Raw genomic sequence first — 144,179 nt, forward strand, 5'->3', positions numbered from 1 at the left:
CTTTGCATTTGTCTAAACCCATGATAATTTATAAGTATAGAATAAATCTTAATATATGTATATTTAAAAATTGTTTACAAGGTTGGGAGAATCCCACAGTGGAATGTATCTGTGACCAAAGAATCTGTTTCAAAAATATATTAAATAACCTCATTTGTGAGGGTGGGAGAGCAAGTTCTGAGCTAAGCACCTTTGGAAATAACTGGAAATTGTATGTTTAAAGGTTAAAAAAAAGAACACATAAACACCCGTACTCTAAATGGTAAAATTATTTTATCACAGCTAGTTAACAATTCTGAAATTTCTATGTAAGTATAATGAAATTATATAGTCGTGTCCAACTCTTTGCGACCCCATGGACTATAGCCTATCAAGCTCCTCAGCCCATGGGATTTTCCAAGCAAGAGTACTGGAGTGGCTTGCCATTTCCTTCTCCAGGGGATCTTCCCGACCCAGGGAGCGAACCTGGGTCTCTGCATTGTAGGCAGACGCTTTACTGTCTGAGCTACCAGGGAAGCCCATAATGAAACTGAATAGTTAAGTAAATTAATGTCTGATGGTGAAGTCTAGGTTTATTACAGATGGAATGGAGAATTATAGACAAGCAAAGAGAAGGCTAGAAAGATCCATGTAGTACTAGTTAACAACAACTAACACAACATTGTAAAGCAACTATCCCCCAATTTTCTAAAAATATGATTACAATCATGAATTCTTAGGGGAAAAAATGGAGGTAAATTATTGAGTTTTAAAGAGATTTTTTCCTAAAAAATGCCCTAAGAATAACCAGTGTTTACATTTTATCATCAATGTTAGAGACCAAATGTTTATTAAAATGTACATTCCTTATATTTCCTGTGATTATAAATAGATGTAGATGAACTTAAGTGCTAAAACTCCACCTTTGAATAATTCAGCCCATTGGTCCCATTATTAGTTGAGTACTCCTACTTCTCTGCATGAATGACTGGCAGTATATCCATACACTATTCAGGCTATCTATATTTAAGGCTAAGACACCTGCTATCAAGCACATGGCATTACTTAAAATTACATAAGCTAAATAATTTACATAACACTAAAATTACATAAACTAATATTAATTTGGTTGGGGAACAAGTTTCTGACCTACAAAAAGTATATCAGTAGTCTTTTCAACTTAGATTCCATCTAAACTGACAGCAATATTGGCATTAAGAGAATGGAATCCTCTGGATCTTGCTATCTATCTTCCATGTCTTTTGAGCTAATTCTATACTACAACAGGAAAGTGAAAGAGAAGCCACAGAAATCCATGAGGGACAAATGGAACAGCTGTGTAGATAGCAACAAGTCGTTGAAAGAGAAAATGTGCCCAAACCTAAGATTCAATCTAGAACAGATTGTTCTTTTTTTATTCTTTTGACATTTTCTCATCTCTTAATCCTATATTGTCAGAATGTGCTCAGCCGCTTCAGTCATGCCTGACTCTTTGTGACCCGATGGATTGTAGCCCACTAGGCTCTTCTGTCCATGGAATTCTCTAGGCAAGAATACTGAGCACAACCCAACAAATAATTAAGAATATAAAAATATGCTGCTGCTGCTAAGTCGCTTCAGTCGTGTCCGACTGTGTAGATGGAGGAAGATTATATCAGACATTGCACATCTAAACTACTGTGGAAAAGTTGCTTGTGCGTTTATCTCTGTCTTCTCAGTAATTTTTTAATCTGTTCCCTACACACTGTCTCCAACATTCTCTATCTACTGATATTTCTTGAGTTCAGGGGCCATCACTTTCATCCAGACTTACAACAGCCCATCATGGCCTTCCTCACTCACTACAGTCTCCTTAAACTAAATATTCACATTTATAAATATGACAAAAAGGCTTGCATAAAATTTTTTATTTTTGACCTATCAAATGTAATGTACATCAAAATTTCTTTCATTAGAACAATAATTATTTAAAGAATAAATTGTAACTTTCAATTTTTTAAAAACTTAATGCTCAGATAGCTTGGTTACTAGCTCACATATTCAAAAATCTAGTGAGTTCATATGCTGCAAAAGGGACCCCAAGCTAGTTGACTATGATTACATTACTTATGTGAACATTTGTTCTGTTAAAATCTCTTTTTTTCTGTCTTATGAATTACAGCTCTGTCTGAGGCTTCTTCCTTTTGAAAGAAATAAGTGCAGTAGAAGATAACATCACTATCATACTTCATTAGGCAATCTGGCAGTAATCATTCTCTGTGGATTTTTTTTTTTTTGCTTTTGTTGAATATAATTATCGTCATGGTTTACTAAGTCTCCAAAAACTACAGAATAGTCATTGAATATACCTCCCTCAATTCATGTAGCTCCCAAGGAATTAATTTTATGATACAGTAAATTGAAAAGGATCTGAATATAAGAAATACTAAAATAATATGTACATGTTAATAAAAGCATTAAACATTGTGTAAATTTTCCTTTTTGTGAGCATTTGGGCATCAAGCGATAATAGCTGCCTGAATTAAATATTACACTGTGATTACAAAATGATGATTTTTTCCTAATTGTATGATTCTGATATGTGGGTTAGTGGCATTTTTCTGTAAAGTCTCATGTCTTCCATCATCTTTTTAGCATTACACAGGACACATGATTTCCTTGAATTCAATATGCTATGTATTATTATACTATCATTATTATTTTCTGATGCTGATTTGACCCAGTCTGACCAATGGATGCCCCCTTAAGCTGGCTCTCTGTCATTTTGTTCTGATTCTATCAATCTTTAAATACTTCCTTGTTTTCACCAGAATACAACAGATCAATTTTCTCTTGTACTTTCCCTGTCCCAGTTCTGAAAGCTGTTAAGCCTCTAACAACGCTTGGTTTCTTTCAGTGGAGAACAGTATTTAGAAGCGGAGATCTAACCTCTAGTTGTATGTATTGATAGTGGGATATAATGGTTTCTAGGCTCCCTCAGTGAACAAAGCTAGAATTTAAGTCATAAGTTTACATAGATACCACCAACGCAAATCCAACATTCTGAGTCTTCCCTAACTCTCTAGCATTCAATATTTGTACCACCCTTCTTAAATTATGAGAACCCTCAGTCCAAATATATTTAACACTTGTTTTTCTACATCTGACAGTTATTTTAAAGTATAGTTCCACATGTGCATAATTACACACTAATATACTAACACCACTACTACAACCAAATCTACTATATAAAATTCAAACTTTCTTTGCAGTTATTTTCGTCCTTATAGTTTATCTCACTAAAGGTTCACAGTTAGAGACAAATACTTCAAATCTTTATTGATATTGTTTCAAAGTTATTGGAGTTATGCAAGGGAAAAATCAAGAGTATATTAATAATTGCAGCAAAATCTGGAACACCTAGAGCAGCTCTGATATTGTTCATTTCTGACCTTCTTTCTCAGGCATTTCTATTAATGTTGTGAACAAACCAATATCATTCCAAAGAGCAAAACAAAACAACATCATTGCTTAAGCTAGCAAGAGTTGATTTTGTTGCAACCAAGGAATCTGAGTTCATATTCTCGAGATACACATGCACTTTTTCGTTTTCCTGCTCTCTCATGCTGTCCCCTCCCTCATAAATTTCTTTCTCCTAATATACAGAGAGTTAAACATTTGGATGCTTTAGCCAAGCTGCTGAGTTTGAATTCTTCCTCATCCATCTAAATAGCTATCAATTGTTACTTAATCTTTTAGCCTGAATTTTCTCATTTATGAAATGATGATAATAAAAGTACCTAATTCATAAAACTGCTGTAATGATAATGACTAATAAATATAAAACTTTAATACCTAACACATAGTAATACCCGACACACATGAAGTAAATACGTCATGAATGACACAAAGTATCTTTTAAGTAATAGAAATGTGACTTTCCACTCCTCTGATTCCTATCGTGACCTCTTTTGCTCTGCAATACATTTGGCCTTTTAACATTATATTTCCTAAAGCAATGCTACAAATACTATAGATTCTCCAAAAATATATTTATTGTAAAAATGAATTAATTGTGCATTTATTGGGATGTTACTTAATTTCACTTACTCTAAGGACATACGCGACATAAGGACATATATTCAATAAAATTTGTTCAATTTAATTTATTTAATGAGAAACACAAAAGTGCTATATATTGCTCTGGCATTAGTATTAAAACTTTGACCCCTTGTAAACAGTTTCGAAATGGTCTCATTTGACCAAAATCTGGCGGTAAATTGCTCACATCATTTACTTCATTGTAGGCCTGAAAATTTTGATTCTAATGACCAGGTAAGTTTCACCCAACTCAATATCCAAAAGACTCACTTTACAGAGAGGATTAAAAATAACACAATATTTATTGAGAGTGACTGAACCAAATTCTAGCATTTGAGTTACACGTAGTTTCTTATATGTCATATAAAATAATCATCAATATGTTCTCCTGTCTTCTTCTTCTAACCTTGCAAAGACACAAGTAATAATCCTTTACCAATATATCCTTATTGCTTCTATGTGTAATCAATATACAGTTATTAATGAGATATTTTACTTTATTCTCTCATAGTAAGCATTTGAAGTCAGTCTGGTGTATATTTTATACTTCATACACACCTCCACTTAGATAGACCACATTTCCAGGGCTCACTAGCTACGTGTGACTAGTGGCCACTGTGTTAGATAGGATAGAATTAAGTGTCTATCTGCTTATGTTCTTGCTCAAAATAAAGCCTTTAAGTACTGTTGTTTGTTTCCTTGTTCTGCCACTGATATCTACTAAAGTTTTGTTTTAGACTAAGAAACTCTCCAGTTCAAGATACTTAACTGCTTTGCAGTTCATGAAATCATTTTCGCTTGTTGAAGCCCTCTGCCTTTCCATATCTGAGAGCTACATTTTATATTTGTGCTACTCTTTAGAGGATGTGGCATTCTCTGTACTTTTATTTTTAGTCTACATAATTTGGAAATAAATGACTTACTTTTAGTGGAAAAAGTAATAACCAGTCTTGTAATAATCCTATGAAACACTTCTAAATAACACTTTCAAACATCCTCCTGCAAGAAAGAGTTAATTGGTTTTATTTTAGAGTCACTTTCCAGGAAAAATAAATTTGATCTAATTTGAGTTCATTTAACTCTTCAAAATGCAAATTAATAATTTAGCTTTCTAATATGTGTACTTATGACCAGTAGGTTTTATATACTTAACTCAATCTGAACAGTCTCTTACTGGAATTGGTCACCATGACCTCTCTCATTTGAGATTACCAGGCCCTCCTGAGCAGTGTTTTTAAGCTTTTTAATGGTGGATTTTTTTCCTTTAAATAAAATCTTGAAATACAAAATCTAATTTTATTGAAGAGAGAAAACAGTACCTCAACCACTTTCTCTTATTTTTTTCCCTCTGAGGCTTCAGAGAAATTCTCTATGGCATCCCTATGGTGGTAAAAAACACAGTTATAAAACAGTTTAGAGCAATTAAGAATAATAAGAATTAATATAATTAAGAATATAGTCAACTCAAATTATTTTCTCTCCTACTTCTTCAACCTTAGAAATTCACACACACAGAGAAAAATCTTTATCTTCCTCCACATCCTCTAATAGCCATTGTAACCACCTATGCTATCCAAAAGCAGATCCTAGTTGATTAAACATAAGTATAATCTGTAGAGCTATTTTTACATTTCATTAGGTTATGCTTCCACATAAATTTATACTGAAAACCTTGAGTATTTGTAGAAATAAAGTTCACATAACATTATCACAGTTTCTGTCTTCTTGCTACTTTGCTTTTTGCAGTGTAGTTCTTGACATATTGCTTTTCAGTGGTATGCTTCTGAAAACTAATGAGAAAATACCTTACCACTATAAGCAGGCTAGGTTCAGACTCTTGGGTGGGCACCAACTACCAAAGGAGACATTCTTTTCTTCACTATGTGACTCCCTGTAGTAGATAGAGCAATTTTAGTGAGTTAGCAGAAATGTTTTGTTCAAAATACTATTAGTTCCAATTTCATGGATCAAAAAAATCTATAAAGAAATATTTTTAAATGATTTTTAAAAAATTATTCAAGGAATTCCTTGGCAATCCAGTGGTTGGGACCCCATGCTTCCACTGCAAGGGATGCAGGTTTGATCCCTGGTTGGGAAACTAAGATTCTGCAAGCCACAATGCACATCCAATAAATAAATAAATAAACAATTTATATGAGTGAAAGAGTTTTACATACTCAATTCATTTTTCAAAAAAATACTGAGGACTATTCTTCACATTGTGGTATGAATTTAAATATACAAAATATATTTTAAATATAATATTTTCATGTTTTTGTTGTGCTTGAAATAAAAATTAGAATACAAAAATCCTACATATAAATAGTTGTCTATACATATGAGTTTCCTTTAAATTATTAACCTTTCATAGAAAAGCAAAAGTTAGAGGGATTTATATTTTATGAGAAAGAAATTTGCTTCACATTCAGATATCATATGTAACAGAGGTTTAACAAACAATTTCTTAAAATATTATAAAACACAAAATGATGTTCATGTGTACTCTTTTGAAATATTGGCCTCTGTAATCAATTAGATATGTATTTACCTCCTACATTCCTTTGCTGAAGAAATTTTTTTAATGTTATAAAATTCATTCTCTACCTTCATGAAGAGAATACTAACATATTCTTGAATTTATGTTTTGCATTTCAGTTATAACAGATCTACTGAGATAGATGTAAAAGGATTCTGAGAACAAAACTAACTGGAAAAGGACATCTTTCTTCCCCCTTGGTTTCTCTCCATTCCATCTTTCTCTTTTAAACCAAATGATTTCTGAGGACTTTGGAGTGTTTCATTCAGGTATTCTGGAATCTCTGAGAACAGGTATTCTGATCTATGGAAGGGGATATGTTTGGAGACCAGTTTAAAAGAGATACTATATTGCAAAGCCACGATTCACTATTTGGAAATAAATTTATTCTAAGAGACCTGCAGGTGCCATTGGGAATAGAATATTATTGGCAGCTTGACTATGCCCAGTCTCTCTGGCCCCAGGAAGGCAATTAAAAGTTTGAAGGAGGTACTCTGTTGTTTCTGCTTCCTAAGATGGAAAAGAAGAAGGAAATAGGCTTTCTTTTAGTACCTCAGAAAGATCGAGTTGCCTAAGGAGAGAAAGATGAGTTAAACAGAAGGATATCCAGCAAGACAAAGTTGAGGGAAGAGGCTCCTGAACTCAGGGGAAACTGGAACTGAAAAATGATGATGATGATGCAAATTAAGAAAAATGTGCTGTGGCATGAAAGAAATCTTTTTAAGTCTAAAACAAAACAAACAAACAAAAACACGATTTATCAGCTGAAAGACTCAATAAATTAATGGAATGAGGAGACAGAAATAGTTGTAACCTAAGTTAATGGATTGAAATATCAAGTTGAAGAAATATCTAAATCACAGAGCAAAACTGGAATGGATGTAATGAAAAGAAAGATGAGGAGGTTGGAGGATATATTAATGCACATGAAGTATGAATAATAGTAGCTAATTGTTTTAAATGAAGGCATAGTTGCAGAGAAATAAAAATTAAGCTATGAATAGAAATAAAAAATGTCCTCAAGATGAAGAGAAACAAAGCTGGAAGACTGACAAAAATTCACAGTTGGTCATGTCATTTCTGAATTTTAAAAAAATCTGAACTTTAGGAATAAAAAAATAATCACACAAGTTTACAAATGGAAGTCAAATCCTTATCTACCAAAATAAAAAAATAAAATTTATATTGGAATTCTCTATTTATAATTTGTTGCTGTTTAGTTGCTCAGTCATGTCCAACTCTTTTGCAATCCCAAGGACTGTAGCCTATCAGGCTCCTCTGGCCATGGGATTTTCTAGGCAAGAATATTGGAGTGGGTTGCCATTTCCTTCTCTAGGAGATCTTCCTGACCCAGGGATCAAACTCATGTCTACTGCATTGGCAGGCACATTCTTCCCTACTGAGCCACTGAGGAAACCCATATTGGTACCTAAAAAATTAAGAGTATCTACAAACTTCTATGAAAGTGGGATGTAATCCATGAAACTTCTTGAAGATGGAGAAAACAAAGAAAAAATGCAAAAAAAAAATTTTACGATATATATAAAATGAGATTAAAAATATTTCCCCAAAAGACAAATAATGTGTATTAAAATTGAGAATTAGTTTAATTATCAATTAGTTCAACTGCTCAAAATCACATCTGGGCTTCTCAGGTGGCACAGTGGTAAAGAATCCAGCTGACAAGCAGGGAAATGCAAGAGATGAAGGTTCAATCCATGGGTCAGGAAGATCCCCTGGAGGAGGAAATGACAACCCGCTCCAATATTCTTGCTTGGGAAATCCCATGGATAGAGGAGGCTGTCGGGCCACACTTTATGGGATCACAAAGAGTCAGATATGACTGAGCAACTGAGCACGTGCACACACATACTTCAATGGATATTAAAATAAAATTAAAGATCAAAATTACTAAACTACCTATCAAACAAAGAAATTGGAGCAACACTGAAGAGGGATGAGAATAGAAGAGAGTGAGGAGAAAGAGATCGCAACATCTATCAACCTTGTTTGACAGCCTGCCAGCTTTTCCATAGCCTCCTAGATGATGGACAAATGATCAGAGATGCATGAATAAGCAAGTTTTCCCCTTCAACATTCATAATATTTTCTATAATAGCACTACTGAGAGTCTTTTTATCGAAGGCTCATTTTTAATAAATATATTGCTGATTCATTGACTATGGTCCTATAAATGTTAAATATCTATTCTATTAATATCTTTTATTGACCAGTCACAGTATAGATGCTTTCCAGATTAAGGGTTAACCCTCCTCTTTTGTGGCTCAGCTGGTAAAGAATCTGCCTGTAAAGCAGGAGACCTAGGTTTAACCCCTGGGTTGGGAAGATCCCCTGGAGAAGGGAAAGGCTACCCACTCCAGTATTCTGGCTTGGAGAATTTCATGGACTGTATAGTCCATGGGATCTCAAAGAGTCGGTCACAACTGAGCAACTTTCAGATTCACTTTCTCCTCTCTTGAGACATCTGTAAACTGCATTGCATTCTTAGCACCTTCAGGTAACTGATTATTGAGAAATTTCCATTTAGCCAGAATGCTAAATACTTCCTCAGGAAAATTTAATGAGAGACCGAAAGAATAACAGTCATGTGTTCCCAGGTGGCACAAGTGGTAAGGAACATACCTACCAATACAGGGGATGTAAGAGATGCTGGTTCAATCCCTGGTGGGGAAGATCCCCTGGAGAAGGAAATGGCGAACCACTCCAGTATTCTTGCCTGAAGAATCCCACAGACAGAGAAGCCTGGCAGGTGATAGTCCTTGGGCTTGCAAAGAGTCAGACACGACTAAAGTGACTTAGCTCGCATGTTCATTGATTTGGTTGGTTGGCGTCCACAGTGCTTTCCCCTGCTGCATGTAAAGACTCCATGCACTTCCCACTCTGTTGGGATCATGATCTGCTACAACACAGGCTGCAATAGGTACTGCAGGTCTCATAATAACTGCATTATTCAACAGAAGTTCTAATTAAACCCGAAGAACTAGTTCAGTTCAGTTCAGTCGCTCAGTCCTGCATGACTCTTTGCAACCCCCTGGACTGCAGCACCCCAGGCTTCCCTGTCCATCACCAACTCCCAGACCTTGCTCAAACTCATGTCGATAGAGTCAGTGATGCCATCCAACCATCTCATCCTCTGTCGTCCCCTTCTCCTCCCACCTTCAATCTTTCCCAGCATCAGGGTCTTTTCCAGTGAATCCGTTCTTCACATTAGGTGGCCAAGTTTTGGAGTTTCAGCTTCAGCATCAGTCCTTCCAATGAATATTCAAGACTGATTTCCTTTAGGATGGACTGGTTTGATCTCCTTGCAGTCCAACGAACTCTCAAGAGTCTTCTCCAGCACCACAGTTCAAAAGCATTAATTCTTCTGTGCTCAGCTTTCTCTCTTTTCCTTCTCAACTCTCACATCTATACATGACTACTGGAAAAACCGTAGCTTTGACTAGACAGACCTTTGTTAGCAAAGTAATGTCTCTGCTTTTTAATAGGCTGTCTAGGTTGGTCATAGTTTTTCTTCCAAGGAGTAAGCGTCTTTTAATTTCATGGCTGCAGTCACCATCTGCAGTGATTTTGGAGCCTAAGAAAATAAAATCTGTCACTGTTTCCATTGTATCCCCATCTATTTGCCATGAAGTGATGGGACTGGATGCCATCATCTTCATTTTTTGAATGTTGAGTTTTAAGCCAACTTTTTCACTCTCCTCTTTCACTTGCATCAAGAGGCTCTTTAGTTCCTCTTCACTTTCTGCCGTAAGGGTGGTGTCATCTGCATATCTGAGGTGATTGATATTTCTCCCCACAGTCTTGATTCCAGCAATTGCTAACTAGGTATAAGAGTACGCTGAGCACCAGCGTCCAGCAATGCTAGTACATATTCTGCACTGCCACTGAGTCATTTTATCTATACTTACGCAAATGACTTGTCAACTCCTGGTGACTCAACTGCTTCTTGTCTAAGAGATTTGGATTAAGTGATTACAACAGTCCCTCTAAAAAAGAGACTTCTGAATATTTTTGAGTTAATTTTTCTCTCCCTTAATTTTATTTCTTCAGCCATCCAAGGAAATTATTTATGGAGATAACCAGTCAGTTTCTTTTAAGCCCAGGGAGAACAATTGTCTGAAGAGTTATAAATGCCTGTCTGAAGAGACACTTCTATAAATACCTGCATCTTTTTATAAGTTCACTCTCTAATGTTTCAAAGCCAGAGCCTTATTTGTAGCTCAGTGGATATTTTTTATTGTCAAATAACGAACTGCAGCACCCAAACAATAAAGTGGTAATAATAGCAAAGGCTAAGATCACAATTTTCCCATTTTAAGAATGGTTTACTCACTTTTCCCTCTCACTGCACTTGATCTGTCCTAACACGTGCTCAGTCACTTCAGTCAGGTCTGACTCTTTGTGACCCCATGGACTATAGCTTGCCAGGCTCCTCTGCCCATGGTATTCTCAAGGCAAGAATACCACAGTGGATCACTATGGCCTCCTCCATTGGCCCTTCCCAGCCCAGGGAGGAAAGCCATATTTCCTGTATTGCAAGCGGATTCTTTACCTACTGAGCCATTGGAAAAACCCCTATCTTAACGTAATAATAAACAAGGAAAACTCTCGATAAATCTATTAGTCTAATAGTCCCAGAAAAACAATTTAAACTATCCAGATAAAGGATTAACACTTGAATAGAATGGAAAACATCAGGGCTGGATTAAACTTCTGCCAGGCAGAATAGCAATTATGAGAATAATCTGCTAAAGGTTAAAAAAAAAAAGCTATTATATAATCCAAATTTTCATAAATTAAAGACAGTAGGGACTCACTAGACCATTCAGATATGACTGAAATCAAATCACTTATGATTATACAGTGGAACTGAGAAATAGATTCAAGGGATTAGATCTGATAGACAGAGTGCCTGAAGAACTATGAACAGAGGTTCATGACATTGTACAAGAGGCAGGGATCACCCATTCCCAAGAAAAAGAAGTGTAAAAAGGCAAAACGGTTGTCTGAGGAGGCCTTGCAAATAGATGAGAAAAAAAAGAGAAGCTAAAAAGAGACAAAAGAGAAAAGGAAAGATATACTCATCTGAACACAGAATTCCAAAGAATAGCTGAGAGATAAGGAAGACTTCCTCAGTAATCAATACAAAGAAATAGAGGAAAACAATAGAATAGGAAAGACTAGCGATCTCGTCAAGAAAGTAAGAGATACCAAGGGAACATTTCATGCAAAGATGGGCACAATAAAGGACAGAAATAGTATGGACCTAACAAAAGCAGAAGATATTAAGAAGAGGTGACAAGAATACATAGAATTATTAAAACAAAAAATCTTCATGACCGAGAAAATCACGATGGTGTGATCACTCACCTAGAGCCAGACATCCTGGAGTGTGAAGTCAAGTGGGCCTTAGGAAGCATCACTACGAACAAAGCTAGTGGAGGTGAAGGAATTCCAGTGGAGCTATTTTAAGTCCTAAGAGATGATGCTGTGAAAGTGCTGCACTCAATATGCCAGCAAATCTGGAAAACTCAGCAGTGGCCACAGGACTGGAAAAGGTCAGTTTTCTTTCCAATCCCACAGAAAGGCAATGCCAAAGAATGTTCAAACTACTGCACAATTGCACTCATCTCACATGCTAGTAAAGTAATGCTCAAAATTCTCCAAGCCAGGCTTCAACAGTATGTGAACCGAGAACTTCCCGATGTTCAAACTACATTTAGAAAAGGCAGAGGAACCAGAGATCAAATTGCCAACATCCGTTGGATCATGGAAAAAGCAAGAAAGTTCCAGAAAAACATCTACTTCTGCTTTATTGACTATGCCAAAGCCTTTGACTATGTGGATCACAACAAACTATGGAAAATTCTTAAAGAGTTAGGAATACCAGACAACCTGACCTGCTTCTTGAGAAATCTGTATGCAGGTCAGGAAGCAACAGCTAGAACTGGACATGGAACAACAGACTGGTTCCAAATAGGGAAAGGAACACGTCAAGGCTGCATATTGTCACTCTGCTTATTAACTTATATACAGAATACATCATGAGAAAAGCTGTGCTGGATGAAGCATAAGCTGGAATGAAATATCAATAACCTCAGATATGCAGATGACACCACCCTTATGGCAGAAAGTGAAGAACTAAAGAGCCTCTTGATGAAAGTGAAAGTGGAGAGTGAAAAAGTTGGCTTAAAACTCAATATTCAGAAAACTAAGATCATGGCATCTGGCCCCATCACTTCATGGCAAATAGATGGAGAAACAGTTGAAACAGTGATAGATTTTATTTTCTTGGGTCCAAAATCACTGCAGATGGTGACTGTAACCATGAAATTAAAAGATGCTTGCTCCTTGGAAAAAAAGGTATGACCAACCTAGACAGCATATTAAAAAGCAGAGACATTACTTTGCCAATAAAGGTCCACCTACTCAAAGCTATGGTTTTTCTAGTAGTCATGTATGGATGTGAGGGTTGGACTATAAAGAAAGCTGAGTGCTGAAGAACTGATACTTCTGAACTGTGGTGTTGGAGAAGACTCTTGAGAGTTTGTTGGACTGCAAGGAGATCCAACCAGTCCATCCTAAAGGAAATCAGTCCTGAATATTCATTGGAAGGACTGATGCTGAAGCTGAAACTCCACTACTTTGGCCACCTGATGGGAAGAATGCACTCATTTGAAAAGACCCTGATGCTGGGAAAGATTGAAGGTGGAAGGAGAAGGGGACAACAAAGGATGAGATGGTTGGATGGCATCACCGACTCAATGGACATGAGTTTGAGTAAACTCCAGAAGTTGGTGATGGACAAGGAGTCCTGGCCTGCTGCAGTCCACAGGGTCACAAAAAGTCAGATACAACTGAGAGACTGAACTGAATTTTCACACTACCACTGAGACTCAGGAAGATGGCACAAACAAGAGGGTAGATGTGGTCTTCTGTTACCCCAGCATCCTCACAGTGCTGCTACATTAAATGAATGGAGATATCTGTCAGGGGCAGAAAGCAAGGCACCTTCTCTCTGGCTAGAGAATGAGGTGTCAGTGGGAGAAATTGGATAGGGAAGGGAAGGACAGCATAAAGATCTTTTATAAGAGATCTCCACCACACACACAGTTGTCAATGTACAATTTATATCATTGTTCTACTTACTAATATGTAAATTTTAAAATGTACTAACAACATAAAACCTTTGAAGGACAAGATCAATTATAAAATAATAAAAGTTCAAATAGTTCTTCTCATTTCCTAATGAATCATCTCTAGCACTGCATGTAGTATATACGTACCTCCCTTGGAGACCAACAATAAATGAGAGAGATTCTAGAGTTAGAACCATTCATATTCATTTAGATGGGATAATGCCTCCCATTTCATCATTTTATGAATATTGCTATTCCTAGAGATTTTTAAATGTTAATTTTCTCAGCATTTTCAGATTTTCATACTGACTTATTTCATATAAACTTAGCACATTTTTCAAACCCTATGAGAATTTTGAATCTAGAGATTCAACCATTCTGAGAATTTTGCTTTGCCACAGAAAGCATAAAAATAATGAGACCATGAGAGTTGTTTCAAAATTAATGTAATTTTCCTATATTTAAGTATCAAATTAAAATCAATTTATTTCACAGATTAGGAAGTGTGTTTTTCTTAAAATCTACCTATAAAATTAAGATTGGTATTCCTGTTAAGAAGAAAGAGAGAGAAAAAAATATTTTATGCCACTGACCACAGAACTTTATAATTCCTAGATTCTACCACCATTAGATATTTGGCCTGTTTCCTAGAAATCCCTGATCTTTTTCTGTTAAGTAACTTGATTATATCAGGAATTTGATTTTTCAGATTAATAATGAAACTATCAAATAAAATATCCTCATAGGTATTTTGTTTTTGTGGGAAACTGATAAGAACTTATTTCCATTTAAAGTATCTAATCGGCATGTGCCTATGTGTGTCTACGTGCTCAGTCTCTCAGTCGTGTCTGACTCTTTGCGACTCCATGGACCTTAGCCTGCCAGGCTCCTCTGTCCATGGAATTTTCCCGGCAAGAATACTGGAGTAGGTTGCCATTTCCCACCCAGGGATCAAACCTCCAAACTGAAATGAAGAGGTGTCACTAGTATTTCCCCTTGCCATTGTTTTTTAAAATGTAACTTTGTTTTCTTAAATGTAATTTTGGTTTTTCATATGTAGCTTTTAAGAATGCCATAATTGTTATTAACATCTCTATGAGTGGGAAAAGTGAGAGAGGTAATTTGAGACTGAACTAGCAGGACCAGGATTGAATTCCAGATGTTTCAACAGGAAAATCTATAGTCTTAATCACCTACTCTCTGGCCTCAGTTTAATTGAGAAGTCACTGGAAGAGGCTAATCTAGTTTTACATCACACAAAGGGTGGAAAATAAGGTGAGACCAAAAATAAATAAATAAATATGCACCAATATTTCTTAAAAGCTAACAGAAAATGAAAAAGAAAATAAAGGGGAACATGTTTTTAAATTACTTACAATTAATTTGCATTTAATTTATATTCCCATACCAGTTAGGTGGGGCTTTCCAGGTATTTAACGCGGAAGACACAAGCTCAACTCCTCGTCTGGGAAGATACCGTATGCAGAGCAGCTAAGCCTGTATGCCACAACTGTTGAGCCTGTGCTCTAGAGCCTGGGAACCAAAATCTCTGAACCCATGTACATCGACTACTGACGCCCAGGAGCCCTAGATCCTGTACTCCACAATAGAAGCCACTGCAACGAGGAGCCCACACACCACAGCTAGAAAGTAGCCCCCACTCTTCCGGAACTAGAGAAAGTCCACGTGGCAACGAAGACCTAGCACAGCCAAAAATAAATAATTTTTTTTAATATAATTTATACCTTAGAAAATGTTATATATGAATTTTTAATCTAAACCATGTTTAGATTAAACCATGTCAAATGTTGATTTGTTTATAGATTATGTTCTTAGAAATCTTCTTAGACCACTAAGAACATTTCAGAATAAATGTGTATCCAGAAAATTTCATGCACTACTATGAGTAAATTTGACCTATTTTCTCTTTAATATACTTCCATTTTGTGGAGCTTATGCAGTGATCGTATTTCAAATGAAAAATTATGCCAACCATATGTGAATAAAGATATCAGCCCCTCCTGTACCTGATAATTTGTGATTCTCCCTTTAAATGATAGTAAATGAATGCGTGGCACAGAAATTATATACCAATCACGAAATCCTATAATTGCACTGATTAACTCTGATTCAATTACCAGATAGGAGCTCTCCAAGGAGCTCTCATTTTGAGGATTAAAAAGAAGCTGAGTTATTCCACTGAAAGCGAAAGTCGCTCAGTCATGTCTCACTCTTTGCGACCCTGTGGACTATACAGTCTATGGAATTCTCCAGGCCAGGATACTAGAGTGGGTAGCCTTTCCCTTCTCCAGGGGATCTTCCCAACCCAGGTCTCCCACATTGCAAGTGGATTCTTTACCAGCTAAGCTCAAGGGAAGCCCAAGAAAACTGGAGTGGGTAACCTATCCTTTCTCCAGGGGATCTTCCTGACCCAAGAATTGAACCAGGGTCTCCTGCATTGCGGGTGGATTCTTTACTAACCGAGCTATCAGGGAAGTTCAACTAACTACTCCCCCTCAAATTCAGCAGTTCTTAAATTTAGAAAAATATGTACTTTAACGGTTTTGAAAGATTAATTTTTTTCTTAATTATGTTACCTGTATCTCTTGACTCAATACGGGAAATCCCAGTATCTGCAGATAATCAACAGATGTCTAACTTATCACCTTATACTTACTTGATAGAACACTTTCTCTCCTTACACAAAAATAAACAAATTCTAATGTTACTACAATTATTTTGTAACTCACTTGTATGAAAATGTTCTTTATTTCTTTGGGAAATCGTCTCCAAATTACTTGAGAGTAAAAATGCAGGTGGCAAAATTATTATCACTATATAACTCTATGGAATTACATTGTATATGCATTTAATTTTCTAAGACTCCAATAGATACACTTGGAAAATAAAGAATATAAAAATGGGAATGAGAGATAGGGAGAAAAGAAAGGAAACAGAGAAATAATTTGCATTATTCATATAATACATTTCTCATTTCTTTCATTTAGCATAATCCCAGGGAGAAGAGGGCCAGGAGACATGAATCTTCTATTCAGTCATTCTCAACTCTCTGTATAAAGGTTTTGTACAAATAAGTGTGATTCTAGTGTTTAAATGTGTATTTTATACCATCTGGACACTAAATGTGGAGAAGGCAATGGCACCCCACTCCAGCACTCTTGCCTGGAAAATCCCATGGACGGAGGAGCCTGGTAGGCTGCAGTTCATGGGGTCACTAAGAATCGGACACGACTGAGTGACTTCACTTTGACTTTTCACTTTCATGCATTGGAAAAGGAAATGGAAACCCACTCCAGTATTCTTGCCTAGAGAATCCCAGGGATGGGGGAGCCTGGTGAGCTGCCATCTATGGGGTCGCACACAGTCGGACACAACTGAAGCAACTTAGCAGCAGCAGCAGCAGCAGCAGCAGGACTCTAAACACAATCTAATACTTTATCATGTGCTAAACTGAAGAAGCAACAGTATATTCCAGCCTGAAGTCCGTCTATATTAACCCTTAAGAAATATGGTGTGTGTACATATTATACTATATAAGTGATATAGAGGATTCTCAAGGGCGACTTCAATAATATGACTTTCTCTTCAGACTGTAAGAGCTAATCTTCATGTAATCTGTGATTATGTTGTGCATGTGGATGGTTAAAAACATTGATAATGAGGATATCAATCACTTCTGAGTCATCACTATGGCTCATATCCATATGCTCCCCTCCATGGCCCCAGTCTTTAAACCACAGGTACTCCAAATATGAGAGTTATGCTTCCAAAGTATTTTATGTTGCAAAGATCTCACTATTCTTTTTACCTAAGCTCTATGGGTCATTGTTTTTTATATAAAAGCAGCAGAAAAAGAAGTAACTCTATGCATGATTCATTCATTATGTTCATATTATGTGGAAATTCACTCCACATAATATGAACATAGAACTGAATCATAATACAAAATGACAAAAATAAACAAAATAAGAAAGATTGAGTTTTTCTTTTATGAAAATAGTACATTTCCAAGGAAAGTTAATTACTAAAATTAACATAGTTCTCTGATTCATGTATCATAAACTATTACTATCTCTTTTCCACAAGTGATTCATTTCTAGATTCTGGGAAACCAGCTGGACTTCCAAACTTAATTTCTTACATTCCCAACCAGTATAGTGGAACTATATACTTTTTCTTTACTGAGATTTTACAAAACTTTCTCAGTTGACTTAATATGCAAAGCCAAAGTTTTCTCAAATTTATTGCTTGAAATGTAAACTATACATGTCTGTATTGCTTTTCTTTGCCTGAAATTTAACAGGGTAAATATACAAAAGAATTGATGATGTTACCAATAACAGTGATAAATTGAATCAGTAATTTTGGTCACATATTATTTATTTTTATTAATATGCTATTAGAGGATATTTCAGTATTTGATATATAATCAAATATTTCAATGTTTCTAATGAACTTACTCAGATAGATGAAAATTCTCATTTTCAATATATTTTATATGAAAAGGGGACAAAAACTAAAATTTTGTGAATATGATATTTTGTTACAAGGAATGAATGTGGTATTTGAATACCCTGTGTGTGTGCATATAAACTGAATGAATTCATAAAACTATGCTATTTGATTAAGCACACATGAATATATATCTTGAGACAATTATGAACTTATTATAAAAATAAAATCTAATATGATCTTCTATAAATATAGTAATAATGGCAGATAGTATTAACCTCAAGGTCTCTGGGATAAGGGGAAAAGGCCAATGTATCATTTCTTATGTAAAATGTCACAGTGTATCTTCCTGAATAAAACAATTATTTCTTCCTAACATCATTTACTGCACAAATTAACTTCTAAAATTACCATTTTCAATGCAAAATAAATTTCACCTATAAATAACAAACCCAATAAAATAAAACTTTATTTCTGAAAGGTCACATTTTTAGAAGTCAAATGTGCTCTTAAATAATTCAATATCCAATTTAGGGTTGTTACTTTCATATTATATATATAAAGAACTGGCCTGTTCAGCATTATTATTCCATTAACATACACTTGTTATAGGCAAAGAGTCGGACATGACTGAGCAACTTCTCGTTCTTTCTCTCTTTAAATAGTTAAAGATAGGAGCCGTGCAAGGGAGAAGTAAAAGGTGAAGCTGAAGAAGCAAACAGGACCCCAATAATAAAGAGTCTTGTTGCTTTCCACTGAAAGACTTTTTAGCAGGGAAATGATTGATCTAATTTATGTTTAGAAAGATCTATCTAAACCATTGTAAAAAATAGTTGACAGGAAGAGTATTAACTAAAATCAGCAGTGATCCATTCACTAGAGTTATCCATTACGAGTCTGTCACAGAATCCACAGAAGAAATAATAAGATTGAAAATAGGAATCCACCAGTGGATACTTTCAGTCTTTCAATCTCTATTATTCCATAGATGTAAGAACTAGTAAGAATGCTGAATCCATTATACTGGAGTCAGTAAGTGATTGAATTTGTGGAATAAGGGGAGAAAGAGAAATGCAAAGAAATCTAGAATAATTTCCTAGTTTCAACTGTGAAAAATTAAATTCAGCCAGATTTATTTCCTCATCAACATGGGAAAAATGGAAAGAATGGGATTAAGACCTTAAAGATGAGTTCAATTTGGGTACTGAAGAGTCTGAAGTGATTGTAGACCATCTGAAGGGACATGTCCAGTAGGTAGCTGAGTATACAAGCACGGGAAATAGGTTTGGTAGACACCATGACTAATGGCAGCAGAGACTTGTATTTGCATAAGGTAGACATCTCAGGGAGAGTAAACAGAGAAACACAAGCAAAGGATCAGGACAGTCATCCTTGAAAACACCAAAAATAAATGGTAGTCAGAGGAAGTAAAGCCTTTACATATTGTTTGGATGTAGGGAGGAAGGAGAAAGCAGCAGATAGTTGTTCCACAGCCTCATAGAGGGAGAGGAAGTTAAGAATGAAGAACTTAATGATAATGCTTTAGGTTACATTGTGAGAAAGTGGGGTGCAGCTGTAAAAAATGTTTTAAAATGTGAAATTGGCCTTGAAATTGGGTGATAGATAGAGGCTGGAAGAATTTTGAGGGATGTGTGTATATGTGTGTTTGTGTGTGTGTGTGTGTGTGTGTGTGTGTGTGTGTATGTGTGTGTTAGTCATTCAGTCATGTCTGCGACTTTATGAATTATAGCCTACTGGGCTCCTCTGTCCATGGAATTCTCTAGGCAAGAATACTGGAGTGGGTTGCCATTCTCTTCTTCAGGAAATTTTTTTTTTTTTCACATATTCAAAGTCTTTTATTTCTGAAATCACACCATTTAGCCACTTCACTTGAGGACATCTGTAAGTTTGGTTCTTTTAAGCCTCAGGGCTGGTTTATATAAGTAGTAGGATAAAGCTAAAATGGCTTCCATTCACACGATGAGCCTCCAAAAATAATTGGCTTCTTTAAGAGGACAATTTCATTTCCCCTTTTGTTTATAACTGATATCTCCAGGAGGAGACAACTGATACTAAGCTGGCTTTAGTTTCTTTCTTTTTTTTTTATTTTTTATTTTTTCATGTATGAACTTTATTTTGTTAAGATAGTTTCCTTCTATTCTTAGTTTATTAAGTGTTTTTATCACACAAGGGTGTTATGTCAAATATCTTTTATACATCAAGAGTTAATCATATGTTTCTTGCCCTTTATTCTGTTTTTTTTAAATTTTTTTTATTTTTTAAATTTTAAAATCTTTAATTCTTACATGCGTTCCCAAACATGAACCCCCCTCCCACCTCCCTCCCCACAACATCTCTCTGGGTCATCCCCATGCACCAGCCCCAAGCATGCTGCACCTTACGTCAGACATGGACTGGCGATTCAATTCTTACATGACAGTATACATGTTAGAATTCCCATTCTCCCAAATCATCCCACCCTCTCCCTCTCCCTCTGAGTCCAAAAGTCCGTTATACACATCTGTGTCTTTTTTCCTGTCTTGCATACAGGGTCGTCATTGCCATCTTCCTAAATTCCATATATATGTGTTAGTATACTGTATTGGTGTTTTTCTTTCTGGCTTACTTCACTCTGTATAATTGGCTCCAGTTTCATCCATCTCATCAGAACTGATTCAAATGAATTCTTTTTAACGGCTAAGTAATACTCCATTGCGTATATGTACCACAGATTTCTTATCCATTCATCTGCTGATGGACATCTAGGTTGTTTCCATGTCCTGGCTATTATAAACAGTGCTGCGATGAACATTGGGGTACATGTGTCTCTTTCAATTCTGGTTTCCTCGGTGTGTATGCCCAGCAGTGGGATTGCTGGGTCATAAGGCAGTTCTATTTGCAATTTTTTAAGGAATCTCCACACTGTTCTCCATAGTGGCTGTACTAGTTTGCATTCCCACCAACAGTGTAGGAGGGTTCCCTTTTCTCTACACCCTCTCCAGCATTTATTGCTTGCAGATTTTTGGATCGCAGCCATTCTGACTGGTGTGAAGTGGTACCTCATTGTGGTTTTGATTTGCATTTCTCTAATAATGAGTGATGTTGAGCATCTTTTCATGTGTTTGTTAGCCATCTGTATGTCTTCTTTGGAGAAATGTCTATTTAGTTCTTTGGCCCATTTTTTGATTGGGTCGTTTATTTTTCTGGAATTGAGCTGCAGAAGTTGCTTGTATATTTTTGAGATTAGTTGTTTGTCAGTTGTTTCATTTGCTATTATTTTCTCCCATTCAGACGGCTGTCTTTTCACCGTGCTTATAGTTTCCTTTGTTGTGCAGATGAGGTATATGGTAGTAAAAACCTAGATTGCTTTGAAGAGACTGTTAGAAATATGGTTGAAGAGACTTCCTTGATGGTCCAGTAGTTACTGCTTCACCTTCAAATATAGGGGGCATTCCAATCCCTGGTCTGGAAGCTAAGATCCCACATGCCTCTTGGCCAAAAAACATAAACACAAAAACAGAAGCAATATTGTAACAAATTCAGTAAAGACTTCAAAAATGGTAAAAAAAAAAAAAAGAAAAGAAAGAAAGAAAGAAAGAAAGAAAAGAAATATGATTGTACAAGGTGATTCTGATGAGATCTCAGAAGAAAATAAGGAATAAGTTACTGGAAATTGGAGGAAAGTTTCCAATTTGTTATGTTTGTTATAAACTTGGCTGAATGGAAATTTGCTTTTGAGTGGAGCATAGAACTTGTAACCGACAAACTTGGATATTTATCTGAGGAGATTTCCAAGAAAAGCATGGAAGTTCAGGCTTGGTTTCTACTTGCTACTTGTAATAAAATGCAAGTGTTAACTTGGAGAAAGCCCTGCTAAGCAACAAGGAGCTAGAAAACGAGGATTTTATAAAATTCTCAGCCTGTCCATATGGTAAAAAATGAGAATAGTGCGCTTTGGAGAAAACACCAAGAATGTGGCTGGACAAACTTCTGGGAAGATTAGGCATGTGATGGATCCAAACAGTCATCTTAGCAGAAACACTGCCATCTTGGACTGAAGCAGAGAGACAGGATGAAATGAAGAAGGGCATTTGGACTTTTGAAATTCTGTTGGTAGGAAACAAGAAATAAACTAGTAGAGATACGAGACTGTAAATGTATGTTGTCTTTCCAGAAAAGGAAAGAAACATCACTCAACCATCCTGCTGGTTGAGTGGTCAGCAAAATGGCACCTCCTCACTTCTAGAGCATAGGGCTACCCTCTCCTTGAGCCCACAGGATGGGAAAACCTCGAGCTAAAATGGCAGGACTACCACTAAGAGCCCAAGGCAGGAACAAATAGGGCCTTGGTTGACCCAGAATCTAGGACCGATGGAATCTGCAGACCCAGAGGACAGAGCATCAAGCAACACAAGTAATTTTCATGCCTTATATCTAATGGATTTTGCTTGCTTGATTGTGAATTTTCTTTAAAACTGTGATTCCTTAATTCCTTCCATTATCTCCCTTTTCAGAGGGGAATGCCTATTTCATGCCTGCCCCACCATTGTGTTTTTTAAATAATTATGTATTTGGGGCTGTAATGGTCTTCACTGCTGCATGAGTCTTTTTTTAGTGTGGTAACCAGGGACTTTATTTTGGGGGGCTCAAAAATCACTGCAAATGGTGACTGCAGCCATGAAATTAAAAGACACTAACTCCTTGGAAGAAAAGTTATGACCAACCTAGACAGCATATTCAAAAGCAGAGACATTATTTTGGCAACAAAGGTCCATCTGGTCAAGGCTATGGTTTTTCCTGTGGTCATGTATGGATGTGAGAGTTGGACTGTGAAGAAAGCTGAGTGCTGAAGAATTGATGCTTTGGAACTGTGGTGTTGGAGAAGACTCTTGAGAGTCCCTTGGACTGCAAGGAGATCCAACCAGTCCATTCTGAAGGAGATCAGCCCTGGGATTTCTTTGGAAGGAATGATGCTAAAGCTGAAACTCCAGTACTTTGGCCACCTCATGTGAAGAGTTGACTCATTGGAAAAGACTCTGATGCTGGGAGGGATTGAGGGCAGGAGGAGAAGGGGACAACCGAGGATGAGATGGCTGGATGGCATCACGGACTCGATGGACGTGAGTCTGAGTGAACTCCGGGAGTTGGTGATGGACAGGGAGGCCTGGCGTGCTGTGATTCATGGGGTCGCAAAGAGTCGGACACGACTGAGCGACTGAACTGAACTGAGCTGAACCAGGGACCACTCTGTAGTTGCGGTGCCCAGGCTTCTCTCACTGCAGTGGCTTCTCCCTGGTTGCAGAGCACAGGCTCTGGGCACACGGGCTTCAGCAGCTGTGGCGTGTGGGCTCAGCAGTTGCAATCTTGGGCTCTACAGCACAGACTCAGTAGTTGTGGCACAGTGACAGCTGATTCGTAGCTTGTGGATTCTTCCCAGACCAGAGACCAAACCCATCTCACTGGCAGGCAGACTCTTTACCACTGAGCCACTATGGAAGCCCCCACCACTGTATCTTAAAAACAGATCACTTGCTTTCTAGTTTCAAAGATCCATAAATGGAGAGGAATTTTGCTGCATGACAGACTATACATAGAATCTTATGCATTTCTGATAATGATAAAATTTGGAGCTTTTTGAGTTAATATTTAATAAGATTTTGGACTTGACATTGGAATAGGTAAAACTTTGGGGCATGTTGGGTTAAAATGAATATATTTATACAGATGAAGACATTGTTTGGAAATAGGGTCTTTGCAGATGTAAGCAAATTAAGATGAGGTATGATGGCTTGGGGTTTCCCTTAGGCCAATGACTAATGTCTTTATAAGAAAAGGATGATTTGGACACAGAACAACATATAGGGATGTGATGTAAAGACATACAAGTTTATCATGTGATGACAGGCGGAGATTGGAGTAATATATCTACAAACCCAGAAACACTGAAGATTGACAACAACCAACAGATACTAGGAGAGAGACATGGAACAGACTCTCCCTCAGAGCTTCCGGAAGAAAAAAACGACCTTGTTCACGTCCTGATTTCAGATTTCTAACCTCTCAAACTGTGAGAAAATAAGTGCTGTTGTAGGCCATTCTGGTTGTGGTGATGTGTTACGACAGCCCTAAGAAGCTAATGCAAATGTCAAATGCTAATGCTGCAGAGAGATCAAGAACGTTAAGGATGGAAAGTGGAAACTTGTTTAACATGCAGTTCGCAAAGAGTTGGACATGACTGAGCAACTGATCTGAACTGAACTGACACAACAGTATTAAGTATTTTCATACCTATAGCTATGGTGAGTGATGAAGTGGAAATATTAAATTTAGATATTTTGTTTAAAAATTTCATCTAGAAACAAAAGAATAGAGAAAACAGTGGTAACCAAGATGGAATGTAATCAGGAAAAGGGCTATTTAATATAGATCCTTAAATATGCCTCAATCTTCAAGAAAAGTAAGTGTTTAAGAGAGAGATAGGATAGGAATTGTTGAAAGAACACAGAACACAGATGAAAGAAGATAAATCACTTTCACAGAGACAATAAATTCCTAAAAGATGGATGGAATGCACAGAAATGTGAAATTCTTCTGTCAGATACTTTGGAAACAACATAATTTGTTAAACCCAAAGAGGAAGATGGAGAAGAAAGAGAATTGAAGAATGGCTGGGAACCGATCAGAGACCCACATGGAAAGGTGTCTGGTAGACAGCAAATATTGCTGAGTAGCTGTCTGCACAATTAACTGGAGATGATCTACTATTGATTAATTGGTGGGTTGCCAGCTATACTGAGCAGTCTGATTTTAGGAGCCCAAAACTCAGAAGGTGGAAATGACCCAGTGTAATTGCAAAGCAGGTGCAATGAAATAATAAAGGGAAACCAATAAAGCGAGTGTCAAAGGGTAGGCTTATCAGGAAATGATACTGATGAAAAAGAATATCTCAATATAATGGGGAATAATGAACATATTGAAACTAAAAGTGCTGGAGAACTGTCAAAAAGATTATTGTCAGAGACAGAAATCTGGAAATTTGACAACCTTTCCTTTCTGAAAATAACTCCTTCACTAGCCAGCAACAGTACCTGAAATTCTATCCTGAAATGTTTATTTTGGGGAGGCCTGTTAAAAATAAAAATATAAGCATGAAATACACCATATTGTTTCCTTGAGTTGTAAGAGAGAAAAAAAATAATACATGGCCAGGATCCATTCTATTAATATAAATTGTTAGCAAATTAATGGGGTACATCACCAGTAAGTATTATAAATAAAAATATGGAGAGTAAATACAATTTGGAAAAATGTAATCTATTATACACAGTATAATAGGCAAACATTTCTTGGTTATTAGGAACAAACTATAAGCAGTCACATAAATGATCATAATTTGCATTACATTTATTCAATCAAACCAAGATTTACACACTAAATCTAAAACCTATTAATGTCTCCTACAGTACCATGCTTGGATTACTTCCCAGGATCCTCAGATATTTCCATAGGCACATACTCAAACATACTTCCAGGTTCTAGGTGTGGGAGAATTGGATACCTCTCTAAGTCACCTTCTAGTATGTTAGAAGGTGTATCTTGGCCTCTTTGCCACTTTCCTTGGTAGTTCAAGGCTAAGACTTTTGGAGTTCTTCAGGTAAGGGAAAGAGGATGAGGAAGAATTAGGAAATCAGCAGAGTGGGCTCAGATAAGGGCAGCATTCAGATTCTGGAGCTATGATAGCCAGATTATTCAACAAATTCTCTTAGTTGGAAAACCTTCTCCTTAACCATTATCCCCTAAGCCTTCCTATTTTTCAAGGCATAAGCTTCTGCTAAGTCTATCCTTATTTTAGCACTTCAATTTATCCTCACAAAGAAAAGTTTTAGGCAAAGTTAAAAGAATCCAGTGGGCACAACATCCACCTCCTTGGTGACATAGTTCCATTGGTCTCTGTGCCTTTCCATTCTATTACTCATGATTCTCACCTCAAAGTCAAAAATACTATTAGACTGCAGGTTCTGTGAAGACAGGGTTCGTATCTAGTTGTTTCACTGCTATATCCCTAGTATTTGGTATAGCTTCCGGAAAGAAGCCAAGAGAACACACTGGTCATAGCAAACACCCTTTTCCAACAACACAAGAAAAGACTCTACGTATGGACATCACCAGATGATCAACATGGAAACCAGATTGATTATATTCTTTGCAGCCAAAAATGAAGAAGCTCTATACAGTCAGCAAAAACAAGACCACGAGCTGACTGTGGCTCAGATTATGAACTCCTTATAGCCAAATTCAGACTTAAATTGAAGAAAGTAGGGAAAATCACTAGACCATTCAGGTATGACCTAAATCAAATCCCTTATGATTATACAGTGGAAGTGAGAAATAGATTTAAGGGTCTAGATCTGATGCCTGATGAACTATGGATGGAGGTTTGTGACATTGTACAGGAGACAGGGATCAAGACCATCCCCATGGAAAAGAAATGCAAACAAGCAAAATGGCTGTCTGGGGAGGCCTTACAAATAGCTGTGAAAAGAAGAGAAGCGAAAAGCAAAGGAGAAAAGGAAAGACAAAAGCATCTGAATGCAGAGTTCCAAAGATAGAAAGAAGAGATAAGAAAGTCTTCCTCAGCAATCAATGCAAAGAAATAGAGGAAAACAACAGAATGGGAAAGACTAGAGATCTCCTCAAGAAAATTAGAGATACCAAGGGAACATTTCATGCAAAGATGGGCTCGATAAAGGACAGAAATGGTATGGACCTAACAGAAGCAGAAGATATTAAGAAGAGGTGGCAAGAATACACAGAAGAACTGTACAAAAAAATCTTCATGACCAAGATAATCACGATGGTGTGATCACTCACCTAGAGCCAGACATCCTGGAATGTGAAGTCAAGTGGGCCTTGGAAAGCATCACTACGAACAAAGCTAGGGGAGGTGACGGAATTCCAGTTGAGCTATTTCAAATCCTGAAAGATGACGCTGTGAAAGTGCTGCACTCAATATGCCAGCAAATTTGGAAACCTCGGCAGTGGCCACAGGACTGGAAAAGGTCAGTTTTCTTTCCAATCCCAAAGAAAAGCAATGCCAAAGAATTCTCAAACTACCATACAACTGCACTCATCTCACATGCTAATAAATTAATGCTCAAAATTCTCCAAGACAGGCTTCAGCGATACGTGAACCATGAACTTCCAGATGTTCAAGCTGGTTTTAGAAAAGGCAGAGGAACCAGAGATCAAATTGCCAACATCCTCTGGATCATGGAAAAACCAAGAGAGTTCCAGAAAAATATCTATTTCTGCTTTATTGACTATGCCAAAGCCTTTGACTATGTGGATCACAAGAAACTGTGGAAAATTCTGAAAGAGATGGGAATATCAGACCACCTGACCTGCCTCTTGAGAAATCTGTATTCAGGTCAGGAAGCAACAGTTAGAACTGGACATGGAGCAACAGACTGGTTCCAAATTGGGAAAGGAGTAAGAAAAGGCTGTATATTGTCCACCCTGTTTATTTAACTTATATGCAGAGTACATCATAAGAAACACTGGGCTGGAAGAAGCACAAGCCGGAATCAAGTTTGCCGGGAGAAATATCAATAACCTCAGATATGCAGATGACAGCACCCTTATGGCAGAAAGTGAAAAGGAACTAAAAAGCCTCCTGATGAAAGTGAAAGAGGAGAGTGAAACAGTTGGCTTAAAGCTCAAAGTTCAGAAACCAAAGATCATGGCATCTGGTCCCATCACTTCATGGGAACAGATGGGGAAACAGTGGAAACAGTGTCAGACTTTATTTTGGGGAGCTCCAAAATCATTGCAGTTGGTGATTGCAGCCATGAAATTAAAAGACGCTTACTCCTTGGAAGAAAATTTATGACCGACCCAGATAGCATATTGAAAAGCAGAGACATTACTTTGCCAATAAAGGTCCATCTAGTCAAGGCTATGATTTTTCCAGTGGTCATGTATGGATGTGAGAGTTGGACTGTGAAGAAAGCTGAGTGCCGAACAATTGATGCTTTTGAACTGTGGTGTTGGAGAAGACTCAAGGAGATCCAACCAGTCCATTCTAAAGGAGATCAGCCCTGGGTGTCCTTTGGAAGGACAGATGCTAAAGCTGAAACTCCAGTACTTTAGCCACCTCATGCGAAGAGTTGACTCATTGCAAAAGACCCTGATGCTGGGAGGGATTGGGGGCAGGAGGAGAAGGGGATGACAGAGGATGAGATGGCTGGATGGCATCACCGACTCTATGAACGTGAGTTTGAGTGAATTCTGAGAGTTGGTAATGGACAGGGAAGCCTGGCATGTTGCAATTCATGGGGTCACAAAGAGTCGGACACAACCGATCGACTGAACTGAACTGAAAAGAAGTACACTCAATACACGTTGAAGGAATGATTGAAGCAATGCATGAACAATAACTACTCTACTGGGACACAAGGAAAGTCTTTCTATATAAGGCAGATCTAAAAGGAAAGCTATGACCTGGATCCCTCTCTTCTTCTGAAAGAAAACAACTTTTTAAATGCCTTTTATTGTATCTTCTCCTAATTCCATTGCCAATCATTTTCTGTCATATCACTTCTACTATTGTGTAAGTACAATGAGGACAAAATTACAGACTTATGATGATCTGTATGGATAAGTAACTGGAGAAGGAAATGGTAACCCAATCAAGTATTCTTGCCTGGGAAAGCCCATGGACAGAGAAGCCTGGCAGGCTACAGTCCATGGGGTTGCAAAGAGTTGGACACGACTAAAGCAACTAACACTTACAGATAAGTAAAACAGTAGTGTAAACTGAATACATTTTTACACAAATAAGTAACTTTTATGCATATTTTGATCAAATATTTAAAGTTATAATTACCAAACCACAACATGGTCCATTTCATAATCTTGATAAATGGTGTGTGTCATATGAAAGAACTTTAAAAAAATTCTTCCTTAATTTCATTAGGGAAGGAAGACTTTCATTTTAACTTAAGTAATTTCAAGATGGTAAATTGACAGAAAGAAGTAATTTGCCTTTCAAAAGAAAACAATTTAATTTAGAATTAATTAGCAGGAAGTGTGGAATCTGTTAACTTATGATTTATCACGCACGTTTCTCAGGTCTTTCTGGGAAGAAATAGAAAATAATAACCTCTAATAATTATCATTTTTAGCATGCATTTATTTTGAAGCAGTGTTGTGCCCACAGAATTATTATTAGGGTGCCTCAAATTTATTTCTATAGACTAAATTTTTGTCATAAAAACTATAAGAAAGAGAATATTATTCATCACCCTAAGTCCATATATGCAATAATTAGGGTTTTTAAGGAATAGGTACTTACACCAAAGAAGTGTTCACAAATCACAAGCTATATTCTCTTGAAGCAAATCAAACTTGCTTTCCAATACATCTTATCTGAAAATGTTTGGCTGTAATGCATATTGTAACAAGAGAGAAGGGCACTAACATTTATTGAGGTCTCTCTCCTGCTTGGTGTTGTTGAAAGGCTGTTGTCATCCCCCTGTTTACCCTGAAATTAAGATTTAAAAAAAAAATCTTCACTTTCAAGTGAAGAAATCAAGGCACAAGGAGTTCAAGTTGGGGAAAAAAAAGCTCAAATAGGAGGAGAAAGATTTCAAGCGTTTTGGGGAGATTGCTAAAATACATGTAACCCTAAATCCCTTCCACAAGAGACTAAGATAAAAGAGAGTCTTGGCTCTGGAACATCCTGATAAATGGCTGGTGAGATCCACCTAAGCACAGACTCCAGCTCACACTCCACAGAACACTCCAGCTCACCTGCTGTCAGCCAAAGCTCATTTGTCTCATTCTCATCAGTGTATCCACATGATCAGGCCCTAAAAGCCCAGGCTCCAAATGTTCAAAACCCTATAGCCCTGTGCACTTATGTAGATTGTTCATAGGATACATTCATCCCAGAGAAATTTAAGTCTTGTCCTTGTGTTTCAAGAAGACCTACATCTCGATATTTCTGATTTACCCTCAGTATGTTGCGGCATTCCAACCAGAGAAGAATCCTCTGGGCCAAAGTCTCTCTCTGCCTGGGGGTTAGGAGAGAGGAGGGGACAAATTTCTGGTGACTGAGATTACAGAAAGAGAGGGAATGGGTGGATTTGGGAAGCAGGAAAAGCAACGGGATCTGAGAAGGGAGAACAGAAACACACAAGCAGAAATTCGAGTGAAATTCCAAAAGCCAGTGGAACAAAGCGAGTGGTTCTCACAGTCCTCAGCTAACTGCACCCACAGGCGATCTTGCCAGAAAAATCTTCTGGGACCTTGCCTATGCCTTAGGGGTGAATGGTTTAATTGGTTTAGAAAATAAAAGTCCACAACACAGCTGAAAGCAGGAACCTCAGCAAAATATCTTGAAGTTAAAAGACGAAGAACAATCTTGTCAAGATTTTAATTACATATAAGAAAGTGCAGCCCTTCCTTGAGCCTGTCAACCCGCCAAGCTCCAGCGAGTAGCGGATGAATGAAACCCAGAGGGCGGGGGTGGAGGAAAGGAGCGCAGTCGTCTTCCAAGAAGGGGTTGTCAGCTCCGCGGCCCCCACAGCGTCACCGAAGCAGAGCCCTGTGAGAGACTATAAAGCTCGCAGCGGCTCCTGAGCCTCAGCGCTTCAGCTGGTGCCCGGGGAACTCCAACAGGAGTGATTCCCGGAGGGTCTCCGCTGGCGCCAGTCCCTAACATCACTTTTTTCAGACTGTCTCATCCTTCCTGCCCGATAGATGCTCGAAGTCGCTTTTGGAGAAAGCTCCTCCTTTCTCCCATCACCTGCAGGGTCAAAGCATCCCTCAACCAGCAAGGGCTGTGGTACCTTCTCCATCTCGATTCGGGGCGGGGCTGAGGTCCGCTCAGCGGCGAAGCGACAGGGAGGCAGAGAAGAACTTCGCGGGAGACGGGCCGGGCTGACGGTGGGTGAGCGAGGGGACTCGGGTTGCACACCCATCGCTATGGCCTCGCTCCCCGTAGCCGCGAACTGGACGGACAGAGGAACGGCCGACGCGGACACCGGGAACCTGAGTGCCGCGCTCGAGACTGGGGCAGCCGCGGGAGAGGCTGAGACTGAGTGGCTGCAACTGCTCGTCCAAGCCGGCAATCTTTCCGCTTCCTTCTCCCCGCTGGGTCTGGCGGCGGCCTCCCCCGCGCCTTCGCAGTCCCGGTCTAACATCACCAACCAGTTTGTGCAGCCGTCCTGGCGCATCGCGCTCTGGTCGCTCGCCTACGGCGTGGTGGTGGCCGTGGCCGTCTTCGGGAATCTCATCGTCATCTGGATCATCCTGGCCCACAAGCGCATGAGGACCGTCACCAACTACTTCCTCGTGAACTTGGCTTTCTCCGACGCCTCCATGGCCGCCTTCAACACCTTGGTCAACTTCATCTATGCGCTGCACAGCGAGTGGTACTTCGGCGCCAACTACTGTCGCTTCCAGAACTTCTTTCCTATCACAGCGGTGTTCGCCAGCATCTACTCTATGACAGCCATTTCGGTGGACAGGTGAGGAGAACACTGGGAGGAAGGGAGGAGGAGGAGGAGGAGGCATTCAGAGAAGCTGGGCAGTGGGATAAGGTTAAAAGGAAATGGTGACAAAATGGATCTGATGAAAGGAAAGTGACTAGGTGAAAGTTCTCAAAGGAGGTCACTAACCTTGGTGGCTCAGAAAATAAACCATCTGCCTGCAATGCAGGAGACCCAGGTTCGATTCCTGGGTTGGGAAGATCCCCAGGAGAAGGAAATGGGAACCCATTTCAATATTCTTGCCTGGAAAATTCCATGGACAGAGGAGCCTGGAGGGCTACAGTCCTTGGGGTCACAGAGTCGGACACGATTGAGTGACTAACACTGATGATGCTGAACCCATTTACAAATGGGTCCATCAATGGCTGAACTTGTTCTGTTACTATGGCCTCCCCCCTCCTACCCTAAACCCCTAATCCCCATTGAGGTCATCTAGAGGGAATGAACAGGGTGAATGAAAGAGATGGGAAAACCTGTCTTTCCAAGTAGGACAAACTCAACTAAAAACACTTAACGCTAGTACATTTTCTCAAATGGCTTCAAACAATTGGCACAAAAATTATGTGACCTTTAACTTGTACTTTGGGGGCTTCCTCCTCTCTGTCAGTCACTATTCTGTCAGAAAAATGAATGCTACCCGCCTCCTCTCTCTGGTTTGCTGATTCTTAGTGCCAGCCATCCTGTACCCGATCCTTGCCCCAAGGCCAGCACCGGTTTGGTCTCCCAGTTATGGAGGATCCAACAGAGGCAATAAGCTCCCTCCAAATGATTGCTATCAGCCAGCAGTTTCTCCAGTTCTTCAGGTTGGCTTTCACTTCCAGTAATCTGTGGAGACCATGAGCTAGGCAAACCCTGTGCCTGGAAGATGGTATCTGACTGATTCAGATGATAGGCAAGAAAAAGCCCAAAGACTAAGTGGTTAGGAAATGAGGCATGCCACTTGATAACTGTTTAAAGATCATCTTTTAGAATGTTCCCCCACCTACTTTGGGAATCCTGAGATTCTTAAGCAATTATAAGAAGCTGGAGAGACATCCAATATTTGTTCTCATAATCCAGTTTATGAAATTTCAGTGTGTGTGTGCTTCCTCATATTGAATATTATGGGCAATGCAGACTGTGTTAAGACAATGGTAAATATCTACCTGTTACTAGTGAAAGTGAAAGTCACTTGATCAGGTTGGACTCTTAGAGACCCCATGGACTATACAGTCTATGGAATTCTCCAGGCCAGAATACTGGAGTGGGTAGCCTTTCCCTTCTCCAGGGGATCTTCCCAACCCAGGGATTGAATCCAGGTCTCCCACATTGTAGGCAGATTCTTTACCAGCTGAGCCACAAGGAAAGCCCAAGAATACTGGAGTGAGTAGCCTATCCCCTCTCCAGCGGATCTTCCTCATCCAGGAACTGAACCGGAGTCTCCTGCGTTGCAAGCAGATTCTTTACCAACTGAGCTATCAGGGAAGCCCTGTTACTGATGGTTATACTTTAATTCAATATTATGCTAAAAATGAACCACACCAGTAGCTTTTAGTCTCCATTTTGTGATTGGCAGTTTGCATGGGGATGATGGGGGTGGGGGAGGTGAAGTGACTTTAAATTCAAGTATCAATGTTTTCATCCATGAAAAGGAAAGAATACTTTTTTCTATATTAACAAACGTGTTTAAAAATAAAATGGAGCTTAATATTAATTCTTACTACATTAAGTCACCATTATGAAAAAAAATAAGAAAAAAATGACTTTTTTCCATCAGTCCATCCTCTGTGTTTATTGTTTTGAAATTGAAGGTATTGAAGGCATAAAGCTTTAGAAACAATTTTCAAATGCCAGGCCCATGGGTTTAAATCGAAGGAGCAGTGGTTAGTTACCACTGACTAGGATATGTAAGCACAAAACCACATTTTTTTAAGCCTCTGAAACTGCCAGTCTTCTTTTCCCCTCTATCTCTAGTTTTCAAGTATCTCACTCCTTCATTTTTGTAGGCACAAAGGTGAGTACGAAGAAGAAACAAAGTCAGTTCCAAGTTAGAAAACAGGTGAAACCACCTCTAATCTTGCTCCACTGATCGAGAAAGGAATGTTTCTTTGGTTTGAGCATCTGTCTTTAGTTTTGTTATGGTTTGATTTATTCTTTGCTCTAATCTGGAGGAGATATGCATTAGCATATCAGATTATAAGATTCTCACAATGTCCTTAAAATGTTAATGATACATTATGAAATTTGATGAAAATGTAGTGTGTGAAGGCTGTGAGGGGAAAAACATTTAGTGTTTCAAATTTGTGAGGGGAAAGAAAGGTCATTTTCCCAGTTACTTTCTGCCAATATTTATATAAAATCTGAAATAACATGGGAGTTATTCTAATTGATAATGTAATGCTATTTCATCACATTCACTAGTTTGAAATCAATGAATGTTTTACTACTTATACTTTACTATTTCCTTACTAGAAAACATTATTCAATTACCAAAACTACTCAAAATTTAGGCTCATACAATTTGCAATAAAATCTGAGGCATATTCAGTGCAATATGCTTGAAGAAATTTTAGTTCCCAATATAATTAAAACTTTATTGAAATAATCATAAAATTACATAAGCCCTAATTAGATCTTAATTGGTAAAGGATTACATCATTTAGACTGTGATAGTAACACTTGGCTTATTGAATTGTGAGTGTTTTCTATTCCCATTTTTTTCTTAGATTATATTCCATTATAGGTTATTACAGGATATTGAGTATAATTTCCCATGTGCTGTCTTGTGCTAATTTGCTTCAGTCATGCTGGACTCTTTGTGAACCTATGGACTGTAGCCCACCAGGCTCCTCTGTACATGGGATTCTCCAGGCAAGAAAACTGGAGTGGATTGCCATGCTCTCCTCCAGGGGATCTTTCTAGCCCGGGGGCTGAACCCATGTCTCTTATGTCTCCTGCATTGACAGATGGGTTCTTTACCACTAGTGCTACCTGGGAAGCCCCTCTATTCCCATTTAACATAAACTGAATTGTGTCTTCCCAGCCTAAATAAAAAATGTATTGAACTCACTGTATCCCTCTCCGTGTGTGTGCTCAGTCGTGTCCGACTCTTTGTGACCCCATGGACTGTAGCCTGAAAGCTTCTCTGTCCATGGGATTTTCCAGGCAGGAATACAGGAGTGGGCTTCCCTTTCCTCCTCCGAGGGATCTTCCTGACCTTGCATCTCTGTGTCTCCTGCACTGGCAGATGGATGCTTCACAACTAGAGCCCTTGTGTCCGTCTGCCTAAAATCAAAAAGATCTTCTGAGGTTTAAAACTACTTCAGCTTTGACCCAGGCACTTATGGCTTTGCTTCAGCTGTAGCAAAATGCTTACAACCTCCTCTGACCTCAGAAATCTTAGACCGGAAAAGGATTGCAGATCCTCCCTAATGAACATTTGTATTTTACACATGGAAAACCTCAAACCAACAGTCACACATTTTGAATAAAAACTCTGTGTTTTCCTTTAAGTATTTTGCACTCATTCTGCACTGGAAGAATTGCTTGACTTCTAACTTTACATTTTTAATGTAATTAATAATTCTACTAAAGATTTGAATGTGAGTTCACAGGTTCTGATCTTATCCTGAAACATCCTATCCATTTGCTTTGTTAGAAATTCTTGCAAATCTTATATATGTTCTATAGACCAAAACATCATCTTTAAGTTCTACACAGTTCCTTCTTGCCTATAAGGCTACTTCATCATCCTTACACACACACAAACGCGCGCGCACACACGCACACAGTGGAATTAGTGCCAACGAAGAGTCACTGTTTGTCTCCACTATCCTTCCGAAATTTGCCATTTTGAAATGTAACATTTGAACACAACTTTTATCTGAAAGATGTTCGGCTATCACAGGATCACACAGTAGCGCTTCAAACCACTGCAGTCCACTCCAGGACCCTACTGTTCTTAACTTCTACACTTTCTTATGACTCCTAACTAGTTGTGATAACTATAGGTTAATATTAAAATTTAGCACTTGTCTATGCTATATATTTTAAATGTCTATATAAAATATCTCACATATATTTACCTAAGTTGTAACTGAGAATGCTAGAATTTTAACTGAGATGTTAGAAAATTATTAATAGAACAGTTAATATAATAGAAATATTATCTTTTTAAGTATATGGTATATACCACTTGATAAATAGGGATATTAGAAAATATTTTCTTCCATTTTCTAAGCACATTTTTAAGTTAAGTTAGAAACTCTAGGAAAGTGTATCAGTATATGTGGTTTAGTCCCTAAGTTGTGTCCGACTCTTGTGACCCCATGGACTGTAGCTTGCTAGGCTCCTCTGTCCATGGGATTCTTCAGGCAGGAATACTGGAGTGGGTTGCCACTTCCTTCTCCAGGGGATCTTCCTGACCCAGGGATTGAACCCAGGTCTCCTGCTTTGCAGGCAGATTCTTTACCAACTGAGTTATGAGGGAAGCCCTTATTAATATACAGTAAAGGACAACTAAGGTCCGTCTAGTCAAGGCTATGGTTTTTCCAGTGGTCATGTATGGTTGTGAGAGTTGGACTGTGAAGAAAGCTGAGCGCCGAAGAATTGATGCTTTCGAACTGTGATGTTGGAGAAGACTCCTGAGAGTCCCTTGGACTGCAAGGAGATCCAACCAGTCCATTCTAGGAAGATCAACCCTGGGATTTCTTTGGAAGGAATGATGCTAAAGCTGAATCTCCAGTACTTTGGGCACCTCACGTGAAGAGTTGACTCATTGGATAAGACTCTGATGCTGGGAGGGACTGGGGGCAGGAGGAGAAGGGGACGACAGAGGATGAGATGGCTGGATGGCATGACCGACTTGATGGACGTGAGTTTGAGTGAACTCCGGGAGTTGGTGATGGACAGGGAGGCCTGGCGTGCTGTGATTCATGGGATCACAAAGAGTAGGACATGACTGAGTGACTGAACTGAACTGAAAGGACAACTTCAAAGCATAGAGTCCAGTATTAATTAAAATATTTAAAGATTTTTTAAGTGACAGTCACTGTTTTTTCACCTGGAAACCTTAAGGAAGTAATTTAATGTGTTTTATTTAGTAGTCCAAAAGCCTTAACAAACACAGCAAAAAATTCTTTATATTCTTCAAACCCAGGGACACCTGACATAAATAATTATTAAAATAAATATTTAATCTAACTGAAATAATTTCTTTTTATCCAAATAAATTAAAAATTTACCTTGTATACCATACTTTTTAAAATTTGCTTTTCATAGAGCTAACTGTTATGCAAATTGTCATAGAACCTTGATTTCTTTTGAAATTTATTAGGGACAGATGAAAATATATAATCATAAATCATGAGGCCTCAATCTGATAACAAGTTATCTAAATGTACTGCAGTAAATTTTACCATTTCTTTAAATATGCTGCTGCTGCTGCTAAGTCGCTTTAGTCGTGTCCGACTCTGCGACCCCATAGATGGCAGCCCACCAGACTCCACCGTCCCTGGGATTCTCCAGGCAAGAACACTGGAGTGGGTTGCCATTTCCTTCTCCAATGCACGAAAGTGGAAAGTGAAAGTGAAGTCACTGAGTCGTGTCCAACTCTCAGCGACCCCATGGACGGCAGCCCACCAGGCTCCTCCATCCATGGGATTTTCCAGGCAAGAGTATTGGAGTGGGGTGCCATTGCTTTAAATATTATGGCTATAAATACTTCAGTAAATTTTTTTAAAATGCCTTTATCAGTCTTTAATTCTAGTGCCTGACCAATCTCTTCATTCTTCTCTACCTGGTGTCGTGCTCAGTAGTTCAGTCGTGTCCAACTCTGCAATCCTATGGATTGTAGCCCTCCAGGCTCCTCTGTCCACAGGCCTCTCCAGGCAAGAATGTTGGCGTGGGCGGCCCTTTCCTCCTTCAGGTTATCCTCCCGGCCCAGGGACTGAACCCGCATCTCCTGCATCTCCTGCACTGGCAGGCGGACTCTTTACCATTCTGTACCACTGAGCCACCTGGGAAGCCCGGGCATATCCCAGAGCAAACTCAGCGAATGAAGCTGTAAAAACTCTATCTGATCACAATTTCCAGATGGTCTGATCTGTGGAATTGAAAAAACTGCCGGAAAGGATAAAATGCATTTCCTCCAAAAGTATCTTTTTACCTGAATTTTGGATATAGCTTAGGAATCAAATAATTCAAAGTTGTAACATATGGCAAAAGCTCTGTAAATCATTCTCATTCCAGTCCCCAATCTCTGATCCTGATCCATCCTCTATACCAATCTTTTATTTAAATGTATTTTCCCCTGATTAATTATAACGAGTATACAGGCATAGTGAAAAAATTAAACATATATTAGAAAGTTAAATTTATCCATAATTGTCCTACACCCCAAATATAGCCAATCTATGATCTTGATGTTCACATTTTAGCTCTCATTTTTTGTGACATATTTATCTCACATGTATGTATTATATACATATGTACATATATATATATACAACTCTTGCATAGTACATTATACATATGCATAAATAAAGATACATTTTTAATTGGCTCAGAGGTTAAAGCATCTGCCTGCAATGAGGGAGATCTGCGTTCGATCCCTGGGTTAGGAAGTTCCCCTGGAGAAGGAAATGGCAACCCACTCCAGTATTCTTGCCTGGAGAATCCCATGCAGGAGCTTGATGGGCTACAGTCCACGGGGTCGCAAAGAGTTGGACACGACTGAACGACTTCACTTCACTTCACTTCTTCAAACTTACTAAAATTGCATCACATTATTGTGTCCTTTTAAATTTACCATTACAGGGTTATTAAAATATATTTATTCTATGCTTAGCCCTTATTGTATCCTTATGTCTATCATACTAGCTGGCACATGGTAAGCACACAATCCAGACTACTGAATAAAATAATCATAAAAGTAATCAAATAAAAATTAAAGTAATGAGATACAACCTTTTTCCATTAAAATCTACAGATATTGCTATCTTGTTGTAAATATGACATTTTTACACGATTTTAGATTGAACCATATGTAACTAACTGCCAATTTTTATAGCTTAAAATGTCATTATTTTATATGATTGTATTGTCAAATTGCAGGGGTGCAATTTTCCAACAAGTTCAAAAATATTTTTCAAATCGAAATTCAAAGAACTGAAAGCAGCTAAAACCCCCAAGAAAAAGAAATGAGCAAATAAATGTTGAAGTATTTAAAAATCAAATTTTAGCTAGCAAATTAGAAATTGCATTTGAATATAACATCAATTTTATCAAGTCTCTGAAGTGAAGTGAAGTCGCGCAGTCGTGTCCGACTCTTTGCGACCCCATGTACTGTAGCCCACCAGGCTCCTCCATCCATGGAATTTTCTAGAGTAGGAATTTTCTCTACTGGAGTAGGTTGCCATTTCCTTCTCCAGGGGATCTTCCTGACTCAGGGATCGAATCCAGGTCTCCAACGTTGTGGGTAGATGCTTTACCGTCTGAGCCACCAGGGAATCCCAATCAAGTCTCTAGGCACATATATATATAAATGTGCTAACATTAACATACCCAACACTTTTTAGCCCATAACCTTTACTTATAAACCATTTCTTGCTAGTTATTTCAAAGACAACTAGTCTCCAGTTATTTCAAAGAATCCCTAGAAAGGTCTGATAACAGTTTATCAGTAGTCTTCTTTAACATTTTAATTCTCCCTACTCCGCCCTGGCCAGAGAGAGAGAGAGAAAAAAGAAAAAGCAATGTCAACACTTTGGTACAGAGCATAATAGTGTGTCTGGAATAAGCCATGCCCTTTCCCGGTGGCTGTCTCGGGCATATTGCAGCCAAACCTGCAAAAGTCTCAAGTTACAAACTGCCCTCTGCCTGATATTTTTATGATGTCTATTTGTGTCCCATATAGAATTCAGAGAAATTATCTTATCCCTAAGCTTCGCTCCATTAACAATTTCTTAATGACCAGTGTTCCTTCATCTACTTGCAACTCTGTCTCCCCGGGGCTCAGCTCTACACCATACATTCAGGATGAGGGATTGTCCTACTTCCCTATGCTTCATTGCTCTGAGAATAAACCATTCTAATTAAGGCTTGCTCACTGGTACATTAACCAAATGCTGCAAAACATACGACTGGGATTTGCAGCCCCACCACTTCATCATACGGTCAGAATCTGAAAGCCATTTTAGACTTGACAGGATCTGAGGAATTGTTAGACAATGGATTTAACAGTCTGATATAATACTATGTGTACAATAAGGTAGATGTAGATTTGATTTGCTCTGAATGGTGAGACTTTGGGTAATTTTATTATCTTTTATACTTTTCCTTTTCTGATTATCTACAACAAAATCTGCTCCTTTTAATGAAACAAAATACAGTGTTAATTAAAGTCCTGGAGATGTATGTTGCTGATGGTTGCACGACAATGTGAATGTATCAATACATTTTATGTTTGGTATATTTGACCACTATAAAATTTTGTAAATATTAAATAAGTAAACAATGTTTAAAAACCTAATGACTCTGAAAAAGTCAAGCCAAGGAGTTTGGACTCAAGAAGATAGTGATTTGATTAAACTTTGTATAGATATTTTATTGATAAATGTTTTATGGCAACATTTTTCACATACTATCTAGGCTAACTTAGAAATCATGAAGACACTCTTGCAAGAGTGTACTGTTAATATTACAATGGATTAATTTATAAATTGAAATTCTTTTCTCAGGAATTATGTAAAGATATCCCATCTGTGTGGAGTAATTTAGAAGACAGCCTAAAGGTACAGGGATAAGTTAGCTCACTATTTCTATTATTCAGTCTGGTATATGACAAAGGTTTTTAGATATTTGCTCAAGTCCTTGATTTTGAGCTCGTATGTATTATCATCTATGAATTTCTTTACCTTCAAATCTGCCCAAGTGTCAAAGATTACTTATATTTTCCATACCTATAAGTAAGGAAAATATGTATCTGATTGTATCACTGCGCAACAAAGGGCTCAGTTTTGTTCTGGAGCTGCTTTATTACTTGTTAGAGGGAATCAACTGTGCATATTTCTTCTCAACTTCTGTCAGCGATGTTACTTCGGTCGCCTGAAATCATAGTAGGAATATTTGTACCACAGAAATCTGCAAATGCTAAAAATCATGAATTTTGCTTTGTTCTGTTTATTTTTTCTTTAGAGAGACTGTGGTTAAACATTTCAGTTCAGTTCAGTTCAGTTCAGTCGCTCAGTCGTGTCCGACTTTTTGCGACCCCATGAATCACAGCACGCCAGGCCTCCCTGTCCATCACCAACTCCCAGAGTTCACCCAAACTCATGTCCATCGAGCTGGTGATACCATCCAGCCATTTCATCCTCTGTCGTCCCCTTCTCCTCCTGCCCCCAATCCCTCCCAGCATCAGGGTCTTTTCCAATGAGTCAACTCTTCGCATGAGGTGGCCAAAGTACTGGAGTTTCAGCTTTAGCATCATTCCTTCCAAAGAACACCCAAGGCTGATCTCCTTTAGAGTGGACTTGTTGGGTCTCCTTGCAGTCCAAGGGACTCTCAAGAGTCTTCTCCAACACCACAGTTCAAAAGCATCAGTTCTTCGGTGCTCAGCTTTCCAGCACACAAATCACTATACTTGTAGTCACTCACTCAGAAAGTATTTCTTAAGTACCTTGCAAGTATTAATGCTGTATAGAAAGAGGGCACACTGGGATAAACAAGATGGACATGCCCCCTACTCTAATGAAACTGTAATTAATATCTCCACTTGAACCCCTTGGCTGTATTCCATAGTCCTAAATCGAACAATATCTATTGGACTTCATCATTTGAATGTTTAATAGTCATCTCAGAATTCACATGCTTCAAACTGAGTTCCCTACATTCCTCCAAAGCTTACTCGCCCTACAGTCTTGAGGTCAGAACTCTTGGAAGTATTCTCAGCTCATCTCTTCTTTCATACTCTGTGTCTAATCAATTAGCAAATCTAATTGCTTTTACTTTCAAAATATATATGGAATCTAATCACTCCTTAAGATGTCTACTGTTGCCTCCCTACTCCAAGTCAATCTTGTTTCTCACCTAAGAGTTTTCTCAGAGGATGAGATGGTTGGATGGCATCGCCGACTTGATGGACATGAGTTTGAGCAAGCTCTGGGAATTGGTGATGAACAGGAAGCCTGGCCTGCTGCAGTCCACAGGGTCACAAAGAGTTGGACATGACTGAGCGACTGAACTGAACTGAACAGTTTTCTCTATCCCTGCTCTTGTTTCCCTTTCTCAATGCAACTATCAAAGTGATCCTGTAATGAGTCAGATCATTTATCCCCTCTGCAAATCCTCCAATGGCTCCTCAGTTCTCTCAGGGTTGAAATCAAAGTTCTTACAATGGTCTATAAGATTTTATGATAACCGGTCCTTTGTTACTCTCTGATCTTATCTCCTACTACTCACCATGTCACAGCTCATCTCTAGACTCCTCTGTGACATCAATATACTAAACATGTTTCCGCCTCAGGATCTTACACTCTGTGCGAAACTCTCTTCCTCCAGACAACCACAGTGTTCATTACCTGTACTACTCTGGACCTTGAGCACTCTGTTGTTTTAATTGCCTTAAATTTTTCTTTGCCACAGGTATCTGTATCTCCTTCTAAAATACTATATAATCAGCTCATCTCTATGGAGTAAAAAATAATAGAGTCTATGGTAACTATGAGAACACATAGCAGGGGAAAGCACTTTTATAGTGTTAGAGCAGAAAAACAGAAATGTAGAAGCATTTTTTTTCACATGGTGATCACCTTTATTTGGGAAACACTGATATTTTTTTTAAATTGGGCTATAGTTGCTTTACAATGTTGTACAACATAGTGAATTAGCTATATGCATACATACATTGGCTACTTCTTGTTCTTTCCTTCCACCCCAACCCCATCCTGGCCATCATCAAAAAATCTACAAACAATAAATGCTGGAGAGGGTGTGGAGAAAATGAAACCTTCTTGCACTGGCGGTGGGAATGTAAATTGATACTGTCACTGTGAAGAACAGTATGGAGGTTCCTCAAAAAAATAAAAATAGAACTATCACATGGCCCAGCAATCCCACTACTGGGAATATATCTAGAAACATTTTTAAAGTTATTTTACAAAAGTATAGAAAATTTCTTCTAGTACATTTGCTATGAGTAGTTACTTTTTAAATAAAAATGAAACACTTAAAATAACTATACAGCTTAATACGTAACGATCGTATTAAACTGAATTATCTATAAAGAAAAAGATTAGATTTTCAAATGAGCAAAGGGAACAATTCTGAAGAAATTAAAATACAAATGGAATGTTTATGCTGCATAAGTACTCATAATCACAATTCAGGATTCTTAGATGAATAAACTTAACTGAATTTAAAAGATGTCACAGTACCATATGTCACAGTACCATAGTTTTAAACCTTCAAACTAAATGGATATATGAAGGCTATTTTCTCCATTAAGTTAACTACATGGTATAAAATAAATTCAAAATTCTTAAATGTCCTTCTTGTTTCATTAACTTAAAATGTTTTACTCCAAAAATATAAATATTGTCAATATCTCTTCAACAAAAATTAACATAATTTAATTTCATGTTGAGGGCTCTGATATTTCTGAAACAAAAACTGTATAATAATATTTTTAAAATAATAGCTTACAAAGTTTTTCTATATAAGAAATTACTGACAAAAATCCCCATTGACTAGTCAGAAAACCATTGCAGAGACTGTCTTTAATGAAAATGAATGAAATGAGTCTCCTTAGAAACATATAAAAGGATACCATTTTAAAGTTTTAGCAGCTCAAAAATAGAACACATATGCCAAAGAACACACACATATGCAACAGATTCTATGCATCCACAATTCTATATGTGAACTCCTTGCTTTGAGCAAATTTCAATTAACCAAGATTATTTAGTTATATATTTATACATTTATTTGTAATATAGTAATATAACATACATAATAGTTATATGTGTGTGTATATATATATAAATATATATATATAAAATAATACCGTGCCCCTCAAGAGCAAGCTCAAGTTTTTGTTTCCATGTCATATTAACTGTACCTGCATAAAGTAAAGCCGTTAGCTCTTCAGTCCATGACTTGTTCCACAGATAACATACGCCCTTCATAATCAGTGGTCAATCATATTCCTACTTTTCAAAATCTGTTACTGGCTGGTCACTGCTTGTCTGTTAGGTGGTGCATGCACACACAGCAAAGCACACAGCTGCACTGCCGTGTTGTCTTTCAGTGATAAACTCAAATGACCTCTTAGAAAAATGGCTAATCAAAAGAAAGACTTGCCAACAAAGAAGAGGGTGTCGTGAAGAAATAGAAAGTATGAACACCAAAAGTGAAATTCAAGTTCAATATAGGTGAAGATAATGAAGAGCAGCTGCATATGTGAATGTTGACAGTCACTTAACAAGATACTCAAAGTATGCAGCCAGGGGAAATTGGTAAAGGTGAATTTATCAACATAAATGAGGAAAATGATACTGACATATGAGGAAGATGTCTGAGAGGAAGACACTGGCAAAAGTCGTCATATTAAAAAACAAAACCAAACACCTCTCAGAGATATTTCAACACTTTCCCAGTTCAAGAATAAAATGTTGAAGTCAATTCAAACTCACAAAGGTATAAAAAAATATGTTGGCTCTGTATGTTATATGAAAGAATAAGGTAAACAATATTCAAATTCAGGACTTTTTTTTCCTAAAGAGTTTATTTTAGAGAAAGTTTTGGTTAACAGCAAAATTGAGGAGAAGGTACAGAGATTTCCTATATATCCTCTGCCCATCCCCCTTATGCACAGCCTCCCTGTTATCAGCATCTCCCACTGGACTGGTACATTTGTTAGCACTGATGAACCTATGCTGACTCATCATAATCACCCAAGCCTGTCATTTACATTAAGCTTCACTTTTGGTATATACATTCAATGCATTTAGGCAAATGTATAATGACATGTATCTACCATTATGGTCTCCTCCAGAGTATTTTCATGGCCCTGAAAATTCTCTGTGTTTTGCCTATTCAACCCTATTCCCTTGAATCCCTAGCAAATACTGATCTTCTTATTGTGTCCATAGTTTCATCTTTTCTGTAATCATATAGTTGGAATCAGTGTGTAGCCTCTTTCAGATTGCATCTTTCACTTAGCAATTATGGATTTAATGTTGTTAATGCTTTTTCATGGCTTGATATCAAATTCTTTTTAGCAGTGAACAATATTTCATTATCTGATGCACCATAGTTTATTTATTCATTCATCTAATGAAGGACATCTTCAGTGCTTCCAAGTTTTTGGCAATTATGAATGAAACTGTGATAAACATCCACGTGCAGGGTTTTTTGTGGGGGAGGGACTGCTGTGGGGGGAAGAGTTGGGGAGCATAAGTCTTCAACTCCATTTGGTAAATATCAAGGAGCACAATTGTTGGATTTTATGGTAAGAGTATGTTTGGTTTTTTAAGAAGCAGCCAAACTATCTTCCAAGATGGCTGTACCATTTTGCGTTCCCACTAGCAATGTATGAGAGTTTCTGTTGCTTCACATCCTTTCCAGCATCTGGTGGTGTGGGTTTTCACCATTCTAACTGATGTGGACTGGTATCTAATTTGTATTACCTGATGGTGTATGATGTGGAGCATATTTTTGTATGCTTATTTGCCATCTGTATATCTTCTTTGGTGAGGTGTCTGTTAAGGTTTTTGGAACCTTATATGTAAGTTAGCACAGAGATTCTTCTTCAGCCATGCTCAGCCTACCAATTTTGTTTCTTTCTTTCTTAGGAGTTCTGTCTCTCCACTTGCATTGCTCAGCAATTCTTACATGCTATCTACTTTATTATTAGAGCCCTTAGGACATTAATCCAGTTGTTGAAATTCCCAGTACGATAATTCCAACATCCCTTCTATGCCTGGTTCTGAAGATTGCTTGATCTCTTCAATTTTTCTGTGTGTCTTTCGGTATGCCTAGTACATTTTCTTGATAGCTAGTGTCCTTGCACTATTTATGGAAGAAAATACTTTTTACCTCATTAAATTGCCTTGGATGTATATGTGCCAAAAGTCAATTGAACACAAATGTGTTTATTTCGAGACACTTGATATTTTTGATTTATTGATCTACATGACTATTTTATGCCAATACTACACTAGCTTGATTACTGTAGCCCTGTAGTAAGTTTTGAAGTACAGAAAGTATAAGTTCTTCAACTTTTTATTTTTCAACATTTTTTGACTATTCTAAAAGAACTGCACTTCCAAATTACTTTTAGGGTAAGTTTTTAAAATTCTAGAATTAGAGTAAGAATTTTTATAAGGATTGTCTTAAGCCTTTCGATGAATTTGGAAAGCATTGTCAGTTCAACAATATTGAGTCTTCCAATCCATGGACACAGACTTCTGCTTATTGAGGTCTTCTTTAATTTCTTTCAACAATGATTTATAGTTTTCAATGTACAAGTATCAGTTATTTTTTTACATTTCTTCCTATATTTATTAAATTTCACTAAGTGTTACTTTTTTGTGCTATTGAATACAATTTTTTGAAGTTCATTTTCAGATTGTTCATAACTAGTATCAATTTAGTTCAGTCACTCAGTCATGTCTGACTCTTTGCCACCCAATGGGCTGTACCACACCAGACTTCCCTGTCTGTCACCAACTCCTGGAGCTTGCTCAAACACATGTCAATCAAGTCAGTGATGCCATCCAACCATCTCATCCTATGTCATCCCCTTCTCCTCCTGCCTTCAATCTTTCCCAGCATCAGAATCTCTTCAAATGAGTCAGTTCTTCGCATCAGGTGGCCAAAGGATTGGAGCTTCAGCTTCAGCATCAGTCCTTCCAATGAATATTCAGGACTGATTTCCTTTAGGATGGACTGGTTGGAACTCCTTGCAGTCCAATGGACTCTCAAGAGTCTTCTCCAACACCACAGTTCAAAAGCATCAATTCTTTGGCATTCACCTTTCTTTATAGTCCAACTCTAACATCCATTCATGACTACTAGAAAAATCATGGCTTTGACTAGACAGACCTATGTTGGCAAAGCAATGTCTCTGCTTTTTAATATGCTATCTAGGTTGGTCATAACTTTCCTTCTAAGGAGCAAGCATCTTTTAATTTCATGGCTGCAGTCACCATCTGAAGTGATTTTGGAGCCCAAGAAGATAAAGTCTGTCACTGTTTCCACTGTTTCCCCATCTGTTCCCACGAAGTGATGGGACCAGATGCCATGATCTTAGTTTTTTGCATATTGAGTTTTAAGCCAGCTTTTTCACTCTCCTCTTTCACTTTCATCAAAAGGCTCTTTAGTTCCTCTTCAGTTTCTGCCACAAGGATGGTGTCATCTGCATATCTGAGGTTATTGATATTTCTCCCGGCAATCTTGATTCCAGCCTGTGCTTCATCCAGCCTGGCATTTTGCATGATGTACTCTGCATAGAAGTTAAATAAGCAGGGTGAAAATATACAGCCATGACATATTCCTTTCCCAATTTTGAACCAGGCCATTGTTCCATGTCCAGTTCTAACTGTTGCTTCTTGACCTGCATACAGATTTCTCAGGAGACAAGGAAGGTGGTTTGGTATTCCCATCTCTTGAAGAACTTTCCAGTTTGTTGTGATCCACACAGTCAAAGGTTTTGGCACAGTCAATAAAGCAGAAATAGATGTTTTTCTGGAACTCTCTTGCTTTTTCCATGATCCAGCAGATGTTGGCAATTTGATCTCTGGTTTTGCTGCCTTTTCTAAATCTAGCTTGAACATCTGAAAGTTCTCGGTTCATGTACTGTTGAAGCCTGGCTTGGAGAATTTGGGGCTTCCCTGGTGGCTCAGAGGTTAGTGTCTGCCTGCAATGCGGGAGACCTGGGTTTAGTCCCTGGGTTGGGAAGATCCCCTGGAGAAGGAAATGGCAACCCACTCCAGTACTCTCGCCTGGAGAATCCTATGGAGAGAGGAGCCTGGTAGGCTGCAATCCATGGGGTCGCAAAGAGTCAGACACGACTGAGTGACTTCACTTTTGCTAGTGTGTGAGATGCGTGAAATTGTGCAGTAGTTTGAGCATTCTTTGGCATTGCCTTTCTTTGGGATTGGAATGAAAACTGACCTTTTCCAGTCTTGCGGCCACTGCTGAGTTTTCCAAATTTGCTGGCATATTGAGTGCAACACTTTCACAGCATCATCTTTTAGGATTTGAAATAGCTCCACTGGAATTCCATCACCTCCACTAACTTTGCTTATAGTGATGCTTCCTAAGGCCCACTTGACTTCAGACTCCAGGATTCTGGCTCTAGGTGAGTGATCACACCATCATGGTTATCTGGGTCTTTGAGATTTTTTTTTTTTGTATATTTCTTCTGTGTTTTCTTGTCTCCTTTTCTTTATATCTTCTGCTTCTGTTAGGTCCATACCATTTCTGTCCTTTATTGTGCCCATCTTTGCCTGAAATATTCCCTTAGTATCCTTAATTTTCTTGACGAGATCTCTAGTCTTTCCCATTCTGTTGTTGTCCTCTCTTTCTTTGCATTGATCACTGAGAAAAGCTTTCTTACCTCTCCTTGCTATTCTTTGGAACTCTGCATTCAGATGGGTATGTCTTTCCTTTTCTCCTATGTCTCTTTTTAGCTTCTCTTCTTTCTTCAGCTATTTGTGAGGCTCCTCAGACAACCATTTTGCCTTTTTGCATTTCTTTTTCTTGGGATGGTCTTGATCACTGCCTCCCATACGATGTCATGAGCCTCTCTCCTAAGTTCTTCAGGCACCTGGTCTATCAGATCTAATCCCTTGAATCTATTTCTCACTTCCACTGTATAGTTGCAACAAATTTGATTTAAGTCATACCTGAATGGGCCTGTGGCTTTCACTACTTTTTTCCATTTAAGTCTGCATTTGTCAATAAGGAGTTCATGATCTGAGCCAGTCAGCTCCTGGTCTTGTTTTTGCTGACTGTATAGAGCTTCTCCATCTTTGGCTGCAAAGAATATAATCAATCTGATTTTGGTGTTGACCATCTAGTGATATCCATGTGTAGAGTCTTCTCTTGTGTTGTTGGAAGAGGGTGTTTGCTATGACCAGTGCATTCTCTTGCAAAACTCTTAGTCTTTGCCCTGCTTCATTTTGTACTCCAAGGCCAAACTTGCTTGTTACTCCAGGTATCTCTTGACTTCCTACTTTTGCATTCCAGTCCCCTATGATGGAAAGGACATCTTTGTTTGGTGTTAGTTCTAGGAGGTTTGTAGGTCATCATAGAACTGTTCAATTTCAGCTTCTTCAGGATTAGTGGTTGGGGAACAAACTTAGATTACTGTGATTCTGAAGGGCTTGCCTTGGAAATGAACACAGATCATTCTGTCATTTTTGAGACTGCACCCAAGTACTGCATTTAGGACTCTTTTGTTGACTATGAGGGCTACTCCATTTCTTCTAAGGGATTCTTGCCCACAGTAATAGATGTAATTGTATTTCTATATACTAGTTATGTCTTGCCCATATCTACCACTAGTGCGAGCAAGACATAACTAGTATATAGAAATACAGTTGATTGAACCTGTATCCTGTGACCATGCTGAGTTTATTTATTAATTTTAATAAGTTTTGAGTTTTGCGGATTCCTGAGGATTTTCAATTGGGGTAGGCAATGGAAATATGGAAGATCATTTCATCTGCTAAGAAAAGCAGTATTATTTCTGCCAGTATTACTCCTGTCAGTAATAAATACAGTATTCTTGTTGAATCTGGGTGTCTTTTCTTTCTTTCTTTGTAGCTGTTATTGTTGCTATTGTTTGCTATTATTTTCAAAGCTGATTTTTCTTTTTAATTATATATTCATGATACCTTATTAAGTTAATTTGAGTACAAATTTTTCAATGATAGAAAAACAATTTTTTAAACTACCTCCATTCATTCATTAATTTATTCATATAATAAATATGTTGTTTAATTGCTAAGTTGTTTTGGACTCTTGTGACCCAATGGACTGTGGCCCACTAGGCTTATTCTGTCCATGGGATTTCCCAGGCAAGAATACTGGAGTGGGTTTCCATTTCCTGCTCCAGGGATTTCCCAATCCAGGGATCAAATCTACATATTCTGCTTTAGCAGGTGAGTGCTTGACCACTGAGCCACCAGGGAAGCCCCAATAAATATGTTATGGGTGCCAAATATGTGCAGTATTATCCCAGATGTTATGAATATATTTATAATCTAAGTATATATCCAAGAATGGGCTTCTCCAGTGGCTCAGAGGTAAAGAATCTGCCTGCAATGCAGTCAACACAGGAGACTTGGGTTCGACTTCTGGGTAAGGAAGATCCCCTGGAGGAGGGCAAGGGAAGCCACTCCAGAAATCCTGCCTGGAGAATCCTATGGACAGAAGAGCCTGGTGGGCTATAGTCCACAGGGTTGCAAGGAGTCGGACATGACTGTAGCGACTGAGCATGAGCATGATATCCAAGACTATATTATTCTTCTAGTTTCAGTTCAGTTCATTCAGTTCAGTTCAGTCGCTCAGTCGGTCCGACTCTTTGCGATGGTTATCTATACCTCTTTTCTTCTATTTGTACAGTGAAGTAAGCATTTACATCATCACAGTTTAAATTACCTGAAGATGTAGAAGTCCTTACGCTTGACTGACAACACCGTCTCTCTAATGTTAAAGGTAACAGAGTGGAATTGCCACAGGCCACTTCAAAAAGGAGTTTAAGATGGTATAGATCCATATTAAACAAAATTGAGGGAAATTAATTCCCATTGCACCCAAAGAACTTACGGAGTCTCCAAGTATAACACTGAACATTTCTATTTAATCATTGAACCATTGAGCACTAGTTGCCCTGACTGAGGGTGCAAAGACCTTACTACTCTCCATACAGGAAACTGTCTAAAGGAGAGATTTGAAAGAGAAATGACCTATAATACACTACCTTGATTAAATAGTTTCTGTGAGGAGCTAGGATAATATCAAAAGAAATTTTTTTAATCCTTAGGTCAGAATTTTGTCATGAACTTATTTTTCTTTCCACTCTATTCACAACTAGCTAAGAACTACATTAGATGAGTTATCTTTGCTTGGTTTTATCTCAAGCTTACCACAACAGCTTGGTTTTTAAGTTTCAAGTGTTAATTTAATTGTATTCAACATAGTTTTAGAGTGATTTGAGGGTCTACTGTGCCTGATATTATCTAAGTCTCCTTGTATACACTATGTAATTTAATGTCATTTTTACCACATAATTATACTCTACATTATGTTTATTATTCCCATTTAGCAAAGTGAAGAAACCTAAGCGACTTAATGACTGAACAGAAAGCTATTCCTTTTTAATTTCGGTTTGTTTTATTTGTGTAATGTTAATCCATGTTGTGTTTCAGTATGATACAGATTCTGTATCTGTGACTCCAGTCAGATATCCAGCAGTACAAATTAGCTTCAAGTTACACATATAGAACAAAAGACAGATGTTGAGCGAGCAAGGAGGGGAGGGGCGGGGCCCAGGGGGAGAGGGAAAGAAAAGAAAGAATTGAACATGCATGCAGGCTTTTCCATACCACCTTCAACTCTAACCTGCATCAGAGGGAGAGTAAAAGTAGGCAAGAATGAACAGCCGTGGATTGTTGAACTGTTACCAGCACTGTGCTTGTCAGCAACATTTCAGCAGAGTTTGAAATACTTACAGCAAAACCGTTAAAATAAACTCCCCAAACAACCTTTTACCACCTCAAGTTGACATCCAATTAATTTTAAACACTGGTATAAAATTCAATTAAACAATTAGAAAAAGGGGAAATGATACCACATACACCTCTATACTGTGATTAACCTTTCTCTTAGATGCTTGCATCACGTAAAATTCTAATGGCTTTTGAATGAATGTAATTTCCATTCTAATGGTGATCTTGCCACATCTGGCAGGAGACAATACAGTAATGCTGAAAAAGCCTCTATGCAGTCCTGTTAGTGTTCTTAACCTAAAAGCTGGGACTAGAAAAATCCACAGAAATTCACTCTTGCCTTTAAGAACTTTTGAAAACTGTGTAAAAAAAAAAGAAAACCAACAGGACGGGAACCTAAATTCTGAGACCAAATGTAAAAGTCAGATTTGGTGTTTCTCAGTGACAATGAGGGAATTTCCAAGAGGGGTGGGATGGGAAGGTCTAGGGCGGTCAGAGATAGTTTCTCTTGTTGACTTGTATGTCTCACAGATTTTCGTCTTCCACATCCTGTAGTGCTTCCTTATTCTGAAGTCCAGTGTCAGATTATCACGTAATAACTGCATGATAAGTGTAGAGTTTTTATAGCTTTCTTCACTCAGCATGTCCAGTTCTGCCATTGCATCATCAAAAGCTGCTTTTGCCAACCTGCAGGCACAGTCAGGGAAATTAAGAATTTCATAGTAGAATACAGAAAAATTGAGAGCAAGACCTAAGCGAATGGGATATTTTGATGGACATTCTGTCATTGCAATATCGCTGCTGCTGCTATGTCACCTCAGTCATGTCTGACTCTGTGTGACTCCATAGATGGCAGCCCACCAGGCTCCCCTGTCCCTGGGATTCTCCAGACAAGAGTACTGGAGTGGGTTGCCATTTCCTTCTCCAATGCATGAAAGTGAAAGTGAAGTCGCTTAGTCAGATTTTCCAGGCAAGAATACTGGAGTGGGGTGCCGTTGCCTTCTCCAGTATCACTAGCAGCTTTATAAGCCACTAGGCTATTCTCTGCAGCCTCCTTCCTGTCATTTCCTGTGGCAAATTCAGCCTGACACCCGTGGTAGTCCCCTTTCATTTTAAAATAGAAAACCTTGGACTCACCAGTGTTAGCTGCTCGAATGATGTGTCCAGTACATCCAGATTGTCACAACATATTAGCTCAGTCTCAACCATTTGTTGATATTCCTGAATCATTTTTAGTTTGTCTTCTCCTCCCTTGTTTTCTTCTTTCTTCCTTTTAAAAATTGTGTACACTCTGAAGTTTTCATTTATAAACAATTATTCACTTATCTCAGATCCCACTCCAGTACTGTTGCCTGGGGAATCCCATGGACAGAGGAGCCTGGTAGCTTCAGTTCATGGGGTCGCTAAGAGTCGGACATGACTGAGTGACTTCACTTTCACTTTGCACTTTCATGCATTGGAGAAGGAAATGGCAACCCACTCCAGTGTTCTTGCCTGGAGAATCTCAGGGATGGGGGAGCCTGGTGGGCTGCCGTCTATGGGGTCGCACAGAGTCGGACACGACTGAAGTGACTTAGCAGCAGCAGCAGCATTCACTTATCTATCTGTCCAAATACTCAACAACTATTTGCAGTCACTATTCAACAGTCAAGCTGACTACTATGGATAATTTTTCAAGTGCTAGAGAACACTGAAGAATAAATCACATCTCCAATGAGCTAAAATCAAAGTATGAGCATAATTCTGTTGCAGCACTGAAGACATAAAAACAAACTCTGGATAGAGAGAGGAAGAGAATCTACAGTGTCATTCTGTAATCTGAGTGGAAATTAAAGGATGGATGGAAGTTTTCCAGCCATAGAACTTTAGAATAATGTATGAGCAAGAGAAAATCACTTCAGCAAGGAAACCAGCATGTGAAAAAACCTGAAATTATATCTGAGCTGGATAATTTCCATTTTTCAATTCAGATCTACTCACTGTCTATTCCACTCTTTTTTCTGACCCTGCCTACCATGCTGACTACTTCTATAGACTCACTATATCAATAGCGTCTCTTGTTCTCTGGCCTTTTCTTGGCTTTACATAATGTAGACCCCTGGAGGGCATGGCAGGAAGAAGATAACTTCTGAGATATATGTACCACTCTTGCCTTTCAGTTTTGCTACAAATTGGCTAAGTCTCCAGCTGTACACATATTTCTTACCAAGTACTTCTTCCTAAGGCTTCATCTCTTCACTTCAGATTAGAGGGTCCTGAATTTACGTACTAAAACAGTGTCTACTCTGGCCAGAAGCAAAGTGGAAATAGTAAAATCTGTATTATTTCAGGTAAATAATATTTAATATAAGCAAGCAAACATTTGAAGGCTGCAGTGTCTTTATACCCAAAATTTTAAGTGTGTATAGCATATAAAGATCCAGAAACAGAGCTTATAAAAAGGCTAATGAAAGGAAGAATTATACCATATACCAATAACAATTACAAAATGGAAAAGCTTACTTACTGAGAGTAAGCAGTTATGTCAAAGAACTCTGTTTTGCAAAAGACATCTTTCTGATGAAAAAGACCCCTTGAATCATATCAGAAAAAGAAGTAAATGATAAAGGAAAGTGATCTAGTATTGCAGTGAAAAGGAAAACTAATAAAAGATGGCACTAAATGTGAGCTTCTGATGGATATAGGGACTTCCCTAGTGGTCCAATGATTCAGACTTTGCCCTCGAACACACGGGGTGCGGGTTCAATCCCTGGTCAGGGAGCTAAGTTCCCACATGCTTTGCAGCCAAAAAAAAAAAAAAAATCCCAAAGCATAAAACGGAAGCAATATTGTAACAAATTCAATAAATACTTTAAAAATCATCCACATCAGAAAAATATCTTTTTTAAAAAGTGACTTTAAAACTTCCTCAGGTGATATGCTAAGCAGAAGAGTGAAGAATCCAATCATAGTTATTTTTTGGGAAACAAGTCATACTAAGCAGGCTCTAATATATCTGAGAATCTGTTTGGTGAGGGAAGACTGGTAGTGAGCTCAAACAAACACCTAGAAAAGTCGAATGTGATCATATCAAAGATGTACATTTATTTAAAGGAATCATAAAGTACTGACAATCATTTGAGTAAAATTATATCCTGGATTTGATCATTTCTCCTCAAGGTCCAAAGGGTCTTTATTTGCAGACCCTAAGGATCCATTTTCTTCATGTTACTGTTGAACGAATTATTATTCCTAGAGAGAGTAGCAGAATAGGAGATATCGATGCCGCAGTGAATTTCTAATCACCAGTTTCAATCACCAATTTCTTCAGCAGTACCTGGCACTTCCACCTATTTCGTTGGCCAACTGGCTCTCCCTTTCTGCAATATTTCAACATTTCTTTGTTTTCCTCAGTCATTAATGTAATTCAGTCTCCAGTGGGATACTCTGTCCCAAGCAGCAATCATCTCTCACCCAAACAAAAACAGCAATGAGGTAACTTACTTCCCTGCTTCCATTCTTTCCCTCTTTCAATCCATTCTCCAGGCTAAAATCTGATTACTCTCCCTTCCTGATTGAATCACTTCAATTACTTTCGAGAGGACAAAATTCCATGACCTACACTACAACTTCATCTCAAATCACTTTCCCCCTTCACTTTCAGCATTTCAATTACTTTAGCCTTCAGGTCCTCAAGTGCACATGGTTCTCCCACCCTTACCTATCAAATTGTAACAAACCAGAACAAACTGGGTGACTTAACAGAAATTTATTTCTCACATTTCTGGAAGCTAGAAGTCTTAAATCAAGGGGTTGGCAAGGGTCATGCTCCTCTGAAGCCTATGAGGAAATTCTGCCTGCCCTTCCTAGCTTCTGGTGGATTGCTGGGGTCTTTGGCATCCCTTGGCTTGTAGACAAATCACTCAATCCTCCATCTTTATGTGGCATTCTTTCTGTGTTTCTGTTTCCAGAATTCTCCTTTATGCCTTATATTGAATTAGGGCCCATCCTGATGACCTTATTTTAATTTGATTACCTATATAAAACTATTCCTCACAAGGTCACCTCCTATGATACTGGGTATTAGGACTTGAATGTATCTTTTATTCAGATCAGTTCAGTTCAGTCGCTCAGTCGTGTCCGACTCTTTGCGACCCCATGAGTCACAGCACGCCAGGCCTCCCTGTCCATCACCATCTCCCAGAGTTCACTCAGACTCACGTCCATCGAGTCAGTGATGCCATCCAGCCATCTCATCCTCTGTCGTCCCCTTCTTCCCCTGCCCCCAGTCCCTCCCAGCATCAAAGTCTTTTCCAGTGAGTCAACTCTTCACATGAGGTAGCCAAAGTACTGGAGTTTCAGCTTTAGCATCATTCCTTCCAAAGAAATCCCAGGGCTGATCTCCTTCAGAATAGATTGGTTGGATCTCCTTGCAGTTCAAGGGACCCTCAAGAGTCTTCTCCAACACCACAGTTCAAAAGCATCAATTCTTCAGCACTCAGCCTTCTTCACAGTCCAACTCTCACATCCATCCATACGTGACCAAGGAAAAACCATAGCCTTGACTAGACCAACCTTAGTCGGCAAAGTAATGTCTCTGCTTTTGAATATACTATCTAGGTTGGTCATAACTTTTCTTCCAAGGAGTAAGCGTCTTTTAATTTCATGGCTGCAGTCACCATCTGCAGTGATTTTGGAGCCCCAAAAAATAAAGTCTGACACTGTTTCCACTGTTTCCCCATCTATTTCCCATGAAGTGATGGGACCGGATGCCATGATCTTCATTTTCTGAACATTGAGTTTTAAGCCAACTTTTTCACTCTCCACTTTCATTAGGGGGACATAATTCAACCCATAAAATCACTGCAGATGGTGACTGCAGCCATGAAATTACAAGATGCTTACTCCTTGGAAGGAAAGTTATGACCAACCTAGACAGCATATTAAAAAGCAGAGACATTACTTTGCCAACAAAGGTCCATCTAGTCAAGGCTAAGGTTTTTCCAGTAGTCATGTACGGATGTGAGGGTTGAAAAAGAAAAGAAAGAAAGCTGAGCACCGAAGAATTGATGCTTTTGAACTGTGGTGTTGGAGAAGACTCTTGAGAGTCCCTTAGACTTCAAGGAGATCCAACCAGTCCATCCTAAAAGACATCAGTCCTGAGTGTTCATTGGAAGGACTGATGTTGAAGCTGAAACTCCAATACTTTGGCCACCTGATCAGAAGAACTAACTCATTGGAAAAGACCCTGATGCTGGGAGGTATTGGGGGCAGGAGGAGAAGGGGATGACAGAGGATGAGATGGTTGGATGCCATCACCAACTCAATGTACATGAGTTTGGGTAAACTCCAGGAGTTGGTGATGCACAGGGAGGCCTGGCGTGCTGTGGTCCATAGGGTCACAAAGAGTAGGACATGACTGAGCAATTGAACTGAACTGAACTGAAAACCCCACCATTTGCACAGGAATTCTCCATGTGTTGTTTGTTCTCTCAGAAATCTTTTTTACAACCTTCACCCTTCTGCTGCCTTGCCTAGTCACCTTTTCAGGTTTCAACCCAGAACTCTTTTCTTAGGGAGAACTGATTGATCATCTAAGTGTTTTTTCCGCTAAATGCACTAAAACAGCCATAAACATTGCCTTTGTAACACTTATTATATTTGTAATTTTAAACTTGTTAATGAGATTATTTGATTAATATCTACCTACTTCACTCAACTGTGAGTTCTGCAAAGGTCATTTTTTCTCACTGTTGTATTACTACAGTGTCTGGAATGTTACAGCAGGCGTCCAATAAATATTTGGTTGAATGAATGAATAATAGATCAAACCAAAAATGACAAAATGTCAGCTTGAAGTTTCAAAATTTCTACTTTCACTTAAATGTTGGTGAGAACATAAATTGATTGCTTGCTTCCATACAGTTTAAGTGAAACAGTATTCTACCTGTAGGAAATAATTCCTCTAACACTAAACTAATAGATTGTTTTAAAAAAGATCACTGAAAACTTTGCAGTTTATTTTGAATTGTCCATGCTGAAGTGGCTGTACAGGACTTTTTTTTTTTTTTTTGTCATCTTATTATGTTTTGTTTCTTAGGCTTTAGTTTTTGTTTTTTGTTTTTTTTTTAATTTTTTTATTTTTTTTAAATTTTAAAATCTTTAATTCTTACATGTTTGGGAACGCATGTACAGGACTTTAAACCTACTCATGTCACTCAACTTCTTATTTTAGTCTCAAAGTAGCAACTGTCTAAACATTCAAACTGGATTCGTAAATTTCCAGTACAAGCAAAAAAAGCAAAGATTATGATAGGATTGATGAATATTCAGTTCAGTAAAACATTTATTGATAAGTTCTGTGTCTGACTCTGTAAACACCATAATGCAAAACTTCGGTATAATGAGAGAAATGGTATAGTGAGCTACAGTCCACGGCAGGGGGAACAGAAATAACCAACCAAAATTATTGCCTTTATATATTTGACATTTGTCTTTAATGTTACACATAAATGTGTGAATTTACAGACAAAATGTGACTTCTGATTCTTTGGAAGACATATACCTTATATATTTCTCTTTCTCTTCCATAATTCCTCATATGAATAGTTATATTCAAAGCTATAATCTGTACCTATATAGACTTCAAGGATTGGCAGAACTGGCTTAGAATTCGAATTCCTACCATCTTGGACATTTTTAAACAATGTACTTAAACTTTAAGCCTCAAGTCTTCTTTTCTGTAAAATAGAGATAGTATTATTTGATTTATTGAACTTTTCTGATTGTTAAATATATATATGTATATACATATATATATATACAGTGTGTCTGTGTGTGTGGGTATGTAATAAGTTGCCTGGTTATGCTTAGCAATCAATACACATTGCTAGAATTAATTTTTACCAACATAAGCATGAGAGGTGAATTTTAAACAGTTTTCAAATTCAAACATATGCATTTTATTTTCTTTTTTAGGCAGTGTATTTTCTTAAACCAAGGTACTGTTTTACTTTTACTTTTGTCATATCTAACATTCACTTTTGCCTAGTAGCTGTCATTGGAGAAGGAAGTGGCAACCCACTCCAGTATTCCTGCCTGGAGAATCCCATGGAGAGAGGAGCCTGGCGGGCTACAGTCCATAGGGTCCTAAAGAGTCAGACACATTAGCTGTCATATATAATAAATTAAGAATATTTTCTTTAAGTAAATTACAACTAAAGCTAACATTATGAATAGTATAAAAGTACCAATATATCACTGAAGATCTAGTTCTACCTAATAGTTGCAAAAGCAAATAGCAATAAGCAAATTAACGAATTACTCTTATGTTGAAATACTTATTCATAAAAGTAAATGGTTTTGGTTTAAGTAATATTCATTCTTTGATAAAACTGTTACCTTTGAAAAACACAAAATGGTAAACAGTAAAAGTCATATGATTAAATAATATGCTTTATTGAGAGAAATGCCAAGATACAATTAATTTAGCATACATTATTTTCTACTCTGACTATTGGCCATAAGTTGGCAATGAGCCATATTATCCAATTTAAAACTAGAATTTTATTCTCCCAGACATAGTGTTACTATTTTACCAAGTGAATAAAGCTTGACTTTTGTTACCATATTCAAACAGTTTTTAATTTCCCAAAACGTTGCACTCTAAAAATAATATGTGCTTAAGGTCCATCTAGTCAAGGCTATGGTTTTTCTTGTGGTCATGTATGGATGTGAGAGTTGGACTGTGAAGAAGGCTGAGTGCCGAAGAATTGATGCTTTTGAACTGTTTTTGAACTGTGGTGTTGGAGAAGACTCTTGAGTCCCTTGGATTCCAAGGAGATCCAACCAGTCCATTCTGAAGGAGATCAGCCCTGGGATTTCTTTGGAAGGAATGATGCTAAAGCTGAAACTCCAGTACTTTGGCCACCTCATGCGAAGAGTTGACTCATTGGAAAAGACTCTGATGCTGGTAGGGATTGAGAGCAGGAGGAAAAGGGGACGACTGAGGATGAGATGGCTGGATGGCATCACGGACTCGATGGATGTGAGTCTGAGTGAACTCCGGGAGTTGGTGATGGACAGGGAGGCCTGGCGTGCTGCGATTCATGGGGTCACAAAGAGTCGGACATAACTGAGCAAATGAACTGAACTGAACTGATGTTTCTTAGAGCCTTAAATATATGTTCCTATAACAATTATGTTATATATAGTTACGTAGACACTATGTAGATTTGTATGATATAGTATGAACTGTTTTGGAGGTAACAGCATAACCTTAGTCAAACTTGGTTTATTCGTCCTTATCTAAATCCTGAACCATGTCTCTGGATGCTTTTCAATGGATATGTTGACAATATCTTTCCTAGGGATTCCTCATCTTTGTCAATCATGTAGACATTATCTATATTAGTCCTCTAGAATTTTCTTTTTATAAAGTTAAACATACACAAAAAAATGGAGGTCTTAGGGTACAGAACTCATATTTTTAAGCACTTAATGCATACATTTCTGATTCCGTTCGGCAGAGTTCTGATAATGTGCTAGGCACAGCACCAAATAATTGATACCTTTCACTTGTATTATTTCTGTTGATCTTGACTTCACCACTAAGAGGGGGTGTTCTTATTTCTATTTTTTTTAAAAATAAAGTTGAAATTCAAAAAAGTTAAATAAGTGACAGGATAGGATTTGAACCTTGATCTGCCTGGTTGATAAGACTATGCCATAATTACTCTATGCTGTCTCTATGTGAGCGAAATTTTTATTAATTTGTTTACTAGAAAGGAGATAACCATGGCCCTTGAAAGTCCTTTGAAACTCACTTTAAACTCTCCTAACAAGAGACCCAACAAAATGATTTTGTTTGTTTTTATACAGGTATATGGCCATCATTGACCCCTTGAAGCCCAGACTGTCTGCCACCGCAACCAAGATTGTCATTGGAGGCATTTGGATTCTAGCATTTCTACTTGCATTCCCTCAGTGTCTTTATTCCAAAACCAAAGTCATGCCGGGCCGTACTCTTTGCTACGTGCAATGGCCAGAAGGCCCCAAGCAACATTTCACGTAAGTTAATTATCCATTATAATCTTCAACTAAATGCATTGAGCACTTAAGGAACCATAGGTTGGGAGCAACCGTTAAGCAGATAAGGCATAGACAGTTCCTTTAAGGGCTCAAACATTACTTCGGAAAAAAGACACATAAAAATACTATACTATCTGTATATAGTACAGTATGATATGATCAATTAGTTTGTATAAGTTACAGTGATTTCTAATTGGAAAAATGTGATGAAATTATGGGGTAGCTCTGGAGAGTTTCCAGAGAAGATGATAAGATAACTGCAGATGAAAGCGCAAAGGAAAACCAGGTTGTTCTGGATTAAGGAATGAGTGAGAGGGTGGAACTGAAACCCAAGGTGTGGATTGCTCTTGTAAGAAGCCTGGCTGAAAGGAAAGGGAGTCTTGGTATGTTCCTGGTTGTGTTCCTGTCTTTGTTTTAGCATTAAACACTGAAACACTTAGGTCAGAAAGGAGATAGGAATGCTGCATGTTAGACTTTGGTATTTCATATTTTGGACACACCTTAAGAAAAGCAAATTAACAATTGTTTCCATTTTGTTTTTTATTCTGACCATTTAAATTTTATTTCAAATAAAATTCTTATTTAGTGATCTGTTTTTTTCCTTTAAAAACTAACAAATAATGCAAATACAATGATCATCTTTTAAAGCAGATATTTTATCAAACTGCTCTACTCAGAGTCCAGATTTTTAAAGAAAAAGATTGAGGAGTGTTTATTAAAGGAAAAGCAGGCAGCAGTTATTAAACTGAGGACTGCATTCTTTCCATTATGTAATACTAATATATCTTATTTGTATGATAGCAAAACAAAATTATTCATAATAATAAAATTAAATTATTTGTTAACTGAATCAATTCACCACTGACTTTAACACTTAATAAGCTATCAGAAAGACAGCTTTACCAAATAAACACAGATACTGATTAGTATACCAAAATTTTGATTACTTTAAAGCCTTCCTAAGACAGTGGAACTCACTCAAAAGTTTATACAAATTCTAATTTAGCTATTATATTATTGGCTCCTGTCTTAGTCCACCATAGTAATATTTTTATAATTTTTATTGAAAGCTATGAAATCCCAAAATTTAGTTTGATAATTTATAGTATAATGACTTTGACATGACCAATACCTCCATATGTTATTTACCAAATTTAATGATACAATCAAAATGTGCCAAGGCTTTGATAAAACTCTAATATGACTCAGAACGTCTAGTTACATGTTTTTCCTTTAGATGAAGAATGATTTATTTCAAATATGACTGATGTTGCAAGATGTATGTAATAGATTTACACAGAAGAAAATGTATCAGTTGATCAGTTTACTCTGTGCCATCTCTTTTCCTCTGATTATCTGTTTAATTAGGTTAGCCTAGTGATTACCAAGCAAAGGAAAATACTCATCTTGAAGCCTCTAGGCAAGGGGAAATGTGCAGTTTCAACGAGCTCTGTATGAATGCTGTAGTTTTCATATGTGAAGTAAAAATTGACAAATTTAAACTGGTAGTATGTGGATGATTGTAGATGACAATAGCTGGGACTTCCCTTGGTGGCTCAGTGGTAAAGAATTTACCTCCAATGTGGGACATGCAGAAGTCATGAGTTCAATCCCTGGGTCGGGAAGATCCCTGGAGGAGGGCATGACAACCCACTCCAGTATTCTTGCCTGGAGAATCACATGGATAGAGAAGCCTGGTGGGCTACAGTCCACGGGGTTGCAAAGAGTTGGACACAACTGAAGCGATTGAGCACGGCACACGGTACAGGTGACAGTAGCTAGGTGTTTTGGGGAAATTGTGAAATGAGGACTTGGAAGAGAAAATGTGGGCTAGTCATTGGCATTTTCAATTATGACTTAAAATGGGATGAATTCAAAGTCTCATTATTTTACTCCAATATGCTCTTCAGCATGTACTTTTCTTCTTTCTTGCAGTTACCATATTATTGTTATTATCCTGGTGTACTGTTTCCCATTGCTTGTCATGGGTATCACGTACACCATCGTTGGAATCACCCTCTGGGGAGGAGAGATCCCAGGGGACACCTGTGACAAGTATCATGAGCAGCTAAAGGCTAAAAGAAAGGTACTGTTCCGTATAACTTTCCCAGCATTTGCGTAAATTGTGGTGCATCAGAGAAGGGAGAAAAAATCTAGTTATGGCATTTTAATATATAATTTGATGCTTTACTCCTACTTTTATTTTTCCCCCTTCTTTCTTTTTTTTAAATTTTGCTTTTTTTTATCTTCTATAAGCCACTAGTCATGTACAATAGCAGTTTATGATAAGAGTAGTCATTTCCTTACAGAAAAACTATTACCTTTTGCAGGATATTCTTAATTATACCACTAGAAACTTCTGAAATTTCACTGTAGGAGTCACAGTTGGTTGTATTTCTGCAGCTCTAGTTATCTTAGTCTTTTATTAAACAAAATGCCTCTGATGTACTATATAATCTTTCAGAAGTTCTATTTATCCCAGGAAAGGCATCTCTCTTATTATGTGCTATAAATCTATAATATCCATTTATGTATCCCATTCTTCTTCTCTTCCCTACACCTCCCCACATTCCACCCCTATCCTTTATCTGGCTTCTACACAGCCATCTGATTAACAGATGAAGTTACATTAATGCTGTTGTACAGCTTACTGGCTGACATGATAAAAATTATTTCTGAACAATTCACATTAAGCAAGAAAACCTAAAAGAATTATCATAGTGACATTTTAATAGGATTATTTTTTCATTGTTTCCTTTTCTGACTACTACTATGTGACTCAGTGAGTGAGATTTTTTATAATAAATTTGCATAGTTAAAAGGAATCTTAGAATCTCTATTCCATCTTTCTCTCTCCAAGTGATGAGTACCTAGTGCAAATCACAGAGGTTTTTCCAAGGATAAGTGAGACACACCGATTATGTCAATTATTATTATCCCATGTATGATTCATTTATTTATGTGGAACTATTACTTACCGACACTCACTTAACAACAATCAATCAGGTTTTTAAAACCTAGTATAGAAAATAGATTCTATTTTAACATTAATAAGTTTTTTCTCTGTTGACAAACAGATAAGACTTTATGTTTGGTTAGCATTTTATTGTTAGGTTGAGTATTTGAAAGCAAATATTTTTTCACATCGATTTAGTTATTTCAGCCTATAGTATACATAATTTCATTTTATTTCTCTTTGGGAAAAAAAAAAACCTTAAAAATGAAGTACACAATCCCACTGCTGAGCATATATATCAGAGAAAACTATAATTCAAAAAAAAAAACAGGCACCCTAGTGTTCCCTCCAACACTGTTTACAATAGCCAAGACACGGAGAGAACTTAATTTTCCATTTACAGACAAATGGATAAAGAGAATGTGGTACATATGTATAATGGAATACTACTAAGTCACAAAGAGAAAGTAACAATGCCATCTGCAGTAACATTGATGGACCTAGAAATGAGGATACTAAGTGAAGTAAGTCAGAGAGAGAAAGGCAAATACCATAGGACATCGTTTATGGATAGAATCTAAAATGTGAATAAACTTATCTAAGGAGGGCATGGCAACCCGCTCCAGTATTCCTGCCTGGAGAATCTTATGGACAGAGGAGCCTGGTGTGCTACAGTCTACAGGGCTGCATAGAGTCGGACATGACTGAAGTGACTTAGAATGCACGCAACCACACACAAAACAGAAATGGACTCACAGACGTAGAGAACAGATTGTGGTTCCCAAGGAAAAGTGGGGGAGGGAGAGAGGATTGCCTGGAAGTTTGGGGTTAGTAGATGCAAACGACTCCATTTAGAATGGATAAACAACAAGATCCTACTGTATAGCACAGGGAACTATATTCAATAGCCTGTGATCAAACCTAATGGAAAAGAATGTATATATATATATATATATATATATATATATATAACTGAATCACTTTGTTGTACAATAGAAATTAACAAAACTTGTAAATCAACTATACTTCAATAAAGTTTAAAAATAAAGTGCACAAACAACCAAACTATGTCTTTACCACATTAAAAAAAAAAAAAAAACATAGAACTAGCAGAACTTCAGTAACATAATCATCTTAAGTGAACAGTTTCTCCTTCTCCTTTATTTTGATCCTCACTTTCTAACATCTTGATCATGCTGCAAGATACTCTTTGCAGGGGGCGTATTTTCTAAACAGCTATGTTGTAGGCATAATCACATTAAATAACTGATGTGATAGTCTACATTGCTGTTGCTGTTCAGCTGCTAAGTCCTGTCTGACTCTTTTCGACCCCAGGGACTGTAGCCCACCAGGCTCCTCTGTCCATGGGACTGCCCAGCCAAGAATACTGGAGTGGGCTGCCGTTTTCTTCTCCAAGGGATCTTTCTGACCCAGGGATCAAACCCATGGCTCCTGCATCTCCTGCATTGGCAGGAGAATGCTTTACCACTGAGCCACCAGTGAAGTCCCATATTCTACGTACTATATTTCAGAATCACTTGTCTTTGTACTTCCTGCTTACTTTCTTGTCTTTTATTTCTTTCCTACTAGTTTAAGCATTTTTAAAACACTTTTCCCCTATTCAATTCTACACAACTTAAAATAAGTTCAGTAATTATAGATTATAGCTCCTTTTCCTTAATATTGATGTAATATTTTTCTAGGAAGAGATAAAAATTTAATCTGAGTGTTCCTTTTTATTTTTGAGTTGAATCCCAGAGGGAGCAAAAGAAAGATGGAATATTTTTGCATTTGCCCCTCTATAGCAGATGAGAATATGGCATACATATTTCATTTTTATTGCATTACTCTGCAATTTCAAAGTATAAATATCAATTCAAACTGAGAGATTGATTCTTTTAGATATTTCAAAAATTAAGACATATGAAAGTTCTACTCCATATTTCTATTTCTCAGGTTGTGATCTTGGCTGAAATAATATAAAATGACATCTATGACAAGGGCTTCTCATAATAAATCACCTTGTCCTTAGGTTTCTTTCACAGTCATTTACTGATATGACCATTATTAGTATTGTGAAAGTAACACTCATTTTGCCCCAAAATTTAAAGTTTCAAAATAAAAATAACTCTTCTCTTAATTTTTTTATTTAAAATTTAGTTAGTTCAGTCACTCGGTCATGTCCAACTCTTTGCAACCCCATGAATCGCAGCACGCCAGGCCTCCCTGTCCATCACCAACTATATTGTCTAATGGTAACCCACTCCGGTATTCTTGCCTGGAAAATCTCATGGACGGAGAAGCCTGGTAAGGCTACAGTCCACGGGGTCACAAAGAGTTGGACACAACTGAGCGACTTCACTTCACTTACTTTGTATAGTTTGGAATACTGTTATTTCTAGTAATTATGCTCTTTTCTTATATCAGTATGACTGTTTAGGTAAAAGATATGAATTTTACCCTGGATGGGCCATTTAATCATATGTTGTCTCCTAGAGATTACATCGTTGATACTACAGATTGGACTTGAGAAATAAGAGAGTGTTGGTTACAAGAGAGCAAATTCATCATGACTGCTTGGAAAAAAACCACTCTATAAACAACTCTGAGTCAATGTACTATTAATAAAAAAAGAAAAAAAACAGCAGTTACTGATTGAGCTCCCCAGACACATGAATAAGAATAAAAAAAAAGTTTAAGAAATTTTAGTCAGAATACTGAAAAGATCTTTGCAACTACTAAGAAACATTGCTGCCATTTCTCTTTTTCTTAAGGTCTACAGGAACTGTATTCAGTTTTGAGTCCTGTAGATTAAATTCTATGAAAAGTGAGTGGAAATAAATTCCATGTCTAAGCTATATAGAACCTAATACGTTTAAAAGTTAAACTAACGTGAAGCTGTCGGGAAAATGAGGATTAACCACCCCCACTCAACCTTTACATTTGTCCTGCTTAACAATATGCATACTTTGAAAATAATACCAGTGACACTTCAAAAATTTCCTGGCACATAGAACTGTTCTCAGTAAATGGTACCTGTTACTTAAGGCACTTTGTATATATGTGCGCTTTATTATATAGGCACTTTACTTTGAATATATAAAGCACTTTATTATGAAGATAAGAAAGTATCATGTGGTAGAAAAGTAAAGAGGTATAAAACTGGTCATTTATCTATTTAAACATAATATTGACCTACATTTTAACATCAGTCACAGTTTATAAATAACTTTGACATGAATATTATTTAATTCTCACATTATCTATGTGAATTTTTCTTGTTTTACAGAAAAATGAAATTGAGCCCTGAATTCACAAAATTATAAGTGGCAGAACTTGGACTTGAATCCTAAACAAAATTTTTAGAGTTGAGTTCTTTCAGAGAGCTATCTCAAAGGAATAGGTTTCAGAATGATACTTTATGTCTGAGTATTACTTATATTACATGAAGTGCATTCTCATACATAGACTGTACTAATCTCACAGTAGTCCCAAGAGGTAGGCCTAAGTAAGTAAGTAAATAAGTTCAGTCACTCAGTCATGTCTGACTATTTGTGACTCCATGGACTGCAGCACACCAGGCTTCCCTGTCCATCACCAACTCCTGGAGCTTGCTCAAACTTATGTCCATTAAGTCAGTGATACCATTCAACCATCTCATCCTCTGTCACCCCCTTCTCTTCCCGCCTTCTTCAATATTTCCCAGGATCAGCATCTTTTCCAATGAGCCATTTCTTCACATCAGGTGGCCAAAGTAGTGGAGCTTCAGCTTTAGCATCAGTCCTTCCAGTGAATATTCAGGACTGATTTCCTTTAGGATAGACTGGTTGGATCTCCTTGCAGTCCAAGGGACTCCCAAGGGTCTTCTCCAGCACCACACTTCAAAAGCATCAATTCTTCGGTGCTCAGCTTTCTTAATGGTCCAACTCTCACATCCATACATGACTACTGGAAAAACCATAGCTTTGACTAGATGGACCTATGTCAGCAAATGTCTCTGCTTTTTAATATGCTGTCCAGATTGGTCATGGCTTTTCCTCCAAGGAGCAAGAATCTTTTAATTTCATGGCTGCAATCATCATCTACAGTAATTTTGGAGCCCAAGAAAATAAAATCTGTCACTGTTTCCATTGTTTCCTCATCTATTTTCCATGAATGGGACCAAATGCCATGATCTTCGTTTTTTTTGAATGTTGAGTTTTAAGCCAGCTTTTTCACTCTCCTCTTTCACTTTCCTCAAGAGGCTTTTTAGTTCCTTTTTACTTTCTGCCATAAGGGTGGTGTCATCTGCATATCTGAGGCTAGTGATATTTCTCATGGCAATCTTGATTCCAGCTTGTGCTTCATCCAGCGTGGCATTTCACATGATGTACTCTGCATATAAGTTAAATAAACAGGGTGACAATATACAGCCCTGACATACTCCTTTCCCAATTTGGAATCAGTCTGTTGTTCCATGTCCAGTTCTAACCATTGCTTCTTGACCTGCATAAAGATTTCTCAAGAGGCAGGGAACATGGTCTGGTATTCCCATATCTTGAAGAATTTTCCACAGTTTGTTGTGATCCACACAGTCAAAGGCTTTGGCATAATCAATAAAGCAGAAGTAGATGTTTTTCTGGAACTCTCTTGCTTTTTCTATGATCCAGTGGATCGTAGGAGGTAGGCATACTGGAAATTACTTTCTTCCATTTTTAACAAATCAGGAAACTGAAGGTCGGGAAGGTGAATGGGACCCAAATTCATACAGCTGGTAATAGTATAAGTAAGCCCTTTCAGTCCTGTGGAAAGAGTTGGCAGCTACCTTGAGTCAGTCTCCTGTCCATATTCTCATTCACAGGATATGAAAGTATTGTTCCTTTCCTTGAACAAAAGAGATGTTATGGGGAGGGAGGTGGGAGGGGGTTTCATGTTTGGGAAAGCATGTACACCCGTGGTGGATTCATGTCAATGTATGGCAAAACCAATACAGTATTGTAAAGTAAAATAAAGTAAAAATAAAAATTAAAAAAAAAGACATGATAAAAATAAATAAATAAATACAGGTACAATTAATTAAAAAAAAGTTTTTTGATGAGGGCTAATAAAGATAATGTATGTATTAATGTGTCTGGTACTTAATGTCATAAACATATACTTCCAATCTGCATGTATCTTCATCTATTTATGAGACAAAAATAAACCTAATTATTATCACTAATATAAAGTACAATGCTTGTGATAGCTCTATATAAGCAACAAGCATTTACTGTGCTTGTTATGTCCCAGACACTTGATTTAGGTGCTTTAAATAGTTTAGCCAATTGAATTCTGACAACCACATAAGGGAAGCAGTATTGTTATTTTCAGTTGGCAGATGAAGAAACAGTCATTAGCTGGGGTAACTGCCTAGTCTATTGAATGACAGAGTCAGGATATAAACCCAGAAAGTCTAATTCTAGAGAACACGATCATAATTTCTGTATTTTAATGATCATTTCTGTACTTCGCTGTGTGGTGGTGATAAATAAGATAAAGTAATTATTTTCTTATCTTTCTAGTTGTTTAATTACCAGGAGTACAATTGAATACATTATTATATTATTTATTGATACATTCTGAGTTTAAAAGCTCTTGTAGGTTAAACTGACTAAAATACATAATGTTGTTTTTAAGAAAAAATTATCTTCCAGTACCACCAGTCAACTTAACACTTATTTCCAGTACCAGCAATCAACAAAAATTACATCTTAAAAAAAAATTTATCTGTCCACTGGAACTTCATGCAATTACCAAAGTGAGGAGGCATCTATTTTACCTGCAAAAATATACACTAAAACCTGGTTTTGATTGTTAAAAATTATAAATCAGCTTAACTGAGTACTTTTTTTGTTTTTAGTTCAAATGAGTTTTTTAAACACTTTAAAGCTCCTCTAACATACGCTGAATAAAAACAATACACAACCTCCCTTAACAAATTCTCCTCAGTTAATATAACACGCTAACACATAATGATATTAATGGGTTTGCTGCAACTAAAAACATTCCACAATAATTACATCGCCAGTGCCAAATATAAATAGACAGATATAGATGTAATTGTTTCTCATATCTGGAGAAAATTCAGGTTTGTAAAGCCAAATGAGCACAATGTCTTGTATGTGCCTGAGAGAGAGAGAGAGAGAGAGAGAGAGAGAGAGAGAGAGACATAGCAGGAAAGAGAGTGATAGATATGATACAAAACAAAAGAGATATAAGAGATACTACTGTGGAAGAACTGGGACTCTGGACAGCTGAGTTCCAGACATGGTGTTTTATTTCAGACTTACTTTGTTTGAGTCATCACTTTTCTCTGGGCTCATTGTCATATTTATAAAACGAGGAGATTGAAGCAGATCATTTTCAAGTTCTCTTCCAGCTATACATACCCATGATTGAGATCATCAAAAATTTATTTAACATATAATGTGGACCAGGCATTGTGCACAAGTGATTTTATTTAAACTTTGTAAAATCCTATAAAAGAGGATATATTTCAGGTCATAAACATTAGTGAGCAAAGCTTATAGAAAATTTTCTAATGGGTTCTGTGTAGTTGATTTTAGTTGGAGGCAAAATTTTCCCTTCAAACCTTTGACCCCACATAAGTTTGAGAAACCTGTATGCAGGTCAGGAAGCAACAGTTAGAACTGGACATGGAACAACAGACTGGTTCCAAATAGGAAAAAGACTATGTCAAGGCTGTATATTGTCACCCTGCTTATTCAACTTCTATGCAGAGTACATCATGAGAAACACTGGGCTGGAAGAAGCACAAGCTGGAATCAAGATTGCCGGGAGAAATATCAATAACCTCAGATATGCAGATGACACCACTCTTATGGCAGAAAGTAAAGAGGAACTAAAAAGCCTCTTGATGAAAGTGAAAGAGGAGAGTGAAAAAGTTGGCTTAAAGCTCAACATTCAGAAAACTAAGGTCATGGCATCCAGTCCCGGCACTTCATGGCAAATAGATGGGGAAACAGTGGAAACGGTGGCTGACTTTTATTTTTCTGGGCTCCCAAATCACTGCAGATGGTGATTGCAGCCATGAAGTTAAAAGATGCTTGCTCCTTGGAAGGAAAGTTATGACCAACCTAGATAGCATATTCAAAAGCAGAGACATTACTTTGCCAACAAAGGTCCATCTAGTCCAGGCTATGGTTTTTCCAGTGGTCATGTATGGATGTGAGAGTTGGACTATAAAGAAAGGTGAGCGCAGAAGAATTGATGCTTTTGAACTGTGCTGTTGGAGAAGACTCTTGAGAGTCCCTTGGACTACAAGGAGATCTAATCAGTCCATCCTAAAGGAAATGAGTCCTGAATATTCATTGGAAGGACTAATGTTGAAGCTGAAACTCCAATACTTTGGCCACCTGATGCGAAGAGCTGACTCACTAGAAAAGACCCTGATGCTGGGAAAGATTGATGGCAGGTGGAGAAGGGAACAACAGAGGATCAGATGGTTGGATGGCATCACCGACTCAATGGACATGGGTTTGGGTGGACTCTGGGAGTTGGTGTTGGACAGGGAGGCCTGGCATGCTGCGGTTCATGGGGTTGCAAAGAGTCAGACGTGACTGAGCGACCAAACTGAACTGACTGAAGTAACCAGTCACTCATATTATACTGTTGTTTGCAAGCATACTGTGCAGATTGGAATGGGAAGATCAACACTTAGGGTCAGTTCAGCATGAAGCATCCCCCACTCAAAAATAAAATTTGCTCTCCTTCTACTTTGTTGGACTTCAGTTCTTATACTTTTTCTCTCTGGTCTCAGCCACCCCTCCACATCCTTCTTCTCCTACCTCTAGCCCTATCTAGTTTGAGGAAAGAAAAAAAATACATGCTTTGACCTATGCTTAGGTAGGTGTTTCATAGGCACACTAGTGGGACAGACACAGGAAGGAAAATCACAGGAAATATTAATACATAGAGCATCAATTTATAGTGCAATGTCATGTTGTTTACATATAGTAGTTCTCTATCCATTACTTTTATAAATATGTATATATGAATGCATGTAAAATGCACATAATAAATATATGTGCCCTAGATGGCAAAGCAAGAGAGCAATCATGGAGTCCAAAACTAGCTCAGAATCTGTGAAGAAAATTCTTTCCAATTTTTTTCCTTTTTTTTCCAATTCTATTTTTATAGAATGCAATCTATACACATTTTTTAAATTTTACCTCATGATAATATTCTGGAATAGATGTAAAATATTTTATTTTAAAGAAAGGTAAGCAGAAATGTTGAAGCTAGAAAACGTCATGGCCAAATAGAAGGGATCAGTCTGGAAAACCCTGAATGTTCATTGGAAGGACTGATGCTGAAGCTGAATCTCCAATACTTTGGCCACCTGATGTGAAGAACCCACTCACTGGAAGACCCTGATGCTTGGAAAGACTGAAAGCAAAAGGGGAAGGAAGTGGCAGAGGATGACATGGTTGGATAGCATCACCAACTCAGTGGACATGAATTTGAGCAAATTCCAGGAAATAATGAAGGATGGGGAAGCCTGGCATGCTGCAGTCCATGGAGTGTCAAAGAGTAGGACACAACTTAGCAACTGAACAACTATGTGGAAAAAAAAAAAAAACTTTTAAAATAATCATGTTGGATCAGAAGACTGAGGGAGAGAAAATTGACAAATTCTATTTAAAGACTCAATCATTGAGAAAATTAGGGCATTATTGACAAGAATTATGAAGCCTGTGAGAAAATATAGCAGTTTCGGATGAAGAAGATAAATTTACTTGAGGAGAATCTAGCAAGGTGGAAAGAGGCAGAGTCTTTACCACTAGCACCACCTGGGAAGCCCAGTTGTTAGATTTGTACTTAAGGCTAAAACTCTCTTCTGCCTTTCTCTTATATGGGAATAGATTGGTCTTTGTACTTTAATGTATGGCTTTCTTTGTTCATGTCCTTTCTTTTTTTTAATATAAATGTATTTATTTTAATTGGAGGCTAATTATTTTACAATATTGTATTGGTTTTGCCATACATCAACATGAATCTGTCACGGGTGCAAATGTGTTCCCCATCCTGAATCCCCCTCCCACCTCCCTCCCCATACTGTCCCTCTGGGTCATCCCAGTGCACTAGCGCTGAGCATCCTGTATCATACATCAAACCTGGACTGGTGATTCATTTCACATATGATATTATACATGTTTCAATGCCTCTCTCCCAAATCATCCCACCCTCACCCTCTCCCACAGAGTCCAAAAGACTGTTCTATACATCTGTGTCTCTTTTGCTGTCTCACATACAGGGTTATGGTTACCATCTTTCTAAATTCCATATATATGTGTTAGTATACTGTATTGGTGTTTTTCTTTCTGGCTTACTTCACTCTGTATAATAGGCTCCAGTTTCATCCACCTCAATAGAACTGATTCAAATGTATTCTTTTTAATGGCTGAGTAATACTCCATTGTGTATATGTACCACAGCTTTCTTATCCATTCATCTGCTGATGGACATCTAGGTTGCTTCCATGTCCTGGCTATTATTCATATCCTTTCATCCAGTTTTTAGTGCAGGTTTTCGATTGACAAGATTCTTGACTTAGGTCACACATCTCACGCCAATCACCCATCTCTCTTTGCCCACTGCTTCAGTCTGTACATTGCCAGATGTAGGATGCCCGCCAGGACCTTAAAAACGTCCATCTGAAAATTCTTCCTTGAAACCCAGCAATGTGAAGGTCTTCTGAGTCTCTTCTTGACAAAATGCATTTCAATGTTTTCCACTTCTAATCTGATAAAGGTAAATCTCCTTGAATATGCTGCCTTTTCCCTGCTCCTAAAACTAATGCCCATTGCTAAGTGTTAATCATATTCTCCTATTTTACCTTGCTTGAGTAGTTCTTAAAGTAAATTTAAATAGTCTTAACTAGATTATGTGTGAATGATTGAAATTTCACTATGTCAACAATAATATATCATCTAATAACCATCAACACTTTTTCAGTTTATAATTAAACCTCATTTTCAAGCAAGTTCAAGTACTGTTACAGTATACCAAAAAAAAAAATAGAGGAGGAAAGAATAAGGTACTTTAAAATTAGGTTAAATTAAAATGATGCTGAGTAATACCCCTAGGAAGTGTGGGGCATTTTATCACAGGTAAATTCTCAGATCTGGTGTAGACTACTAATCAAGAGATGTGCTATACTCACCATTATCTCCTTGGTGCCTAACATAATGCTTTCTGGATGGATGGGTGGATGGTGAATTAATAAATGATGAAAGAATGAAGTTTTGTGAATCAGCTACTTTCTCATTTTATACATGAGAAAATGTAGGCATGTAATGTGACTTGCTAAAGGTCAAAATTATTAGGAGGAGAACTAACTCTCCTGAGTTCCAACCTGATGCTCTACCCCTAGACCCAGCACACAGAGGAAAGATTTTGGTCTGACTCTTCAGGACAAAATGCATGTCTTCAGGATTATATTAATACCCTCAGAAGTAAAAATGCGGTTTACTCATCTACTGCTGAATAACTTAAACTGTTCTTGAAAGTTTTCTATATTTCATTAAATGAGAACATTTCTTAGGCCTGCCACAAGTAAAATATATAGGATCTCCCCCATTGTATACAATTTTGATATAGTATTTCAGTAAACTGAAAATTTAAGTTAGTAAAAAGAATTTATACCATGCATATACCTGTCATTGTAAAATTCCGAATTCCCTTAACATCAAACTACGTTGGAGAAAAAAAAAAAAATTGCCTCTGTCTTAGAGGGAAAAAACACTTCAGAATTCTGCGAGACTAACTTTATCAACATCAAATATAAATTGCCTAGTTGAGAAAATAATTGAGAGGTTCAGTTAACAGAATGATGGATTGCAGGGGTTATACTCTCGCTCTTAAGTGGTGAGTATCTCCAAAACAGTTTTAGTAGCCTAGCAAATATTTCCACAAGCCTCCCATTCTACTCCAGCCCCTTAGCTGGTAACATCGGGTATAAATAATTTTCCTGAAAATAAAACTCCTTTCTAAAATGTAAAGAATACGTGAGTGCATTTCTTTCTTAGTGTCCCCCTGGTTGACAGCAAGGACACAGGGGTTGATAGAGTCAAGGGCTCCTGGGCACCACGGAGGAGTTCTGCTCTCTGATGAAGGTACCTGATCCTTGGCCTGTGCAAGCGCTCTTTAACGAGAGACCAGTGTATCAGCCCTCTCCACTTCATTCTAACAGCATATCCTTGAGCAGAAAGAAAACTGATGAAACTGCTTTTCTGTTTGTTTGACTTGAACGTTTTACTCCTTTATCTCATTCCCAGTGGGCAATTTACTTTTGAGAATGCTTCTATTTCCCCTTTCTCCTTGACCCCTCCTTCTTCATTCCTGCCTTAGAAGAGAGTTCTTTTTGAAATTATTTTGCCTTTCCATCTTTACTTATTTTTTGCATCAGGGGACAGTGCAGTCTTTAGAAGAGCCTAGACTCACACCTGTCTACCTCCACGTAGTGCTCTATGTGATTCTTACCCTTGATTTTGTAGGATAGCTAGTTCCCAATAACCTATTTTCACTTACCATTGTTTATGTGACCCAAATTTTAACTAACTTCATGTCTATCACTTTTTTTTTTTTCATTTTCAAGTAACCTGAATGAGAGATGTAAATTTTACTGAGGATTTTGTATGTTAGTCCAAAGAATTTGCCCCTCGGAACACAAAACTCCTCTGGCATTTCATCTCTAGTCTGCTCCTGAAAGTGAAAGTGAAGTCGCTCAGTCGTGTCCGACTCTTTGCGACCCGTGGACTGTAGCCCACCAAGCTCCTCCGTCCATGGGATTCTCCAGGCAAGAATACTGGAGTGGGTTGCCATTTCCTTCTCCAGGGGATCTTCCTGACCCAGGGATCAAACCCTGGTCTCCCACATTGTAGGCAGACACTTTAACCTCTGCACCACCAGGGAGGGTGACTATATTAATATGTACATGTCTCTCTTTCCCTCTTCTTCTCCTTCCCACTTTCCTTCTCCCTCTTTACACTTCCTTCTTGTAGTCTCTCCTTGATCTATTTCTATTTCTCTGCTTCAGAAAGATCATTCACCCATAATTTTTCCAAAAAAATCGAGCACAGTTCCTACAATTCAAACTGTAGTACAGATCCTATGATTCAAAGAACTCCAAACTTACAATCCCCATTTACATCCACTACCCTTCTCAGCAGACGAAATAATCTTCATAGACCCACTCTCACTCTCCTTCAAGTCAGGAGAGGACTATAAGTAGAAAACTAATGCTGGCGTCGCCGTTGTTGTTCCTGTTTCTGTCATACCAGGTAGCACGTGAACCCTTTATGGATGTAATTCTAATTACTTGCTCCAAGTCTTTCCGTAGGTTTTTCTTCTACTGTTTTCATTTTCATTTCACTTGTGAAAAGATTTCATGGAGACTTTCTTCTAGTACTTTGCATGAGCAGTAGATCCCCAAAGGACTGTGATTCTCCTTACTTCTCTGTATGCTTCACTCAGTATGTTTCCAAACTTACAGATTTTCAGATTTGTACTCTTGTACTTCTCCCAAACTTTTCTTTAATCTGTTTCTATTTGGAAATATTTAGAACTGGTGAAATAATATATTATGGATCCTTCTTAACTTGGGATTCTCAGGTATTGCCCTCATTATTTCATCATTCTCCAACATGCTCTAAAATATAAATCATACAAATTATATAAGCTTCTGAAATAGGGATTTCTAAAGCCTTTTTGCCGCAGCCATCTAAGCTCAGATGAAAACAAGGATTTTCACTGATACCTTAAAGGAATATGTTTCACATATTAAATTTGTAAAGGAAAACAGCATCCGAAAAGAACTGAAAACAATGGACAGAATAGTAGTTGCATACCAAAGGGAACAGGAGCCCCAGTATTCATTAGCATAAACATCCTTCAAATGCCACCCATGCTGGTTAAAAAGCAGAAAATCAAGTGATAATAATTCCCTACATACGCAGTGCATCATTTGGAAATTGAAAACTAATGATTGGTGACCATTAGTTTGTATGCCACAGTTAATCCAGCTTGAACAAGGGAGAGTATTTTATTTTAGACAAGGCTTTATGGAGAACTAGAAGATCCTTTCGGAGAAGGCAATGGCACCCCACTCCAGCACCCTTGCCTGGAAAATCCCATGGACAGAGGAGCCTGGTGGGCTACAGTCCATGGAGTCACTAAGAGTCAGACACGACTGAGCAACTTCACTTTCACTTTTCACTTTCATACATTGGAGAAGGAAATGGCAACCTACTCCAGTGTTCTTGCCTGGAGAATCTCAGGGATGGGGGAGCCTCGTGGGCTGCCGTCTATGGGGTCACACAGAGTCGGACACGACTGAAGCGACTTAGCAGCAGCAGCAGCAGAAGATCCTTTACTTGATTGAAAATACAAACCAGATCTCCATCATTACAATACCTGGAACATCACAGTCTATCTTCTTAGACATAAGATTTCATGAGGCATCTCCTGGAACATCTCATTGCCAGACCACATATTTTCACTAGGAAGTATTCAGTACAATGAGCACAAACTCTGGTGCTTTGAGTTAATAAATAAATAAAAGAGAACTTACATTCATTTAAGGATCACCTATAATACAATGAATGAGAGACCCTATACCTTACAATTCCATTTCTTTTGCTTTTTTATCTGTTTTCTATATCTGAGAATTTAGGCAGTTTTGAGCAAATGATTCAAAGGGAAAGGTGTTCACCCTATACCTTCTTCAAGTCTCATTGGAGAAGGCAGTGGCAACCCAATCCAGTACTCTCATCTGGAAAGTTCCATGGACAGAGAAGCCTGGTGGACTACAGTCCACGGGGTCGCTGAGTTGGACACAACTGAGCGACTTCACTTTCACTTTCCACTTTCATGCATTGGAGAAGGAAATGGCAACCCACTCCAGTGTTCTTGCCTGGAGAATCCCAGGGACGGGGGAGCCTGGTGGGTTGCTCTATGGGGTCACACAGAGTCGGACATGACTGAAGCGACTTAGCAGCAGCAGCAGCAAGTCTCATAGCCTGAGATGAGAAGCATAGTTTAGGAGTTTTACTACATGATTTCATTTCTGAATACATATAAGTTATAGCAATGGCTGCTCTATTATATTCTGTGATAATAAAGCAAAAAAAAAATCATACACAAAAGGAACTATTTTCCACACATGAATTTGTTAATAGCATTTTAAAGTTTTAGAGGAAAGTCACAGAGTCTGTGTCTTTGGGTGATTTAACAGCACTTACCAGATTCTCACTTCTCTGAAATGCATGGCTTCACACGCAATCATTTTTTTCATCCAAACTAAAGTACCAGGTTATACTAATTGAGTAGGGAAAAGCTTATATTGATAGCTGAATTTATATTAGCTTTAAGTATTAGGAAACAGAATTAATCTATTCAGTTTGAATCCTTTATCCTGAGAGTTGTAGGTATTTGTTTGAGAGCAGGTAGATATAGCAAATGAATTCACAACATTCCCATTGATCATTTTTCCTTACAGTTCATTTTGGTTAAAACTATGTGCTTCATTTTATTTTTGGAAGTGTGATTCCTTACAGCTAATGAATACCCTTACCCTGTTACCTTGACATTGGTCTCTTCTGGGTATGATAGCTCCTTGCAACTAAGCTCCACATCTTCACAACATAGCTCTTCCGCAGTATCATATCTGGATTCCCTTCAGTGTGGGGATGGGGGTTCAAGTGGTCATGGACTGCTGACGAGGCTCACTGCCTGCAACCTCGCCAAGTGGCTGCCTTCTTCCTCCGTCACTGTCTTCTGTTCTTCATCCATGCATTAGCTGTGTTCCAGATCCTTAGCACCTCCTTCTCAAGAGCAGTCATCCCTCAATTAAACCATTTCTCTTCTGAACCATGACCTCTTTCATGTCACTATACTTCCCTTTCAAAATGTAAGCACAGCTCTTCCATCTTGTTTTGCTCACATTTGCTCTCTCCTGTTTACCAATCTTTTACTCCTCTGGTTAATGCATTGTGACTTACAACATACCATTCTGCTGAAACCAGCCTTGCCAAAGTTAGCTTTGCCTTCTTTGTTGCTAACTTCACTGGATATATTCAGTCCTTGACCAGACTGACACAACAGAAACCTTTTGATCCCTCTCCACTTCAGAAGTCTCTCCTCCCATGTTATTTACCTCCTTTCTCCCCTCAGGCCACGCCTCTTTAGTATCCTTTGCTCACTTTCTTTCCTTCCTCTACCACGTAAATGCTGTTCTTTACCGCAGAAGCCAATTCTTCACATTTTTATAGCTTTCAAATACAGTCTTATTCGGATAAATTCATCCACTCCCAGGACATTAACACCTTTGGAAAAATACTTCCAAATTGACATTAAGATTCTGTTCATATCTAGACTTCTAAGATTCAGGCTCTGAGCTCCAGCTCTAAGTCCTATTAACCATCTCTCACACCAGGGCTGTGGATAACAGACACTTCAAAATAAGCTTGTCAAAATGAAATAATCATTTTCATCAATTCTTTGAAACTCTTCACATTTCACAAAATACTACTGTGAGGAATATTACTGTGAGGAATACTCCATAGAGTAGCCAAAGACGAAAGAAATTGGAAATGATCTATAACATCTCTCGTTCCTCAGCTGAAATCCAGTTAATTACAAAGTCCTTTAAATTAACTGTAAAAGCACTCAAATATATATTTTTCTTGCCTAAGCTCCTGCTTCACTTATGTTTAGACCTACATAGTTTCTTGCCTAGTAAAGTGGCCTTCCCAGGTGGCGCTAGTGGTAAATAATCTGCCTGTCAATGGAGGAGACACAAGAGATATGGGTTCAGTCCCTAGATCAGGAAGATCCCTTGGAGTAGGAAATGATAACCCACTACAATATTCTTGCCTGAAAAATTCCATAGGCAGAGGAGCCTGGTGGGCTACAGTCTATAGGGTTGCAAAGTATCAGACACAGCTGTGCACACACCCACAGCTTTTCGCCTAGATTAATATGCTTGTCAACTAAAGATCTTCCTGCATCCATTAGATCTGATTCAAATAAAACTGATATTACACTGTCTTCAAAGTAATCTCTATGAAATCTGAATTTATTAGTATGCATGTGTGTTTAGTCGCTCAGTCGTGTCAGACTCTTTGCAACCCCATGGACTGTAGAATACCAGGCTCCTCTGTCCATTGGATTCTCCAAGCAAGAATACTGGAGTGGGTTGCTGTTCCCTTCTCCAGAGGATATTCTCGAACCAGGGATCGAACCAGGATCTCCTTCATTGCAGGTAGATTCTTTACCATCTGAGCTACCAGAAAGCCCCAAATTTATTAATACTCTCCTTAAAAGTCCTTTAGTAGCTTCTTTAGCCCTCCCTAATCTAACTTCTATCTATCTCTCTCACTTTCTCCATCAGCATATCTCATAATAATATTATGCACTAAATCACCATCAAACTGTTTGAGTACTATAGGGAGGCCTGAGCTTTGCATATTTTATTTCGGTGACTAGGGCACTCTTCTCCCCTCTCTCCCACTCCTTTCCTGCTTCTCTCACCTGGCTGTTTCCTATTTGTCTTTAAAACTGTATCACAGGCACTTCTTCTTCCTTTAGAAAGCCTCTTTCAAACTTCCATCCCCAATCTGCATTCAGTGTTTGTCTATGTGCTCCTATTATATCACATGGCAAACTCTAGCATGCAATTTACATTATACAGGAAACATCAATTTGCTTAACTAGCTCTTCCAACAAATTTTACAAAGCTTAAGGGCTCAAGTGAATCATTACTTTAAAAAGAATTATTATTGCATGTGAAAGGTCACGCTTATTATGAAGGATGAAATATTTCAAAATGAATGAAAGTTTTCTAAGTTTCTTTGTTTGCTTGTCTTAAACCACAACTCAAATGATTCATGATCTTCTAACATCTATGACTCAAAATATTAAAAGATCATGCCTCATTTTGACTCTCCAAATCTGGTTTTCATTTTTGTTATTGTTCAGTCGCCAAGTCGTGTCCAACTCTTTGCAACCCCATGGGCTGCAGCACACAAGGCTTCCCTGTCCTTCCCCATCTCCCAGAGTTTGCCCAAGTTCATGTCCATTGAATCAGTGATGCCATGGTTATCAGTGATAACCATCATCCATCCCCTTCTCCTCCTGCCTTCAATCTCTCCCAGAATCTGGGTCTTTTCCAGTGAGTCTGCTTTTTGTATCAGGTGGTCAAAGTATTGGAGCTATTGACTGGTTTGATCTACTTGCAGTCCAAGGGACTCTCAAGAGTCTTCTCCAGTACCATAGTTCAAAAGCATCAATTCTTTGGCACTCTGCCTTAGTGTCCAAGGCCATGAGATGAACCTGCAGGCACTGTTCTACTGCGGCCATGATCACTTGAGTTGTGTTCCCACCCAACTGGGCAGTCACTCTGCACTTCTCCAAATGGGAGCAATCCAACTGCAGGCCCTGGAAATACCAATGCCTTCACTATATAGGCCTTTGTTGGCAAAGTGATGTCTTTGCTTTTTATATGCTGTCTAGGTTTGTCATAGCTTTCCTGAGAAGAAGCAATCATTTTTGATTAATGTACCAATTCTTGGTACAATTAATGTACCAAGTTTTGTGACTTGCTAGAAGAGAAGGCAATGGCACCCCACTCCAGTACTCTTGCCTGGAAAATCCCCTGGATGGACGAGCCTGGTAAGCTGCAGTCCATGGGGTCGCTAAGAGTCGGACATGACTGAGCGACTTCACTTTCACTTTTCACTTTCATGCATTGGAGAAGGAAATGGCAACCCACTCCAGTGTTCTTGCCTGGAGAGTCCCAGGGACAGAGCAGCCTGGTGGGCTGCTCTATGGTGTCGCACAGAGTCGGACATGACTGAAGCGACTTAGCAGCAGCAGCAGCAGCAAGAATAGACACTGGCCAGAAAGAGAAACAATTAATGTGAATTTAGCACTTCAGTGATCCTAAAAAAGTATTTTTCTCTTCTAGTAGTAGTGGATGCTGGGAGTACAATCTTGGAAAGTGATAAGAGATACTGACAAAATGAATCAAGCATTATCTAGTATGTATTATCCAATATTTACATAATCAGAATTGAAATGAAACATCTAGGACTTTATTAGATGACTTCAGATATTGTTCTAATATTTCCACATGAATTTTTCAGTTTTACAATTTTCACTTATCTCCTGAAATTCTCCACTTTTTAATTCACTATAACCATCTGTTCCTGTAAATACTTCACTTAACATATTTATCATAGTTATTTAAAGGCTTTATCTGTTAATTGCAAAACCTGATTCGTTTTTTCTTGATTATGATCACATTTTTAATTCCTTTGCATGTATGCCCATCTGAGGGGGTATGCTGAATACTATGAGACATGATAATACACAGACTGCTGTTCGTCTGAAAAATGCAGTGCTTTCTCTTAGCAGGCAGTTAAATTGCCAGTTCATCATTCAAATCTGCAGAGGTTTGGTACTTTTTAAGGATAAATCAATTTTACTTTTGCCCTTGGTGTTAAGATTAATCTCTTAATCGTTGGCACAGTATTTATTCCTAAGGCCCAGAACTTCTAGGAAAACCCAAGTTGTTTCCTGAGACTCTAGTCTGATGAGACTCAAACTCTAAATTCTATCTCCCTTATGAGGGGTAGCTGCTAAAATATCTCCACTCTTCAAAGGTTTCAACTGTTTTTCACCTAATTAACTGCTCATAATTTTGTCCTGCACTTTGCAGGAGCAGTCAAGGATTAAGAAGCTAATTTTCTGGAAAGTGAAGTCACTCAGTTGTGTCCAACTCTTTGCAACCCTATGGACACCAGGCTCCTCCATCCATGGGATTTTCTAGGCAAGAGTACTGACGTGGGTTGCCATTTCCTTCTCCCCAATTTTCCTGTCATATCCTGAGGACTTAAATTTGATGTTTCAAAATATATTTCTGGAATTGTTAGAATATAGGACATTTCTCTTTTCCTGAAATTATTATGTATATAAAAATAAATATATAGACAGATTAATTTTTATTTTTATCAGATAAACTTTGCAAACAAATTGAAATCTTAAATACCAATAAAAAGATACTGAGATTATATGCTTTGGATCAATTTTATGCTGCAAATATTATAGATAATAAATAAATGGCCAGTCTAAGTATTTTTAACTTTTAAAAATATTTATGGTCTTTTTGTTGTTAAATTAATGTTTTATTAAATAAATGTCAATTTTCTAATTATTTAGTATAAAACTAAAATATATATCAGGAAGAGAATATTTATTTTTCTTTTTCCTCCTCTTGTAAAAATTTTAATCATTTTTCTTATAGAAAAGCTTTTCAAGGAATATGTTATCTTGCGCTTTTATAGAAATATGCTGTATTGAAGTGACAAAGCCATTGTTTAACTATAAAATGACTGGGCTTAAAACATGGATTTGATGCCATCTCCATATATCTCTACTTCTAGTCACAATCATATAAACACAGAGAGCAGGAATTATGATTCTTAAAAAGAGCTGTTTTTAAAACTCCTATTGTCTGTATAAATTTTATCACAAAATTTAACAGAAAATCTGAGTTCTTCAGTACCCGATCTTCATTTTACCTCTTGACCCCCAGCCCACCACCAGAGCCCTCCTTTGCCTTTACAAAATTCATAATCATTTTAGGCCATAGTACCAATGACTTTAAAATATGCTTATAAGTTAGTCAGTTCTTGGGAATGAAGTAAAAATGAATACCTCAGCATGCCCTGAGTATTTTATGAGCCTGGCAGTCTCATTTCCACTTAATCCTCACAATCCCCTGTGTGAAGAGTGTTCTTATCTCTTCTTTACTAACAAGATTATTGATGTTCAGAAAGATTTAAGTCATTTACCCAATTTTACATAGCTATTTACAATCAGGGCCTAGATTTAAATCAAAGTATTTGAGTCCAGTGCTCTTGACACTGCTGTACACCACTGTGCAATGCAGACTTCAAAGTCTGTTTCAAATTGAAGCGAAAGTTCACGCTTTCAGTAAAATCCAATTTGGTGATTATTGCATTTGTCCAGGAGAAAGATAATGATTTTTGTCAGAGGTTATTGTAATAGAGCTAAGACAAAAAGGCTAAGATATTTTGGTGACATGGCCTACAGGATTTGCCTAGGTATTAAAAGGGGCAGTGAAAATGAGCAGATGCAAAGAAACAAGCATGACTTCTAACTCTCTAGATGGGTGGTGGGACCATTTACTAAGATAGGGAAGTTCACAGAGAGAACAGCTTTGGAGGTGGGGTGGAGAGGGAGAGGAGAATGAAGGGAGCTTTTTTAATACATAAAACTTTGATATCGTTGAGATATTCACACAGATTATCTGTTGGGGAAGATGGTGGTCTGAATTCTACCTTCTCATCTGCCACTTACTAAATCTCCTGAGTGAAACAGCAACTGTGATAAGACAGTGGGCAGAGCTCAGAGGAGTGTGTAAAGCCAAGTGGGTTCTGCAATCAAGGGGAGAAAAGTAGAGGGTTTTATACAACAACCTCATTATTCCTGAGACTGTGAGAAGGCTAATGCACCCACTAGGGACACATGCGGAGTAGGAAAGGGGAACCCACTCCAGTGTTCTTGCCTGGAGAATCCCAGGACGGGGGAGCCTGCTGGGCTGCCGTCTATGGGGTCGCACAGAGTTAAACACGACTGAAGCGACTTAGCAGCAGCAGCAGCAGGGACACATGGGGCAGATTGCTGCGTCTTCTGAGGACACATAGCTGTCCAACAAGAGAGAAGCCTGTGCTCCTTCTATGATGCTCAGATTTAAGAACACTTTCAGTTTATCTTTACAGGCAAAGAGTGATAGAGCCTGGACTTACAAAAAGAAAATAAAAACAAACCTTGAGAAATCTACCTGCTAGAAACAAGACAAAGAACCAGAGTACCTAGATTAAGTTTACTTCATGGACTAAAACAGAAAAGATAAGATCTCTTAATTATGGCATGAAAATAAGGAGATTACATGTATCATTTTTAAATTTAAAATTCCAGTTGTTGAAAGACGTTACCATGGAAAAGTGAAGAAATACATCAAAACACAAACAGATTTGCAAAGTAGCTAAGCATCACAAGGCAAAAAATAACAGGTTCGAAGAGAGGTCTAGCTTAGCAATGTGGAGTCACTCACTTGAATAGAATTTCATGTGCAGAAAAATGTTCTATTTAATACCTTTACCTCTAGAATCAACCTCTGCAACTCTCTATTAGAAAATAAAGTTGTGCCTACTAGACATTTCACAATTAAAACATGGCTAGCTGGGCACTGCTAATATATACCAATAGCATTAATTAAAATGAGCATATCATGCATACAGTGGAAGCAGAGTACCTTACACTTAAAAGGGCCTCAACAAGTTTTAGTTTCCCTTCTGCTTCAGGAAGCAAGTGTTTGTCCCTTACTTTTACTTTTTGAAGCTTCATTTATCATTTATTTATCTATCATCCTCTTTCTTAAATAGTCTTATAAAAATAAATGTACCTACATATTGTTATTATTTTCTGAGTTACTCCTTTCAATAAAAAGCAAGTTCTAGTTTTTTGAGGAATTTCCATAATCTTCTCTGTAATGGCTGTAGCAGTTTACATTCCCGCCGACTGTGCAGCGGGTTCCCTTTTCTCCACATCCTCTCCAGCATCTATTGTTTGTAGATTTTTTGATGATGGCCATTCTGACTGCTGTGAGCTGATACCTCACTGTAGTTTTGATTTGCAATCAGAAACCAACACAACATTGCAAAAATTAAAAAATTAAAAAGCAAGTTCTTTCTTTTTTACTGTTGCTTCTATTAAGAGAAGAAAGTACAAGCTTCTAGAATATGTATTTTTGACTTATATTTCCCCTAGGGCATAAATAAATCTTCACTGACACAATCACACATGTTATAAAAGTAAGTTTGTGTACGGAAATAGTTTCTCTGGCCATCATTGAAATAGAATGCAATGAGCAATGCAGACAAATATCTCTCTTATGGCCACAGGACTGGAAAAGGTCAGTTTTCATTCCAATCCCAAAAGTGAAGAGGAACTAAAAAGCTTCTTGATGAAAGTGAAAGAGGAGAGTGAAAAAGTTGGCTTAAAGCTCAACGTTCAGAAAACGAAGATCATGGCATCTGGTCCCATCACTTCATGGCAAATAGATGGGGAAACAGTGGAAACAGTGTCAGACTTTATTTTGGGGGGCTCCAAAATCACTTCAGATGGTGATTGCAGCCATGAAGTTAAAAGATGCTTGCTCCTTGGAAGGAAAGTTATGACCAACCTAGATAGCATATTAAAAAGCAGAGACATTACTTTGCCAACAAAGGTCCATTTGGTCAAGGCTATGGTTTTTCCAGTGGTCATGTATGGATGTGAGAGTTGAACTGTGAAGAAAGCTGAGTGCCAAAGAATTGATGCTTTTGAACTGTGGTGTTGGAGAAGATTCTTGAGAGTCCTTTGGACTACAAGGAGATCCAACCAGTCCATCCTAAAAGAGATCAGTCCCGGGTGTTCATTGGATGGACTGATGCTGAAGCTGAAACTCCAATACTTTGGCCACCTCATGTGAAGAGTTGACTCATTGGAAAAGACCCTGATACTGGGAGGGATCGGGGGCAGGAGGAGAAGGGGACAACAGAGGATGAGATGGCTGGATGGCATCACCAACTTGATGGACATGAGGTCGGGTAAACTCTGGGAGTTGGTGATGGACAGGGAGGCCTGGCGTGCTGCGATTCACAGGGTCGCAAAGAGATGGACATGACTGAGCGACTGAACTGAACTTAGTATAATATAAGTGTTGTGAAAACAGAAAATATATTTTCTTTTTAATTTAGCACTGTAGAGCATAGGGCTTTGGTTTCTCTAGAAAAGTGGCATTATTGTAGAACAATTGTAATTTAAGGATATAATTTATTAAGTAAACAAAGATAACTGAACTTCTTTCTTAAGGTTGTACCTTTACATGGTTCATTTAACTGTTCTTTCCAAGGTGAGGTGAGGTGAGGTGAAGTCGCTCAGTCGTGTCCGACTCTTTGCGACCCCATGGACTGTAGCCTACCAGCCTTCTCCATCCATGGGATTCTCCAGGCAAGAATACTGGAGTGGGTTACCATTTCCTTCTCCAGGGGATCTTCCCGACCCAGGGATCAAACCCAGGTCTCGCGCATTGGAGGCAGACACTTTAACCTCTGAGCCACCAGGGAAGCCCCTTCTTTCCAAATATCTGGCTAAATATAAAGACCAAGAGCAATAATAATGATTTTAATTAGGTTTAAAACATTTGAAATAATTTTTGCTTTTAAGTTTATTTAAATACTGTTTTTGAATTCTTATTATGTGCATGATAGGGCAAAACACTGGTAAGAAAAAGATAAATGATATTTCTTGCAATCAAAATTTTCATAACATGGACCGTAAAGTTAAGATATCCTCAATCAAAAGGTATTTATTGAATGTCAAGAACTACGTTAAGTTTTGGAGACACAAAGATTAATAATGCATGTGCCCATATCCAGAGAGAAGGAAATAGAAACAGGCTTGACTATAATATGTATCTGTGTTATAATATGCTAGGATTAACTGTGTGTATGTGTGCTAAGTCGCTTCAGTCGTGTCCAGCTCTTTGCATCCCTATGGACTATAGCCCACCAGGTTCCTCTCTCCCTGGGATTCTCCAGATAAGAATACTGGAGTGGGCTGCCATGTCCTCCTCAAGGGATCTTCCTGACCCAGGGAGCGAACCTGCCTCTCTTACACCTCCTGCACTGGCAGATGGGTTCTTTACCACTAGTGCCACCTGGGAAGCCCACTAGGTCTAATTAGGAAGTATCTAAGCCTACCTGCATGAAGAAATATGAGGGAAGCTACTCCAAGAGTGAGCTTGAGGTACTACTCTCCCAAAGCTTCGGTAGAAATTTTTACAGGGAAAGAAACTGGATTGGGACTTTCCAAGGGTAAGCATGTACAAATCATGCAGATTTATTTCAAGGTAACTACAAATAAGGACAGCATCATTTACAAATCATGTTTTTTAGTGTGTCATATACTGTAGAGAAAAAATTAATTTTCAGTGACTGATCTTATTTTCTACAGAAGTACAGAAAAGAATAATCTCAAATATTCCAGATTTATGCCGTTTCAAAAAAACAAAGTATGCACACCTTCAAGATAAAAAGTCAACAGCAAAAGACACTGGCTGGCTCAACATTTTGGACCACAATATATTAATAACAACATATTAATAATATATTTTAAAGGACAAGCTATGTCAACACATAATAAGACACGAACTCTGTTATTTTGCAAATGATACCAGCCTAGGCCTTTTTCTGGCCAGGCCCATTCTCAAGAAAACAGATCTCTCTTTGCAACTTCTAGAACACAGAAAGATGAGGTGACCTGGCATTTGATTTCAGTTCTTTCCTCTCTTAAACCCTCTTCTGTAGAAGGGTAATCGAGGCAGAAATTTTCCTGAGTCTCTCCCCTTCTGTATGTCAAAAGATCCTAAACCTTAACTGGAGCAGAGAATGGCAACCCACTGCAGTATTCTTGGGAAATTCTATGGACAAAGAAGCATCGCAGTCTACAGTCCATGGGGCCTCAAAGAATTGGACACGACTGAGCACACACACACTTTTAATTTCATTACATTTTTGTGTTATTTGCTAGATGTATGCCTTTAAAGTAAACCACATTTTAAACCATATTTCAACATTCTTCCCTATTCTACCATAAAAGAAGCCTCAAAAACATGACTTGGCCCCAATATTCATAATAAGTGACAATTTGTTTTTTGTTAATCCCTGTTGAAATTGGTCTTGTTTAATTGAATAGCTGAAATATTGGCAAATAGATTTACTTCTATTGTTATATAAACCATAAAATTTTTTAAGGCTATTTTCTATTTTAATTATTTTCCTCTAAATACTACTAACAAGCCAGATCTGCTCCTTCAGGAGAGAATATCTAAGTATGTAACAAAGAAGCCTTTTGCCTTAAACAAAGGAACCACTCTTCAGTCTAAGCTCAAGTGACAGATTCAATTGGATTTTTGATTTGTATAACAACCACGAAAAACCTATCACCTTGCCCAGCAAGTAAGCTTTCTGTGTGCTTGTCATTTCTGTTGCAAAGGAATTATCATGGAAAACAGCGCTTGTGAGGAAGGCCATATATAACCTAAGAGAGGCTCAACTGATGGAAATAAAGATCCTGATCTGTCCTTTACTTCCGTGAAAGCAATTCTCAGGCAATCAGAATCTCTCTGGAAATCTCTGTTTTCACTAGGAAAATGTGTAGTCTTTTGCCTCCTACTTTGCTGGAATGAAGCCATACATATTAAACCATCCTCAGCATTTCAAACATAGTATTAATCTGCTCAGGTTACCATAACAAAATAACATAGACTGCTATTTAAACAACAGAAATATTTTCTCACAATTCAGGGGGCTAGAAGTATAAGTTCAAGTGTCATCAAGAGTGGTCTTTCAGCCATGTTTGCAGATGGCTGCAACCCTCTGTCTTCAGGTGGTCTTCCTTCTGTGGGTCTGTATTCTAATTGTCTTTTCCTTTTAGAACACCAGTTATATTGGTTTAGGTCCCGCCCTAATGACATTATTTAAACTTAATTATCTCTTTAAAGAAGACCTGTCTCCATATATTGTCACACGCTGAGGTACTGAGGTTAGGACTTCAACATATGAATTTGGGAGAGTGACATCCACAAGATGGCCAGATAAGATGTCCCTCATCATACCCCTTCAACAACAACAATTGGAAATCTATCCATAGACAATAGTGCCTTTCTGGTAGCTAGGGGATCCAGGTAGAAGACTAAAACCACCATGCAGTACAAGAATGAGAATCACTTTGAGAAGATAGACTTGCACCCTGGAGGATGACTTACCTACCATGGTCCCAGCTATAGACCCAGAAACAACTCCACACCTCAGAGGACTTGGCCACATCCCCATCTGGCTTTGGTTCTGTCACCAGCACCATACCTGGCAAGTCTTGCCCACTGGGAGTCAGATAATAAACATATAGACCTCAAACTCTGTTCACTCCATAAACCCTGGAGTGGCCCTTAGCTGTGAATCAGGAGTCCCTTGAAAAAACTGACTTAGATGGTCACCCATGGATCAGAGAACATTTGTGGAAGTCTGGGATTCCAATAGAGAAATTGCAGTACAAAATTTAAAAAATAATCTGAGATTGGATGCCCTGGAAAGAGTAAGAGGAACAAACTGACTCTGTACACATCACGTCCTTCCCATGGCGATGCAACTCGGTACCAAAAGGGTCTTCTCAGCTGTGATTTCTCCCTGAGGGATAGGGTGGTGGTGATAATGGATGTGATGGATGAGTTCTCAGCTTCCTCAGGTGTGTGGAGCCCTGCCAAAGAGCCCATTTCTGTCTCCCTCTATCCAGGGGACTGTGGAGGTCTGCACAACTTGGGGATGGAGAGAGCTGGGAGAACAGTAGGCAGGGCTCCAGACTGAACATGTCAAAGGCATTCAGATCCTACTAACCCATCATGGATCCCATCAGGAAGCCAGTTCACAAGCCACTGGGGATGCCTCATAGATGTTACACCAGAGTAGATATTAAATGTTCTCAACAAGCACACATACACACACATACACACAAGTAACTGCGTGAGGTGATGAAGGTGTTAATAATCATCTCACGATATGTACATGTATCAAATCATCACTCTGTACACTTTAATTTGCAAAATGTTATGAGCTAATTATATCTCAATAAATCTAGAAAAAATTTGATAAATTAAAGGGTAAGTAAACTTTAAAAATGTGGGGGTGGGGACATAATTCCGTCCATAGTGAGCCTCTAGAAGTTCTATCTCTAGCCATGATCCCATAACATCAGTCTTTATTCCTCTTGCCTTAATGTACTTTCTTTGCTAATGTCTTCTTGCCTTCCTTTATGTGACATCCCTTTTGTTTTGGCTTCAGAACATCATAAACCTGAAATTAATAATACTTTAAAAGGCTGTTTCCATTGGAAAACTAAAATTACATTAAAAGTGAAACAACCAATGAAATGTAAAGAAGTGGAATCTAAATAATACCACACATACACACACACATACACACACACATACACACACACACAGAAGCATTTTACACATTTCCATGCATATACATGCATGGCTTTTTGTTTGGCCTTAACATAATTCCATACAATCATTGCTCTAAGCTAATGTTAACTGGATAGTCACATTAGCTGGATTTGGCAACAGTGTCAAATTTCTTGGATGACACTAACACAATATTCTCATTTAATTCTGAAATTATTGAGAAAATTCAACTCATCTTCCGGACTACCCTCAACTTTTTTCACAAGTGTTACTACTTAGTTTTATTTTCTCACTTGGGATTGACATTTTAAAATGTGTTCTTTGAAACTGAAGCAACAAAAAAGCCCACCTAAATAATCTAAGATGCACTACTTTATATTTTGATGTTTGTCATTAATTTTTTCCATATATTATTCTTGAGAATATTATAATTTGCTAATATGAAGCTAGAATAAAGCAGGCATGTAATTTTGACCTAAAGAGATATATTTGTCATTTAAGAACATTTGTGTAGACCAAAGTTACAGAGAAGTAGTAGGCCCATGGGATGGTTCTTTAAAACATGCTCTGAGATTTTAATCAAAACAGGATGTTTCTTCTCACTACAAGTTGACCATTTCCAATCCAGACATTTACAAAGAATAAATTCTGCCTTGAAGAGTATAATTCCCAGATTTTTTTTAAGGTTGGCAATATTTCATTTAATTTCCTAAGAGAAGGCAATGGCACCCCACTCCAGTACTCTTGCCTGGAGAATCCCAGGGACAGGGGAGCCTGGTGGGCTGCCGTCTATGGGGTCACACAGAGTCGGACACGACTGAAGCGACTTAGCAGCAGCAGCAGCAGCAGCAGCCTGATCCATTTTTCTTTTACAACTAAAAACCTCAAAATCATCTATCCTGCATTAATTCAATATGATAGATAAGAACAGCTATAGGCATTCCAGTCTAACCTGCACAAGATATGAAAATCAAAGAATATTTTTCCCTTAGACATATGAATAAAAGGTGCCCAAAGCTTATTCTCACTAACTTTTGATATGCATTCAATCCTGCCTGTGTGAGTCAAATGGATTCTAAACTATTAAAGAGGGGCAGTGTTGTTACAAGAGCTACTTCACTTGTCCCACCTCCCTTTATCTTCTGCTAGTAAGTGCCTGTACCAAGGGCAGGGTGGCCACAAGAGTCCATGTCACCATGGAAAATAAATCCCATTGCCTCAGAAGCTGGATATGTCTTTCAGTTTCATGAAATACCCAACGCCAATCCATCTTTGTATCAAGTCACAATAAAATTTGTTAAGACATGATGAGAGATTTGGATAATCTTCATCCCAGTCTCTTATCTTGCCTAAAACATATCCAAGTCTACCAACTTTCCTGAATAGCATTTAGAGCCTATCTGAGCTAGTGCCATTATCCAAGCATGAGACATGGGGGAACTGAGCAGTTACACATCTATCATTGCTCAAGGTTTGTGTCAAAGTGCTCTTTCCCTCGCCTTTTTATGAGGAAGATGATTACAATTTCATGATTTCAGTATTTCATAAAGCAAAATAATTCTGTCCACCCGAGAGACTACTTTTGCATTTACATCAAATCTAGGGGCCTGAGAGTTTGCTATCTGAAATCATTTCACAAAATTTTATGAGCAGAGACCCACAGTAATGATTGAAACACTATATAGCAATAAATAAACTATAGCAGTTGCTTCACTGTAAAAGATCCATTCTCTTAGGTTCTTTTAGATTTTTCCTAAGAATCTTCAAATAAGCTTCTAAATGTCTTGCAACAGAATCCTTAAGGCCACGTGTATGTGAATTATAAGTTATCTGATACTGTTTCTACACATGCACTTTAATTTTCCTTCTTTTTGGACTTCTACATTGATGGTTGGCAGTTACGTTAAAAGATTCTGATAGCCTTTGCAGTTCTTCAGCTATTGTTGGAAAACAATTTCATGCAAAGGGAGTTTGTGATTAGTCTGTATAAAAGCAATTTTATGTATATTTGCTGATACTGTATTTAACATAGTAGCTTGAACCATGTTCACACTGTCATAAATATTTTTTCTTGCTCTTAACATTTATTCAGAATGAAATGTAATGCATTCCTGCATCCAAAATAATATATTGATAATATTACTTGTGCACTCATACACATTACTTGAATTTGTTTGCCTGGAAAAGGAAATAACTCATTGTATATTACATATGCTCATCTAAAGTTGGAGGACAAATGATACAAGTAATTCATGATGGAGTAAAATCATGAGCATCACCTAATCAACTACAGGTCTTTTAGTTTCTTTCTTTTTTTATTCACTTTAATTAACTTATTTTTTCAAAACTCTGAACACCAATTTTATGTGAAATCTAGTCTACATGACTGAAATATGTAAGTAAATAAGACAAGCAGAAAATTCTTGCTTTTATTTTTAGTATTCTAGCATAAGGAGACACAAAGTAAAAATTACACAGGACACATAAACTGAAAATAAATAACAGGCTAAGGGGTTTAGGGAGTGCTGGAAGGACAGATTGCAATTTTGAATAAGGCTGGTCATAGAAAAAGTGATAATTGTGCAAAAGTTTGTGGGAGGAGAGGTTGTTAGTCAATGAGAATAACTGGGGCAAGAGGGAGGGGAGGGGCAAGAGGGAGGGGAGGAGCTAGGGAGAGGGGGAGGAGCTGGGGGGAAAGCTAGGGAGAGGGAGGAGCTAAGGAGAATAATCTTGGACAGGAACTTCTGTGTACCATGTTGGAAGAATTGTATGATGTTCACATACTCAAGAATGAAAAAAAATCAACCAAACCCATATCACTCAGCCTGATCTTCCCTGATTTACAGGTAACATGCATTCAGTCATTCCTGCTTATAATAAACGAGTAAATGGGCTTTCCTGATAGCTCAGTTAGTAAAGTATCTGCCTGCAATGCAGGAGACCCCAGTTCAACTCCTGAGTTGGGAAGATTTGCTGGAGAAGGGATAGGCTACCCACACACCAGTATTCTTGGGCTTCCCTGGTGGCTCAGCTGATAAAGAATCCACCTGCAATATGGGAGACCTGGGTTCAATCCCTGGATTGAATATCCCCTGGAGAACAGAAAGGCTACCCACTCCAGTATTCTGGCCTGAAGAATTCCATGGACTGTATAGTCCATGAGGTCGCAAAGAATCCAACAGGACTGAGCGACTTTCACTTTCAAGGTCTCATAAATATTATTTTTTACTTTATTTACATGTTTATATTCAGATTTCTATGTACTTTAATTTATATTTTAATATTTTTCATTATATCATAATCTTTTTCAGGATAAGGAAGTCGTTCTCTACCTATTATCTTTCTCTATTCTATGTTTTTAGACCCGATAGACATTCAGTAAGTGTTATTATTTGTAAGCAGAAAAAACAGACTTAAGAGTCTGGGTTTTAAAAAATCTAACTTAGATTTCATGAATCACTGTGGTAAAGTCTTTTGGTCTTTGCCTTAGCTTCCTAAAGTCCAATTGAAAATCAATCAGTAAGTTGTTAGATGTGTGAAGTATTGTATAAATGTAAATTATATTTACATATGCCCCTTAAGTTGTATTCTACAAATATATACATTAAAATTAGAGAGATAAAATGCAGAATTCTGAACACAGTTATTCAGAAAAAAATGCAATTGAAAAAACATGGAAAAAAATAAAAACATTTTACATGATGTAGCTAATGATGACATTTTGTGAGCTACTGATCTGGAAAAGCAAAATGGCTGTCTGAGGAGGCCTTACAAATCGGTGTGAAAGAAGGCAAGTGAAAAGAAAAGGAGAAAAGGAAAGATATACCCATTTGAATGCAGAGTTCCAAAGAATAGCAAGGAGAGATAAGAAAGCCTTCCTCAGCAATCAATGCAAAGAAATAGAGGAAAGCAATAGTATGGGAAAGACCAAAGATCTCTTCAAGAAAATTAGAGATACCAAGGGAACATTTCATGCAAAGATGGGCTCGATAAAGGACGGAAATGGTATGGACCTAACAGAAAACAGAAGATATTAGGAAGAGGTGGTAAGAATACACAGAAAAACTGTACAAAAAAGATCTTCATGACACAGATAATCGCAATGGTGTGATCACTCACCTACAGCCTGACATCTTGGAATGTGAAGTCAAGGGGGCCTTAGGAACCATCACTACAAACAAAGCTAATGGAGGTGATGGAATTCCAGTTGAGCTAGTTCAAATCCTGAAAGATGATGCTGTGAAAGTGCTGTATTCGCTATACCAGCAAATTTGGAAAACACAGCAGTGGCCACAGGACTAGAAAAGGTCAGTTTTCATTCCAATCCCAAAGAATGCTCAAACTACCACACAATTGCACTCATTCACATGCTAGTAAAGTAATGCTTAAAGTTCTCCAAGCCAGGCCTCAGCAATACGTGAACCACAAAATTCCAGGTGTTCAAGCTGGTTTTAGAAAAGGCAGAGGAACCAGAGATCAAATTGCCAACATCTGTTGGATCATGGAAAAAGCAAGAGAGTTCCAGAAAAACATCTATTTCTGCTTTATTGACTATGCCAAAGCCTTTGACTATGTGGATCACAATAAACTGTGGAAAATTCTGAAAGAGATGGGAATACCAGACCACCTGACCTGCCTCGAGAAACCTGTATGCAGGTCAGGAAGCAACAGTTAGAACTGGACATGGAACAACAGACTGGTTCCAAATAGGAAAAGGAGTACGTCAAGGCTGTATATTGTCACCCTGCTTATTTAACTGCTATGCAGAATACATCATGAGAAATGCTGGGCTGGAAGAAGCACAAGCTGGAATCAAGATTGCCGGGAGAAATATCAATAACCTCAGATATGCAGATGACACCACCCTTATGGCAGAAAGTGAAAAGGAACTAAAAAGCCTCTTGATGAAAGTGAAAGAGGAGAGTGAAAAAGTTGGCTTAAAGCTCAACATTCAGAAAACGAAGATCATGGCATCTGGTCCCATCACTTCATGGGAAATAGATGGGGAAACAGTAGAAACAGTGTCAGACTCTATTTTGGGGGGCTCCAAAATCACTGCAGATGGTGATTGCAGCCATGAAATTAAAAGATGCTTACTCCTTGGAAGGAAAGTTATGACCAATCTAGATAGCATATTAAAAAGCAGGGACATTACTTTGCCAGTAAAGGTCCATCTAATAAAGGCTATGGTTTTTCCTGTGGTCATGTATGGATGTGAGAGTTGGACTATAAAGAAAGCTGTGTGCCAAAGAATGGATGCTTTTGAACTGTGGTGTTGGAGAAGACTCTTGAGAGTCCCTTGGACTTCAAGGAGATCCCACCAGTCCATCCTAAAGATCAGTCCTGGGTGTTCATTGGAAGGACTGATGTTGAAGCTGAAATTCCAATACTTTGGCCACCTGATGCAAAGAGCTGACTCATTTGAAGAGACCCTGATGTTGGGAAAGATTGAGGGCAGGAGGAGAAGGGAATGAAGGGAGGATGAGATGGCTAGATGGCATCACCAACTCGATGGACATGGGTTTGGGTGGACTCCAGGAGTTGGTGATGGACAGGGAGGCCTGGCGTGCTGTGGTTCGTGGGGTTGTAAAGAGTCGGACACAACTGAGCGGCTGAACTGAACTGAACTGATATGGATTTTCAGCTCTAATGGCCAATTTTTATCACCTATTACTAAATACCTAGATGTTATCATGATGAGACCCTTGGGAAAGCTTTGCCTTCCACACTGATCCATTTCATGCTTTGTCTATTTCTAGACTCATGTCTCTCATGATTTTTAACGTTGTCAACTTTCATCTGAATCTCCACTTGCAATCAAATGATGAACCCAGTACTTAAATAATGTATTTCATAGTTTCAAGATGCTACATAGGTCATTTACATCAGGACTTTCTCTGTTTTGTGTTCTAATATGACTACGGGTAAACCTCAAAATTATTTTGTTTATATGCATTATTTTAAACTTTTTCCAAATTCCCAAAAAAAGTATGAACAAATTTACTCAACAGATTAGTTGAGTAAATGAGGACTATTAAATGAGGTTATTCTAGAATGTTGTTACTGATTTTTTCCCTTTCACTTAGAAAGCCAAGCCAAGCCACTTGGTTTTCTATGCACTTTGATCACTGTATCGATCCCTGTGATCACAGTAATCACTGTGTTGATTACTTTGAGTCTAGCAAATTTTATCCTATTTTATCCTATTTAGAGGCATACAAAACATCCTCCCACTCAACTTCCTGTTACAAATTGTACTCTCATTCCTTATTCATTCATCTTATATCTAATTATCTGTCTCTAGCAATACACTAGACACTGTGCTAGATGCTGGGGATATTAAGATAATTAAGAATTCTCTATGCTTTTTAGGCATTTAAAGACTAGTGGAGGAGAGATTGCATTCTACTTTGACAGGAGCTTTCAAACATATTGTAGTTCAAAAGTGTGGAAAGAGAGGAAATAATCCATGCTTGCCAAAATCACAGAAGTTGATATGTAGACCAAGTGTATAAGCCAATTGCCTACTTACCAATTTAAAGTTAGTGATATTTTCTCAGACTAATGTGAATATCCTGTATCACTGTCGAGAGAAACATTTCCCAATATCCGACTACAAAAGAAACCAAATTAACATTCTGAAGGTTTCCCAGTGAGCATGGCATTAAAGTAAAGAAATCTGAATAGTCATATTCAGGTAATAATAAATATGGAGGAACTTGCTCAACCCCTACAGTCTGATATACCCCCACTGTCACTCAACAGTCAGTTTCTCTAGATAGAATGTCTTCACTCTTTTATAGTGCAGGCTAGCACAGCCAAATCCTAGCTCTTTCTCCTTTCTGCTCCCAGGCTCTTTGTTGTTTTTATAAACACTTATTTTCTTCAAGCCAATTAAAGTATATTTATATTTAAGTGAGTGCCACCCATTCACCAGGTGACAGAAGAATGCTTTCTTGAAACTTAGGTAACTATCCCGATATTGCCTTGCCATTTTTTGACTTATTGACTATTTCTTAGGCAAGCCATATATTTAATTGTATCGGTAGCAAAATATGATTTGCAGTAAGCTATTAGAACTAATATAATGACTTCCATATTTGCCAAAAATGACCTCTTTCTTTCTTTCCAGGTTGTAAAAATGATGATTATTGTTGTGGTGACATTTGCCATCTGCTGGCTGCCTTATCATATTTATTTCATCCTCACTGCAATCTATCAACAACTAAACAGGTGGAAATATATTCAGCAGGTCTATCTGGCTAGCTTTTGGCTGGCAATGAGCTCAACCATGTACAACCCCATCATCTACTGCTGTCTGAATAAGAGGTAAAACGAAGATTACCAAACGCAAGTTCCTTGTCACTTCTGGCTTCACTGAAAGCATATAATATTGTTTAAGCTTCCTGGTACGCAGTTAAGTATCAAAAGGAATGGAAACTTGAAAAATTCACTGAGAGGAGCACAGAGCTGGGTATTTTTCTAGTGAAAAAGTGAAAGTGGAAGTCATTCAGTCATATCTGACTCTGCGAACCAATGGACTACACAGTCCATGGAATTCTCCAGGCCAGAATACTGGAGTGGGTAGCCATTCCCTTTTCCATGGGATCTTTCCAACCCAGGGATCGAACTCAGGTCTCCTGCATTGCTGGCAGATTATTTACCAGCTGAGACACCAGGGAAACCCAACTCCTCCCTATTTAATGAACTATCTCACCTTAACAATTACCCCCTCAAAACAATGCTCTTGGGGGTTCTAAACGGCTGATTTCGGTATAGGCCAAATTCTCTCTCCAAATCCTTCAAAATTACTTGTCAAAGAAAAAGAAATGTCCTATCATTAAAGAAGGTGAGGTGAAGGTGTGCTCAAGTCCTCAAAGAAATGAAGACACTTTGTAAAAATGCACAGATGGAGAGATGATGGCATATGTGAGTGGACTCTATTAAGAAGGGTGTTTTGTAAATAGACTTCAAAATAGAAGATGTCATAAGAATAACAGAAGCAACACTGAGAAGAATCCCAAACCTCCCTCCAGTATGAGGAAGTCAGTGAGTAAGACAGGGTGCAACCCCTGGAAGAGGGGAAGCTAGTTTTAAAGTGAAGTTGGAAAGAAAAGGAAAAATATTCACAATTAAATTTAAGACTGGGAAAAAAACAGTAAACTTTGGTTTCCAGATTAAAAACACCTTAGTTGTAAGGTCAGCACATGGAGGGGGTAGTGTTAAATTTTATAAGGTGAATAATTTCTTTAATAAACCAATATGGTAGACAAGTAGAAACGGGACTTAGTGTAAGTAGCTACTCAACCTAAATTCTCAGCTCTATTTTCCGTTAGACCCCTACCACACCATTCCTTAAGTTTCTTAAAAATATTATTTAATTCTTACTTTTTTTTTCACCAATTGCACAAACCATATATCAATTCAAATAACCCCAAAAGCAGAGCATATGTTTTTAATCAACTTCATTTAATGGCTTACAAAGCCAAGGATTTTGCACTTTCTTATGCAATTAGATAAAAACATCCAGCTGAGCAATTAATTTTAATATTAAATGAGTCTAATTTATAAATGTGTAATTATGTCATTTTTCAGGGCCGTACCCAGAAAGCTTAAATCACTTATGCAAATGTATAAAATTTTTGAAGAAACCTACACTGCTTCTTTGGCATATTGACTATTGATACTGCACTTTTACTCTTTGACAACTTGCTTTTAATCAATGGGAAATTAAGATTCAATTCAAACAAAAAGGACTTAGAAAACTAGTACCAATACTGTGGCATAAATGCTAAAATTTAGACTAGAAAATTAAATTCAAAAAATGAGTTGGCTTGATTGCATTAAGCAGAGCTTTCTGTAGAAGCTGAAGGAAATTTCCACTTGAAAATATGACTTTTTCTTCTTGTGGCCTGCTTCTCCTCAGATTTCGGGCAGGCTTCAAGAGAGCATTCCGCTGGTGTCCTTTCATTGAAGTTTCTAGCTATGATGAGCTGGAGCTCAAGACTACCAGGTTTCACCCGACTCGGCAAAGCAGCCTGTACACTGTGACCAGGATGGAGTCCATGACAGTGGTGTTTGACCCTAGTGATGCAGATAACACCAGATCCAGTCGGAAGAAGAGAGTGCCTCCAAGAGACCCAAGCTTCAATGGCTGCTCCCGCCAGAATTCCAAATCTGGCTCCACCACTTCAAGTTTCATAAGCTCACCCTATACTTCTGTGGATGAATATTCTTAAATCCATTTCCTGAGCGGAAAGAGTAGAGTGAGGCCATCATGGTGTCACCATAGTGTCTACACTCTCCTGATTGTCAGCCCTGTCTTACATAGTCTTTGTAAAAAAGAAGGGCAATTTTTAGGCAACTGTGTTTCAACTGAGAAAGGTAGCATTTGAGTTTAACAAAGACACTATTAAGGTATTTGCCCCCTCAAAAACAAAATGGGCTTTAAATTTATTCTTTGAAAAATTTAATGATTGTATGTAACAGAAAAATATTTCTGAAAAGTATTTGTAAAGAATATCATTTTTCTCATTGAAAAACTGCAATATATATTTGTGACACTAAAGTGACATATGATTTCCCCAAAAGATTAAAGAACCATAAAAATATAATGATGTGAGTGAATAAAAATAAAATCTGTATAAAATGAAACTTTTTCATCTATAGCTATTAAAGAAAAAAAGTTATATGACTTATTTTATGACTAAAATGATGGGAAATTAACCTTTAAGAGTAAAAATTAATGAAAGTTTTTGCTAAAGAGAATTAACTCTGTAGGGTAAAATTTTTTTGAGATTTAAAGATATTCACCATGAAATATAATTGAAAAAGAAACCTGATCAAATTATTAGGTAGCTGCACACATTATTCTCTTTATTTTTCTGGGAAAGTTGCTTCAAAAGAAAAACATAATCATTTAGTTTTTGACTATTACATATTTTAAAGAGCCAAACTAAGAAGTAGTCAAAGATAGAACTTTAAAATGACAAAGCAAATCCTGATGATCCTCCTTATTTTATTTTTCACAAATATTTGTAGGTTTAAGAAAAAAATAGATTACATAATAGTAAAGAGGCTTTCTAATGAAGAAGGGAAGAATCTCATTTATCTCTGAACCTGACTACCAATTTTTAGGCAAGAATTAAAGATACTAATTCATAGTTATGATAGCAGACAAGAGCATCTATTAGCTCCAAAGGAAAATGTATTTTTCCTCCATAACCCAAGGAAAAAGTTTAAGGTGAGTATTAACAACTGTATAGTGCCTTTATTCTCTCCCCTTCCCCCACTGGGGGAAAAAAAAAAAAGAGAGTAAGGACTAGGAGAAAGTATCAGAAAATATATTTAAATGCAAAGCCTTAGGACAAAAATCTATGTACTACTTATATGTACTTGTTTGAGTGCATGCTAAGTTGTTTCAGTCATGTCTGACTCTTTGTGATCCTAAGGACTATAGCCTGCCACGCCCCTCTGTCCATGGGATTCTCCAGGCAAGAGTACTCGAGTGGGTTGCCATGCCCTCCTCCATGGGATGCACTAGTATACATATAGGTAAATCAAGTAATATGTAGAAAATGGAATCAACTGTTAGAATAAAAAGCTGGACAAAATGTGGATACACGTGAACTAATACGGGCAAACAGGAGTATAATATACATATTTCTACAGAAAGAAACTTCCTTTATCTGCTTAGATAATTCACAAATTCCCCCAGAAAGAAGTGAGCTAATGGTCCTAAAGAAGAATCTGTTTTACTATAAGAAAAAAATATACTGACACATTTCTGAGAGCTATAACAAATCAAGGCATACCATTAAGTGTGGAATTTATCTTCCAGACCTCAGTGCTCAAAAGCCATCTTTTCTTGAATTAGAGATATCATCAATCCAGCTCAAGAAAGCAGTAACCTTCTGAGAATGTGGATGTGTAGTACAAACTTCTCCTTCAAAATATTCAGTTAGATTTTTAAAGCTATCCAACTACAATTACCTGTGACTTTACTGGATTGTTATGCTTCCATAAATATAGGACCATTTTTCTTAAGAATAAGATAAGAAACAATTATTTTAAGAGAATACATGGTGTTTACTGGCACAATGTTAAATTTTCCAATCTTCCTCCCCTGTTTTGGATCCAGCATCAGAAGTATCTAACTGTTACAAAGTGTTAAATGTCTAAACACCCCTATCATAAGTGTTTAAGCAAATTTATTTTAATTACACTAATAAACAGATACACATATATACATAAACATGCAAGTGTGCAGACACATACAATCGGTTTAATGTATGCAAAAACTTCAAAGAATTAAATTCAAAATTGAATGCTGAAATAGTAAGCGGCCATTACAGAGTTGCCACAAACAGCTTAATAAAGTCTGTGAAGCTTGTGTGCATGCTTTAGATAAACAAATGTATTATTATTTAGTCCCTAGTCATTGAATATTGTGTTTAAGTGTTCATTCCAAAACATGTAAATGCTTATCATACCACGTGAAAGTGTCAAGAAAAAGCCTAACATTTTAAAGCAAACATTTCTTCTTCTTAAACTTATAAATGATTGTGAGACCAGCATTAGTGATTTAGATGAATGGGACCATATTCAGCTGGAGATTAGAATGTGAAATCTGGCCCTCAAATTCAGTGTACTCAGCCATTACCAACGCACATTAATACATCTGAAAAACGTAACTCCTGCCTTCACACATTATAGAAACTCAACATAATTTCATAGAACATCTAAGGGAAAATATTGCTCCAATCAGCTGTTTTGTATGTTTTCTTGTTGTTGTTGCTTTGCTTGCCAAGGATCATCCTTCTGGCATGATGGAAGTACCTGAGGTCCAGACAGTATCCTTAATACTTTTTACAGAAAACTGATATCATTAACTCAATGCCCATGACTCTTAAACTGAGACCTTATAAAGCAGAATATTGTAAGTTCAAAAATTTGAAAAGTAATAATAATAAAATAAATAAGTACAATATGAAAGAATGAAAGAGAGAAGATTTTAGTCCTTTTGTCTGAATCTTCACACTGAGACCTGTAGAATAACACATGGAAACCAGCTTTAGTAGGTGTCATTTTAAATAAAGCTGTGCCAGCATTTTCATATTTGTCAGGGTTTGGAAGAATTGGCTTCCAAAGTTCACTCTGCTCTCTGATGTTCAAGTTCACTGTGAATCTTTTTCATTGTTTGTTGGCAAACACTGACTGGAAATACCAGCAGATAGTCAAAACATTCTAGATTTTTTTGTACCTAGATCAGCAGCAGAAAAATACAAACTATTTTGAGAGCGCTCTAAAAGTTCTCAAAAAAAGAGTCAATTAAAACATTCTTCTTAAAGACAAAAATAACTAACATTGAATTTTCATTATTTTGCATCTGGACAAAATGTTTTTTAAATTACCTGCATGGGAACAAAATAAAGCAAATGTTATTACTACAGAATACAACCTAACAGCTTTCATTTTTTTTAGCAAGCTCAGTATGCTGCTGTATTATTCTGTCTTCCAAATTCATGATGATGACATTTCTGACCCAGCAGCCAAATTCATATTCTTTTCCAGATCTGACCAGTCTCATAAACAGAGATCTTAGGTACTTCAAAGTGAGCTCCATCCTTACAAAGCACACAGAAGAATGCCAAGAAGCTTAGTATCAAACCTCAGAAGCAAAAATAAATGTGAAAAATCAATGCTAGCTAGCTCAGAATCTGAATTTTATTTTTGTCAATGCAGAATTCCATCAGAAAACTTCTGATTAGTGTCTGGCAAATTATTCCATCAAATATAAAGGCAGGAGAACTATAGAGATTTCTCACAATTTTAAAAGTAACAATCTGAGATACCACTTACTGTTGACAGTGTGCCAAAAGTTAAGAAAATTCAAGCATGACATTGGCCAGGTTGTGAGATTTTCCTTCGGGCCAAGCATGAATGAAGAATAATGTCCAATAGTAACTGTGTGTTGTTAATAGCTTGGCAAAAATTCTGTGTACATAAGAAATAAATGTATATAAGGTTTGTAGCTAGTGAATAAAGTATTTTCAAGTTGCGATAATTATACTGAACATTAACAGATTTAATACATTCATTACCCTTTGTATGTGTGGTATATGTAACAGATTTAATTTTTTTTTATTTTCCTTTAAAATCATTAAAAATAATATTAAAAATAAAAGCAGTCAATATTTTCCTACTGGTTAGCAAAACATATGTTATGGAAAGTTCTATCTTATCTAAACATACCTAACCATCCCTCAACACTATTTTGCGCTTCCTCCCTTATTTTTCCTCATAAAATGTCTAGTGCTACTGCTAAGTTGCTTCACTTGTGTCTGATTCTGTGTGAGCCCATGGACTGTAGCTAGCCAGGCTCCTTTGTCCATGGAAGTTTTTAGGCAGGGATACTGGAATGGGGTGCCATTTCCTGCTTCAGGGGATCTTCCCAACCCAGGGACTGAACCCATGTCTCCTGTGTTTCCTGCAGTGGCAGGCAAGTTCTTTACCATTAGTGCCAGCTAGGAAAACCCATAAAGGTCTAGTTTTCCTAAATTACTTTGGTTCAGAAAAAGCGTCTATGGGGAGCAAAGATATTAAACCGTAGAATAATATTCTGAGTAGAAAGCAGGAGCAGATTAACTGGAACATAGACTCAAAAGTGCATATAGCTAGAGGGCAGGAATAGAGGCACAGACATAGACAGTGGACTTGTAGACACAGCGGGGAAAGAGAGGTGGCCTGACCTGAGAGAGTAATACTGACGTAGATACACTACCATGTGCAAAACAATAGCTGGTGGGAGGCTGTTCTACAGGGAGCTCAGCTTGGTGCTCTGTGATGACCCACAGGGGTACGATGCGAGGGTGCAGGGAGGAAAGCTCAAGAGGGAGGGGATATATGTATACATACGGGTGATTCATGATGTTGTACAGCAGAAACTAACCCAACATTGTAAAGCAATTCAACGCCAATAAAACAAGTGCATGTAGCTGAGTATGGAGCAGAGCATCTTAGAGCCTGGCATCAGAGCTGTAACGAGTGACAGACTCGAGTTTATACCTAAGCCCCACCATCTGCTAGCTAGGGGCCCTGGGGCTGTCTGTTCTGCTGCTGCTGCTGCTAAGTCACCTTAGTCGTGTCCAACTCTGTGCGACCCCATAGACGGCAGCCCACCAGGCTCCACCGTCCCTGGGATTCTCCAGGCAAGAACACTGGAGTGGGTTACCATTTCCTTCTCGAATGCCTGAAAGTGAAAAGTGAAAGTGAAGTCGCTCAGTCGTGTCCGACTCTTGGCGACCCGATGGACTGCAGCCCACCAGGCTCCTCCGTCCATGGGATTTTCCAGGCAAGAGCACTGGAGTGGGGTGTCATTGCCTTCTCCTGAGCATCACTTAATTCATCAGTGAAAAAAGAAAACAGTAATTTCTTCAAAGTGCTAATGTGAGGGTTGAATGAGCTAGTGCATGAATATGGCAGTCAAACATTAAATAAATGTTCAAAAACATCATTGGTGTCATTGTTTATGGAGGGATTAAATAAACCCTTGTTGCCTGTATCATTCTGCCCTCATCCAAAGATCCTTGAGGGGCATAAGTAGCCTATAGCCTCCTATCTCTGAGCTCTGGGCTGTTTCCAGAGTCTGCACAAAATCTCAGAGATTACCTGAGTGTTCTAGAAATTAGCCATCTGGCTGTGGGCCCTGAGTATGGAAAGCTATACAGGTGAAAGGTTAGAAACAGCCAATTAATAGGAGGAATAGCTTCAGACACATGGAACTAAACTCACTTCTTAGAAATGGCGCAACCCTTTTAGGTTAAATAATAAAAATGTTAAACTTCAGAAGATAAGAGATGAGGGAGGAAAAGCAGAAATTTTTCTTTTCCAGTTTCCTTGGCAACATCCTGACTGCTCCAAGGAATAGTGCTTTGGGACAATTTCAGGTCAGGGGGCAGCCATGACCCACACTGACTCTCCATTTCCACCAGCTGCAAGGACATCTTATTTGATTCAATCTCTCAACCTCATTTAGATACAAGCAATTGCTACCTATCCCAACAATTTATCATAAAGAGGGAAGGAGAGAAAAAAGCAAGATATCTTCACCAGCCACCACATATCCAAAGCATCAGGAAAGCTGATAAAAGATATCCAGTGTTCTATAGAGTCACACTACATCAACCACTATGAAACCCGATCCATGTCGCCATTACCTCCTGCCTGGATTATCACAACAGTCTCCATCCCATGCCCTCCTTAAAGTTTATTCTCAAGAAAGCGACCTGAGTGATTCTTTTAAAACTGCATCACATCATCTCACATCTCTGCTTAAAATCCTATCATGTCTTCCCATTCCACTCAGAATAAAAGCCAAAATCCTCACAATGGCCTAGAAGGCCCGTCATGATATGACCCTTCTTAGTTTTTCTGCTTTTCTCTCCCATATTCCATGGGATCCATTGAGCCATCTACATCAACTGCTTTCCTGGAATGTGTCAAGCATGCTACAACCTCAGGACTCTGAAACTGGCTTTTGAGTCTATGTTCCAGTTAATCTGCTCCTGCTTTCTACTCAGAATATTGCTTTGTCCAGTATGTTTTCCACCAAGATAACTGCATGACAAACTCCATCGTTTTCTATAAATCTTTGTCCAGTGAGGTTAATCCTGATCACCTCATTTAAAACAGCAGATCCTCACCCCTACTCCAGTTCCTCCCAATTCTCCACCTTGCTCTTTATTTTTTCACAGAAGTGAAGTGAAAGTTGCTCAGTCGTGTCTGACTCTTTGCAACCTCATTGGCTATGAGAATGGACTATGAGATTCCATAGTCCATGGACTTCTCCAGGCAAGAATATTGGAGTGAGTAGCCATTCCCTTCTCCAGGGGATCTTCCCAAATCAGGGATCGAACTCAGGTCTCCCACATTGCAGGGAGATTCTTTACCAGCTGAGCCACCAGGGAAGCCCAAGAATACAGGAGTGGGTAGCCTATCCCTTCTTCTCCAGGGGATCTTCCCGACCCAGGAATTGAACCGGGGTCTCCTACACTGCAGGTGGGTTCTTTACCAGCTGAGCTAACATTAGCCTGCATTCATCATTTTCTAGAATACCATGCAATTTACTTATTCATTATATTTATTACCTACCCCCAAATAGATCAATATAAACTCTACCGAGGAATGGATTCACTAAATAATTGTTAAATTAATGAGTGAATATAAAATCTTTGATACAAAGTATAGTGGGGATTGAAGCCATCATTTCTTCATATAGCCATCATTTCTCTAGTAAGAGTATGTCAGATGACATTTTCCAGCTGTCTCTCACCACCAAGCCCCCTTTTCTGTATACTGTTCACTGTGAAACCAAGACTAATATTTTGTAAAATTATACATTCTCTTATTGCCTGAATTTGTTAGGGTCTGTAATGGGAGTCAGTAGAAGGAACTCAGAATGTAGAAGGGGAAAGATTCTGGTCAGTGGCGTTCTAGCAGCAGCAAACAGTTGACACCTACCGCTACCATCTTTCAACAACTCCAGCACAAGCTTTCCATGCAGCCACCAAGATAACAGTAAAAACCTTGCTACACCCCTTTAACAATCAGATACCAACTATACCACATTCCCTCATCTGAAGACACAGTTTACAATTTTTCTTTGTTCTGTGTTAATCATATTTTCCTTAATAAGCATATGCTGTACTCTTGCCTGGAAAGTCCCATGGACGGAGGAGCCTGGTGGGCTGCAGTCCATGGGGTCGCTAAGAGTTCAGCACTAATGAGCAACTTCACTTTCACTTTTCACTTTCATGCATTGGAGAAGGAAATGGCAACCCACTCCAGTATTCTTGCCTGGAGAATCCCAGGGATGGGGGAGCCTGGTGGGCTGCCGTCTATGGGGTCGCATGCAATTGGACATGACTGAAGTGACTTAGCAGCAGCAGCAGCAGCAGCAGCACAAGTAATAAAAATCTTAAGAGTATTATTCTGAGGAGAAGAGTAAAACTATTTAAATGGAATTCACAGGAAATCTCTCCATTTTTTCAAGGTTACCATGCCTTGCAAACTTGAAAAACAATTGCTACAGGTTTTTAAAGGTCAGAATATTTGGCTATTGATAGGCAGATGATATCACGATTAGGGGAAATTAACATAATTACTCTCTAAATATAATGTCACATTCATAAAGAAATGGTATAAATTAGAAAGTAACTCCTGTGACTCTGACAAGCCAAACAAGCAGTGATGAATGGCCCAATCTCCTCCTAAAGAACTTGAACTTCTGCCTGGTCTGAGATTTCAGGAGGATGATATGAAGACTTCTTTTAATTAACTTTACATTGTTTTAGCAATGAAACATTCTTTTCGGTTTATAACAAGATGCCCACAGCCCATTCTAAAATGTATTGGAAAGGATGTAGAAAAGGATTCTAGTGTATGAATCAAAAAGGCATCATACAGAGTGAAGTGAGTCAGAAAGAGGAAAACAAATTATTGTATATTAACCCATGTATGTGGAATCCAGAAAAATCCTATAGATGAAGCTATTTGCAGGGCAGGAATAGAGATATAGATATAGAGAACAGATGTATGGATGCATGGAGCGGGGGGAAGGAAGAGTGGGATGAATTGGGAGATTGGGATTGACATGTATACACTATCATGTGCAAAATAGATAGCCAGTGGGAACCTGCTGTATAGCACAGGGAGCCTAGCTCAGTGCCCTTTCATGACCTAGAGGGGTGGGATGGATGTGGGAGGGGTGGGAGCGAAGTCCAAGAAGAAAGGGATATATGAATACAAATAGCTGAATGACTTCATTTTACAGCAGAAACTAGCATAACATTGTAAAGCAACTAACTCCAATTTGGGGAACATGTGTACACCTGTGGAGGATTCATGCTGATGTATGGCAAAACCAATACAATATTGTAAAGTAATTAGCCTCCAATTAAAATAAATAAATTTATATTAAAAAATAAAACAAAACATTTTGAAAAAAATAAAATAAAAGGCATCAGAATTTTGTCCTACATTCTAAATCAGAATCATTATCTATACCAGAGGTAATAGATATTGTTAGAATTGTTAGAATCCATCTTCCTCCAACCTCCAAATACCCTGAGTCAATTTGGGTGGGAAGTCCTAGTTAGCCTGAGAGGATAAATGAATTTTAAATGAATTTAACCACTGAACATATGTTTATGCACTAGACTAAAGAAGCACTAAAACATGTAAAGCCTCAGCTTTGTGTTCCTAAAATTTAGGCAGAGCTTCAAAGTACAAGACTCTTCATTTGGCAGAGAGCCATTAATACTTAAATATGCAAGTATAGTGGGTAGAGAGTTTGCAAGATGCATGGATGAATGAACTGATTAATATGCACTGATGATAGCAACAAATTCTTAGCACTCAAGAAGCCACCGAGAACCTGAATTAGGCAAGTTCTAACCAAGTGCAACAGATCAAGGGGGATTCCAGTGGGGACCTTGGATCAGTGAAGAGGTGTATGAGGGTTTTAAGTAAGAGAAACAGGGCTTCCTTGGTGGCTCAGATGGTAAAGAATCTGCCTGAAATATAGGAGACGCGGGTTTGATCCCTGGGTCAGGAAGATCCCGTGAAGAAGGGAATGGCAACCCACTTCAGTATTCTTGCTTAGAGAATCCTATGGACAGAGGAGCCTGATAGGCTACAGTCCATGGGGTCACAAAGAGTCAAACATGACTGAGTGACTAACACACACAAAGGTAAGGAATACAGGCATCTCAAAGACAATGTTGCATGCTTAAAAATAGTTTATATATTCAAAGAATTAATGCTAAAATGCAAATCTTGACAAATATGTCTAATTACTAAAGAATGAGGGATCTGACTGAAATTAAACTTTTTCTGCATACACAATAAAGGTATGAAAAGAAGAACATATATCCCTGGCCAATATTCTTTACCTTTTCATTCCAAAGCCTTGCAAGTACGGGTACAGAATAACAGTTTATTTACTCAAGAATAGTCATCCAGGCTAATATGCTCAAAAAACTTGTGCAATTACCTCCCAACTCACCAAAGACCCTGCTGCTACACAAGAATTCCATTTCATCTTACCTTATCCTTTTATGTTGCATCTCCTCAACCCAGCCATCCTGTACCACCACTGGGCAAGTCAGTGCTCTGCTCATATCCTACCTTTACATTATCCCAAGGTTGGGTTTGCAATACCAATAGTGGAAATAGCAAAGAGATAGCTGTCTGCAAACTCAAAAACTTTAGAAAGACTGTTAGTCCTCTAAAATGTAAAGAACAAGGTGATATTACGAAAACACAGACCTGTGATGCATTTATTAAAGTTGATAGCTTAACCACCTCAAATTAAAAATGAACACTAGTTTCAGAAATCAGATGTGCATTCCTTGAGAAACAAAAACTAAAAATAGTCCTCACAAACATAGCCAATTTAAAGTCATGAAATATTGTAGTATTTGAAGAATTTGACTTCTAAATATCAAACACATATCGGCATTAGTACAAGTAATGATCAATTAAGTGCATGAAACAAAAAATGTATATTATAAAATAATCACTAAATATATTAAACAGTTTATTTTTCACACAAAGTTCAAAGATAGAATTTCTGTCTTTGAGAAGGAAGATGTGGGTCTCCTCCAAGCTGAGTGAACGAACTTAGCTCTTTCCCTCTGCAGCATCAGTATTTTCAAAACCCAGCTTCCAAAGTGAGTGCATTATCTTGAATCAAAGCATGAGGGAAATGAGTTTAGGTATGTCTGATTCCTAATCTACATGGCACTACCTAAATGCAAGGAAGCCAAAGAAATATCGACCTTGGCTAGGCAGCCACTCCCCAGCAACAACTTTGCACTATGGAGGATGGCATAACTCTTTCATGGAAATTTAGCCTCTGCCACAGATGATCCATCTGACCACTAAATGTCTATGAGCACCATTTGTGCTCAAAACAGAATAGACTCCCCACACACCCCATTGTCAACATCACAAAGTGACACCCAGTTACTTCATCCAATACAAAGATTAGGATATCCAGGTTGTGTGCAGCCCTCTCCATCTACCTGATTGGAGTTACTCCTGGCCTGGCAATCTAGTTTAAAAGACAAGCATCTGTCCCACCCCACATCCAATGTACAGTGGTGGGAAAGGAACAGCACAAATATAACTACAAACTTAAATTCAAAAAAGGGAAAAAATAGAAGTAAACAGCAGGCACTGGTTTTAGCAATGATAAAATTCTAGAGGAAAAGTATTGTGTCTACCTGGCAGTAGAGTATTTTAGTAGCTGATTTTAATGACTGTCATATCTAAAAATACATGCTTCACAAATACATGTATAGAATCAAATGTAAAAATGAGATGTTATCAGCTCCCTTTACTATTGACTATGGTCGTTAAGACACAAGATAAGTAAAAATACCTCTTAAGATTATAAGCATACAAAATAAATAATTATACTTATTTTCTGCTTGGCAATTCAATTGCTTATGTTAGCATACTGAAAGGTACTGTATCTTCTTAGGTTATTAACGTATATTTTAACATTCTACCTAAGTGTTGAAAATCAAACTTTTAATATAGAAGATTTAAATACTTCAGAAAATTGTGTTTTTAGGTTTTATAAGGATGAATATAGGAAGGAATTTTTTAGGCAGTTTTCCTTTTTGTTCTTGGATTATTGGAAACCTTCTTTCAGACTTGGAGCTCCAAATTCATAGTAAACCAAAATTAAGCAACTGCTTTGAAAGTTCTTTGGACCCTGATATGACAGTTACAGTACTCATGCTAGCTAGCTGTTTTCCTCAAGCTGAAAAACCTATCACGCCAACTGTCTCAAGTTCAAAGAGATGACTGCCTCCTCCCGATGGCTTAACTTCTCTTAGATTTCACCTCCTAATTTCTCTCAGGAATCAAAGGACCTCCAGCAGACATGAATCAATCATTCCTTTTTTTCCCATCAGAGTCCATGAAGCTCAGGGTCAAGTTTAAAATGTAGTCTACTTACCTCACATAGTAACAGAAGAGGAGACTATTAAGGATAGCCACGTATGGATAAAGGTGAGAGCAGCTAAACATTATCTGAACATTGTATAATTGCTTTGGTACTAATTCTCCTCAATGATCATACAAAATTTCATTGTTCAGTACAGGGTTGAGACAACCGTAATTTTTAAATGTATCATTATGCTCATCCTCAGAAACATATATACAGACTATGGGGCAGAAGATTCACAATAATCCATAATATTAGGCCAAGGACATAAGGATTTCTTGCCATGTAGATGTGGAGATTGCTCAGTTTATTTTGTCTGTTTTCAACAAAAAACACTTATGTGAAGGCAAGAGAAAATCATGCCCAATTTAGTAAAACATTTTTAAAGTTTACATATTTATTTCAGTAAATAAAATTCATCTTCAATCAGCTTCACTCTCTTTATTACCAATTGAAGCACTTAGACTATATTTTTAAATCATGTATAGCTCATTAATTTTTATACAGCTTTATAAGGTAAAATATTATACCTGTATTTATTTACTAATTTAGTAAATAAATGAAAACACAAATATTTTAAGCATCTTGCCCAAATTATGCAGCTTGCTTTTGGTGAAAATAAAGCTCTGAATCCAGAGTATTTGACTCCAGAAGCTACCTATACCTTTGGCTAGTAACTTGTGAGATCCGGCTACATAAAATGAAATAAAAGTTATATATGTCTGTCTCTGACTCTGCTAATAATCTTAGGAAGCAAAGAATCCTGACACATTCTGATATTGTAATCTTTAAAGAATGGATAGTATATATTGCATTTGGTGGTTTCGAAGTAGAGGAATTGCTACCATCAAACATTTCAAAACACATAGAATTTTCAGAGAAGATCCTGACCAGTTAGATGCTGAAACATCTTATGAGATCTGGTTACTCCAGTAAATAAATGTCAGTCCTGGTTCTTAGTCTAAGCCTGCAGCATCCCAGGCTCCAAATTCAGTAGTTGAGTAATATTAGCAAATCTCACAAGCAACTGGAGAAGATATCAAATACTAGCTAACTAGCATATTAGCTTCCTACATGGAAAAACAATTATTCAGGAAATTTATTGAGAATGTAATCAGAACAAGAGTTATAGGCATTTTCTTTTATGAGTTTTCTCTGTATGTTTTTCCTTGGACAATTCTTTAACTATGACTAAGACACTGTTGACAAATATAACATCTGTTCTTTTGAATCTCTCATTGAATCCTCAAAACGCTATGTCCCAGTTTCATTTGTCAACAAATAATTTCACTACAATATAGCAAAGGATTAAAGAATATATTTATAAAGTGCCTTGAAAGAGCACCTCTGTCTGCGTGGGAAAATTGGGAAGAAAAAAAGGAGATGTATAGAGAAAAATTTTCACAGGAGAGGTGATGCTTGAGCTGAATCCTCAAGGATAAATCTCTTCTCCAAGGAAAAGAAAAAGTGAACACAGAAAATAGAGTGTACAGGGCCAAGGAGGCCTAAATAATCTACATTTTCCCCCACTAACTTTTAAATTACTTTTAAAGTTAAAAGTAAAGAAAGCTAACAGTACATCATTAGGCAACTCTAAAATTATCTTGAGGCTTGACTATGCCAAATAATAAATCACTTCCACTAGGCAGAGCCAGTTACCTTTTATAACATCAATTTAGATTCACACAAAATGCCCTCTTCACATTCTCCTTAGGTTCTTCCAACCATGCATCAACATCATAAGAACGGATAATAATCTGATTACAAATGATCAAGGCCTTTCTCCTCTGTAACTTTCAGATCAAACTCAGAGTCCAGTGTGTTTCCTAAGTCAGTAAAGGCAATTAAAAAGAAATTTTTTTAGAGATTCTAATTTTTACTTGAAAAATAAAAACAAAAAAATATACATTGGGAATTGAACTACTATATTTTTTCTTTCACTCATGTTTTCTGGCCAGTAACGTTTTATCAAACACTGTAATAAGACAATGTACTGAATCTAAGCAGATGACCAGTTAAGCTGTTTGCTATCTCCTACTCATGCTAAGCTAGACCATGGAACACTATCTTGGTGGGATTATTTTGACAGCCAAGAAGGAAGTGCAGAGCCCCTTTCCCAAATCTAAGGAGCTGATTTACATAGAAAGGGTATTAAGCAAACCTGCACAAACACGGACATGGTCTAAGAAAAGGATATCTTTTAGACTACTTCCAGCATACATTCACTGGCACCCAGTAAAATGGATAACAGCTAAAAAGCACACAGCATATAATACTTGGATCTTGAAGTGGGTAATCATGGAAGTTCCAAGACTGTTTAGCTTTCACAACACTAACAGCTAAAAAACACACAGTATATAATACTTTGATCTTGAAGTGGGTAATCATGGAAGTTCCAAGACTGTATCCACTAGGTTAGCCTGAGTATTCACCTCCGAAAATATTTTTTCAAAAACACATAAATGAGGGTTATAGAAACAATGGGACAACATCTGGACCTGTAGAAGACAGTGATACAAAGACTGTACATGTAAGACTAGGAATTCATTTTCATATTAGCTTTTAGGTAAAGGAAATCTCTATAAGTTGATTCCTACTAGCTGTGATGGTAGGATTTTCAGAAATCTTGAGATGGGCAGCTAACTTGAGTTAACCCCTAGGTAATTACTCCCAGTCAAAACGCCCACTGAGGCTGCAAGGCTGTGATCCATATAAAGAGCTGAGAGTACACGAAAAGCCTGAGTGGATATGTAAGGCCAGCTTGGCCAAGAGAGTTGGTGATGGTGGATTTTCCCAACACAGACACCCGGACATGAATGCTGGGGGCGGGAATCCCAGGTGGAATGCTGGACTTGGGTTTGCTGCAGGAGCCAGACTCCGAAGTCTGAGAGAGGGGTCTACTCAGGGAGGAGTACTAGGGTTACCAAAAACAAGAACCTCTTGTCCCAAGAAGGTCAAGTAATTTTCTTCTGACCCATCAATACTTAACATTAATGAGCTGCAGAACAGAGTTAGTATGTATTCTTCTGACATCATTAGCCAAAGCCTCTCCCACTCTATTGAGTTGCCGACCTCCAGGAAGAGCCCACCGCCTAGAGGTGGGGCCTAGGGCTGCAGACTGTTCTGGGAGGCTGGCACAGAAGATGATTTGCACAGTGAAGTCACCACTAAACCGCTGTTCAAGTCCAGAGCCCGGCCCTCTTTTTCTCGTCAGTAGTCCAGAAACATTTCTTTAAAAGCCAGGAAATCCGTAAATGTGAGCAGCATATCGCAAAGGTCACCAGCCACTTCATCTTTATGGCGCTGTAAAGTTGTAGTGAAAGCCGCCATGTTAAATCCAGGAATCCGCTCCTACAGCTGTTCTTCTATATACTTTTCTACCAAAGAAATATATTTATTTTTAAAAGGCGTGTAGGTTAGCTTATTTTCTTCTATGTCTTCAAACTCCTGGTAGTACTTGTCCATGAAATTCCTCTGTAATAACTGGAACTCATCATCCATGATAATGTCCTCTAAATATCCAACCATAGCATCAAATTCTGCATCAGAGGTGTAAGAGAAGGACAGAGCGAAGCTCTCTGCCTCTAGGGCATCCATCGCCGCTGCTGCATCCGCATCCACTGTGCGTGGCAGAGCGGACCCGCTGGCCTTCTACCCCTGCCTGCGACCAGGGCGCAGCCTCTGCTTTGCCCTGCAGAGCTCCAACTGGCATTCTGGAGAACTCGCTGCTAATGCTGCGGCCAGCTCACAGCCCAGCCGGGTAGCGCCTGTGTGCGCGATGCCCCAGCTTCAGTCTCCCCAGCTGTGGCCACACGCTGGCTGGGCCTGCCTGCCCTGCAAGGCCTCACTAAGGTCCAAAAAAGATTTTTTAATTATTTTACACTATTTGTACAAGCTATTGGAGCTACTGGATACATAACATTTTATTTTAACCTAGCAACATTAATAAACTCATTTTTGCTTCAGGAAGACTTTAATGTAAAACAGATGAATTTACTGCATGTCTGATACTAATTTCTTAACATTAGGGATGAAATGAAGGAAGAGATGAGAGTCAGGTATGAGTAAAGAGATCAAGGACTTAAGGTGGAGGGGGGAAGAAAGATAGGGAGATCAAGAATGTAATGACATCAAGTTCAGAATGAGGTGAAGACCACCCTATGAAGTAAAGGGAATGAATCCATGTCAGAGTGCCCTTCCTCAGAACCTTTTCTACTGCTCCTGAGTAGATTACTAATACTTATGTCCATGAGATAACAAAAAATAATAATAATTCCAAGGCACTATTCCAACACCAACAAAATTTTCCCATATTTGTCATTTACTAATATTTAACAGATATATGCAATATAAAAATAGCTACAAAGATAGATAAAATAACTTGGTAAAGAACTATTAACTATTAACTACCCTATTAACTAGGGTAGTCTTCCTTGGAATTATTTTTTAATTCAATATTACAGTTAAAACTTTGAATAGATTTTTAAAGGATGAAGTTCAGCACGGAAATTCCACACCACATACTAATATTTTCAATAAAATTATTCCAATAAGCTATCCTAAAATTAGAAGTTTGGAATTAACATATACACACTTATAAAAAAGATAACAAGGACCTTCTTATGGCACACAGAACTATATTCAATATTTTGTAATAACTAGAAGAGAATCTGAAAAGAGCAGATACATATGTATATCTGAATTGCTTTGCTGTATACTTGAAACTAACACATCACTGTAAACTAACTATACTTCAGTTTTTAAAAAAGCTATCCTAAACATAAGATAAAAAATAAAAGAAATTTAAAAATGGGTTCTGTCCTTATCCTTCCTCTTGAGTGAAGCTCTTCCGTTTTCACTTATGACTAGGAAGACAATACTCGAAATATTTATTGTTCATTCTCATTATACCAGCACTTGTGTTGAGCACATGAAATACCATTAAGAACAAAATAGAGTCTGAGGCATCATAGAACTTATAGTCAAGTGAAGAGGACAATACTCAAATAATTACATGGATATGCATTTAATGATTACCATGGAAGAGTTGTGAAGGAAGAATTCACAGTGAGAATGCAATTGGAGAAACATAACCTCATTTGAAATCAAGGGGAGGATCCCTGAAAAGAGACATTTAAACAGAAAGCTAAGCTGATCCTGATTTAGATTATCCTTAAGAAAATGGGAGTTTCTTTTTCCAGGCAGAGGAAAAAAGTGTATACAAATGCTCTGAATCAGGAGTTTGTCTAGCTTGTGAAACTAAAAGAAGGTTATCAAGGCTCCAGAGGTAAATACTGAGGGAGTATGACATGAGAGGAAGGCAGCACCATGAGCTGGCTGCCCTACCTCTGCCTTTGTGACTTCTCGGGTGATAAGTACTTACCCAACTCACAAATTCTTATATCAGTCTCTGAAAGAGAGATGAACTCTAAATGAGGATCAACAAAGCATCTCCAATATCCTCTCCATTTCCCACAACTCCACAGAGACTCTTGTTGTGGTTATCGTGTTTTAATTCTAATGACTACTTATCTTACAAGACAACTCAGGAGCATTTGTCATATATGATCCCTTCCTTCTTGGAATGCTTCTTTTGGATCAAGAAACTTCAGCCATTTGGTTTCCTTCCAATCTCACCATCTACACTTCCTAGTCTGCTTGACACTCCTTCTCTCAGTGTGCATTTTTATACCTTTGAAAATGCATCCAAAGCTAAGTCCTAGGCCCCTTTCTCTTCCCTATCAATATATTCTCCCATCCAGATTCATCCTTTTAAATATTCCTATCTCCTAAATCATTGCTTCCAGTTTGACAGCTCTACTTGAATAGAATCTTCACACAAGCATCTCAAACATAATATGACCAAAGAGAACTTGATTTTCTTGCTGTATTATAAGATCTAATATTTCAAGTGATGCCATGACATCTTTGGGCTTCACAGGGTCCCAAAGTTCTAGCTGTTGAGTTCCCTGCTCTTGCCAGAAGTGCTTCTACCCAATAGAAAATGTTTCCCATCTTACTAGTTCCCTATCAGCTGAACCAGCTGCCCCCGCTTGGTCCTCAAGCTAACAAAATCACCTGCCTACCAACTTATGAAATTATTTAAGCAAGCTAATCATATCCTACTGCAGGAACCAGAGGGCAGGAACCATAGGCAACTCACCCTCTTGTTACTATATGACCTACTTCCACAGCCCCTTCTGGTTCACTGTGGCCCAGAGTGCAACACCTGTTAGACCTGGCATGGCACATGGTATCCTCTTCCCCTGGGCTGTGAGAATACATGACTAATAAGTTGTTGTACATGACTAATAAGTTGTTGATCTCATCTGTCTAGTGTCAGATGTTGTTATTTGACCATCTTCTATGATTTGGGACATAGGAGCTCTCCTTCAGCCATGGAATGATTAGGGCATGATCATAACATCCCCAAAATGAATTCCTTCTGATCTGCATTTTAATATATAGTGCTACCATCCAACCAACAAGTTGCTTACGTCAATAAGCTATCTTCTACAATTTTCTACAATTTGGGGACATAGGAGCTCTCCTTCAGCCATGGAATGAATAGGACATGATCATAACATCCCCAAAATGAATTCATTCTGATCTGCATTTTAATATATAGTGCTACCATCTTACCAACAAGTTGCTTAAGTCAATAAGCTATCTTCTACAATTTTCTTTCCCTCTTACATTTAATCTGTTTGCAAGTCCTATCAACTTTGCCTCGGAAATGTAATCCAAAACTATCTGTTTCTTTCCACCTGCATTGCCTCTCATATTTAGCTAGTGTCATCTCTCACCTAGGGCTTCCTTGGTGGCTCAAGTGGTAAAGAACCCACCTGCAGTGAAGGAGACCTGGATTCAGTCCCTGGGCTAGGAAGATCCCCTGCAGGTGGGCATGGCAATCCACTCCAGTATTCTTACTGGGAGAATCCCTATGGACCAAGGAGCCTGGTGGGCTACAGTCCATGGAGTCATAAAGAGCCAGACATGACTGAGCAACTAAGGACAGCACAGCACAGCATCTCTCACCTCTATCAACACAGTGATCCCCTATCTGGACTCTTAGCCTTAACTCTTCCTATGAAAAATTCATTATTCACGCAATAGCCAGTTTAAAAATTCTAGTAGTTTTCCATCCCACATAAAACAAAATATAAATTCTTCTCCTGACTTACAAAGTCTTACATGATTTGATTCTGCTTGCCTCCTTGATTCATCTGGCTTCACATCATCCACTCTGTTTCAACAACAGAACTAAATTCTTCTTCTCTCCCTAGAGTTCTTGCCTTTGAGTTTTTAAATTAGCTTCTTTCTGCCAAGCAATACCTTCCTTCTGATCTTGTCATGGCTGATTAATTATTGTAAATCAGATCTCAGTTTAAATATTTCTTCTTAGATATATTTTCTGATCTCTCAGTCTCCACCTTATCACCTCATACACTTTTTGATATGATACCTTTCTTGTTTATTTATTTACGTATTTACTTGATAACTTGTCTCCCATATCAGACTGGGAGCTGTACCTTGACTGGCTTATGTACCAAGGGAATCTCAGTATCCAGGGCCATGTCTGACATATAAGGAAAATTAATACAAAATGGTTAAAAGAACAGATGAATGAAGCAAAGGAATGAAGCTGTTAAAGCATAAAGTTTGGATTAATACAGGCCATTGTTCCAATCCTGCTAGTTTTGTGATCTTTCTGAATCTTAATTTTATTCTGTAGAATGGGGAAAATAACTGTTTCACAGAGGTTTCCTGTGAAACTCATATCACGAGTTTCATATTTCTAAACAATTCCTAAAATGCAGTACCTACATAATCATAAAAACCATAATTAAACATACATGGTTAACTGCAGTCAGTGTCTAATAGCTTTTGAGACAGCACACAGAAAGAAGTAAAATTGGAATTATTAAATTCTCATTTACTCAGATTTCTCAACTGTTAGACAGTTTTAAAGAGGATTGAATAAAACTCATATAACTTCCTTGTGAGCATCTAGTCAAAATCCATTCTTAAAACTATAGCAAAATAAACAAGCTGTAAATAAGCATGTAAGAGAGACAGTTTGCCCTTTATACTTTATTAGACTGAGTTCTAATCTTGTTTATTTCTAAGTCATATCTCCCAAACTCTGGTTAAACCTCAGTACAATTGTATAGAAATATACGAAAGTTATAGTGCTGCAGCACCACACTGAAAATTTATATAGATGCTTGTGATCACAAGAGTGAAACAAATTAAATATGCAGTTTTAAAAAGCTGAAACACAGTTTAACTTGCCTCACTCTTTTGAACTACGAATGCTATATATTTCATTATTGAGCAATGGTTCAGAATATGTATTTAACAAAATTTGTTAACAAGAAGAAATTAATTTTATCATGAAATATGATTTTTTTTACTGATTTGTGTGTAATACTTACACTGAACATTTGTTATAAAGAGATGTTGAGCATTTTCCCCAAAATTATTCTGCTTCACACCATCTCTAACATATAACATATAATGTACTATTTGATGATAGGAAGTTCTACTTTAGTTCTATTTTAGGTTACAGGGCTATGTCAAGTCCAATAGGTCACCACTAAAAATAAAATCCAACAGTGAGCTAAAGATTTAAGTCACATTTGAAAGCAACTACTGACCTTTGGCTGCATGGGATTTGAAATTTGTTAATTCTGTATAGTACTCCCTTGTTCTATGTTTGAACACTGGATATTTCCAGTGTTGGGACATTACAAAAAGTGAGGCTATGAAATATTCTTATATTTGTCTCTAGGTGCCTTAGTCATAAGTTTTAGGGCATATGCAAGTTCAGTTTTAGTAGATACTGTCAAAAGTGGTTGCAGTAATTGATACTCTCATGGGCAGTCTACAAATGTTCCACTTACTGCATGTCTTCAGCCAGTTTGAGACTGTTTTTTCACATTAGCTGTCTTATCCTTTATTGTTTTAATTTGTTTTTCAGTGATGACCAATGAAACTGAGTAGCCTTTTAAAAACATATTGGTTGTATAGATCTATTCTTCTTGTAAGTGCTGGCTTGAATCTTTTGCTCAAAACCTATAGAGGAAAACACAGGCAGGACACACATAAATCACCACAATTTTTTTTTTTTTGCATCTGTCTCCTAAGACAGAGGGACTTCACTTGTAGCTCAGTCAGTAAAGAATCCAACTGCAATGCAGGAGATCCAGGTTCGATCCCTGGTTTTGAAAGATCCCCTAGAGAAGTAAATGGCAACCAACTCCAATATTCCTGCCTGGGAAATCCCATGGACAGAGGAGTCTGGCAGGTTACAGTCCATGGGGTTGCAAGAGTTGGACAGAACTTAGCGACCAAAACACCACCACCTAAGACAGATCTTGGTCCCGTTACTTCATGGCAAATAGAAGGGGAGAAAGTGGAAGCAGTGACACATTTTATTTTCTTGGGCTCTAAAATTACTGCAGATGGTGATTGCAGCTATGAAATTAAAAGATGCTTGCTCCTTGGAAGAAAAGTTATGGCAAACATAGACAGTGTATTAAAAAGCAGAGCCATCACTGCTGACAAAGGTCCATATAGTCAAAGCTATGGTTTTTCCAGTAGTCATGTACAGATGTTAGAGGTGAACAATAAAGAAGGCTGAGAGCCAAATAATTGATGCTTTCACATTGTGGTGCTGGAAAAGATTCCTGAGAGTCCACTGGACAGTAAGAAGATCAAACCAGTCAATCCTAAAGGAAATCAACCCTGAATATTCATTGGAAGGACTGAGACTGAAGCTGCAGCTCCAATACTTTGGCCACCTGATGCAAAGAGCTAGCTCATTAGAAAAAGACCCTGATGCTGGGAAAGATTGAAGACAGAAGGAGAAGAGGGCAACAGAGGATGAGATGGTTGGATGGCATCACGACTCAATGGACATGAGTTTGAGCACACTCCAGGAGATAGCCGAGGACAGGAAAGCCTGGCATGCTGCAGTCCATGGGGTCGCAAAGAGTCGGACATGACTTAGCAAGTGAACAATAGCAACAACCTAAGATAAAGGAAATGAAAGCAAAACTAAACAGGTGAAACTTAATTAAACTTAAAAGTTTGCATAGCAAAGGAAACCATGGACAATATGAAAAGAAAAACAGAATGGGAGAAAATCTCGCAAATAATATGACTGATAAGGAGTTAATATTCCAAAATATGTAAAAAGACTCATATACCTCAATATCAAAAAACAAATTATTTTAAAAATGGTCAGAAGACCTGAACAGACATTTTTTGAAGAAGCCTTACAGATGGCCAACAGGCACATGAAAAGATGCTCAGCTTCACTGATTATCAGAGAAATGCAAATCAAAATCACAGTGAGATTGTGATTACCCATTAGAATGGCTATCATCAAGAAAAATACAAATAACAAATGTAGAGAAAAGGGAACCCTCCTACACTGTTGGTGCAGATATAAAGTGGTACAGCTGTTACAGAAAATAGTATGAAGGCTCTTCAAAAACTAAAAATAGGACTACATATGATCCAATAATTCCACTGCTGGAAATATATCCAAAGAAAAAGAAAATACTTATTCAGAAAGATATATGTGCCCAAATATTCACAGCAGCACTATTTACAGTAGCCAAGACATGGAAGCAACCTAAATGCCTATCAGCAGATAAGTATATAAAGAAGATGCGGTGTATATGCATACAATGAATTATTAGTCATTAAAAAAGAATGAAATTCTGCTTTTTGTAACAATGTGGATGGACCTAGAGGGTATTATGCATGCGTGCTAAGTCATTTCAGTTTTGTCCGACTCTTTGCCACCCCATGGACTGTAGCCCACCAGGCTCCTCTGTCAAAGGGATTCTCCAGGCAGGAGTACTGGAGTGAGTTACCATGTCCTCCTCCAGGAGATCTTCCCAACCCAGGGACTGAACTCATGTCTCTTATGTCTCCTGCATTGGCAGGAGGGTTCTTTACCACTAGCGCCACGTGGGAAGCCCAGTAGGTATTATGTTTAGGGATAATAAGTCTGACTGAGAAAGACAAATACACCTGTGAACCAACCTCAGGACCATCTAGGTATGAGCTTCTGATTAAACAGACTTAAAATGATCCTTATGCTAAATGCATCATAACTGACTTACATACAACCATGACTGGTTTTCTTTTCTGAGAGATTTGGGCATTAAATTTTGAAAATTCTGATAGATATCTATGTCTAAAATAGGAAAAATGATAATATCAGTCTCAGTTTTAGTGCAGAGGAACCACTTATTGGAGAAAATAATTTTCAAAGGTTATAAACATATCTATTAATTTATCCTCCAGAAAAACATCTAAAATAAAAGAGTAAGTAGCTTCAAAGAAAATAGATATTTCAAAAATCACAAAGTTATTGGCATGTAAAATTCAAAGCATTAAATTCCAGAGCTCCTATCTCCAATGAACTGATACTAATTAAACAAAGTCATCTAACTGAGGATGCCCCCAAACTGAATTAAGGTTTTATAATCTTTGTAGGCTAATTTATTGCATTTTTCTCTGACCAGTATTATACTAAAGTTATACTAAAGCAATTTCTATCAAAAATAATTATATGACAGCCTTTTAAGAAGATCCAGTCAATAATAGTTTCAGTACATGGAGATTAACATTTCAAAATTAAAATTTTAGTAACTGCAGACACAACTATTTCTTTGCATTTAACCAACTTATCTCAATAATTAATTTCTTCACAGAAATTTAAAAGTTGTACTTTAATTTAGGAAATTAAAGCTTTTAGTAAAGTTGCTAATAAGCTTTCATACTGATCTGAGCTGATACACATTACAATTGCTTCCTTAGATAATTTCATTCTGTAAAATTTGTAATTTTGAGATAAGAAGATAATTACTAGGGAAAAGAGCATTTTGTCATTTTTAACGCAGTGTAAATAAAGAGATTGAAGGAAAGCTGTAGTTTACCAACAGCCTTTAGGAGAGATAAAAGCCAGGCAGCCAAGGTACCCATGGTAAACCTGAATTTGGAATAAAGATTTAAATACTATCTCATTTCTAGTCAGCAGCTTTTCCAGACTAACCATAGATATTCAAGGATACAATAAAGGTATTCATGAAATATAATGAGTCTAATTATAGAAAGCTGTTTAAAACTAAATACCCATATCTTTCACCAATGCTTGAAAGTAGGAATGACGTAGATCCTACTGCCCAACCTTTCCTTTTGTTCTTTTTTTTTTTTTTTAATTTTTTATTTATTTTTTTTTTTTAAATTTTAAAATCTTAAATTCTTACATGCGTTCCCAAACATGAACCCCCCTCCCACCTCCCTCCCCACAACATCTCTCTGGGTCATCCCCATGCACCTGCCCCAAGCAAGCTGCACCCTACGTCAGACATGGACTGGCGATTCAATTCTTACATGACAGTATACATGTTAGAATTCCCATTCTCCCAAATCGTCCCACCCTCTCCCTCTCCCTCTGAGTCCAAAAGTCCGTTATACACATCTGTGTCTTTTTTCCTGTCTTGCATACAGGGTCGTCATTGCCATCTTCCTAAATTCCATATATATGTGTTAGTATACTGTATTGGTGTTTTTCTTTCTGGCTTACTTCACTCTGTATAATTGGCTCCAGTTTCATCCATCTCATCAGAACTGATTCAAATGAATTCTTTTAAACGGCTGAGTAATACTCCATTGTGTATATGTACCACAGCTTTCTTATCCATTCATCTGCTGATGGACATCTAGGTTGTTTCCATGTCCTGGCTATTATAAACAGTGCTGCGATGAACATTGGGGTACATGTGTCTCTTTCAATTCTGGTTTCCTCCGTGTGTATGCCCAGAAGTGGGATTGCTGGGTCATAAGGTAGTTCTATTTGCAATTTTTTAAGGAATCTCCACACTGTTCTCCATAGTGGCTGTACTAGTTTGCATTCCCACCAACAGTGTAGGAGGGTTCCCTTTTCTCCACACCCTCTCCAGCATTTATTGCTTGCAGATTTTTGGATCGCAGCCATTCTGACTGGTGTGAAGTGGTACCTCATTGTGGTTTTGATTTGCATTTCTCTAATAATGAGTGATGTTGAGCATCTTTTCATGTGTTTGTTAGCCATCCGTATGTCTTCTTTGGAGAAATGTCTATTTAGTTCTTTGGCCCATTTTTTGATTGGGTCGTTTATTTTTCTGGAATTGAGCTGCAGAAGTTGCTTGTATATTTTTGAGATTAGTTGTTTGTCAGTTGTTTCATTTGCTATTATTTTCTCCCATTCAGAAGGCTGTCTTTTCACCTTGCTTATATTTTCCTTTGTTGTACAGAAGCTTTTAATTTTAATTAGATCCCATTTGTTTATTTTTGCTTTTATTTCCAGAATTCTGGGAGGTGGATCATAGAGGATCCTGCTGTGATTTATGTCTGAGAGTGTTTTGCCTATGTTCTCCTCTAGGAGTTTTATAGTTTCTGATCTTACATTTAGATCTTTAATCCAACAACACATTAAAAAGATCATACACCATGACCAAGTGGGCTTTATCCCAGGGATGCAAGGATTCTTCAATATCCGCAAATCAATCAATGTAATTCACCACATTAACAAATTGAAAAATAAAAACCATATGATTATCTCAATAGATGCAGAGAAGGCCTTTGACAAAATTCAACATCCATTTATGATAAAAACTCTCCAGAAAGCAGGAATAGAAGGAACATACCTCAACATAATAAAAGCAATATATGACAAACCCACAGCAAACATTATCCTCAATGGTGAAAAATTGAAAGCATTCCCCCTAAAGTCAGGAACAAGACAAGGGTGTCCACTTTCACCGCTACTATTCAACATAGTTCTGGAAGATTTGGCCACAGCAATCAGAGCAGAAAAAGAAATAAAAGGAATCCAAATTGGAAAAGAAGAAGTAAAACTCTCACTGTTTGCAGATGACATGATCCTCTACATGGAAAACCCTAAAGACTCCACCAGAAAATTACTAGACCTAATCAATGAATATAGTAAAGTTGCAGGATATAAAATCAACACACAGAAATCCCTTGCATTCCTATACACAAATAATGAGAAAGTAGAAAAAGAAATTAAGGAAACAATTCCATTCACCATTGCAACGAAAAGAATAAAATACTTAGGAATATATCTACCTAAAGAAACTAAAGACCTATATATAGAAAACTATAAAACACTGATGAAAGAAATCAAAGAGGACACTAATAGATGGAGAAATATACCATGTTCATGGATCGGAAGAATCAATATAGTGAAAATGAGTATACTACCCAAAGCAATTTACAGATTTAATGCAATCCCTGTCAAGCTACCAGCCACATTTTTCACAGAACTAGAACAAATAATTTCAAGATTTGTATGGAAACACAAAAAACCTCGAATAGCCAAAGCAATCTTGAGAAAGAAGAATGGAACTGGAGGAATCAACTTGCCTGACTTCAGGCTCTACTACAAAGCCACAGTCATCAAGACAGTATGGTACTGGCACAAAGACAGACATATAGATCAATGGAACAAAATAGAAAGCCCAGAGATAAATCCACACACATATGGACACCTTATCTTTGACAAAGGAGGCAAGAATATACAATGGAGTAAAGACAATCTCTTTAACAAGTGGTGCTGGGAAAACTGGTCAACCACTTGTAAAAGAATGAAACTAGATCACTTTCTAACACCGTACACAAAAATAAACTCAAAATGGATCCTTTTGTTCTTGTTGTGTTTGTTTGTTTTCTTACAACTTGAAGTTGCTGCTATTCAGCAAAGGAGGAAGAGCTGAAGACTGTCTTGGGGGTGGTATTTTTTCATGAATTCTACATACAGGTAGTGGCTGGCTTTAATGTGCTCTATACTACATGGAATCTTAATCTCACCAAGTGGAAATCAAAGTTAGATCACAAGATGAATCAGCATATAGTCATTCTGCAGAGGAGCTACGGCTTCACCATGAACCTTAGCTTGGGTTCTGCCTTCAAATAAGGAATTAGCCAGAGAGAACAGGGAAAAGCAGCACCACAGCAAAAATAAGATGATTTGAAAACTCAAATGAAAATGGAGAATTTGAAGAAAATTGCAATAAAAGCTTGTTTTCTTTGAGTAAAGGGTTTAAGCATGGGAATGGCTTGATTTTGTGCCTTACTCCTTACTCTGATGTCTTAAATGGATGACCTTGGTTGAATCTAACAGAAATCAGCAATCGTCCTTTTTCCCTTAAAGGCCAAAGAAATGAGAGCACAACGTGAACAAATGATACTTTAGTTCTCATTTGTCAGGGCCTCCTTTTGGACCTCCTTAGATCCTGCAGCTAAAGACTTCCAAGCAGAAGCTACCTTGAGCCAAAATTTTACTTTTCTTATGAGAGATAATAACAAAATGACTATTTTGAGGGGTAAAACTGTTAAGCATTATATAAATGTTCATTAAATCAAGTTAAAGGAGCTCTATGCAATGGAACTCTAGTATAGATGAAGCATACTTATATAACCACATTTTGAGTACTTTGAGTTAATAAGTCCCAAGACAAACCCTCACTATGGCTAAATGTATATTGCAGGATCTTGAACCAGACCTCAAGACATTAAGTTAAAAAATAAAATAGTCTTCCACAGCAAAAGTTAAATGTACTTAACTTTATAATTCTTGTACTACTTATTATTTTTTTTAGTACAAGCCTCTCTTTTTATTTTATTTTTTATTTTTTTAATTTTTATTTTTACTTTATTTTACTTTACAATACTGTATTGGTTTTGCCATACATTGACATGAATCCACCACGGGTGTACATGCGATCCCAAACATGAACCCCCCTCCCACCTCCCTCCCCACAACATCCCTCTGGGTCATCCCCGTGCACCAGCCCCAAGCATGCTGTATCCTGCATCGAAAGAAAATTTAGCAGAGTCCTTTTGAATGCCAAAACCAGGACCTATGTTCATGCTAGAAGTCTGAACTGATCTGAAAATCAGGAGCATATATTTTCCATTGCTATACTATTTGCAACTTAAGGGATCCACCTCTAGAGAGCTGTTTTCCCTTCTAATTCTATCCTACAGATGGCATTATTCCCATTGTCATAATTCTTTTATTCTTCTGAAAGTGAAAGTCGCTCAGTTGTGTCTGACTCTTTGCGACCCCATGGACTATACAGTCCATGGAATTCTCCAGGCCAGAATACTGGAGTGGGTATCCTTCCCTTCTCCAGAGGATCTTCCCAACCCAGGGATCGAACCCAGGTTTCCCGCATTGCAGGCGGATTCTTTACCAGCTGAGCCACAAAGGAAGTCCTTGTTATCAGTGTACAATTGGTATAGAGAAAAAAATCCAAATAAAGGAGAATATGCATGAGGCATACTCACTCTGGAAAACAGTTGGCAGGTTCTCATAAAGTTAAAACACACTTACTGTATGGCTCAAAAATCCCACTTTTGACTATTTATGCAAGAGAAATAAACACGTTTACACACACACACACACACACACACACACACACACACACACACATCAAAATCCGATTCTAAGCAGAAATTGGTTTCAAGAAGTCCTAACTTGTGTCCATTTCCCAGTGTAATCTAGCTCATAGAGCACTGGAAACACTAGAATAGACATGTCATAAATTCATTGGCAGTTAAAGAAAATAAATGTGGCTTTTCTAGTTGCTTCTTAGGAGACTCAAAAAGCAGCTAATGTCCCCAGATAGATTTTAAATAAGATTTGCTTCAGAAATTGACCTAGTGAAGTGTTTCCCTGCAAAACAAACTCTCGGTTAGGACAGAATAGACCATTAATTTTCTCCAAATGATTTCCTGAGGAGATGACACCCAGAGTTTGATTTTTTTAGCCTCTCTGAGTACATTAATCTCTGATTTGTAGGAGAATTCTATGAAACTCAACCCTTGTGAAATAAAAATAGAAAGGATTTAAAGACAATTAAAATAATACCTGAATGCCTTTTGGAGATTATATAACCTAATCCTTGATTCTTAGACATTTGTCCAGTTCCATGACATTTTATTCAAGCTGAGCAGTAGACTTAAATTTGTTTTTGTTTTGTTTTAATATGTTTGTCTTTTAATCTCCCTTTTATCTTTTCTGATTTTTCCCTTTGTGAGTTACTTACACTGAAATGAAAATTAAGCATGTTTGTATATTCAGAAGATAAGGAGGAACAAATTTATAATCAAATTTGCTATTGAGAAAAGACAATAGAACTTTTTCTGTTGTCTCAAAATTTTACCTATTACTTCAAAGCTGGAAAAAATGGGTGATACATTATGAGGAACACATTGAACTTAACAAGAGCTATCAAAATGAATCCTTTGACAAATTCAAACTAGATAAAAATGAAGGAAATCCATATAGAGACCATTGTGATGGTTCCTCTCCTGAGAGAGAGTAGAAGGGGTGTTTAGCCTTCTCCCTCAAGCTGAGTTGGAAAAAGGAAAAGAAGCTCAGAATTTGCAACCACCGTGGAATCCACATGCAGCGCAGGGGATGCAGGAGGCACAGGTTCAGTCCCTGGGTTGGGAAGATCCCCTGGAGGAGGAAATGGCAACCCACTCCAGTATTCTTGCCTGAAAAATCCTAAAAGGACAGAGGATCCTAGTGGGCTAAGGTCCAAAGCGTCACAAAGAGTTGGACATGATTGAGTGACTGAGCATGCATGCATATTATGTACATAATTAAATAATATGTGCAAAACTCTTAGCAAAAGATTATTGCTGTTTAGTCACTTAGTCGTGTCCGACTCTTTGCGACAGATAATGCATAGTTATTTTTCTATAAATATTATTGCTGTTGTTGCTGTTGTTATTGTTTCTTTAAGGAGGGTTCATGTAAGTATAATAGTATCTACTCACATGTTCATAGATATTTGATTCTTATTTTTTCAAACTAACACCCAGTACATATATATGTTCTTTCAATAGAAGAAAAAATATTTGGAAAAAGAATATCTATTGATAAAGATTGTATTAGTAGCAGTTATGGTCTAAAATATCTAAACCACACCTTTAAGCATGTGTTCCAAGACAAGAATTTCAAGGAGATGCTTCCTAATCATCACCTCAAGTCTCACTGAGCATACTAGTAGTAAGTTTTCTAATACATGGTACCCAACATTTGCTTTTATAAACAGGGTAAAGACTGTCACCATCAAGCCCTGGCTAAGCACCTGACTTGTCATTCATTGTTGCTGTTGTTCAGTGACTAAGTCATGCCCGACTCTTTACGACTTCACGGACCTTATGGACCGTGGCACATCAGCATGCTGTTGATGACAAAGCATAAAATGAGAGGGTGATTTGTGGAGGAAATAATGTATGGTCAGTGGTGCCTTTTGGAAAATACAACTGAAGTTCTCAGAGACCCACTTGGCAGAAGGTTTAATCATCCCATTGCAAGACTCATTGAAAGCCCAGATTAGAGGTCAATACTAGTAATGCAAAGGCAAACTTCTATTCCTCTTAACTTTGAAAATATTCTGTGTCATTCTTCTATCCCAGGAAAAGAAGAATATATACTTTTCTGTGAAAATTGTCTCCAGAAATTTGTGCAAGCTTGGAAATTTTTTGTGAGTGATCAAATCTCCTAAGCTATTTCAAGTTGTTATTTCCTTGCCCTTGGTTAGGAAACAGTCTACTTTTGAAAAGTCTGTCTTTAAGAAAATGACAGAAAATACTCTCAAGCTACTGTCAAAGCAAAAGTTGGAGCAAAGTTAAACAGTGTAAGTCTTCACTCAAGTCTACTGCAATAGGAAAAAGCGACCAGAAGTCTACTACGCTCAACTCCCAGCAACAAAGGGTAAGACATTTTCATCACTGGGGTGAGAGGAGAACGTGAGCCACTTGTGTTTGCTGATTGACCTCATCCAGAGAAAAAGCAAACTTTCTCCTATGTTATGACAGGAGATAGTTCTACAACTTGGGGCAACTGAAATTAGGCTCCTACCCTCTCAGAGAAACAGGGAGGTGGGACCACTATCTTTTGTGATGATTATATTTCATAGGCATAGCTCCCAGGTCCTTGAAAAAGATAGTACCAGAAACTGTCAAAACTGGACAGAGGAATTTTTAAAGATTTACATCTCAATAGAGCAGAAAAAGAATGTACAATTACACGTGTTTATCTAAATTAAATGCTCTAGGGAAACAAAGGGGAGGGACCTGGGGAGTCAGGCCATGTGGATTCCCTAAAAGGGAGAGATGAGAGAGAGAGAGAGGCTTATGGGCAGGAAGTGAAGTGAAAGTCGCTCAGTCGTGTCCGACTCTTTGCGACCCTCCAAAGGGGGTCTCCAGGTCAGAATACTGGAGTGGGTAGCCTTTTCTTTCTCCAGGGGATCTTCCCAACACAGGGTTCGAACCCAGGTCTCCCTCATTGCAGGTGGATTCTTTACCAGGTGAGCCACAAGAATACTGGAGTGGGTAGCCTATCCCTTCTCCAGCGGATCTTCCCAACCCAGGAATCGAACCGGGGTCTCCTGCCATTGCAGGCAGATTCTTTTCCACTGAGCCATGCGTAGGCAGAAAGAAACCATCTAAAACTTGGTCAAGCTGAGAACACTCGGACCACCTCGGCCACTAAAAAGTAAATGAGCAACACAAAAGGTAAATTTTTAAATAAAGAAACTGTGTTATTTTTCTTGTTTTTCCCTCAAATTGCCATATCCTTTTAAAATGCATTCCACCTAGATCAACTTTGCTCTCTATTTTTACCCTAGCTTCTTCTCACTCTAGTAGCCCTTAATATTAGTTTGCAATTCACCTCTTGTTCTTTAGCTCCCCCAGAATGCTTGGATCTGAAATTACAGCGGCAACAAAACAACTTACCATCAAAGCCCCAGCTGGAACCCTGAGGCTAGTTAGTTACTTTCAAGTATATCCCATCCTCCTCTGTATTCCTTGCCTTTCTAGTGCCCTTGATCTATAATCCACATTGCAAAGTCCTCCATCTAATTTATCTCTTCTCCCTCCCAGAGCTATCATTATCTTGCTGACTGGAACCACATTGAATCCCATTCTGTTTCAAAGAACTTCTCTATAATGCACAATATCCTAACAATTCCCTTCACCTCTTGCCCCTACCTATACCCCAGGTCTCCTCTAATGATATAAAGGTCCTGCACAGAAGTTGTTAATTCTCCTTGTACAATATTTTATAGTGAGAAGATACATTCCTCTTTCTCCTGTTTATCCACTGTAATTTCATTCTCTTTACATTTGATGTTCAACCCCAAATCCCTCCTTGTTTGAACCCCTAAAGATTCAACTATACCCTGTGCTTCTCATTTTCATCACAGGCATTAACTGTCCTCTCCATTTTCTTATGCCACTTTAGTCTCCTGATTATAGTCTTTTATTCCACCAACTCCTGTTATTATTCTGAAAGACAAAGCCCATGTGGACAGCCATTTAACAATCTTCACTCCCATTCCCCTCTGACAAAATATTATTAAGGACTATATTTCCAGTCTTGTCATTTTCCCAAATTCATCTTCTGATCTAAAATGTGAAAATATAATTTACATACCTACATTTACCACTACCTGTTCCCACTAAGCATCCCTGAGGCCTTATATCTTCTTAATTCAAACTGACCCTAGGAACCAGCACTTCCAGGGCATCCTCACAGCGCTGTTGTTGCTTTTCTGTGACAGTCACACCTCTGCCAGCCTGCTTTGTAAATCTCTTTCCTGGAGGTATGGCAGATGTGAGTGCAATCAAAAAGCTTCTCTAATAGATAATTACATGTGCTCAGGCCTTATATTTCCTAATCCTAAGTGTCCTCATCTATAAATAAGGAAAATGTTGAAAATATTTCATGAATCATTACATATAAAGTGCTAAACTCATTCTTGTATAAATAAATTGTAGCCATTATTAAGCATTATCATCGTCAAAATGCCTTGTCTCTGAAACTATACAACGCTGGAGAAAATCATAATGGTTCGCTACCAATGTACATTACAGTACATTGCATTACCAATGTACGTTACATTTCCCAACTCCCCTTGGAATGAAGTCTGGTATGTACTGTGGTTTTCAACCACAATTAAACATTTAACATTATTGGCTCTTTTTTTCTTTTACTCATTAGCCTTCCTTCATCATTTCTCTTTGTAACTACACAAATTTCACCAATCTTCTCAATTTTTCTTCCAGCAACTCCCTACTCTGCTTTTGCAGTTATCATTCATAGGCAAAAACCAAAGATGTCATATTGGAGTTGCCTCTGCTTATTTCCCATTATCCCTAAACTTACCTATGTTTGTACTGACCCATTCACCTATTCATTCTTCCATGTATGCATTCAAGAAATACTTGCCAAGCAACTGCTATCTGCCAGATACTGGGGATTTAGTGGAGAACAAGACAGAGTTTTACTCCTGAATCTTACATTCCAGCATGGCAGTCTATGAATGTGTTATTAAAGTTCTCCTAATGTCACATAGGAAGCAACAACTTTCTGCAGGTACATAAAATATTCTTAATTCTGAATAATTTTCAGCTTGTGAAGAAGAGGATGAAAGGCTTATGAAGCAGAAAGAATGGCAAAACCCACAGGAAAGAGCAATATAGCAACTCAAACTCAATGTCTCTGGAATACAGAGAATGGAGAAGGAAGGAATGAATGGAGCTGTAACTGTAGTGAAATCTCTTCTTCACTTTTCCCCCATGGTTTCTGGATATATGACCAACTGCATTACATTTCCCAACCTCCCTTGGAATGAAGTCTGGTATGTAGCTATATTCTTTCTATTGGTGTTCCACTTCCATGTATGCATGCTAAGTTGCTTCAGTCATGTCTGACTCTTTGAGACCCAATGGAGTGCAGCCCGCCAGGCTCCCCTACCCATTGGATCCTCCAAGCAAGAATACTGGAGTAGGTTGCCATGCCCTCTTCCAGGGGATCTTCCCAGCCCAAGTATCGAACCCGCATCTCTTGTGTCTCCCGTGTTGGCAGGTGGGTTTTTCACCCCTACCCCTTTTCAAGGGTGGAAGGAATTGCAATTCAAAAGCCCATTTGACCCAGTATCCCTCTGCTTTTCTCCCTTTGCCAGCAGGTATAACAGCAAAATTTCAAAGATTTATGCCTCTGGGTTAAATATGTTCCAGTATCTGAAAGTTTTCCTCTTGTCCCATAGTTTCAATAGATCTCATCAAGGTAAAATTTCGCCAACGAGCCAGTGCCTCCCTATCCCATGTTATGCAGTTGCTCAGTCATGTCTGACTCGGCAACCACATGGACTGCAACACGCCGGGATTCCCTGTCCTCCACAATCTCCCAGAGCTTGCTCAAACTCATGTCCATTGAATCAGCGATACCATTCAACCACCTCGTCTCTGGGTCAACCACCCCTTCTCCTCTTGCCTTCAACCTTTCCCAGCAACAGGGTCTTTTCCAATGAGTCGGCACCTCCCATCAGGTGACCAAAGTATGGGAGCTTCAGCCTCAGCATCACTCCCTTCAGTGCATATTCAGGATTGATTTCCATACAGTTCAGCTCAGTTCAGTCACTCAGTCACGTCTGCCTTTTGTGACCCCATGGACTGCAGCACACCAGGCCTCCCTGTCCATCGTCAGCTCCCAGAGTTTACTCAAATTCAAGTCCATTGAGTCAGTGATGCCATCCAACCATCTCATCCTCTGTTGTCACCTTCTCCTCCTACCTTCAATCTTTCCCAGCATCAGAGTCTTTTCCAGTGAGCCAGTTCTTTGCATCAGGTGGCCAAAGTATTGGAGTTTCAGCTTCAGCATTAGTCCTCCCAATAAATATTCACGACTGGTTTCCTTTAGGATTGACTGGTTGGATCTCCTTGCAATCCAAGGGTCTCTCAAGAGTCCTCTCCAACACCACAGTTAAAAAGCATCAATTCTTTGGTGCTCAGCTTTCTTTATCATCCAAATCTCACATCCATACATGACCACAGGAAAAACCATAGCTTTGACTAGACAGACCTTTGTTGGCAAAGTAATGTCTCTGCCTTTTAATATGCTGTCTAGGTTTGTCATAACTTTTCTTGGAAGAAGCAACCTTCTTTTAATTTCATGGCTGCAGTCACCATCTGCAGTGATTTTGGAGCCCCCCAAAATAAAGTCTGTCACTGTTTCCACTGTCTCCTCATCTAATTGCCATGAAGTGATGGGACCAGATGCCATGATCTTCGTTTTCTGAATGTTGAGTTTTAAGCCAACTTTTTCACTCTTCTCTTTCACTTTCATCAAGAGGCTCTTTAGTTCTTCTTCACTTTCTGCCATAAGGGTGGTGTCATCTGCATATCTGAGGTTATTGATATTTGTCCCAGAAATCTTCATTCCAGCTTGTGATTCATCCAGCTTGGCATTTTGCATGATGTACTCTGCATATAAGTTAAATAAACAGGTGACAATATACAGCCTTGATGTACTCCTTTCCCAATTTGGAACCAGTCCATTGTTCCATGTTGTTTCTTAACCTGCATACAAGCTTTGCAGGCGGCAGGTAAGCATGCTATCACATACTAAGCACCAAAATAGGGCTCAGATGGGAGTCCTATTTCATACTTCATATAAGCAACAAAATGTTTGAAAGAAGAATGTTGGTACTTTGTCTCAATATACTTTAGGAAGGAGAAGAGATGGGAAGGAATGGAGTTCAAGGTCCTGGTTAAGGTATAAACCAGATTTTTGAACTTCCTAATATTAAGGATGGGCATCTGAGAATTAGACTCTTCTCTATTCAACTTCCTACTTGACATAATTGTATGTTTGTCAAGCAGGGTGATAGATGAAATCACCCTTATGGCAGAGAGTGAAGAGGAGCTAAAAAGCCTCTTGATGAAAGTGAAAGTGAAGAATGAAAAAATTAGCTTAAAGCTCAACATTCAGAAAATGAAGATCATGGCCTCCCATTTCACTTCATGGGAAATATATGGGGAAACAGTGGAAACAGTGTCAGACTTTATTTTGGGGGGCTCCAAAATCACTGCAGATGGTGATTGCAGCCATGAAATTAAAAGACGCTTACTCCTTGGAAGAAAAGTTATGACCAACCTAGATAGCATATTCAAAAGCAGAGACATTACTTTGCCGACTAAGGTCCGTTTAGTCAAGGCTATGGTTTTTCCTGTGGTCATGTGTGGATGGATGTGAGAGTTGGACTGTGAATAAGGCTGAGCGCCGAAGAATTGATGCTTTTGAACTGTGGTGTTGGAGAAGACTCTTGAGAGTCCCTTGGACTGCAAGGAGATTCAACCAATCCATTCTGAAGGAGATCAACCCTGGGATTTCTTTGGAAGGAATGATGCTAAAGCTGAAACTCCAGTGCTTTGGCCACCTCATGCAAAGAGTTGACTCATTGGAAAAGACTCTGATGCTGGGAGGGATTGGGGGCAGGAGGAGAAGGGGATGACAGAGGATGAAATGTCTGGATGGCATCACTGACTTGATGGAAGTGAGTCTGAGTGAACTCCGGGAGTTGGTGATGGACAGGGAGGCCTGGCGTGCTGCGATTCATGGGGTTACAAAGAGTCAGACACGACTGAGCGACTGAACTGAACTAAACTGAACTGATACCTGAACTTCTTGATTCTGATCTCCAGCTCCCAAACTGACTTTTCTCTCAGTCTCCCCATCTTAGTAAACCCTACCATTATATACTTAGTTGCTCAAGTAAAAAACTTACAAGTTTACACTGCATGCAAAAGTTAACCTCAAGTCAATCTTAGATTTAAATGTTCAATGTGCAATTATAAAATTTCCAGAAGAAAACATTGAAGAATGTCTACATGACCCTGAGTTTGGTGATGAGTTTTGCAACTGCCAAAAATATAATCCATGAAAGAAGAAATTGACATTAGATTTTATCAAGTTTAAAAGTCTGGGGACTTTCCTGGCAGTCCAGTGGTTAAGAATTCATCTTCTAATGCAGGGGATGCCGGTTTGATCCCTGGTCGAGGAACTAAGATCCCACATGCTACAGAACAACGGAACACACCCGCTTCAACTAGAGCAGCCCACACACCACAAATAGAGAGCCTGTGCCCCACAATGAAGAGCTAGTTCACCACAATAAAGACATAGCACAGCCAATTATTCATTTATTTACTTTTATTGAATAAATAAATAAAAGTCTGCCCTGCAAAGACACTGTAAAGAGAATGAGAAGATAAGCCACAGGCTGAGAGGAAATGTTGCGAAACACATATCTAATAAAGGACTTATACCCAACGTTGAAAAGAACTCTTGTACCCAAAATAAAAAAAATAAACTCTTAAAACTCAACAATACAAAAACAACCACATTTAAAAATAGGCAAAAGATCTGAGCAGACACCTCAGCAAAGAAGATACATGCACAACAAACATACATATGAAAAGATGCTCACTACGACAAACTGAAACTGAACTCCAGCAGCAGATAGTACAAAATATTTATTCTTCTAAGTGGTTTCTATAATAAATCATGAATACAGTGAAACAGTCTTTTTTATTTTTCATATTTATGCTCTTATAGTTCAGAAAAAATAAGAATCAAATTTTATTGAGAAATTTTTAATTGTCCTTCTGCCTTTTGCTTTATACAACTGAATTCAATATGGATGGTTTTTTGCTCTGAAACTGAGTTTTTTGAGAATTTCAGTTTTTCTTAGGCATCCCTCGGATATTTTTACTTGCTTTATTGTTTAAAAAAACTGTTTTTGAAAAGTAAAAGTATTGGCTTTATCTTAATATCTTTCTTTTTCCATATTATGGTCTTATCCTGGTCTACATGCATTCATACTTTAAATAGAGGGAAAATGTCATGTTATAAATTCTCCACCTCTAGTCTTATTTCCTATTTGTTTCAGCTAGTATTTGGATATACTCTTCAGTCCAGTACAATGCCCCATATTCCAGTAGTTTTATAGCTGTAAGAAAGAAGATGGAGACTGTTAGATTCCATACTCCATGGAGTTTTCATGGCTCTCAGTCTTGCATGATGAGAAAATTTGAATGGCTAGGAGAGCAGGGCATGTCCCTCCTACTTATAAGAAAAAAGGCGGAGTTCTTAGTAATTTCCAACTTTTCTTTTTATGTTATCTCCCCTTGCAGAGTTTTTCCCTTGTGAATTCACAGTATTATTGACTATTCTTATTTCCAGTGAAAGAAGTCAGCAAAGTTTAAAGAGTTCTATTCTCTCCCAGGAGAAAGCTAGACTTCAATCCAAAAGAAGAAACTACACATAGTGAAATTCCTGGCAATATATGATCTGGGTGGTAGAGATATTTGGAGATGTCTTTCTGACACCCTTCAGTTGCCTGCCAAAATATGCAAAGCCTGGTGCAAGCACTTATACAACAGTGAATTGTCTGTAATTACAGAAATAGTAGTTCAATTAATTCTCTCTTTTTATAATTAATTGCTCCTAAGTTGATCATAAATTGGGAACTGCCACTTATTTACATATCTGTTGGTTTGATAATTAATACATGTGACCCAATAGACACTCCTATAGATCAATAAATTTTCTTCTTTGTTCACCAAGCTCTTTCTCCTTAAATTTTGCTAAATGCATTGACAGAAAATGTTTTCCTACTCTGCTTTTTATATCCTCTGCTCTGCAGTTTATTACATATTGAAACTTAGTTTTAATAAGAATTGCAGACTTCCCAAATTGCATTCTCTTCTCCCAAGCGTGTGAAAAAAAGACTGTTTCTTAGTATTGGCCTCATCTGACGTTATTTACTTTCTGCAGTGGATGCTTTGAGTGGGCTAATCATACCTCTCACAAACCCAGAGAAAATGTTTCTCAAATCCTAAAAAAGGGCATAATTATGAAAATATAATAGAAAGTCCCAAACCTAATAATATCCTCTGCAGCAAGCATTCTCTTATATAAAGAAGAGGCTTGAACTTCCAGGGCTTGGTAGAGGAGCATGAAAAATGAATAACTTCCACAAATCAAAACAGATACTCTAGAATTTAGCCAGGCTTGATCAGTTTTCAAAGGATGCCCTTCTAGGGTAATAATCTGCTGTGGATAACAACCTGCAGAAGGAAGCGGCATAGCTTATGCCACCCAACAGCTGTTGAGCTAGAGCAACGAGAAGCTGGTAGAAGTCAATGCACCAGAAAGTGGAGTATGAGAGGTCCAAGCTGGGTGGATAGAGTTCTCCAAGAACCCACAGAAGGCTAACTTTAGTGCATCTGGCAGACAGGTCTAAAGACAAATGATGACAGTACCATTTCCTCTTGGGCCCCTCCCTGTTCCAGTGCTGGAGGTGAAAGCAGCGGTGAGGGAGGAGAACAGGTGAAAAGCGGAACGGCCAGACCACACTCTCCTTCTCTGCTGGACTGCACAGTCTGGCCTGAGCTGAGTTGGGGGCACAGTGGGGGTTTGAAATGGGAGACTGAGGTTTCAATTTAGATAGGACTTGTCTTTTTAATATACAAAAATGGACTATATTTAATAGCTGAGAACAAGCAGCAAAAACTATACCCTACCCTAAAGTCTAATCTTAATACTCAAACACTGTTAATGAGATCTGCTTATAGTATTATCACTTTTTAAAACCTAGACAACAAAATCATTACCTTTAAATTTCAGTGTTCCTTCTGCTTATGTACCTTCATTTTACTTTCTCTTTTGCTTTTATAGATTCTATGGGAGTACTTTTCTGTTTATTTTTTATCTTTTTTTCTTTGAATAAGGCCTGTTCCATCTAGACATCTGTTTGGCTATTTCTACAAATGTGGGATTTGGAGAAGGCAATGGTACCCTACTCCAGTCCTCTTGCCTGGAAAATCCCATGGGCGGAGGAGCCTGGTAGGCTGCAGTCCATGGGGTCACAAAGAGTCAGACATGACTGAGTGACTTCACTTTCACGCATTGGAGAAGGCAATGGCAACCCACTCCAGTGTTCTTGCCTGGAGAATCCCAGGGATGGGGGAGCCTGGTGGGCTGCCGTTTTGGGGGTTGCACAGAGTTGGACACGACTGAAGTGACTTAGCAGCAGCAGCACAAGTGTGGGATTAGGCAGAAGGGTGAACTGTTGCCTGGAAAGGTTCGCAGCTGCATTTCTCTTCTGTAGCTCTGCAGTCAGGAATGGCCTAGTACTACCACACTTCTTTCATCTTCTTCCTGGGAGTAGAACATACCTTGACTTTCAGAATTTAGGGGGTCAGCTTCAGGGAAGTTCCTCACATCACAGTCTCCTCACGTTCAATGTAGTGACGCTGCTTATCTTCCTTCAGTACAGGCTATGTTAAAGATGACACCAATGGTGTGCTGGGGACATGGTCCCTCCCCTTTACATATCCAGCAATGTTGTTGTGGTTTCTGTGGTGTAGAGCTAACTCTCTTTAGAAACATTACCAGGTTTCCAGAGCCCTTTTTATGCTTTAGATCTTGTTGATCCAAACTAGGAAAAGAAGTATTAAACAAATCTTTCAGAACTGAAGCACTTCCTCTTAGAGACATCACCATACTTGGGATCTAAGAAGTTATGAATCATCTTTAGTGTCTCCTTTCATATAGATCCATATTCACTAATTCTAAAAATGAGTGCATATTTACTGATGTTGGCATATTCTATCTATAACATCTTAATTATTTTCACAGCGTTCAGCAGATGGTCAATGGTTTGGAGTTGAGACGATCTCTGTTGTTACTATTAATTCTTTGAATGATAAGGACAAATCCCATTTCATAAACAATGAATTTTTTTGTGTGTTGCTAATTTTATTGGGAAGCCCAAAAGAATACCCAGTCTCACTGTCTGACACTAAGCCAAATGAACATTTTGTTCTTGTCATACTTAGCATTTCCTAAGTACTTGAGCACACACAGTTCATGACCCAGGCCTTTGACCATGCTGCGGCTTCTATATGTGTTCCTTCCTAGACCTCTCTTCCTTCATGACATTTCAAGAGTTACCTCTTTGAGACAGCTGCTCTGATTTCTCTAGGAAGAACAAGTCAGCCAGCCCCTCCCATATGTTCCTACAGCACTTCCTTCATGCTTTGCTCTAATATCTGACCTTCGACTGGGAAGGCTCTCTTTCCTGGCCCTGGAGATTCCAAGCTTTGGAACTTCTAGCGCCTAAATCGGAGAAGGCAATGGCAACCCACTTCTGTACTCTTGCCTGGAAAGGCCCATGGACAGAGGATCCTGGTGGGCCGCAGTCCATGGGGTCTCAAAGAGTCGGACACGACTGAGCAACTTCCCTTTCACTTTTCACTTTCATGCATTGGAGAAGGAAATGGCAACCCACTCCAGTGTTCTTGCCTGGAGAATCCCAGGGACAAAGGAGCCTGGTGGTCTGCCGTCTATGGGGTCGCACAGAGTTAGACACAATTGAAGCGACTCAGCAGCAGCAGCAGCAGCACCTAAATAGTACCTTGTACACAACAAGCACTCAATAAATTTGGGGGAATAAAATTCAAACTAATAAATATCAAATAACAAGAAAATATCTAGCATAATATATCCAATAACTTGTATTTTACACAACATGGAAAGCTAGATAAAATTACATAATTTCTCACAAAATTATGAGTATAAAAAATTAATATTTAAAGGAGATACAATTAATTTACATGAAAAACAGTTAAGTGAAATATGAATATTGGAAAAATTAAGTATCATTACAAAAATATTCATTCATATATTTCATTTTTCATAGTTTTAATAGAATTCCCGAAGCATTTTCAAGATATATTTCTACTAAAATTTTTAGATACATCACTTTTCAGTGGAATAAATACTATTAATATATTTCTAAAACAATTGCCTTAGTATATCTATTAATAAACTGTTTGTGCAGTTAACCAAAAAAATTATTTGAAATGAACTGGAAAAGATATAGGATAATGAATGAAAACTGAAAGTTATGAATTTTCTGTCTTCCATAATTATAGCAAATGTACACTACTAAATTTTTTTTCTAAGAATTCAGATTTAAAGATCCTCCTTTAGTGGATTAAGCCATCTTTGTAGCTATGTCTACAAAAAAAAATATTTATTTGTTATTAAATATATATGTGCTTACTTAATGAATTTCAGCTTTATTTATCTATGACATTTTAATTTATTCTATCATCTAGTCAATAGAAATTTCAATAAACATCTATTATTTGAAAGATATGATGTCACATGTTGGAATACAAAGAAAGAAGTGTGGTCACTGCTTTTAAGAAGTCACTTTTTAAGTGGTCATTATTAATTTTATTATTATTTTTATGCAGTATAAACCATTTATCATTTATTTATTATTACTTTTTTTTTTTTTTGCTTTACAATATTGTATTGGTTTTGCCATACATCAACGTGAATCCGCCACAGGTGTACACGTGTTCCCAATCCTATCCTATGTTTTTATTTTTTAATTGGATAGTTGTTTTACAATGTTATGTTGGTTTCTGCCATACAACAATATGATTCAGCCATAATTCTTTATATAACCCCTCCCTCTTGAGCCTCCCTTCCCTCTCCCATCCCACCCCTCTAGGTTGTAACAGAGCACCAGGCTGGGCTCTCTGTGATGTAGAGCAGCTTCCCACCAGCTGTCATTTTAAACATGCTATATAAGTCAACGCTACTGTCTCAATCCATCTTATCCTGTACTTCCCCAACACAGCTCACTGTTAACTGAAGATACAGTTACTTCAGCAGAGGAATCACTTTATGTGCCATAAAGAGTTCTAAATATTGTCCCAAAAGTACTTAAAGGACATGAGCCTGTTTTTAATGCTACTGAGATAGTCAGAAAATGCTAATAGGAATGGAGATATTTGAACTGAGTTTTAATAGGTAAGAAGCAATTTGATCTATAAGGAAGAAGGAATTTTCCTTCTTCTCTGACATTTTCCAAATCCAGTTCATCAACAGGTCTTGATTTTTACCTCCTAAATACAGCTGGAGTATTCCACTTCTCACCATCTCCAGTCTGACCACACTCCCAGGTTACCATAATCTGTCACCTAAACCAACACAACAGCACACCACTGTTTCTCATTGCATTCATTCACTCCTCTGCCTTCAATCTGTTTACAAAACAGCCAAAGCCAATTACATCACACAGACTGCTGGCATGGTTAATCCCCTTCAGTGATTTTCACCGATATTAGAATGAAGACCAAAAAACTCACTCTAGACACCTGGACCCTGTATAACCTGTTCCACACCTGCCAGTCCAAGTTCAGCATCAATGATTTGCTCCCTTTCTCTGTTTTCCTACCACGCAACTCCTCTCAGTTTCTCAAACAGATCATGTTCATTCCCATTACACAAGGTCTTTGATCACACTATTCTCTTTATCATGAATGTCCAATTACAAAGGCAGACTCCGGGATTCTGTGTAAGGCCAACTTCTCCACTTGGGCACTGGATCCCACCTCCTCTCACCTACTCAAAGAACTTGCTTCTAAGATTATGCCTTCTCTCTCATCATCACTTTTTTCACACTCTTTATAGCTGGTTTTAGAAAGGGCAGAGGAGCCAGAGATCAAATTGCCAACATCCACTGGATCATCAAAAAAGCAAGAGAGTTCCAGAAAAACATCTATTTCTGCTTTGTTGACTATGCCAAAGCCTTTGACTGTGTGGATCACAATAAACTGTGGAAAATTCTGAGAGAGATGGGAATACCAGACCACCTGACCTGCCTCTTGAGAAACCTATATGCAGGTCAGGAAGCAACAGTTAGAACTGGACATGGAACAACAGAATTGTTCCAAATTGGGAAGGGAGTACGTCAAAGCTTTATATTGTCACCCTGCTTGTTTAACTTCTATGCAGAGTACATCATGAGAAATGCTAGGCTGGAGGAAGCACAAGCTGGAATCAAGATTGCTGGGAGAAATATCAATAACCTCAGATATGCAGATGACACCACCCTTTTGGCAGAACGTGAAGAGGAACTGAAAAGCTTCTTGAAAGTGAAAGAGGAGAGTGAAAAAGTTGGCTTAAAGCTCAACATTCAGAAAACTAAAATCATGGCATCTGGTCCCATCACTTCATGGCAAATAGATGGGGAAACAGTGGAAATAGTGTCAGACTTTATTTTTCTGGGCTCCAAAATCACTGCAGATGGTGATTGCAGCCATGAAATTGAAAGATGCTCACTCCTTGAAAGGAAAGTTATGACCAACCTAGAGCATATTAAAAAGCAGAGACATTACTTTGCCAAGAAAGGTCCATCTAGTCAAGGCTATGGTTTTTCCAGTGGTCATGTATGGATGCGAGAGTTGGACTGTGAAGAAAGCTGAGCATCGGAGAATTGATGCTTTTGAACTGTGGTGTTGGAGAAGACTCTTGAGAGTCCCTTGGAGTGCAAGGAGATCCAACCAGTCCATTCTAAAGGAGATCAGTCCTGGGTGTTCATTGGAAGGACTGATGCTGAAGCTGAAACTCCAGTACTTTGGGCACCTCATGCGAAGAGTTGACTCATTGGAAAAGACCCTAATGCTGGGAGGTATTGGGCAAGGAGGAGAAGGTGGCGACAGAGGGCAAGATGGCTGGATGGCATCA

At 38.0% G+C, this 144,179-nt stretch overlaps 1 protein-coding gene and 1 pseudogene across 1 annotated transcript; one reads left to right on the forward strand and one right to left on the reverse strand.

Moving 5' to 3' along the window:
* On the forward strand, positions 30,652-102,599 carry TACR3 (tachykinin receptor 3). The gene is made up of 5 exons (XM_018049248.1): positions 30,652-31,760; positions 60,356-60,544; positions 62,501-62,651; positions 97,787-97,983; positions 99,581-102,599. Exons 1-5 carry the CDS (start codon positions 30,991-30,993, stop codon positions 99,891-99,893), a joined length of 1,620 nt encoding a protein of 539 aa, XP_017904737.1. The 5' UTR covers positions 30,652-30,990; the 3' UTR covers positions 99,894-102,599.
* On the reverse strand, positions 114,779-115,270 carry LOC102168809 (annotated as a pseudogene).

Source organism: Capra hircus, chromosome 6 (genome assembly GCF_001704415.2).
Source record: "Capra hircus breed San Clemente chromosome 6, ASM170441v1, whole genome shotgun sequence".
Lineage (NCBI taxonomy): Eukaryota > Metazoa > Chordata > Mammalia > Artiodactyla > Bovidae > Capra > Capra hircus.

Coding starts and splice junctions, on each gene's coding strand:
- TACR3 (XM_018049248.1), top strand. CDS start 30,991: ATGCTCGAAGTCGCTTTTGGAGAAAGCTCCTCCTTTCTCCCATCACCT. Junction 60,545..62,500: donor GGCCCCAAGCAACATTTCAC/GTAAGTTAATTA, acceptor TCTTTCTTGCAG/TTACCATATTATTGTTATTA. Junction 62,652..97,786: donor AGCTAAAGGCTAAAAGAAAG/GTACTGTTCCGT, acceptor CTTTCTTTCCAG/GTTGTAAAAATGATGATTAT.